Raw genomic sequence first — 144,179 nt, 5'->3', positions numbered from 1 at the left:
GAATGAAATATCAAAACACTGTAGAGGGACCTTGTATGGTGTGTCTATTTCTTAGTGTTTGGGAGTCTGGGAAGTCTAAGGAAGGGGCACTGGCATAGTTGGGTTTTAGTGAGGGTTCTCTTTCAGGATTGTAGATAGCTATATTTTGGCTATATTGTCACATGCATTACAGGAACCCAATTTGGTTTCAAATAATACTCAGCGCAATGAAATCCACAGTGCTTTATTGAATACACTGTAATGGGGCTCCATCTTAAAACTTCTCAGCAGTAAGCCAAGACATATTTTTGTGGGCCTTAAGATGTATTTTGAGACTCTATGGTATAAATTTACCTATGTTTTTAGTGTCACCTATATGAAGGCACTTAACTCTTAGGATAAATACGAGTGATTATTACTTTGTTATAGATTAATATTAATCCACAATAAGAGTTCTGAGTATCTACCACATTGGATGCTACACATAATTTCAAAGACCGCCATCTTCCATGTGTCTAAGATAGAGGCCAGTAGATAGGCCTTTAGACATATTTCATAAGTAATGTTGATTGTACCTGAGCATTTGGGTTGAGAACCAGTTAGTTGGATTTAATGTTCCTGGCAAGTACTGGAATGTGGCTACTTCTATGCTGCAAATAAAGAAAGCACTCCAGCAGTCTGGACGACGGGAAACTCACAGGCACACTTAAAAATACCACGCTCCTCTTTCAGGGCTGGAGGAGTGCCTGGATCATGCAGTCTCTGGTGCTGGAAACTCTCCCAGTCCTTGGAGCACAGCTCAGATTTCTGCTCGCTGTTACCGTCTTTCCCCAGATGACCCACCCCCAAATGTAGACAGCAGTACTGTGTCTGTGGCTTCCTTCATGCCTATCAGTTCTTACAAGGCATGCTGAGGAGAGTTACCTAGAGAGGACGGAGGAGCAACACGCTCTTCACCACGCTGGAGGCCAAGATTTCCAAGTCTGTGGACAGCAGGGTGCATCTCCTCTGGGTGATCTCAACCTCTGTTGCAGGGTTGTGTTACTCTAGGACCCTAAACCCAGCAAGTATCTCAGGAGTGTAGTGCAAGCAAAAGCACTACTTGGAACCCCTGGGGACCCAGGCCTGCTCATGGGTGAACTACGTAAGTCCACGGACACACACTGATAGGATGTGAATGTCCCTTCCACGTCTGTCATTGTGTTGGTGTTAGGGGTTGGACCTTGAGGAGATGTCACGGGGCTTCTGCCCTCATGAGTGTGTTAACGGTTTTTCTTATGGAAAGGGTTTGGTGCTCCTGCTGTGGGCTTATGATAAAGAAGGGGGAGTTTGACTTCATTATTCCTGTCCCAGGTCTGCATGCATGGTGTTCTGTCATTTTATAACTAAGATCTCATACCACTTCTGGAACTTCCCAGTTCCAGAGCCATGAGCCAAACAGACTTCCATTGTTTATAAATTCCCCAACCTGTGGTATTTTGGCACAGTATCAGCAAACAGACTGAGGAGCCTATGTGATCCACACTTGATACAATGGTTTTTGAGCCCAGGAGATAGACATAGCTAAAATAAGGCTTATTTCAATTATAAACTGTCAAACACAGAGAAGTATTTTAGCTGATAGAACTTTTTGTGTGTCTGCCCAAAGATAATTAACCGCAAAACATATGCTCTGGTAATGGCTGAGTTAACTTGCTTTATGGATTTATCAATTATAACCATAAAAAGAGTTTTGTCCAAATATCCATCTGCAACCTTTTATCTCTGTTATGTTATTGTCTGAAAGGAGTGCTTACTGATTGTTCAAGAGAAGAATAAGTTATTACGGAACATGAGACGTCTGTCTCTACAAGCCCTTTGGAAACTGAAGATTTGTATCACATGTGCATATACATAATTTGATACACGCGTGTATATATGCATGTGTGTGTCTACACATATTATTTGTTTTTGCTTTTTGTTTTTGTGTCTAAGACAAGGTCTCACAGCAGCCTGGCCTGAATGCACCTGTATTCTGAGCTTCTCTCTAACACAGCGACACTGGGGTTAAGGAAGGAACCGCTGCTCTTGGCTGGGTTTATATTTCTGAGGGGGTGTACTTTGATGGCTTAGTAAAGGAGGGCACATTTCTCAGTAAATAACTTCCCGTGTGTGGGGGTGTGCGTGCGTGCACACGTGTGCATTTCTGAAGATAAAGAGTAGAGCCTTACGCGAGACAAGCTCCAACACTGGACTCCAGTTTCGCCTTAATGTTTGTATTTGAGTTGGTTGAAGACTGCTCCCTGGGGCTTACTGGGACATCTTTACGGCAATACTTCATGTCTGCCGTGTGTTTTGATGCGGTGAAGTGGACAACAGGCGTGCTTCTTCCTTGGGAGGAACCACCCGCTCTGTTGCTTGCTTTCCTTGAGGCTGTGACAAAAATCCCTGCCAAAGCAAGGAAGAAACAGCTGATTTGGGCTGGTGGTTCATGGGTCTATTCCATCGTGGTGTGGAAGGTGCAGTGACAGGAGCCCGAGTCAGCGGGTCGCGTTGTGTGCACAGTCAGGAGGCAGGGAAGTGAGTGTTGAGTCCTTTTACGCTGCCTGGGATCTCATCACGTGGGAGGGCGCTGTCCACGGCCAGAGTGGGCCTGCGGTCCTCGGTTAAGCCTGTTAGGAGACATGCCTTCAGATAGATGCCCTCAGACGTTTTCTCCAGGGTGCTTCTAATGCCAGCTGGCAGTCATGATTGGCCGTCGTGGGAGAAAAGCGTCTACACTGGCACTAGCTGTCCAAGACACTTAGAGAAACGGGTCTTCATGTTTTACGTAATGAGCCAACTGATGAATTTGATAAGTAATTGTTTGATTTTTGGAAAAAAACTCTTAGAAAGCTCACAATGGGGGGGGGGGAACAGACCACTTTGTCTGAGTGACGGCACACTCTACTGACCGAGAGGCGGCCGCAGAGTGGAGATGCCCACCTTTGCCGGGCAGGGCAGGGCAGCCTTCCTCAGCTCCGTCTCCTGCTGTGCTTCGGCAAGTGAACAGCTTAAGGAAAACAGGCATGGAGGACTGCTGTGGCCATAGGAGGCTAACAACAGAAAGTGGCGCTTTGAGGAGGGCTGAGAGAACCGCAGGATCCACGTAAGCTGTCTGCATTGGCGCGCCTCGCCTGCATTTGATTTGCGCATGCGCACACGTGCAACACCAGTATTAGCAAATCGGCACTAGTATTTCTGCCTCTGCTGGAAGAAGGGGCTATGAACAGTCCTGGCTTTGTAGAAGAGAAGGTTGCTTTCCCTTTCCTTTGCCTTATTTGGGTGTGAGTCATTTTTAACTGGGCACAGTCTGCTTCTTCTATGAATAAATAAAGCTGTCTTCTTGATTTGTGATTACAGATTTTACACTACCGACTCCTGGCTCCTGAGCTGCTTGCAAAGTTAAAGTTAATCTTCCAGCTTCAATCCATTTGAAAATAACTAAGTTGTTCTTTACAAATCAGCTGTAAAAGACATTTTTTTTTTTTGAGGGCAACGGAGAAAACTGTGAAGTCAAGGGGTGTGTAAAGAAAAGCTCTAGTGTGTTCTCAAAACTTCTGTCTTAGATGAAAATTTAATACTTCTGTAAAACTGAGTTGGAAAGCCAGGTGTATGGCTGTAATCTCAGTTTTTAGGAGGCAGGAGGACTACACTGGCTTCTGAGTGTAAGGCCGACCTAGGCTACAGGGTAAGACTGTCTCTAAACAAGGACTGTCCCCTTCAAAATATGCAAATCCTGTATTTTCTTACAAATGGTGAGTGTTCAGTTATATCGCTGCCATTTATGAAATTCTTTCTGGGAAGAATGTGGGACCTTTCACTAATGGCATTGTTGAGATGGCCCTTTTACTGAACCTCAAGGAGGTGACTGGTCTTGCTTCCAAGAGTATTTCTAGGTTTCTTGTTCTGGTTTTCAAATGCTGGAAAAGAACGCATGGACTTCACATTCCTCTGCACCATGAGGAACTCCTTTCAACAAGTCAGGGTAAGAACGGATTGCTCTCCTGAACATGCCTGCTCACGGGGGTACCAACCCAAGCCTCGTGATTGGTGGATTAGTCTGGCACAACGTCAGGTCTCTGTTGTGTGAAATTATCTGAATGTGACCTGGCAAGCAGCTCAAATATCAGCTCTAGGTCCCAACCACTCAGACATCTTAGATTAATCATTGTAGGCACAAGGCTTGTGTGTAGTATACGCCTGCTGTGCTGCACATCTCCACGGGAGTAGAAGAGGCAGAGCAGACAGTGCACAACGGTGGGATAGGTGCTCCGGATCTGAGGGTAGTACTTCATGCTCCGTTTCATGAGGTTTTTTTTCCCCTTCACTTTAAAATTTACAACAGTGCAAATATGTATTTGTAATTATCCAAACAACTTAATTTTCTGAAGTGAAAGAGACGCTTTAGTTAATGACAGGGCACGTGCAGAGTCAGGACAAACGATAACAAGGCCCAAATGCACCTTGCCTAGTGTGCAGAAATTAACATGTGTGGATATGAATTCTGTGCCTAAACTGATACCCCTGTGTTAAGTAATGAATCAGGACCCTGCTCCATAAAGGACCAAACATTCAAAAAATGTAACAGGGTTGGGACAATGGAGAAGAGTAAAAGACAGAATCGCCATGTAATATACCCTTAAGATCTATCTACAGGCAATCCCTCCCTCTCTCCCATGCTTGGTCTGAGGCCCTCTTGGCTTCTTCACAGCCCTTTGCAGAGCGCCAAGCCACTGCTACTGGTTTGCACATTGGTAGCTTCAAATGCCATGTATGCTTACGTCAGGACACCCGAAGAATTTTTCCCCTATGTATTGTTACATGGAATTTAAGAATCTCTACCCTGAGAATCTCTAGAGATAAGGATATTCAAATACATAAAGAAGAGAGAGGCCAAGCTGCGTAGCATCTTGCTTGTGTCTCTCCTGTCTTCTTCATGTTCTCTTCGCTCAGCAGTTCTCACCCATGCTTCCTTATGTCCTTCCTTATACAGCCCGCTGGCTGGGCTATAGAAGGAATAATGCACCGAGCTTGAAACCACAACACTCCCCTTTCCTTCATCTCCCTCACCTTCCTTTCCTTTATTTTTAGCAAATATATACAGAGATTTCACAGACTGTTAAGACTGTTTGTATCAGCCAGGTGCTGTAGCACATTCCTGTAATCCCAGCACTCAGGGAGGCAAAGGCAGGCAGATCTCTGTGAGTTCAAGGCCAGTCTGGTCTACAGAGTGAGACTAGGACAGCCAAGGCTACATAGAGAAACCCTGTCTTGAACCCCACATCCCCCCAAATAAAATATAGTGAATATGTAGAAATATAGCATTCTGAATAGGGCAAGGAAGAAAATCTTTGTCTTGACTTGCCAAGCTGTGGTGAAGACCAGCAACTGCTCAACACATATGTTCGTAGGGAGGTTTCTCTTGGAAGGGAGAGTATTTGGTGGATGCTGGACCATCTCAGAAAATTCATGGACTCAGAAGCATGAATCAGCTCCATGACATGTCTCTGAGGGACCTGGGAAGAAGGGTGAAATGTTTCTGTCCCTGTAGTTTAGACATGTCCACATGTGGCTGATGAATTAAAGACCCTCAAGGAAGCTGGTGTTAGAGGGAGAGCCAAGCCACAGCCAAAGTGAGCAAGGAAGTCTGGCAGCCTGGAAAGAGGCAGGGGCTCCTGGCATAGAGGTCACTAGCCTGTGTCCTCTTGTTTTCTTCTCCCTGAACTAGAGGCAAAGAGGAAGTATGAGTCACTGTGCAAAGGTGACCAAATAATCATCAGAAAGTATGTGTGCGTGCGTATACATATATGCATCTGTGCACATGAGTGCGTGTGCTTGTGTACGTATGCATTGTATGTAGGCGTGTGAAGAAGGTTGGGGACCACGTGGGTAAGCTTTCATGAGCAGCCCAGCAGGATATCCAGCATTTAGCCTGCACACACAGGTTATTTGACAACCAGAACAAACACTTTGCTGTTATTTCTGTTACCTCTGCTGTTCTTGTAAGGTTTCCTTTGTCTCGACGTGTGTGTGTGTGTGTGTGTGTGTGTGTGTGTGTGTGTGTGTGTAAGTGGGTGGTAGCGGTGGGTGTTTGTGTATGAGTGTGTCTGTGTGTGTGCATGTGTATCCGTGAGTGGGCATGAACATATGTGTAGAGAACGGAGGTCAACCTTGGGTGTCATTCTTCAGGCATCTTCCATCTTGTGTTTTAGGACAGGGTCTCTCACTGCCCTGGAATTCATAAGTAGACTAGATTAGAAGGGTCTGGCATCCTCTGAGGTGTAGCATACTCTGCCTGCCCGGATCTGGAATTACAAGAACACGTCACTAAGCCTGGCATCTCCCCTTCTCGCTGTGGGTTCTAAACATTGAATTCACCCTCAGGCTTACTTGCAAAGCAAATACTTTACTGACTGAATCAGCTCCCTGTCTCATGTTTTTCTCTATTTATCTTCTACTTAATTTCAATTTGATTTTATATGAGACAATAAAGTAGATTTGTTCCCATTTTGCGTTTAGAAAGAAAAACCAATTTTCAGGATACATTTGAAAAAGGTTAAATAAAACCTGAAGGGTTTTAAACTTGAGAAAAGTGTTAAAGGCAATTGTATCTTAAAGCTGAATTTTTATTGAAAAAAAAAACTTGGGCACTAATATCATTTTTTTTTTAATTTAGAAAGATTGTGAGAATAACTAATACCCCTTGAAGAGATTAATATATTATTGAAAGTAGTAATTTTAACAGTTTTAAACTCTTGTTCAAAGATAAAATTGGGCTAATTTTCAAGAGACATCAATCTTCATTTCTCAGGAAATCATAGTGATTAAATTAACTTCAGGCAGCCACTCTTATTATTTGAAGATAATAGGAGTACGTTGCGGTGTGGAGGGGAAGGAAAAATGCTGTATATTCTAGCAAGAGATTCACAGTTGAAACATCTTTCACCTTTCTCTTTTGAAGCAATTTATATATTCAAAGCATGCCCCCACCCCATGCAGCTTCCATTACTATTTGACTTAAAATCCAGGGCTAGAATGTTTTTTTTTAGAATTGGAAGAAAGATTTTTTTTTCTTTCAATGGAGTGCATAACACGCCAGTTCTAAAGAAAATACTGTTATATGTGAGAAACTCCGAATACTGAAAAGACAGTTCCGTTCTTTCCTTGGATATATTCAGGGCCCTGTCTTGACCTCTTTATGGGATTGACCCCTGGAAAGGACAGTACTGTCACAGTCACTCCTCGGAGACGATGGTAAAGCAGTTTTCGTCAGTGAAAAAGAACACCTCATTTTCTTCAAGAGCTTTCCAGAGTTAGAGCAATGTAGAAAGCCGCTCTACAGGTAATATCGCCTACAGAGCAACCGTAGTCTCTCCTTCCTGAACTGGCCGGGCTTACCTTGAGTTTTAGTCACCGAGAGCTTTCTTTAGTTCTGAGGTGGCCAACACCCTAGACATTGAGGGTGGGAGACTGTTGGTGGTCTGCCTGGCTGGACTGTCTGCCTAGACATTCATATTATTGGTTGTGACTCAAGTTACATGCGTACATTTCTAAGCCTTTCTTGAGGTGATCCTAAAGTAAACAAACAAAAAATATCATAAGGCCCAAAGTAAAAGGCAAAGAAGAAAAATGATCTAGTTTACTATGCAAAGAAATTCTTATAAAATTGTTGGCATTTATCCTGAAATGGTGTTTCTACTGTTTGGGGCAGAAGGAAGAAGTGACATAAAGTCTTTCCGGGGAAGAAGTGGAGTCGTGAGATTTTATGTGAACCAAATTCAAAAACAAGAACACGAAGAAAGGCTGATGACCGAGTGTTTGATACGGTTAATAGGTTATTATCTCAGCACTTGTTAACTTTGACGCAGTTTCTAGTTTGACCAGGATAATTTAAACAAGCTGTTAGAAAATGTTCATCTAAAGCATGGTGTTTCGCTGCTCTGAAACTCAGCAATGAAACAGGAGCCGAGAGACACAACTTTTGTGCAACGGAAAGAGGAGGAAAATGATTTAGACTTATTTTGCATGGAAACAGAAGGTTTCTTGATTTAGAGTGATAGGTATGTCATGTCTGTATTTAAATTTTGGCCCCAGAAGCAGTTTTATTGCTTCTATGAATATGAATAAACTTCCATTCAAAAAGGTAATTTAAAAATACTCACCTCAGTGGAATGGCAATACAGATTAAGCACATTTGGCCATGTTAAACACTGACACTTTATTTCACAGGAGGCAATTATTTAATGTAACTGTGACTGAAACAAGATATTTGTACAATCTACTGTGTAATTTAAAAATGTATATAAATATCCCAACCCATCAGTCGGAAATGTTTGATCTAGGTCTAATTGGGAGGAAACATTTAGACAAGCCCAACAGGAGAGATAAAACAAGAAAGCCAAGGAGCTGTTGAAGATATGTGACAATAAAGTTGACTCTGCAGTCACCATGCTTTCTCCGCCCAGATTCAACCAATTTTAGACTGTTTATTGGACAAAGACTTGCACCTGCCTAGGACAAGAAACTCTTTTCTTGTTGCATTTCTTAAACAAGACAGTGTAGTATCTTGAATGAAGTATAAATGAAGCGTTTATATTGTATTATCTATAGCACCCAGAGGTCTTAGACACACTGGAGGTGTAACATGCTTCATCCCATAGAAGACACCGGAGCATCCTTGACCATGGTACCCACAGGCTTCTGGAAATAGCTCCCCGATGGATATGAGTGATATGCCACACATTAAGCGGTGGTTGATCCTTGACTGGAGCCTAGACTTTAGATGAAATTCAGGAGATTCTCTAGACCAGAAACGACATTATTGAGACAGTTAGGGAAATTAGAATTGTAAAGGTTTTTAAGAAGAATAATCCACATTTTAAACGGACATGTAGTTTAGATAACGAGTGGATTATTATCACTAATTTGAAACACTCTGGCATGGGCAAAATTCCAGGAAAATGGATGAAAGTTCTAAATTGATGAGCATGTCCACTTTTCTTTTTGTGTTTTTTTCTGCATGTGTGCAAATACGCCATGAGATTTTTGGTATCCTCAGGGACCAGAAGAAGGCGATAGATTCCCTGGAATTGGAGCTACAGACAGTTGTGGGTGCTGAGAACTAAACCGGGGTCCTCTGCAAGAGCAGCAAGTGTTCTCAACTGCTCTGTCGTCTCTCTGCCCCATGTGCACATTTTTCAGAGCATTTTACAATGAAGTAAAAACATGCCTGAGTATGGGTTTTGGGGTGAAAACATGCTTTTCATTATAGCACTTAGCATTTGGTCTCAGGGACCTGCCGGTGACTTCCTCATAGCTCACCACCCCCGTCTTTTTTCAGAGCGGAAGAAACTACGTATTTAGCTCTCTGGCAGAGGCCCTGAGCCATTCCACATCCACCAGCCTAATTCTTCTGTTGCCTGTTCTCAGGTTGATACGCAGGATTCTGATTTCCTCATAGGTAATTGAAGCTCTAATGATATCCTTTATTTAGTTTTTTTTTTTTTTTTCCTTGTGTAGATCACCATCATCAGACCTGGACTGGGAAGCTTCGTAACATTTTGGTATGTAACTGGAAACTCTCTGAAGCTAGCTCTTTCTCTGAGTGACATTTATAATCTGAAAACCCCATTTTCCACTGTGTTAGTCTCATTTATGAGCCAAATCAGAATAAACTAAGAAATTTGTTCCCAGGCTAACATGGAAATATAATACTATTGGTCAATTTCCAACTCCAGTTACCTTTGGATTTCCCCTGAAAATGGAGTCTGGGTGGTGTTTATTTTACACGGAACAGATTGTTTATTTATTTATGGGTTAATTATTTTATTATCCTCTCAATCTGAGTAAAGCTTACTGTTACTGCTTAAGCATAGGATCATATAATGGGGAGATTTTATTTTTTAAGCAACTGTGGGCTTAGATGCCCAAATGCAAGTTAGATGTTCTAAAAATGAGTACTTATTGTTATACATGTATTAATAATTAAGAGAAAATTAATTATAATATGAAAGCATAACAATGTAAAGATATCCCTATATATGAAATTCAACCCTAATGACCTGCCCAAGGTTCTGTGATTATAGGTGTAAGTTCTTTTGCTATCCTTTTGATTTTTGATTTATAAAATGACTTAAGAAAGATTATATACCTAAGCTCCCAACTGTGTCATAAAGCCCCTTATTGGTTAAGTGTTTTTTTTTTTTTTTTTAAGGATGAACCATCGTTCTAAGTTTTCAGGGGAATGCAAGAAATATATTGCTTTCAGAGTTATCTATCAAAGGCGCCTTCTTTCGTGACTCTTCGGATAAGGCTAAAGTTGTGGTCATTGTTTGGAATGTCTTAGTCTGTTAATTTAATGCTCTTACTTTTCTCTTAGACCCAGGAAACAATAATATTCAGGAGTTTCTATGGTATGCAGTTTCTACTAGTTCCAAGTGTATAGCCACTACCTTTGAAGCGTTACAACTGCTCTCTTTCAGTGGCAAGCATCATCCCCCTTTCATTCTGTTTGTAACTAAAGCCATGGTGGTGCTAGGCGTCCCACCCAATGGTATGAAAGTCAAGTTTGGTGTATGGCTCAGGTGTGCGGATATCTTCAAATATATAGTCTTATTGTTTTGACATGTGTATAAGAGATTGGCATTAAATTTTTTTTTTTTTTTTTTGTTTTATACCTATATGTGTAACTGAACGTTTGTATGGGTGTCACGTACATGCAGGTGCCGGTGGAGGCCAGAAGAGGGCACCAGATCTCTAGGAGCTGAAGCTACAAGTAGTTGTGTATTGCCTTGTATGGGTGCTGGGAACCAAGCCTGTGTCCTCTGCAAGAGTCCAAGTGTTCTCTTTTTTTTCTTCCTTTATTTATTTAATTTATTTATTGTTTTATTAATTACAGTTTATTCACTTTGTATCCCAGCTATAGCCCCCTGCCTCATTCCCTCCCAATCCCACCCTCCCTCCCTCTTCTCCTCCCATGCCCCTCCCCGAGTCCACTGATAGGGGAGGTCTTCCTTCCCTTCTATCTGATCCTAGTCTATCAGGTCTCATCAGGACTGGCTGCATTGTCTTCCTCTGTGGACCAGAAAGGCTGCACCCACCTCAGGGGGAGGTGATCAAAGAGCCAGCCGCTGAGTTCATGTCAGAGACAGCCCCTGTACCCCTTACTAGGGAACCCACTTGGACATTGTATCAAGTGTTCTTAACTATTGAGCAATTTCCTTACCCCCATAGGCATAGTTTTGATGAGATCGTTAATAGGATTTAGATTTTTGCCTTCATTGGTAAAGAATGCCTTATAAAATTGGATGTATCAAGTGATTTAAATAATACTTCTCATATTTATACTTTCACTGATGGCTTACAAAATTGGTTTCCTAAGGTGTTGATGAAAATGAGCAATTTAACCATCTTCAAAAGTCAAGGACTTTTTCTAGTAAAGCCTGTAGGTGAGAGGCCTCTCCATTCTGGAAAAAAAAAATCCATTTAGTTAGAGCCTGGCTCATCATCGGATAAGGGTATGTCACAGGGGAGCTTCACTGATTGGAAAACTGGATTAGATGGCTCCAAAATCTCTTGTTAGGTACAACCTTGAGTTGCTGTGAAGTAACAGCTGGTTGTCCCACTGATGACCAAACTGGATAATTTAATTTTAAAAAGTATTGTCAAAAGGCTCATCTTGCAGAACAATCAGACACATTATAAGGATGGAGAAAGTAGACTCTGGAACCCAACCTGTGGGTTGTGACTCCTTTGGGGTCAAAAGACCCTGTCACAGGAGTCGGATATCAGATCTCCTGTATATCGTACATTTACACTACGATTCATAACAGCAGCAAACTTACAGTTAAGAGGTAGCAACAAAATAACTTTATGGTTGGGGTCACCACAACATGAGGAACTGCATTAAAGGGTCGCAGCATTCGGAAGGTTGAGGACCGCTGCTCTGTATGCTGCTGGCTATGATTGAATCTTGTCCAAGACATATTTTTAGCTGTGCCGTCTTGGCCTTTGGCACCTTTACATGACTGATTTTCTTTTTCGAAAGTTATTGTTGTGGGGAAGGGGGATTTTCCATAACTGGTGTATGGAGGTCAGACAATGTCTCTCCATTTTGATGGGATGGATTAGGGGGTGGCTAGTGCCCCTTACGGCTGGAACAGGGGTTAATGAATTAGTGCGGGCACAGTGTTTAGAGCATGCCTGGCGTGTAGCAGAGTGCTCAGAGGTAAATGTCAGCAGTGGGAAGAATATCTCTTCCAGGCTTTTGTGCATTTAACACCGATTTTGCCAGGTCTCTGGCCTTTAAGAGTAGAGTGAACCTGGTAGTGAGTTTTGCACATTCTTAATAGTTCTTTCCTCGGTATCATTATGGGCCATTCTGGTTCCATCTGAAACCAGTGTGAAGGCAACATATGGCCTCTTTCCCGCTTCCCACTCAGGCCCACACATGCCTATCACTTGGCACTAGCTCCTGTCCTTGTAGCTCCCATCTCCCGTCTTCCTCTCATTGCCTCCCCAGGATGTTCTGCAAACATTGAAATAACCTGGGATCACAGTTTATGAAAAAAGTTTTTAATATATATATATTTAACCAATTGCTTCCAAGAGAAGGACTGGAGGTAGCCACTAAACTTATGAAATGTCCTTCAGTCAATCAAAAATATTTCAGCGATTTCCTTCCTTACTGGAGGTCAGTGGTGAAGGGAGCTCGCTTTCCCAGGCTTGGTTCCCAGTCTGAGCATGTGTAGCAGGAGCCAGCAATTCATATTCAGTTCTCACTCACACGTGTCTAAGTTTCTCAGCCTGTGATTATTTTGAGTCCTTCCCGACATTCTTAAACACGAAATGCCTGTCTAATTATTTCGATATATTCCTCCTGGGCAGTGAGTTTTGTGAGAATGCAATTGTGAACACAGGGGTATGTTTTCCCTCTTCTGTCTTTCTTGTTGAATCTCTCAGTGTTATGTTCTGTGATCTACTTAACTTGATTTACGTTACCAAGTGAGTTAGGGCGCCAGTGCACTCTCTCCAGAGCAGAATCTGTGGGGCCGAGTCTCATTCCTTTAATAGAGAAACAACTTGGACTCCAGGGTTTCTTGACCTATTTTAAAATAAACCCTGTGTGAAAATCTTGTGTGCTGGTCGTAAAGGGATGGATGACCACATATGTTTTTTTTATTTTTTGAAGGTGCCTATGTTTTTTTTTTTTTTTTTTTTTTTCACAAACTATGACATTATAAACAGGACTGAGGACAGTTAGGTTATAAAGGAAGAACTGGCAAGCTTGAGACATAGATTGTTCCTAAAAAACAGACTCTGCAAGCTGTTTGGGTTGTCTAGAAGGCAGATTAACATTGAGCGGTTATTTTCTTTTTCTAGTGAACAAAATTTTTTCCTTCCTATATTTTAGTTCAAAAACATGAAAATAGCTTTCTAAGGCATAGAATCCAATTTCAAGAATGATGAGGTGTTAGTTGGAGATCTCAAAATTGTTTGAAGTAGTTTCTACAGATGAGTAGCCCTACCTATTTTTACCCCCCTGGGAAAAATTTCTGTACCACTTTGCAGTCAGTGAGAAACTGGAAAAGGGAGAGTAAAGTTCTCAGGGTTCAAAAAGTTTCTTCTTCTCTGGCATTCCCATTGCTGTTCAGCTTGTTTTCCTCTGTAGAAACATTGACACTGTTCCCAATAAAATCACAAAGAGGGAGCTAACTACCTTGGGTACTAGGTTACACAGGAAAAATATAAACAGATCTTAACAAAATCTCAGGACGTTTGTTAATAATTAGTAAGCCACAAGGAACACTGGGTAGATGCCTTGCAGTGATATTGAAATTAAGCTCTAGATCTGAAAAGCTCAATGCCACAAACCTTTATTTCTTATCCACCCGGTGTGGATAAGGCAGTGTGCCAGTTGGTGAGGAGGGGAGGGAGTCCCAGCTTTGGAGCCCATCATGGATATGACTGAGGCAAACTCTGCCATCTTGTGGCACCATCTTGTCAGTAAGTGACCTGAGGGGTTTGCGGCCCAGGGAAGACAGTATGGGGCATGCTAGCCTTCTCTAAACTGTGACACACATAACCTCTGCCAGGACATTTGTGTAGTTACTCACTCTGCCTTTCCTAACACACAGGAAACTCAGGGAGGAGAGAACTAGGTAGAGGCTTCAGGAGTCACTTATTCTTTGGTGACATTTACTGTAAAACTTTTGCATCTACATGTAACAACTTTCCCAACTCCTTATACCTATCAGTTCTCATGCTTTACTCAGTAGCTGAGTTATTTGACTATTTTGGTGATAATGTCACACATAAACGTTTATTTATTTTTATTATTTATGTGTGTAGACGTGAGCTTGCATGAGTTTATGTGTGCCACACACATGTAGGAGCCAGGGGAGGGCAAAAGAAAGCATGGGTTATCTGGATCCAGGCAGTTGTGAACCCATTCTCTCTGCAGGAGCAACTAGTACCAGCCCCTAATTTCACATTTTTTAATTGTTTTTTTTTTTAATTTTTATTATTAGGTACATTTTGTTAACTCTGTATCCCAGCTATATCCCACTCCCTCATTCCCTTCCAATCCCACCATCCCTCCCTCATCTCCTCCCTGCTCCTTTCCAAGTCCACTGCTTAGGGAGGACCTCCTCCCCTTTCATCTGACCCTATTTTATCAGGTATCTTCAGGACTGGCTGCAAAGTCCTCCTCTGTGGCCTAGCAGGACTGCTCCTCCCTTTGGGGGTGGGGAGGTCAAAGAGCCTGCCATTGAGTTCCTGTCAGAAATAGTCCCTGTTCCCCTTACTATGGGGAACTATGAGTTTTAGTATCTGCTTCGATACACTGCTAGGTAGAGTCTTTCAGAGGCCCTCTGCGGTAGGCTCCTGTCCTGTTACTTGTTTTCTTCTACATCCAATGCACATCCCATTTGGCTTTCTAAGTGAGGATTGATCATCTTACCCCATATCCTCTGTCTTGTTTATCTTCTTTAGGTGTATAGATTTCATTATGTTTATTATATGTTATAGGTCTATATAAGTGAGTATATACCAGGTGTGTCTTTCTCCTTCTGGGATAGCTCACTCAGAATGATCTTTTCTAGATCCCACCATTTGCCTGCAAATTTCACATTTTTAACTTACTGAATTTAATAGGAACAGATTATAAAGAAGGATTACTGAGAAAGAACATTTGTGTTTATTTCCATGAAATGTGGAAGTAAGAGGCTTTGTCCATTCTGACTAGTATTCCATCCTTAAGCTCCAAACACTGTGCTTGCTTGGTACATGGTCCATCACCCTGATGACTGAACACTGAAGGCAGAGTCCCATCCTCAGCCCCCTACTGGAATTCCATTCCATGCTTGCGCCTGTGTCAGACAGGTGGGCCTAGGATGGACAGCACCACAGAGATGGGGAAAGGGACTTCTTGAAATAAAAGAAGCCGGTCAGGTTAAAACAGAAATGAGATGTTTTTGATGAACATTGAGAGATGCAGTTCTTCATGAAATAGCTTTGGGCCTGTAAGTGGAGGGAGGCTGCAGGCCTGAGACCCGACTGACTCTTCTACTTGCTTGATTCTGAGTTTTAAGCTCATAGAATTTGCTTTACATGGTATAATAGATACGTATACCTGGAAGGGCTATATGATCAATAATTTTCTCTGATTTCCTGGATACATTTTTAAAATTTCAATTAGAATTTTGACTTTTACTGACCAATCATGCAAAAAAGTAAGATCTGATACACACACACACACACACACACACACACACACACACACGTATATGTTTCAGGATCTATCCTCAGATGCTAGATTGGTGGGCAATGTGTCCTGTCCATATTAAATTAATCAATACATATATTATTTGGTTTATCTTTACTTTTAACCCACATCCAAATGTAATCTTTTGAGTTAATGATTCTAAGTTGAATAATTGACAAATTATGAGTTGTAACTGGAAATTTTTTGTTTATATTTTATCTCATTAGTCTTGTTGGAGTTCTATTTTATTACATTTTCTCAGCTTTTGTTGTTATTAATTTTCTTCATAGCTTTCTTCATTGATTTCTGCCTTTATTATAGTTATTTTTTTCTTGGCTTTACTGTTTTGTTACTGTTCTAATTTCATAAACTGAATCATATTTGTCTTATTATGTCTAGCTTTTCAATAAATACTTTTGAAGCATAAATTTCCCACTAAAATACATTGATCATGTCCCCAAGTTTTTACATGTATTTCAGTGAAGGTAAATTCGAAATATTTCCCATTTCAGTTACTTTTTAACCCAAATGTTTATGTATGGGCGAGACTGCTTCCAGGACATAGACATTTAAGCCACAGGGGCTCAGGGAGTTGGCTCAGTTTGTGAAGTGCCTGAATTCTATCCCCAGGACGAGTGTACAAGCCAGGCATGGTGACATGCACCTGTAAACCCAGCACTGGGACAGAGGTGGGGCAGGCCCAGGCAGATCCTGAGGGCCCTTTAGCCAGTCTAGTTGGAGCCTGGAGCCCCATGTTCAATGAGACACCTCATCTCAACAACTGAGGTTAAGAGCGATAAAAGACTTCCGAAGCTGACCTGCAGCCCCACAATACACGTGTTTGTACACTGGCACACACACATGCACACACGTGTACACCCCAAAGCCACCAAAATTAAAGTGCACAAGCTAAGCCTTCATTATTGATTTATTTAACTGGTGGATTTTAGTCAGAGAAAATATTCTGAGGCCAGTGTGTTTAAAAACAAACGTCTGTGCTGGACATGAGTGTGTTTTCTGTTTTCCAACCGTGGAGCTCTATTTATCTTAAGAGTCTGCATTGACTAGCTGCCATATGCATCTCTGGTCCTGTCTTTCCCCTCAGACTATTTGTTTTGGGGAGTTATACAGCCATCACTGAGTTCTTTATACCTCTCTCCAGTTCTAAGGTTCTGCTTCACAGGCTTAATGTTTTGGCGAGGAGGTGAAGGGCAGGTGCCCTGGTTTAAGTTTTGTAGCTTGTAACATATTGGTTTATAAGTGATATCTGGAAAATTGTTATTAGCTTGAAACATTAAACTTGACCCTTATTTGAAACCATGTCAAAAATCAAGTGCTCATTGATGATAGAAATAATATGGAAGGGGACACAAACAAACAAACAAAAAGGTCTAGAAGACAAGATGGATGTTGTGGGGATATTATGGTAAGGATATGTTTACAATCACTATAAACTGAAAAATTTTTTTTTCAGATATGTGTTTTTCTAGACATTTTATTTTCATGTCATTACTTATATGAGGAACTGTTACTAAATTTAATATAATGACCATGTATTTGGTAATTTTCTATATTTACATGTTAATTTTAATACCATATGTAAGGATTTTACATGTTGAATTCTATACTTTGAAAATATCTGGTCTTAATTTTTTTAAGATTTATTTGTTTATTATTTATACAGTATTCTGCTTGCATGTGTGCCTACACGCCAAAAGAGGGCAACATCTCATTGTAGATGGTTAATAGTCACACATGGTTGCTGGGAATTGAACTCAGGGCCTTTGGAAGAACAGCCAGTGCCCTTTACTTCTGAGCCATGTCTCCAGCCCTTAATTCATCTTCTTCTTTTTCAATCATCATAGCTTTTACTAATTCTTTTACCAGGGTTATGCTATGCTGTTAGATCACAGTAATTAGCATGTTGGCTTATTCCCATTATCAAAGGTCCCGACACTTGTTCATCATCTATGTCACCGAGGAATGAGGAAACTCCTTCCTGAAAATATCCCATGTCAGGAATCTGGGGAAGGCCTGCTGGCATTTATCCTTAGCTCTCTCTGTTGTCTGGGTGACTGTAGCTGGAAGACTGACTTCTGAGATCATGGTTTTAGTTGTGCCCCTGGGGCCTAGGGTTGCTGGGCTTCTTCCTTGTATGGTGTTTCAACCACCGAGGCCCATATCCAAAGCTTGGGTCTGTCTCCAGGGCATTCTTAGAATATTTGGACTTTGAAATTAAGTTCAGCTTTCACTAGAGGGCACGGGCTCTGTCAGATGTAAGATCTTACATCAGAGTGGTAACAAGGGAAAGGTTTGAACCCAAGAATTGTGCACACAAAGAAAGGAAAGAAGGGAGTGAGGAAAGGTGAAAGACCCAGGAAAATTCCTTGAGGCTGTGAGTTCCAGACCTGCCTGAAAAACATATAGGGACCCTCAAATACACAAAGTAAGTAAAATCAAAGAAATAAAAATCCCAGGCATTTGAACCTACAAGATCAAACAAATTGCAATTAGATTTATCTGCGTCATTAAAACCGATTAGTAATATAAACTTTTGACACAACCATACTTTAACACTAGGCTCATAGAGGAAAAACATTTAAAAAGATCTGGTCACTTTTACTTTTGAGATTAAATGAAATTAGGGGAGGCAAGGAGAGAGTGTGAATTGCAAGCTAAAGGCGGGGGGAGGTGGGCACAGTGGGAAAGTGAGGGCAGGGGCAAGCGAGCGTGCAATGAAAGCAGTGAGCAAAGGTGGACCACACAGAGCCGAGGGGCCCACAGGGAGCCAGGTGGAAAATAAAACCACTTTTGCTTTCGCCTAACTGCAAATCAGAATAAATCAACCCATAGACAAATGGAAAATCTCACACACAACGTCTGTGAAGAGGTGAAAACAGAAGTCAGCACACATGCAGACAGGGGAGGGGGGAGAGGTGGGTGTCCAGCTGCAATCGCTCTGTGCTGTGCTTTACAGTGTCTGTATGACTTCCTGAGACCTGATTCAGTAAGGTGGTCAAAGTCAAAAGAAAAAAGAACAAAGACTTTCTTCAGAAATAAACACAAAATACACTTCTTCAGAAAATTCTGTTTTTTTGTTTCATGGTTCCAGTAGTTTGGAAGGTGCTATCTGGAGCTCAGCCGCATGTGAATGGTAATAAATCTTGTACTTCCACATGTTCCCACTAGGTGTCTCTTTTCATACACGCTGTGACCACAGAGGAAGCTATGATGTCGCTGAAGGCATTGGCTTATATGTATTGTATTAGGAAAAACAAACAAACAAACAAGCAAAAAAAATCTGAATTTTGGAAGAATGTCTTTTTGAAGAATGTCTTTAGTCCTGAAGTCTTGCTTTAGAGCTTACGAAACACCAGCATTCACTTGGCAGCAAATAAAAAACTCAGGTCCCTGCGTTGGTGATGCTGATAGAGCAGAAGACAGAGGTGCTAGACTTCATAGCCTGCCCAGTTAGGATTTCAGCTGGGAACTCAGCCCCACTGCTCTTAAAGGAAACCCCTGTAGGAACACGAGATGCCAGAATAGTCCATGTTTGGCTCTCCAGTGACTCCAAGGAGTTTATTTCCTCCTGACAAAATTCATCATTCCAGGCTGTGACATCTCATCTCTGATCCCATGAGTAGCCAGGTACATCTGCACATGATAACTGTGAGTCGTGTTGGGTACCTTATCAACGAACTGCTTGCCTACCTCTCCTCATTCCAAATCAGAGGTGAGGTCCACATAAACCCACAGAGAGTTATCAACCTCCCGGATGTCTGAGCTTGCTGATGCTGGAGTCGTCCCTCTGTAAGAGTGTGTTGGGATTTACTGCTCACAGAAAATTCAAGCTTGCTGCAAAGAAGGAGAAAAGGCAGAGAACACTGAAGGAGACAAGAGAGCTGGTGACTAAAGGGCCCTGGGCCTCAGATCTGAAGACCTGAGTATGAATTCTGACTGTCTAACCAGCTAATGTTAATCCTGAGATTCTTCAGAGAAAAAGCAAGTCCACCATTTTGGGCCAAATTTGAAAGCAAACTTTATTAAATATTAAATACTGATCAAGAGATAGATTTTGGTCGGTCAGCACCACTCCCTGGAATTTCCCAGCTAAGTGGCCCCGAGACATGTGATCTAGGGATTTACTAAGAGAAACCTATAGGCTACTATGTTTTCCCAGGAGGTTTTTGTTTTATCCCAGGAACTACAGCTCCCAGCATTCTGGGAGGTTGGTTACCTGGTCCTGGAGCAGGTGGGGTGCACAGGTTAATTTTGGGTATTACAATAACTCTGAAAACTAGTTAGTGGTACCTGTCAGCAAGGTGGTGTCTTCCTTCCTCACATGTTGGGCATGGCACCGCACAGGTTTGCAGTGAGGTCTGGGGAAAGACTGTGAGAGCACTGCTAGGTATCATTCCAAGGGCACCCAGGAGGAACGGCCCCAATCTTGACAAGGCAGCCTTTCCCTGACCATCCACGCACAGGCTCAGCTCTGCTTGGGCTCCACTTTCTGTACGAACAATCCTCGCACACTCATTTTGCAAAACCACAGAGCTCATTAAGGGGAGAAAAGAACTAACCAGACAAAATAGGAATTTTGGTTTCAGTTCCAGAAGAACGTGTGCAAGATACTAGTAGATCTTAAACTTGGTTTTCCCTCAGTTGCAACCGCTGTCCCCGCCCTCCTGCTAACACTGTGCACTACTGTGAAGGGCTATGGAGTCAAAGGATATCAAGGCTGAACTGAAGTGTTTGGCTGCCTCAAAGCATGCACACGCTTTCTGGATTTCACCAAGGAGAAAAACAAACTCTTTTGTGGAGAAAAACAAACTCTTTTTTAGAGAAAAAAACTTGATCATTGTTCCTGTGGCGAGGAATCCTGGGGAGGGGAATGAAAAGATAAAAACAAAAAAAAAAAAAAACAAAAAAAACAAAACTAAACAGAGGATGTTATATGCTATGCGTGGCCCACCTTAGAGTCTATTTGTTCTTTAACCCCAAAGGCTGCAGTGAAACAAACTTAGTGCTCTCTACCATGGTAGGAATAGGAGGGGATCATGGAGAGTCTGCAGTGGACCTGGGAAGCGTTAACTTGCCTGCTGACCATGGTTTCTGTGTCTCTCCACGGTTTTGAACTCCATTTCTTACGCACCTCAGAGCACAGGTGCAGTGTAAACCTTTGAAGACACTCCTGGGTTTCCCATCCGTTCATATTGGACTTAAGCACACAGTAGTCTGGATCTTAGGGTGACGAGTTCTGAGTTCTTTGGGTCTGGAGCCAGCATCAGAGAAGGCAGAGTTACACACAAGCTCTATGCATTGGTGAACAAGGGCTCCCACTGGGGCATGTTTGTGGGCACATATGTGCATGCTCTAGGGTTGCACTATCCAGACACTTTTGAGGAATTGTTCATCTAAGCAACTATAGAATTGAGTCTTTAGGCTTACCAGGGTACTGATCTACCCTACACACCAGTGAAGGGGGTGGCCAAGTTCGAGGTGAGGGGCTGGAAGAAGCTTCTGTTGGGGTACAACCAATGGCAGGCACCCTGTTCCTTCAGATGAAAGGTGCGCTGTGGGTATAGACTTTAATCTTTGAGTTTGGAGTTCTGGAAGCTTGCAGAAGAACAAGCAATGCCTGTTGATGAGCAACTCAGAGGAGCCTCATGCCTCCCAGAAGAGCACGGCCAGCAGTCATTTGTGCCTGGTAGGTCCTTCCCGTGTACAGCAGAGGAGGCTTGCTCAGGATCCCTTGCAGGTACGTTGTTATTATTCCAGTGATATGATCTGCAAAGTTTGTCGCTGAATGCAAGAAGGGTCTCATGTATGTGAGATCTGTGTGCTTGAGTCTTGGTTGTCACAATTGACAATGTCTGTGAGAAAGCATGGGAAGGCGGGATGGGGCCCGTCAGTCTTCTCAGATGATGTATTCCTGGACTTTAATGATGTTGAAAATAAAGTAATTTTAAGCATCACAGTTTTTTTTTTCCTGTTTTTATAAAAAAGCCTGTGATTTTCATAGCCATCTGTCAATTCCTCACCACAGTGGAGAGAACAGAAAAGATATTCTACAAAGTGAGAAGAAAAGAGAAAACCAAAAAAGAGGATTTCCTGAAAAATGAGACCGACCGAACGGAGATTAAAAGAAAAAGAAAAGAAGAAAAAGGAAATAATTTCTATGAACTGCTTTTGTTTCTGTCAGTTCCCTGAAGACACCGTCCCCAGACAACTTGCGCCCCTGTGTTGACATGCATAGCCTAATGGCAGGCCACTCTGCACTTGCTCACCTCACACCTGCTCTGCTGTGACAGGAGAAATTTCATGTTAATTGCCAAAACGAATGGATTATTTCATGTCCCACGCTTTTACACAGGAGCCGAGATGAGTGCTCTCTTTGCTTTCTGTGGTGCCACTGTGATGGGCCATGAGCAGTACATGCCTGCTGACCAAATGGTGCCAGTCAAAGGAGAGGGTTCCTGCTGTAGGAACTGCATAGCGTTGACTGATGAGTCTTACACCCTAAAAGGAAGGATCCCTGCCCCGTTTCCTCCGTTCCATCCCGCATTAATGATGCTGAGTGTGTTTACATTCCTGGACTTTCTATAATCCTGCTTGTTGCTCTTTCAGTGCCTTATCAAATGCTAGCATTATGATTTCAGAGGTCAATGAGATATGAGCTAATCTGTGCTTTTAGAAGTTTGGTACTCTTATGGAAGAAGGGGGAGATAGAAAGATCTGGAGGGGACAGGAGCTCCACACTGTGAGCAACGGAGCTAAAAAATCTGGGCCCAGGGGTCTTTTCTGAGACTGATACTCCAACCAAGGACCATTCATGGATATAACCTAGAACCCCTGCTCAGATGTAGCCCATGGCAGCTTAGTCTCCAAGTGGGTTCTGTAGTAATGGGAACAGGGACTGTCTCTGACATGAACTCAGGGGCTGGCTCTTTGATCACCTACCCTTGATGGGGGAGCAGCCTTACCAGGCCACAGAGGAAGACAATGCAGCCAGTCATGATGAGACCTGATAGGCTGGGGTCAGATGGAAGGGGAGGAGGACCTCCCCTATCAGTGGTCTTAGAGAGGGGCGTTGGAGGAGAAGAGGAAGGGAGTGTAGGATTGGGAGGGGATGAGGGAGGGGGCTACAGCTGGGATACAAAGTGAATAAACTGTAATAACATAAAACGTAAAAATTAAAATTAAAAAGAGAGAGAAAATGAAGTTTAGCACTCTGCGTGTTTTCATTTAAGGCCCAGGAAAAGGAGAATGAACCTCGTCCACACTGTATTTAAATTGGAAAATTATTTCCAAATCATAGTTAGGGTTTTTTGCAGTTGATTTGTTGCTATAGGTATGTGTGTACAAGGGCATGTGTGTGCTAATGCATGCGGTGCGTGTACGTGTGTGTGTGTGTACGTGTACATGTGTATATGTGTGTGAGTGTGTGAGTGTGTGAGTGTGTGTGAGTGTGTGTGAGTCTGTGTGTGTGAGTGTGTGAGTGTGTGTGTGTGTGTGTGAGTGTGTGTGTGAGTGTGTGTGTGTGTGAGTGTGTGTGAGTGTGTGTGTGTGTGAGAGTGTGTGTGTGTGTGTGAGTGTGAGTATGTGTGTGTGTGAATGTGTGTGTGTGTGTGTGTGTGTGCGCACGGTGTGTGCGTGGACTTTCTATACTCATGAGTGCCACGGCAGTTGTGTGCTGATGAGAACACCTACTAGGTGTCTGCTCTCTCTCTTTGCACTGTGGGATTCAGTGACTGAACTGTGTCATCAGGTTCCCACAGCAAATGCTTTCAGCTGTTGAGCCTGACACTGGCCCTAGTCTCCTTATTTTTTTTTAAGACACTTTAAAATATAAAGTGGACGTTACACATTAAACTTCATCATTCTAAAGAGTATCATACCCAAAGGGCGCTAATCAAATGCTGCTGCTACGTCTCACGAACCTCCAAATCCAGTACTCAAACCCTTATTTTCAGTTCTTCATGAGCATTGAATATGCCAACCTTCTTCAATAACACCACTTTGTTGCACACCCACATTCCTGATACAGTTTCTGGTTTTAAAACGACATGGAAACAGAGTGGACGGCTCTGACGTGACTTACCAAACGGTTTCTAAAGCAGCTAGACTGCACTTGGTGTCACTTGGTGTGAGGACGATGTCTGCGCTGAAAACAGCGTGGAACAATTCTCCGTCTGCACGTGTAAGTAAGGCCTCTTTGCGGCTAACTCTAGGATTCATTTGACAATGAACTCCGCTTTCTGCCTTCTGGGTGCAGACCCGTCAGGAAGGCAATGTGTTTCAAGTCACAGACTTAGAAGCAGAGTGTACACGACATCATTGGCTTGGCTTTGCCGCGTGTTGTGGGAGCTTAAATAGTTCTGTAAAGAAGATGACTGTTACGGGTATTACGGAGAAAAGTGTGCTCTTGAGATCAGCGACAAGGCTCCAAAAGTGTTGTGTGGAGATCTAGCCAGGGATTTTAATCAGCCTCCGAGTGGGAGAGCAGTTCCACTTGATGAAGCCAGTTATCACACCTGAGTAAACCTCCTAAGTGTGCACGCATTCCATTTGGAATAGTAGTTTTGTATAACAAACCTATTTCTAGATAATTGCTCCCATTCGAGGCAATTGCTCCCACCTACCGAGTGATCATGGTGCCTGAGTGCTTGCCATAAGCTGTTTCATTTAGTTTTCACAACCCCCCATGAGCTGGTTATTATTATTTCTGTTTAACTGGTGTGGCATCCTCTAATCAGACAAATTAAATGATTTTCAAAAGTGTGTATACTTAACAAGTGGCGAAGGTGAGATTCAGACACAGATCCATTTGCCTCTAATCCACATACTTTAGTGCACCAAGTTAAGATAGAGATATATTTTGCTTTTGCATGTATAAAATAACCTGAAATCCTTGCAGGTACCCTGGTACCTAAATTATCATATAATTTATATCATACATATAAAATGTGGTTTCTAGAACACTGTAGATCTCAATAATTGTTTATATATAATAAATACCACAAAGAATTGATGAGTTCCATAATTAAAAATTATCTTCAGGACTTATATATTCTACATTTTGTCCTTTTTTCCTGAGACTCAAATTATGATTCTTTTCCTCCTGGATTTTTGTCCTAGCACATACTATGTTTAGGTTTGGTTGTCTATTGCTGATTCTCACATCTGTGCCAAAGCATAAAACTTTAAATAAAAATTAATAAAAAATTAATAATCATTTACACAAATTGATTTTATTTGAGTGAGTTATTATTGCAATTATTGTTCATAAATGATTTAACAATATGAGCATATTCATGCTTGCTCAATAGCCATAAAAACAGTGGATAAATATCTTGGTTCAGTGCATGTTACTTAATGACATAGATGCAGATTTTTCTCTCTAACTGGGGAACGCAACCGTAAATGAATATTGTTTATAGTTAGAATGGAAAAATTCAAAACTAATCATAATCTTATTGTTGGTCTTTATATATATGAAAACTTAAAAATAGTTTTCACATAAATAAAATGCACTGGTCACTTTAAGACTTTCATAGCATATATTAGTTACTTATAATAATCCACTCCATTAGGACGTTTTCCTAAATGTTTGTGAGTGACAGCACTCGCCCCTATTACCCTCTTGTCACTTCTTCCCACTCTGACTGAACCTCTTCTCAGCTGGTTCCACTTCTACTTGTGTGTTTTACTGTTTTAAATTGGTGAACCAGAGAGTTTAACTGGAGCTATTTACAGGTACATTGGTGAGAGTTATTTACTGGAGTATGGGCAACTTGTCCACGCCACTAAAGAACATCCTTCCATTCCCCAGCACCTATTAACTGCCTATAGCTCCTCATGGAGGGGTAGGACCTCTCTCTATAAAAGAGGAGAAGAGGCTACAAAGCCTCAAAGAGGAGCTTGGTCTTGTGAGGCCTTTCCCTCTCCACCTCTCCATGCTGGAATGCTGACAGACTGTGCCTGTCTTGGCCTGGGAATCATGGCTACAGAGCCCAGCCCTGTCATATCTGGAAGGCAACTCTCTACAACTTACTTTCCCTTTCCTGAGCCGAATGTTCTTTACACCTTCTCTTACATGGCGTCCGATGTACAACTCTTGAAGCTTTGTTGTCTATGTGTCACAGCTCATGGGATGATCCGTCACAATGACTTTTAACCATCAGCAGACTGCACAAATAGGCTCTTCTCTAACTTTGTTGAGGAAAATATTTAAAAATATTGTTAAAAGGTTTATTCTTTTAAAATTACGTGTTTGAGAGTGTGTGTGTGGTGGTGTATGTGCACCTGGGTTCAGGGGCCTTTAGAGGTGAGAAAATAGTGTCAGATTCCTTGGCTCTGACGTTACAGATGCTCATGATGTGACTGATGTGGCTGTTAGGAACAACTCATTTGAAAGAGTAGTGTGTGCTTTTAACCCTTAAGCGCCATCTCTCTACTTTAAAAAACAAAACAAAACAACAAACAAACCCTCAAAAATGTTTTCGTGACAGTCTCATTAGGGTCTTCATCATTTAAAGTTATCTGATAATGTAAAAGTTATTCATCAAGAAGTACCAAATAAACAGCATTTCTTCCTGTAAGTCTTTTATTTGTAGGCACCTTGCTTAACTTGACATTTTCAGATGGATTGGGGAATAGTAAGTAAAGAATTGTTTTCAAAGTAACTTTGCAATCATTGTTATTTTGTAAACCATACTGTGAACAGTGCTGTTTTCACTGAAACCCTGGCGCTATGCTCTCACCTTTCCCAGCACACACCCAAGGAGCCCCTGTGCCTGCTAGTATGCTTAGTCAACCTGTTCTCACTGTCTCTTCAGGAACACTCCAACTCCCGTCTTTCCATCTCCCCCACAAATCTGGCTAAATGCTTCTCATGCAGAAGAAGCATGAATCGAGTTTAGATTGTTTTCATTCTTCTCCAAATTACTTTTCAGTCATTTTTGTGAAATTTCAGGTTTTTTTTTTTTTTTTTAAAGATTTACTTATCTATTTAATATATATGAATGCTCTGCTTTCATGAGCACCAGAAGAGGGAAGCAGATTCCATTACAAACGGTTGTGAACTCTGGACCTCTGGAAGAGCAGTCAGCGCTCTTGACCACTGAGCCATCTCTCCAGCCTGAAATTTTAGGTTTTAAAGATTGTATTTACATTGATTTTATGTGTATGAGTGTTTGCCTACATGGAAGTACTCATACCACGTGTGTGCGTGGTGTCCATGAAGGCCAGAAGGGCATTGGATCCCCTAGAACTGCAGGCACAGACAGTTTTGAGCCACAGTGGCAGTGTTGGAAACTGAACCGGGGCCCTCTGCAAGGGCAGGAAGTGCTCTTAACTGCTGAGCCAGCTCTTTTGCACTCTACACTTTAGGGCTTGTCCATGTACTTAAAGAAAAAGAGCTCTAGAGCTCTGGAGTACTTAACTAAATCTTCAGAGATCGATAGGTTAACGAAGGAATGCTCATTCCCAGACGACCCAGATGCCCACTGCATCCATGCCAGTGACTGTTATTTCCACCCTGTCACTCTTCAGTTTGAGGAAGTGTGACAGTAGAATTGTTTCATGGCCAGACCTACAGATTGAAAAGGAAATTCCTAGTGGGTTATTTATGATGGTAGCGTTTTATAAAACAAAAAATGAGAATTCATGGGTTTCTTTATGGGAAGTCATAATTGATACTACTGTCAGTGTATTTAACTCATTTATTTAACAAGTATCCACTGAAACACCCAGATACTACGATTGGTGGTATATCAATGACCATGTGACCAGTAGACATTCTTTACTAAGTGAAAAATATGTTTTACAATACAATGGTTTATGAGATTTTATTGTGTGTTCAGTCATACCTTCAGCCTTCTGAAACTGCATTTAATTCTCATCCAACCCTAAGAAAGGAATATAAATTATGTAACTCTCACAGATGGGGGTTCTGAGGCCTCAAATCTGTTACTTGCCCAAGATTTTATACAGTCATCAAGTTGCCAAACTGCATTTACGCCTATTTTAGCCCAACCCCAAATATCCACTCTTAACGTCTAGGCTATTTTTCCTCTTTACCTAAAAATGCTGCTGACTTCAAACTATCTTTAGCTTATAATGTATTTTCTCAATCAACGGATGCTAAAACACATTGCCTTAGTCAATAAAATATTCATAGGAGTCTCTCTCAACATTATTATTTTACACATAAAAGCTTATTATAGCAAATAAATATGAAGGTGATAAAAATAAATGATTGGCTAATCATTGTAGGCACACATTTTGTTTGTGGGAATATATTCAGACTTATTTTCTCTTAAAAACTGAATTTTGTGTGGCTCTGTGTAAAGTTGTATGTGTGTTTGTATAGATATGTGTGTATATCTTTAAAGCTTTATCTTTATTTGTTGGCGTGGTGTGGTGAGTGGCACCTGTAGGTGCTTGAAGAGACTGGTGAGGGTTTTGGATTCCCTGCAGCTAGGGTTCAGGTCATTGGGACGCTGTGTAGGTTCTGGGAAACAAACTTGGGGCCTCTGCAAGAGCTCTGAGTGTTCTTAACCACTGAGCCGGCTCTCTAAAAGTTATATTTTTTTTCTTGCATAAGATAATAGAATCGTCCAGAGCACATACCCATCCCCCCACGCGCACACATTTTAATTTTTTTTAATTTTTTTTTTTTATAAAGACACAATCTGACTATGGAGCCCACACTGGCCTGGATCTCGTGATCTTCCTGCCTCAGCCTCCAGAGTGCTGGGATCACAGGTGTGCCAGTTAAACTGGTAATAGTTCTGTAAATATTTCAACCCATAGACTGGTGGCGGCACACACCTTTAATGCCAGCACTCAGAAGGCAGAGACAGGTGAATCTTTGAGTTCAAGGCCAGCCAAAGCCACACAGAGGAACCCTATCTTGAAGAACCAAAACCAAGCCAACCAAACAAAAAACCAAATATATTTCAATCGTGTTTTAATTAGCAAACCTCTTGTCCTTCTAGGCATTGTAGTGCCGAGGACACTTCATGTCACACAGCAAAGGCTCAGCGAGGTTCAGTTGTTACCACAGTTACCATCAACACCATTGTTGTCTCAGACTGCTTCCTAGCACACTGTAACGGCAATTTTCTTCCAGCTCTCCTCTTCCTCCAAAGCCAGCTTTCACCGCTTCTCTTAAATGGAATTACACTGTTTCATTTAGTGCTTATTCTACTACTAATGTTTAAGTGTAGGCCAGCTGAATTTTCTTTCACTCCTTTTTCTGTTACTTTACTGTTTTCTTATTGGTTTAGAGTAAGCGCATAGATGACTTCTCTAGCTTGTGACTTTTGTTGTAAATGAATTGAAAATTAAGTGTTTAACGCGTCAATCTTTTTATTGTGTTTCCCTTGTACTTTATAAATACAGGTCTTATTTGTATCTATGTGAATATGGCATTTTTGCTACTACATCAGGTATAAGGCCGAAGGCCAATAAGACATTTGCATATCTGTACCTAATTGTGGCTTTATTTGCAATAACTAAGAACTGGAGCTATCTTAGATATCTATCAGCAGCTTAAAAAGCATGCTGAATATACATAATGGAATTTTATTTGACCATAAAGAAAACTGAAACTATGGTATTTGTAGGAAAAAAAAAAAGTGCAATTAGGCCTGGGAACAGAAAAATGCTTGCCACAAAAATGTGATGACCCTAGTTCAATCCTCAGACCCTTCCTTAGTCCAGGTGTGGTGGTGTTGCTTGCAGTCCCAGTGCTGGACAGGTAGAGAAGGAGGATCCTTGGGCCCAGGGAAAGCATTTTAAAAGCAAGGTAAAATGGTATATTTGCATAAATATACCCAAATGAAACCCACTGCCTTGTTTGTTAATACCAGATAAAAGTATTAAAGATACAAATTGCAAAAAAAAAAAATAAAATTAAAAAAATGGCGGCAGTCTTCAAGTCTGGGGGATCTTTGTGGTAAGAGATCAAGTCAGTGGGTATGAATGCACCAAGGCAGCTTAGGAAGTGCTCTGCTTTCAGGCATTTCAGTGGCTTCTGGGACTTCAACAAGCTTCAGTGTCTTTTTTTTTTTTCTTTCTTATTAAACTTGTTTTAATGGGTCTCAAAATTCTGTGACAGACTTATGGTCAAGTTGTTTACATTAAAAAGTGCTGATTTTGAAAACTAGTAACTGAAAAGTGCCACACACACACACACACACACAAACACACACAATGGTCCACAAAACATTCTCCTTTCCTTCTGAAGGTTTTATGGTGCACTGTTATCATTAACCAGTCTTTTACTATTAAACTTAGTGGCCAGTTGAGACAAACAGCTCTGAGGCCATTCTTCCACCACTGATTGAGATTGCTGGTGACCTTTGCCCCAGTCAGTGTCACAACAGAAGTCAAGGCTGTTGCAATGCGCCATGAAGCGCTGAGTGATGCCCTTCCTGAGGACAAGGTGGACTTCAGTGGAAAGAATGTGTCTGTGGCAGTGTTGATGGTAGCAGCTGGCTTTACTGCTGAAGGGGTTATGCTGAACCGTTCCAGCCAGTGCTGGATTACCACACGGCTCACAGAGCATGTGAGTTTGCTGAGCTCAGAGAAAAGATTGATCGTCATTCTAGCGAGAAGATGTCCATTCTTGAAGTCTGGTGATGCAGCCATTGTTGATATGGTTCCTGGCATGCCCATGTGTGTTGAGAGCGTCTTTGACTATCCTCCACTAGGTCATTTTGCTGTTGGTGACGTGAGAAAGACAGTAGCTTCAGTGTCTTGAGAGGTCAGATTTCCCTTTTTGATTTTCATTCGCCATTCTCGAAGCCACAGAGTGTCTTGTTTAGGTAATCCACTCTAAAGTAGATATATTAAAAAAAAAAAGGCTTCTCTTGGTATCACAGCTGGGACTTTCTGAGGGGGTTGGATGCATTTTTGACATTTGATAATAGCAACGGTTTAATAATTTTATGTTTCCCACAAGTCCACATTGTTTTTCATGAAGAACAACATATTTTCCTATCTCAAAAACAAAACAAAACAACAAAAAACCCTCAAAGCCCCAAATGCAACAAAGTAGTTAAGTCATATTTGTGTTCATTGCCATGAAAATACTGACAATGTTCAGATAAAGCTGGTTGATTTTATGAATTCGATTTTAAGACATCGTTTTACTGATTTGAAATAAAAACAGTTAATGAATTGTCCCTATTGTGAAGTTTATCTTCCATAATGTCAATACCTTCTCCGTCTACATAAAGAAGGATATGTTTTTATGAGCAGTATAAGCTTGCACTTAACTGAAAAGATATTTTTTTCTCTTCCAGCTTTTGTTTCTGGCAGTCTGACATCAGTTATGTCTACTGAAGGCAACGTAAGTACCTGTGTGAGAACCTTTGCAACACCTCAGGCTTTAGATATTTCCAATTTGATGAATAAGTAAAATAACAGACAAGTTGTCTTTAAATCCCTATTTATCCATTTCGTTAGCTTCAGTGGAATCAAATGACCCTATTATCAGGTTTCAAGTCTTATAACCTCTAAGCATGTAAGACCTCTGGCTATTCAGAGATCAAGGACTACAAGAAGAAAAATCCTATCTGTACTGAAGAAAAATTCTCTCTGTGTTTTAAGAAGAGGGTAACTATGATATTGTGAAACATTTTATCAGCTCTTATAGGACAATTTATATTGATAATTGTATTGCAATTGTGGGTTCCTTAAAAAAAACACTTACAGCTCTCTGTTAGCCCGAGATAGATAACTGAGATAGATAACTCCATTGAGCGAGTGTTTTATTTGTATGGGGTAAACATATTCAGGGAGAGATGGAGAAGTTTATCACAGCAATGTGGCGTTTGTAATTGAAGAGGATGTGGAAGGCTGTGGGACTGTAGGTTGTGTACCTTTTAGCACGTCGAATGGCCCCTTGATAGAAGCAGAAGTGGTGTTCTAGAGCTACAACTCAGTTGGTAGAATGCTTGCCTAGTTCTGAATCCAAGCAACACATAAACTGGGCATCGTGGTGTACGCTTATAACTTCAGCACTCAGAAGGTGGACACAGGAGAATAAAAAGTTTATTATGTAGTTATCCTTGGCTACATAGTGAGTTCGAGGGGAGTGTAGGCTGTATGTAACCCTGCTTGAAAACAACGATTTATCAGAAGAAGGGAGCCTAGGCTTAGTCGGGCATGTGAGTGCGGTTGTCAAGGCAAGTTGAAGCAATGGCGATGGGGAAAGGGAAGCCTGGACAGGTCCCGGCAGGTGCATCTTTTAAAGGCAGAGCATCAGATAAAATCTCTGCTTGGCTTCCCGATCACTTCATATCCCAGACATACAACAATGCGCATACTTTAACTCTGATCTAACTCTAAATAGGAAAAGCTTTTCAGTCGTAAGAAACAGTGAGAACCATGAGGACAGGGCAGGAAACCAAAAAGAAAACCACAGAGTAGAGTCAGGTGTGTATTGTCAGGTCTGAAGAGTCACATTAAAATGAAGGCAAGGGAGAGGCGGTCACTTGGACACAATGGGCACAGTGTTTTTGGCCTCAGAAATGTAAACTTTGCAGTGAAGGTGATAAACAGGAAGGAGAATAAAGAGTGGTAGTGGAAGATTTTTGCCAGAAGTTGAAGGAGTATGAGATGTATGGGATATTACAAAAAGATTCTACAGTCAAAGGTTAGAGTGAACGGGTATCATAGGTGTGGGGAGGGAGAGTCAGGAGGTCAGAGTAACAATGTCCATGAAAATTTAAAATTTTAGTTACACTTTTATTGTGTGTATTTGTGTGCATACACACGCATACATGCTTATGTGCCCATGTTTGTGTAGGTAGGTACTCCAGTGCCAGTGGGTCTGAGGACAACATGAGGATACCAGTACTTTCCTTCCATTTTGTGAGTTCTGGGGATGCAGTTCAGACCGCCAAGTCGCTGCAAGTTCCTCTGCCTGCTGTGCCATCCTGCAGCACTTAGATACTCTTCTACTCTTGAGTTTGTTTTTCATTTGCGTGTGTGTGCATGTCCACATATGCTCACACACGCTGGCACACATCAAGGTGTGTATGTGGAAGTCATGGAAACCTTGCTCCAGCTGGAGCTCTCTTTTTAGCATGTATTTCCTGGAGACTGGTGATTAGGCTTGGTGCCAGTCACTTTTAGCTGCTGAGCCATCCTGCCAGCTCTTGAAGTTCATGAAAATCTTAAAAATAGTGTGTGCTTATAGGCATATGTATGTGGGCAGAGAAATTAAAAAGAAGTGTTGTTAGGGTCTTGAATGATAGCATTGGTCCTTGCACTGCTTTATGTTTTCCATTGAAAGACTAATTTTCCAGCTGAGAGAAATTCATCTTAAGTGTATAAGGGGAATGGGAAGGTAGGGTATGGAGAGTGCAGCTAATCCTGAAATATTAACTGAAGTCTAAAAAGAAGAAAAAAGTCACATCTTCTCTCTCATACATGGGCCCTCACTTATGAGGTTTGCATGTATTAGTGAGTGTGAGTGTGGATATAGGCCCTGAGTCTAGAAATGATGAAGAGTAGAGGAAGGTGATAAGACACGTAGAACATGAAGGTAGGAGGTGGTTGGAAGAGTTCAAAGTGGAGAGGGAGTGGGGAAAGAGAGTAGGGAGAAATGGCAATGAGAAACAAATTTTGTTTGAAGATGCAATAATGAAACTTATTTGTGTTTGCTAATTAAAAAATAAAAATATATCCATTTATTTTCCACGCAGAATCTGTTATCAGCTAGGCGTCTGTGTTAGATAAGAACTAGAGATTTAGTTGACTTCAGTAATGTGGTGGTTTGAACGAAAATGGCTCCATAGCTCTCAGGGAGTAGCATTATCTGAAAGGATTAGAGTGTGTGGCCTTATTGAAGAAACTGTGTCACTGGAGGTGGGGTGGGCTTTGGGGTTTCAGAAGCTCAAGCCAGGCCCAATGTGTCTCTCTCTCCCTGCTGCCTTCCGATCCAGATGTAGCTCACAGCTCCTTCTCCAGTGCCATGTCTGCCTGTGTTCCACCATGTTGATAATGGACCAAAGCTCTGAAATGGAAGCCAGACCAATTAAATATTTTCCTTAATAAGAGTTGCCGTGGTCATGGCATCTTTTCACCACAATAAAAACCCTAACTAAGACAGATAAATTAAGATGTTCACATCTTTAGAAAACATTTCTCAGGTATTAGGAGAAAATGACAAATGGAATTACCAGAGGTCTCCTTTGTCATCTGTATGACTCCTGACCTGGAACCATCGCTGCTCTGGCATGTGACCCACTTCCCTTTGTCCTGGCCGCCGGTGAAATGTGTCCTTTGGTGGAGACTGGCTCTGTATGGCATTTCTCATTCCCTGAGTCACCCTGTGCGCCAGCCTCCCTTGGCCCAGTTCCCTCTGCATGTATGTTTTCCTCTCATTTCTTTCCCTGCCACTGGCCCTGAGTTTCTATTAACATCGCTCTTAAGCATCTCTCCCTCCAGCTTTGCAGCTTTTACGCTCCTTCATTTTTCCATTGAGAAAATTAGTTCAATTTTCTGCTGTCATTTGTTCCCTAAGTCAGATGTGGCAGAGGAGACCTATTTTTGTCCCACTCGTTTCAGAAGGTTTGACACAGTCGACCTAATCACATTCCAGATTACACCTCACTTCCCCGTAACTAATGTCTGCTGAGCTTCATGGGCAGGAGTGCAGACAAGAGTGGAGTTAGGAAGCAGGTGTAGGCCCTGGGCTGCTCCTACCCAGACGGTTCCTCACACCAGTGGGACTAGAATGATAAGTAGTGCCCACAACTTAAAGCTGCCCATTTTGGCTAAGCTGGGTTGTTTGTAACCGACAGTATTCTGGTTTCTCTTCTAAAGAAAACGGTGGAATTTTCAAAGCAGAAGCTGGGCTTAGAGCCTGAAGTAATCAACTCACTGAGGGCTAGGGCTTCCTTCTCTCTCTCTCTCTCTGTACCACCCCTTCTGTGGCCCTTTCCTCTTCTCACAGGGCTGTCACCTTGACATCCCCTTCTCTCAGCCACCACCCACCTAAACACTAGAGTAGATTTTCTTTTTTTCCCCAAACATCATCTTTTTATTGATTGTTTGGGAGTTTCACATAATGCACCTTGATCACACTCCACAGTCTTCCCAGGTCCATCCTACCACCCTTGTGATCTCTCCCAAAGAAAAGAAGGAAGGAAGCAAGAAAGAAAGAAAGAGAGAAAGGAAGGAAGGAAGGTAAGAAAGAAAGAAGGAAAAAAAGGAAGGAAAGAAAGAAAGGAAGAAGGAAAGAAAGAAGGAAGGAAAGAAGAGAGGAAAGAAGGAAAGAAAAAGAAAGAAAGAGAACAAAAAACCAAGTCCTGTTCATATATGCAGATTCTCAGTGGCCAACCCCTTAAAGAAGACTAAGTCCTTCCTTATCCTCGCCCCCACCATAAGCCGTTAACTCTGGAGAGCTCCGCTTCAGGATCCCTATTACAGGTTTAAGAAGAGTTCTCTTCAATGGCTTCCTGTCTAGACTGTTTCTTTCTTTGAGGTAAGGTAGGGTTGGGGGTGGGTGGCTCGTAAAGCTGCCAGAGACCATGTTGATGTCTCTGGCCTGTACTGCCACCTAGGGCCATGATGGTGTCCGTGGTCTGTGCTGTGGTTTAGGTGTGTTGATGTACATGGCTCCTACTGCTGCCTGACCATGTGGATGTCCATGCTCTGTGTTGTTGCCAGAAATCATGGGGAAGTCCATGGTCCACGTTCTCACTGGCTGTAAAGGGCAAGGAAGCATCTTTTGCAGTGGCATCAATGGCTGTAGATTCTCAGTTGAGCATGAGAGACAGTGGATTTTCTTAAGTGTAGGTCTCATGGTGTCATTTACTAGCTAACGTTGGCTTGGTGCTTATGGATTTGACCTCCAAAAAATCTGACAGTTTAAAACATGACTTACAAGGCCCTGTGTGATATGGCTTTGCCACTCAGGGTGGTCCTCCTGCCACTCTATGTTGATGCTCACAGGATCAGCCACGCCTACACCGTTATGTCACATCCTCCTAGGCCTGCGTCTTTCTTTTTCAAGCATGTGAGGTGATCAGCTCACGGCTGCCTTCCCTGACTGTGCACTTCTACTGAACCCACCTCTCTCCTCTGTGCCTCGGTTGTCTCCTTCTTGAACATTCATCTGCAACCTCATTATCCTTGGCTCTCTGCTTTTCCCTTCGCTCTCTCTCTCTCTCTTTGTGTGTGTGTCTGAGGAGGTCAGGGGCCAAGATCAGGTGTCTTCCTCAGTTGCACTACACGTAAGTTTTTAAGGAAGGTCTCTCATTGGAAACCCCTGATCTGGCTGACCAGCTATCTAGTAAGCAGGAGACCTATGCCCATCTCCCTTGCACTCTTATTACAGAGGCATGCTACCATGCCTGACTGTTTTACATGGGTGCTTGGGACCAAACTCAAGTCTACATGCTTGTGTAGCAATCACTTTACCCAATGGGCCACCCTCCCCTCCTCTAATCGCCTCTCTTCCATGTTTGACCAGAAGCTATCCTGTCTGAGAGCATGCTTGGCAATAGGTATCTCATCCTTGGCTATGAATACTTTCCTTTCTTCCTTCTTTCCTTCCTTCTTTCCTTCCTTCTTTTCTTCCTTCCTTCCTTCCTTCCTTCCTTCCTTCCTTCCTTCCTTCCTTCCTTCCTTCCCTTCTTTCTCTCTCTCTCTTTCTTATTAATTTTTATGTTTTATAATTTATTTGTTTATATCCCAATTGTAGCCCCCTCCCTCATCTCCTTCTGGTCCCACCTTCCCTTCCTCTTCCACCCTATCTTCTTCCCCTAGTCCACTGAAAGGTGGAGTCCTCCTCCCCTGCCATCTACCCCTAGCTCATCAAATCTCATCAGGACTGCCTGGATCCTCTTCCTCTGTGGCCTGGAAAGGTCACATTGCCAAGGAGGAAATGATCAAAGAGCAAGATACTGTGTTCATGACAGAGATGGCCCCTGTTTGGGTACTTGGGAACCCAAATGGAAACTGAGCTGCTTATTGGCTACATCTGAGTAGGGGGTCTAGGTCCTCTCCATGCATGGTTCTTGGTTGGTGCATCAGTCTCTGCAGGCCCCTGGGCCCAGTTTTTTTTTTTTTTTGTTGGTCTCCTTGTGAAGCTCCTGTCTCCTCTGGGTTCTTCTATTTCCCCTTCTTCCATAAGACTCCCTGCGCTCTGCCCAAAGTTTGACTGTGAATCTTAGCATCTGCTTTGATCTCTTGTTGGGTGGAGCCTTTCAGAGGACCCTTTATGGTAGACTTCTATCCTGCTCCCTCTCTTTCTTTGCTTTTGGTGTCTATCCTGTTTGCCCCTCTGAATGAGACTTAAGCATCCTCTCTAGGGTCCTCCTTGTTTAGCTTCTTTAGGTCTGTAGATCGCTGTCCTATGTTATACGGCTAATACCTGCTTATAGTGAGTATACAACATACATGTCTTTCTGCTTCTGGGTTACCTCACTCAGGATGATCTTTTCTAATTCCATCTATTTGCCTGCAAATTTCTTGATTTCCTTGTTTTTAATAGGTGATTAGTATTCAATTGTGTAAATGTGCTACAATTTCTGTATCCATTTTTTCTTTTTTTTTGGTTGAGGGACATCTAGGTTGTTTCCAGATTCTGGCTATTACAAATAAAGCTGCTATTCACATAGTTGAACAAATGTTCTTATTGAATGGTGGAGAATCTTTTGTGTGTATATATATATATGCCTAGGAATGGTATAGCTGGATCTTTAGGTAGCACTATTCCTAATTTTCTGAGAAAGTGCCAGATTGATTTTCTAAGTAGCTGTAAAAGTTAGCATTCCCACCAAAAATGGAGGAGGGCTCCCCTTTCTCCACATCCTCTCCAGCATGTGTTGTCACTTTAGTTTTTGATCTTAGCCATTCTGATGGGTGTAAGATGGAATCTCAGAGTCATTTTGATTTACATTTCTGTGATGACTAAGGATGTTGAGCATTTCCTTAAGTGTTTCTCTGTCATTTAATATTCTTCTGTTGAGAATTCTCTGTTTAGATCTGTACCCTATTTTTTAATTGGGTTACTTGATTTGTTTCTGCTTAACTTCTTAAGTTCTTTATATATTCTGGATATTAGCCCTCTGTCAGATATAGGGTTGGTGAAGATCCTTTCCCAATCTGTAGGCAGTAGTTTTGTTCTGATGACAGTGTCCTTTGCTTTACAGAAGCTTTTCAGTTTCATGAGATCCCATGTATTGATTGTTGATCTTAGAGCCTGAGCTGTTGGTGTTCTGTTCAGGAAGTTGTCTCCTGTGCCAATGAGTTCAAGCTCTTCCCCAATTTTTCTTCTAACATGTTTAGTGTGTCTGGTTTTATGTTGAGGTCTTTGATCCACTTGGACTTTAGTTTTGTGCAGGGTGATAATTATGCATATATTTGCATATTTCTACAGGTAGACATCCAGTTAGACAAGCACCATTTGTTGAGGATGCTGTCTTTTTTCCATTGTATGGTTTTGGCATCTTTGTCAAAGATCAGGTGTCCATAAGTGTGTGGGTTTATTTCTGTGATCCACTAGCTGGTTTCTAAGCCAGTACCATGCTAATTTTAAAATAGATTTATTATTTATTACAATTTATTTATTTTGTATCTGGGTTTTAGCCCCCTCCCTCACCTCCTTCCAGCCCTACCTTCCCTTCCTCTTCTCCCCCTAAGCCTCTCCCCCAGGCCCCTGACCGGGGGTGGTTGTCTTCTTTGATGTTGTCTGGACTCAGGTGCAGGGTGTGTGTGGGTGCTCATCTTCATTGCTACTTCCTGTGTTGACTTCACAAGAGGCTCTGTATTGGTCCCCTTCTCATAAAGCATTTATTGCCTAGTTTTTAATGTGATTATGCCAGTCAGTATCCTCTGACTCTGTCTTTAAGAAACCTATGTGACACTTCCTTTCTCTGGGCTGTGCTGTGAGCCCTGGGGATGTGGTAGTCGTTAGTGGTGAAGTAAGGAGCTTAGTTTCACACTATCAGGTCATGTGAAAGGAGGTGTAACCAAACTGGCAGTTTTGTGTTTTGGTGATGTCAGCATAAACCCTTGCTGAAGTCATGGAGCCGAAGCTGCCCTACCTGAGGCTGACCCACAGGTCAGATCCTGGAGACCACATTCACATTTGTTCCCACAGAGCCTCATCTGGGAAGGTCCCAATGGCCACTAGACATAGGTTAATGGGTTGGGTAAGGGTGCTTGCTACTTACCACTGGAAAACATCTGTTCCTATGGCACCCATCACAGGAGTTTATCTTGGGTTCCAGAGTCTCAGGATTTACCTGGGGCAGTGGAGACTGTGCTGAAATAGGCACTGTGAGTTTTGAGAAACTAGTATGTGAGGTAAAGCTAGAGGTCTGCTTAACACAAGTTATTCTTACTCTCAAGGAGAAACTGAGGCTATTATCTAGGTAGGCTAAAGTTTAGTGCCAGTTAATTTCAGAGCAGTTTCTTTTCCTATAAATGTACCAATTTTAGAGCAAGAAATGTACTGGGGTAATTTTTAGGTTGCCCAGTGTCACCAATCTCTTTTCCTAGTGGAGGCATTTTGCAGCTCAGAGTAATCCAGTAGCAGGAGGCTTTCCAGATGTTTGTCAAATTACCCAGTGGCAGGAACATGGGAGTTCATCTTCCTAACTACAACCATCATAGGAAGCAAAAATAGACATGAGACACAATGTTTTGGTTGTTGTGTGTCAGACACTGGGCTGGGTACCAGGCTTTGAACAGAAAATGTCTTCATGAGCATGCGTTCTGTCTTGAAGTCTCGGCTGTAGGCTCAGTCTGAATGCCAGGAGCAAATATGAGTGAAAACATTGGAAAGAGAGCCACAGTGGACTGTTACTCAGACTGTCCAAGGTCTACACTGTGGGTGGTGAGGCTGGGGACGACGTGTTGCTGGTTTAAGATAGAACAAGATGAGAATTGACAAAGGCAGCAGTAGAGGAACTGCATGCAGATGAGAGACTGAACAGACACTGTGAGGCGATGTGGTCAGGCAAGGATGGGGCATGTGTGTGGGTTGGGGGAAAGGCCACAGGAGTGACTCACAGCTCCGTGCTGAACCTTGGGTGGGCAGTGTTGCCATAATTTATCTATCACTGTGAGCCGCACAAAGTGATAAACATTTAAATCATGACACACATTTCAGAGGCATCAGCCCACACTTGCCTACAAGATTGGGGCCTGAAGCAAAATAGCACACAGTTGAACAAAAGGCTTGATCTGACCCACTAGTTCCAAGTGATCTCTGTGTTAGCCATATGGTAAAATTCCTCATCTGTGAGACAGAGGGCAGAACAGGACATGTCAGGCAGGGGGTAGGGAAGTCACACACAGCAGTCATTCTAATGACTGCAAATACAGATCCATGCAGGAGCTTCTGAAGCCACATGGAAGGCATTTGACAAGGTCTCAAAAGATTAGCTTAACCAAGGTAAGCGCACAAGGACGGAAGACATTTATAGAGGTGAGCTGTTAAAGTGCCTGAGACTTCTGCAGGGTAGAGAAAAAAGGTTTCCGGGGAGAAAGCAGGTGTTTAGTGGTATGGCCAGCTGAAGAGACACTAGGTTGACACTTCAATTGCCGTTTCTAAGGTGGATTACTGTAGATGAAATGAAACGTGTGCCTTCCATCCAAGCACACAGGTGTGTGAGTTCATACTTGGCAACGTTCTAGTCTTCTTCAAGCAAATAATGATAGACAAAGAGAAATAGAAAGACAAGAAGTTAGAGTTAAAAACTTGCTAAACACCCCCAAATATCAAGCCTGGAAGGAAGTAGGTTTTACTGAAGCCTGATGGGTACCTAGTTGGTGATTTGAAGGGAGTTTTTGTCCATGGCACTATCAGAAGGGGAGAAAGACAGCAAAAGTGGGGGAAGTCAGGTTCACTCACTGGTCACAATGGCAAACTGAGGTTCCCTGTGTGTGAAAAGGGCTGGAGATAGAAGAAGAACACAGCTGCCCTAACACTGCTGCAGTTACACCTGTGGCCATCTTGGGGAGGAAGGAAATGCAAGTAGGTGCAAAACCAGGAGCTAAGGAGGGTAGTCAACCAGAGAGTGGCTGGATATGCAAGATTCTTAATGAGCACCTCAAACGATTAAAGGGCTAGCTGTCATTAAGGAGAGGCAATCTGCAAACCACTGGGAAGAAGGAGAGAGCCTAGCATAGAGAGGAGGAGGAGGAGGAGATGATGAAGAATTTTATAAACATCATTTAAAAAAAATGGATGGTATGTGTGTATCTTTTATCTGCCACATTCACGTGCTGAAGTCCTAATCTAATTCAAGATGGGATGCTGTTAAGAGATGTGTTGATCAAGCGACAACACATGCTGGAGAGGTTGCAGAGAAAGGGGAACCCTCTTCCATTGCTGGTGGGAATGTAAACTGGTACAACCACTTTGGAAGTCAATCTGGTGCATTCTCAGACAATTAGGAATAGTGCTACCTCAAGACACAGCTATACCACTGCTAGGCATACCCAAAATTTGCTCAAGTACACAACGAGGACATTTGCTCAACCATGTTTGTAGCAGCTTTATTTGTAATAGCCGGAACCTGGAAACAACCCAGATGTCCATCAACGGAGGAATGGATACAGAAATTGTGGTATGTTTGCACAATGGAATACTACTCAACAATCAAAAAAGAGGAAATCATGAAATTTGCAGGCAAATGGTGGGATCTACAAAAGATCATTCTGAGTGAAGGAGAAAGACAAACATGGAATATACTCACTTATATAGACCTAAAAGATATGATAAACATAATGAAATCTATACACCTAAAGAAGATAATCAAGAAAGCAGACACAGTGCAAGATGATCAATCCTCATTTAGAAAGACAAATGGGATATGCCTTGAACGTATGACAGGAGTTTACCGCAGAAGGCATCTGAAAGACTCTACCTAGCAATGTTTTCAAAGCAGATACTAAGACTCATAACCAAGCCTTCAGCAAAGTACATGGAATCATATGAAAGAAGGGGAGTTAGTATGATGTGGAAAGGATAGGAGCTCCACAAGGACCAAACATATCTGGGCACAGGGTCTTTTCTGAGACTGACATTCAACCAAGGACCATGTATGGATATAACCTAGAACCTCTGCTCGGATGTAGCCCGTGGTAGCTCAGTAACCAATTGGTTTCCCATAGTAAGGGGAACAAGGACTATCTCTAACAGCAACTCAATGGCAGGCTCTTTGACCTTCCCACCCTACAAGGGAGGAGCAGTACTGCTAGGCCACAGGGGAGGACTTTGCAGCCAGTCCTGAAGATACCTGACAAAACAGAGTCATATGAAAGGGGAGGAGGTCCTCCCTAAGCAGTGGACTTGGAAAGGGGCAGGGAGGAGATGAGGGAGGGAGGGTGGGATTGGGGAGGGAATGAGGGAGCGGGATACAGCTGGGATACAGAGTTAACAAAATGTAACTAATAAGAAAAATAAAAAAAAATTAAAAAAGATGTGTTGAAGAGTTAAAATGTAACTAAAAAAACAAAAAGATGTGTTGAGAAGTCACAGGTCATGAGGGCGGTGCCCCTATGAAGGGCAGCTGTGCCCTTATCTGAGGAAGAGGAATTTCTTACTGGCCATGTGAGGATATACTAAGATCATGGCTGTCTACAGGTTAGGAAGAGGTCATTACCATTGTTTGCAACTTGACCTTGCCTTTCCCAGCTGCTAGAACCAACATGACATTTTGTTCTTTATTTTTTTAAGTGATCCAGTCTGTGGTTTTTCTGTTATAGCCGTCCACACTGACTGAGAAAAACTTCAAAATACATTAAAAATAGTTCTAAGAAAGATGGATATAGAACAAAAATAGGAGGTACCATTTGAGTTCAGAGTTTTAAACTCTACGGAACAAATCAAGGATGGGGTTTTAAGAATCTTATTTAGATATTTTAGCATCTTTCAAAACTTTGATCCAGATGCAAAAGCATAAATAGATCTTGAAAGTATTTAGTACTATTAAAAAGGAAGATATAATTCTTAAGATAGGAAGCGCAATATATGAGGTGAAATTAACATTGGACTGTGTGAATGTGGGTATGCATGCGTGCAGCCAGATAAATAAATAAACATAGTAAAAAGTTTTAAAAATTGTATGTTTCATGAGGGATTGTAAATGGGGACTCTGAAAGCAATTTGAAAATAGCTAAATACTTGAAGATATACATATAGTGTTATCCTGCAACTCAGATTAATACCAAGCCAGAGTAACATTCATATGTACAATGGGAATTGCATTGAGTTGTTAATTGCCAATTTATAGCTGAAAGCAGAACTGTAAAGACTTACAAGCTCATTAGTAAACAATTAGATAAAGAAGTCGTGGAACAAACATCTATTTATTGTCACATTGAAAACAATCTACAGTTATGTGCATCAACATGGGAAAAGCATCAAAAGTGAAATTATGAAAAAGCTCCACATTTGTGCTATTGTTTAGCTATCACTAAAAGATACTAAAATGTGTGCGGGAATGAAATCATGTTCAGGTCAGAGTAAGCTGGAGCGATGAGGAAGTGGACGAAAAGGGCTGTTGGAAAGACAGCAGTATTCCTATTGTATTTTCTTTATTTCTTTTTTCTTTCTTTCTTTCTTTCTTTCTTTCTTTCTTTCTTTCTTTCTTTCTTTCTTTCTTCTTTTCTTTCTTTTTTAAAAGAATTTTTGTTTTTAATATATAGTATATATTTTTTATTTATTTTTATTTTTTATTATTTTTTAAATTTTATTTTTCTTATTAGTTACATTTTGTTAATTCTGTATCCCAGCTGTATCCCGCTCCCTCATTCCCTCCCCAATCCCACCCTCCCTCCCTCATCTCCTCCCTGCCCCTTTTCAAGTCCACTGATAGGGGAGGACCTCCTCCCTTTTCATATGACTCTGTTTTGTCAGGTATTTTCAGGACTGGATGCAAAGTCCTCCTCTGTGGCCTAACAGTACTGCTCCTCCCTTGTAGGGTGGGAAGGTCAAAGAGCCAGTCATTGAGTTGCTGTTAGAAATAGTCCTTCTTCCCCTTACTATGGGAAACCAATTGATTACTGAGCTATCACGGGTCACATCTGAGCAGAGGTTCTAGGTTTTATCTACTCATAGTCTTTGGTTGAGTGTCCATCTCAGAAAAGACCCTGTGCCCAGATATGTTTGGTCCTTATGGAGCTCTTATCCTTTCCACATCAAACTTCCCTTCTTTCATATGATTCCCTGCACTCTGCCAAAGGTTTGGTTATGAGTCTTAGTATCTACTTTGGAACACTGCTAGGTAGAGTCTTTCAGATGCCTTCTGCGGTAGACTCCTGTCATACGTTCAAGGCATATCCCATTTGTCTTTCTAAATGAGGATTGATCATCTTGCACTGTGTCTGCTTTCTTGATTATCTTCTTTAGGTGTATAGATTTCATCATGTTTATCATATCTTTTAGGTCTATATAAGTGAGTATATTCCATGTTTGTCTTTCTCCTTCGGGAAACTTCACTCAGAATGATCTTTTGTAGATCCCACCATTTGCCTGCAAATTTCATGATTTCCTCTTTTTTGATTGCTGAGTAGTATTCCATTGTGTAAAAATACCACAATTTCTGTATCCATTCCTCCGTTGATGGACATCTGGGTTGTTTCCAGGTTCTGGCTATTACAAATAAAGCTGCTACAAACATGGTTGAGCAAATGTCCTTGTTGTGTACTTGAGTAAATTTTGGGTATATATCTAGCAGTGGTATAGCTGGGTCTTGAGGAAGCACTATTCCTAATTGTCTGAAAATGCACCAGATTGACTCCCAAAGTGGTTGTACCAGTTTACATTCCCACCAGCAATGGAGGAGGGTTCCCCTTTCTCCACAACCTCTCCAGCATGTGTTGTCACTTGAGTTTTTCATCTTGGCCATTCTGATGGGTGTAAGGTGAAATCTTAGGGTCGTTTTGATTTGCATTTCCCTAATGGATAATGAGGTTGAACATTTCTTTAAGTGTTTCTCTGCCATTCAATGTTCCTCTATCAAGAATTCTCTGTTTAGCTCTGTTCCCCATTTTTTAATTGGATTACTTGGTTTATTGCTTTTCAGCTTCATTAGTTCTTTATATATATTGGATATTAGTCCTCTGTCAGATAAAGGGTTGGTGAAGATTAATATTATATATAGTGTTCTGCCTGCATGTACACCAGAAGAGGGCACCAGATTTCATCATAGATGGTTGTGAGCCACCATATGGGTGCTGGGAATTGAACTCAGGACCTCTAGAAGAGCAAGCATTGCTCTTAACCTCTGAGCCATCTCTTCAGACCCTTGTATTTTTCTTAAAACTGTCAAAAATAAGAAAAGGAAGAAGAAGGAAATGGCATTCAGTAATTCAGAATATGATGTAGCCAGAGGACTTCCTGTGGTCCTGTTAATTTGCTCTCAAGTATACTTATTTTGCTGAGCACAATTAGTTTAAGCAGAAATCTTGGTTTGAGAGAAAGTGCGTGGCTTTATCCATCCTTGAGTCTGCCAGGTGCTGTCACGACTCCTGTTTCCAGTAGTCATCAGTGCTGTGTATACTTCCTTAGTTCCCACTTATGCGGGACCTGCTGGAATTTGTCTTATGGTTACAAATAGCATGGGGACTAGATAGCCCAGATTTCTGTTATGGTCTAAATCCAAAATGTCCCCCACAGGCTTGTGTTCTTGTGTCCCTAGATGGTCTCAGTTTGGTGAAGCTGTAGAGCCCTTGAGACACCAGGCCTACCTACTATAAGAAGGCCCCTAGGGGTGAGCTTGGAGGACATAGCCCGCTTTCTGATCTGGATCTCTGTTTCCTGGACCAAAGTGACAGTTCTAAGCTCCCCTGTCCCAGACGTACCTGCTGCCCTGTACCTTGTCTATGGTGATATATTTCCTGAAACTGTGAGCCCAAATAAGCCCCCCACTTAAGCTGCTCTTATAAGATATTTTGTCACAGTGATAAGAAAAAGTAATAATAGAGAAAATCTCTAACGAACCTTTTCCTTTCCAGCAACAGAGTTTGGAAGCTTTCTCTGGAGTCTCCCTCGCTTCCAGGATACTCTTCTCCTGAGTTTGACTCGGGGTATCCCCGTTCAGATTTCCTCGGGGATCTTTTTCATTACTTTCCTTTATGTGTTGCTCTTCCATCAGGTTCTTATCCTTATCCTTTGTCATGGCTTTTCCATGTGATCACAGGCAAAGGCAGACTCCCATTACCTATCTTCATTATTTACTACCAGAGAGACATTTTCTTATCATAAGTTGGTTGAATTGACTTGTTTTCTGAAAAAGTTAAGCAAAGTCTTAGCGTATCATTACAGGTAAATTTTTACCACTCAAATGGCTTACAATTCCCTTTAAAAAGTTGGGTTTAATTTTCCAACAATACAGAAAGAGACTTGTGGAAGTGCCAAGTATTGGCAGAGAACCCCAAATGCAAAAGATTTTTGTCGCTTAGTTCGTAAGGAATGATAGTTTTTACAGCCAGGCATGTGAGGAACTGTACCACAAAAAGTGACAGATGCTGCAAGCCAGTTTTCCTGAGAATGAAGAACTGTTGGTCCACTTTGAGGACCAGCTTTAATTGTTAGCTCAATGCAATCTAGAGTCATCCGGCAGGAGAATCTCAGCCAGGGATTGTCTGCATTTGCTGGAAGGATTGTGTTAGGTTGATCGATGATGGTGAAGACCCGTCCACTGTGGGCATCGCCATTCCCTAGGCAGGGGGTCCTGCACTGTGTAAGAGCGAGGGGAGCATAAGGAAGGAAGTGTGCATGTGCGCATTATTTTCTTATACTCCTGACTGCGGATGCGATGGTGACCAGCTGCTTCAAGTTCCAGATGCTCTTCCTCCCTCCACAGCGATGGTTTAAACCTGGCCTTACAAGTTAAAATAAACCCTTCTCCCCTAAGTTGCTTTTTGCTGCAGTATTTTATAGAAATAAAACTAGAATATCAGCCTATCACTATGTGTTTTTTGCTAAAGTCTAGAATCACTGAACATGCATGTGTATGTGCAGGTAACTGTGTGTATGTGGGGGTCAAAGGTCAACTTCAGGAATTATTCCTCAGGAACCATACATCATATTATTTGAGTCTCTCATTGTCCTGAAGCTCGCTGAGTAGACTAGTCTGGCTGGCTAGCAAGTTCCAGGGATCTGCCTGTTTCTGCCTCCAAACGCTGACATTACAAACACATCACCACAGCTGAACTTTTAACATGATTTCTAGGCATCTAACTGAGGTCCTCATGTTTGTGCAATGAGCGCTTTACCAAGTCGTCTCCTCAGCCCTCAAAACATTTGAGCCATCTTCCCAAGGCCAAAAGAAAACTATACTCTTCTTCAATGAAAACTATGTATGTTTTCATTGAGAATTCCCCCCAAATTCTAGGTCTAGAAAATTTACATCTTTAGAATAAGTTGTCAGTTTTTCTCTATAACTTTCAAACTGAAAGAAAGTAAATTGGGATAAATATCTTCTTAAACTCTAAATGTCTGTGAAGGTTGAAACTATCTCATAAAACGCTTAAGCGGCTGCTAGTGTTTTCACCTACCAGTGAGAAAGCCACATGAAGGTCTTGAAACTGACTAGTTCATGGGTTCCACTTCCTGTTGTGAGGAGGGAAAATGTGTCTTAGACTCAGTGAAGCTCTCAAAGGTTGTTTTCATTCCTTCTTGTAGAGCAATTGGGGTTTCAGATTCACATCTATCAGGTGACACCGAAACCCGTGGTAATTTGTTATTTCTCTAAGGTGCAGCTGTGTCTGGCCAGGGGACACACGGAGCAGCTGGTGACTGTGTTGGGGGAGGACTCTCAGGGCAGGGCACAAGGAGCTTGGAGCGATGGAGCACTGCTTAGAGGCTGTGTCTCAACCCAGATTAAGTGAGAGAATCCAGCTGTAGTCCTAGGGCTGTTCCAAGGAGAAATGAAGACACATTTTTGACTTGGGGATTTCCCTGGAAAACGTCTTAGGCTTGTTGGAGCTGAGGAACTGGCTGTGTCACTGGGACCCATCAAGCAATGACAGCAGACACTCAGCTTCCTGTCCCATCGGTCAGGAGCCAGGAATGAAAAGTCACCTCTGTGCTTCCCTTCCATAGCTCCATAGCTGTCCCCTTGCCTCCCACTTGCCTCCCCCTCCCCTTACCCTCCCCCTCCTCCTCCCCCTCCTCCTCCCCCTCCTCCTCCTCCTCCTCCTCCTCCTCCTCCTCCTCCTCCTCCTCCTCCTCCTTCAGACAGAGTTTCTCTCTGTAGCCTTGGCTGTCCTAGACATGCTTTGTAGACTAGGCTGGCCTCAAACTCACAGAGATCTGGCTGCCTAAGCCTCCCCGAGTGCTGGGATTACAGGCATGCAACACCACGTCTAGCTGCTTGTTCTTTTTTAGAGCTGCTGTTGCTGTTTGAATTGATAGTTTCATCTTGTTTACCTGCCCTCTAGGAATCAGTGCGGGTACCTCTGCTTTCTCCCACACTCCCGGTTCTCAGTTACTTCACATGCTCCCTGGGCTCCCATATTTCCCAAACCATACTGAAATCAAGTTCACTTATGCTCTTTGCCTTCAGCCCCAGCTCTCTATTTGGACAGTATTGTATAACCAGTAGGTGCTAATTGGGTTTATTGATCCCAGGATATAGGCATAAAAAGAAAAAGCTCAGAGACTAAGGAATAGTAGGGAATCTTAGACCAAGATGTTGGCAGTGCAGTGTGGGAAATATTTGGGAAAGGAAGGGCAGATGAGTTCCTTAATATGATAATATGTTTAGACTTAATTAGCATGCCATGATTGTCACAAGTTGAATTTGTTTAAAGATTATGCTCAAAGAGATCAATCAATGATCCAAGGGAAGAAAGGATGTTCATAAACTAAAAAACCAGTTCAGGATTGCACCGATCTTGCATCCATGAAGACACACGATTCAACCTCCTCTCCATCCTCCCTGCTGAGGGAAACACTTTAATATAATAAGTTTTGTTTATTAGGGGTCTGCTTATTTTAACATATCTCCACAAAGCATTGATACCTGATTATTCATAGAAAGATGATTTTTAGTTATCAGAGTATTTTCACAAGTAAATCTTGGCAGATCTATTTGAGACTTATGGGATTAGAAGTCATATATATATATATGTATATATATATATATTTATGACTGGTTTTTGCTCTTAAGTTTCTATCCTTAGCCTCCTGAGTATTTCTCGTAAATATCTTAATTTTACAAATGAAGAAATGGATTTAGAGTGACCTTTCCTTGGATAATATATCTTCCCATTAATTTTGGGCCTGTGGCTTTGAATTTTCTATTCTATTTCCACTGTAGATCATATCACCTTGTCAAATATAAGGCGGAACCATAAATGCCATTCGTCAGAGGTTGGATGTGTGGACCACTACCCAGATGCATCCCAAGTGCCCAAATTTCATGACACTATCTACCAATGCTTTGAACTACTTTTTAATTGCATGCTTAAGCTTTAAAAAGTCTCTGCTTGTTAAGTGTTTCATAAGTGAAAATTATTTAAACCTGAAGAATTTCAGCTTAGATGCTGTAGAAGAAAAATGAGGTTTTTAAAAGCTTATTTCTCTCAAGTATTTGTATAAACACACAAACACACACACACAGTGGGAAAGACATTTTCAACTGTATTTTTTTCCTTTGGGTTTCCCAGTTTTATTTGGAATCTGATTTTACATGACTTGGTGAAAATGTGTTGTAGAAAATGTCTATATTTTACATAAATTGTCATGTCTGATTTGAATATTTGAATATTTATCTTCTATAAGACATGTGAGAAATATTCAGAAATAAAGATAGAATAAGATATGTAAATTAGTCTGCAAATAAGAAATTGCCAATCAGGAAGCCTTGGAGCCCCTGAGGTCACAGGAAGAGATAAAAAGTTTCTTTCCAGGGCTATTTAACTCACGTGGTTTAGGTAGAACCCTGCATATTAGCAAGACCATGAAGCCAGTCTGATGTGAGCATTTAATAGCTTGAGATGGAAACAATTATTATCCAGTTTTATTTAAATACTCGATATTATTTAGAACCTGAGGATAAAAAAGAGATATTGTTTCTTCTTTCAAAAAATATATACAGGTAAAGTATTTCATGATTTTTTTTTTTTTTAAACTTCAACAAACCCAGGGCCGCCTTAACCTAAGTAGTAGCGGAGCTGCTCGTGGGAGGAAACAGGAAGCGGTACAGATAAATGCCTGTTACTTTACTCTTTTTTCCAGGTTCAGCTCAGTGTATATCGATTCTAATTAGCAGATTTTGTGCCTCGGCTTGTAGCTCCCTTTGCGCTCTGCTCTGAGAGTTTTTTTTTTTTTTTTTTTTTAGAATCCTCCCTGCGCATAAACACGGCCACCCCCTCCCTCCTTCTCTCTTTACAAATGTTACAACACAATCAGAAATTTCCTCTTTTCTTTCCTTCCTGCATTTCCAGCAGGTTCCCTTGCGTCAGAAGCCGAGGAAGAAAGCTCCAGGTAATTAGATCTCTTTTGTTCGTTTATCCCTTTCGTGTGCATGTGAGCATGGGTTTTTTGTTTTGTTTTTTGTTTTTTTTTTCCTCCTGGATGCCTTCTTTTTGTGTGTGTGTGTATGAAATCAGATTCTTGTCTGTCTGAATCTTAGTATCAGGGGACGGATGCCAGATTAATTTTTTTTGGTTGCTTTTGGGCTGATTTTTAAGAAAGAATGACACGCTGCTCATTTGGCCAGTCCCTCGCGCTCTGTGCACAGAGCTGGCACTGTTCCTGGGTGGCCTTTAACCCTTTAACCCTTCTGTGCCTCTTGCATAGCTGCCGCCGTTACTGTGGGAAGGACCCCTGTGTGTGCCTTCCAGCCCCGGGAGTCTAACGTTTTCAACTAACTCTGACTAAGGTTGTCCGGCCATGCTTGCCTGTCTCTCTCACTGCCTCTTTGCCCGGGTTTTCGAGGTACCAAGTGAATGTTTAAAAATAGAACGGATATGTGGATTTTTTTTTTAATGTTCACTTTGCATGAATGAAAATGTGCAGCGTTTGCTGTGCAAAAGACTAAAACTTGCCTTTTATTTTGTCACTGGAGTCCGGGTCACACTTACCTGTGTAACTGTTGCAGGTTTTTTCACCATGAGTCGGAGGAGGATATCGTGTAAAGATCTGGGCCACGCTGACTGCCAGGGTTGGCTGTATAAGAAAAAGGAAAAGGGAACTTTCCTAAGCAACAAATGGAAAAAGTTCTGGGTGGTGCTGAAGGGGTCTTCTCTCTACTGGTATAGCAATCAAATGGTGAGTTGTCCCTCCTCCTGTCCCAGCCTCTTCACCAGAGTGTGGCTTCAAAGCACTGGCCCGGCCACCCCATGCGGACATAGCGATCCTGTTCTTTGGGAGAGGGAGCAGAGCAAACCCCAGATTTGCTGGAGGATCATTTCTGCTCCAGGAACTATGTAGGTTAGGGAGCCGCGCTGCTCGAGGAGAAGCCATCTGCTTTCAGTATTCTGACTGGAGAAAGAGAAGTGGCTCCAGGTAGAGCCTTACTTAAGAATATAACTGATGTGATTATTCTGTGTAATCTGTTATTATCTCCAGATGTCATTAGTCTGTGAGATCCCAATCGTTCCAGGATCTGTCTGGATGTCATTTGCTGTGGCAACTTTGCATTGCTAAGGTCTTTTAAAAAGGGACTGAGCACTGCCCTCTCTTAAGGGGGTAAATCCTTCAGTCCAGAAAAGCGATCTTCATCCCTTCTCCCACGACTTTCTCTCCTATCTTTGTGAGATGGATTGGTTTGGGATTGCTATCCCGTTTGTCAGCCTTGGGAAGGGGCTGGTGACATTGTTCCATGGTGACAGTAAATAAGCATTGTGAGGACAACACTCACTGAGATGGTTGCTGAATTTATCCTTTGATGGCCACACGCTGCTGGGGTCAGTTTCATGGTATGACTATTGAAAAAGAGTTGGAAGTGAAGACATGACATTGCCTGTTGTGGCTGGAGACATTTTGAGAGGGACATTAGTGTAATCTGTAGAGTTTTGCACGCAGATCTGCTGTCACTGAAGCTGGGAAAATGGGAATCCACTGCAGATCTTGGGAGAACTGGGGTCCCTTTTTGATAGAAGGAAAAGACCAATGGAGGTTTGTTCAATTACTTAAGGGACCAGTACTAAATTGCCATCCTGGGATTGGGCAGTTTTCCAAACAAACACAGTTGCCATCTTTAGGGAAATTAAGGTTAACATAACTATTTCATGTTTCCTGTTATTTTTAATTTCTGAGTTACATTTATTTATTCAGTGTGGTTTTGTGTGCATGTGTGTTTGGGTATACATGTGTCACCACTCATGTGTGGAACACAGAGGACAACTTATAAGAAGGAATTGTTTCTTTCTTTCCATCGTGTGGATCCCTGGGATCTAACTCAAGGGGTCAGCCTTGGCAACAGGCCCCTTTATTTGGGAGCCATCTCTCCAGCCTCCATTTCCTGTTATCCTACACTATGGCATTCGGGTAGTCATCATGAGTGATTGACACCTCATCCTCCTTAAATTGAGCTGGTCTGAGTTACCTAATAAATAGCCCCGGGGACTTCTTGAGCCAGTAGGACAGGTTGGGTGTTGGTAGAACATGTTACATCTATGGGTTGTAACAGGGCTCAGAATTAAGCAGTCAACTCATCTTACCTCTCATATCTTTTAGCCAGAAGGCAGTGTCCCTGTCTCAGTAGAATGTGAAAGAAGTCCTCCCTAGAGCTGCACAATTGCAGCGTGGCTCATTTGGCTTCTTCTGCTTCTGCTTCTCTTAGGAGAGTAGAGTGGGTTACTTTTAGGGCATCGGACCTCCCTAATCTTAGGCATCAGGAATCTGCAGGGAATAGCGATGTTGGCTTAGACTAGGAGGAGGAAACAATGGAGTCTTGGATGCTTAGATGCTTGTGGGCTCCTTACCCTGAACGAGATGCAGAAAGTAAGCTGGTAATATATTTTAGTTCCATTAAATGAGCAGCATCAGCTTGAGAATAAGCTTGCTGGTGGTTGGCCAGGGAGGTAGAGGGTTGTTAGTGGTATAGAAAAGAAAGAATCTTCTAAAAAAACCTTCTCTCGTTCTTTTGCTTTCTCTCTTTGCCACAGCCATTCCTGGCATCTTAATTGTATGTTTGTTGTGGGTTGACTCGATGACTATTGAATTAGCAGCCATATTCCTGTTATCTATGTGAATTATCAGCTGCAGAGTCACAGTCAAACACACTACCACGGAAAAATTTGCACTTGCTGTCTACTACCTTAAGAATTTAGATTCAATATCTGTGGGACATAGACGTTGACAGACTTCTCCCTTCTCTGTTTCTTATTCTTGGAGGACCAACCCTGTTCTTTGTGGCTTTATGTATAGTATGAGGTCCTATCCCATGGAACAGCTGCCATATTCCAAGGGGTGGTCAATGTACTTTTTACACAGGCTCTTATCTATCCTTCAGTACAATCTCTAGCTGGGTATGTTGGCACGGGATTATAGTCTTAGCTACTTAGGAGGGGGAGGCAGGAGGATTATAAGCACAAAGCCTGCCTGGGCTATGGAGTGAGTTCAAAAATAATCTTGTCAACCTAGTGAATCATTGTCTCAAAATGAAAAAGAACCATAAAGTGTCTGAGGATATAGCCTGTTGGTAGAGTGCTTGCCTACCCAGCATGGGACAGGTCTTCCTACCTAGCATGCATGAGGTTCAGGGATCAATCTCTGGAGGGGAATAGAGACAGAGACAGAGAGGGACAGATAGAGATATAGGTAGAGAGCCTCAGATCTCAAAGGCATACTTTAAAAGCTAGTAAGTGTAAATTACCTAAGTCAGACATGAAAGAAGTGGACAAAAAGTGCCTCTATGATTCCTTAACTCTACACTGACTATGACATGCCACCCCAAAGTTCCTGGGGACCAGGATAAATGAGATCATTATGTTCCTGTGTTTCCAGAAGGAGACTGAGGGAGCATCTCTAGAAGTGGCAATTCTGTTGTGAATGCACAAGCTATCCCGTTAAACTCCTCTGCTCATCCCTACTGTTAATGCCTGAGCCTTTGCTATCCTCCCCTCCTCGCCTTTCTGTTGTTGGTATCCAGCAGCCAGTGAGTGTGTCATCTCCTTCCCTCGTGTATTGCTTTCCCGAACACCACTACCCAGACTTCTTTAGGAAAGATCATCAGTCGTTTCTCACATAGCATTTTTTTCTTGGAATGTGTCAGAGCGTGTGTAACCGCATACCACTTCTTACAGCTCTATGTATAAAAGTTAAAAAGCCACAAAGATCTCAGTCTGTGAAAAACCTGGAATTAAAGTCTATACTTTCACTTTCCTATGCCCTTAGGCTAAAGTTCAAACCTGCTTCTGGGTATCATCTTAACTGGTACCTTTTTCTTCTTTCCCAGAACTCCACATTCTAACCAAGCCCTACCTCTGGAACTTTTGATTTAATTTATGTGTTTTAGGTCTGTGTACACCTTTATCTAGATAGATTTCCTGCTCAGGAAGGCTTGTCTCTGACTCTGAAAGGCTTTCCTCCTGCTTAGTTTCAGTAAACCTTCCCTCTTCATAAGAGTCACACTTTAATTTGAAAGCACATCTATGTAGACTTACCATATCCTCTGACCTAAGCTTAGCTCTTCTGTCTTCCTCCTTTTCTATTATTTTATAATATTTTGATTGCCACACACATCCTTGTTTTTGAATGTGTATCAAATTCCTATCTTTCATAATTGATCATTATGTCTAGATAGCATGTGTTCATATTTTTAGTACTTCAGTGTCTGGTGTTTAATAAGTACTTGATGAATATTTGTTGATTTTTTCAAGTAAATGGGAATGAGGAATTACTGACAATTACTTTGCCTAGGGAATTCTGTATGACAAGATCTTATTCATGTATTTTTCTTGAGAGGAAATAATTTCCCAGGAATGGCATTTTTACTTGCACTGTTAAAAAATATGATCCAGTTGAGGGTTTGCTGGAAAGGACCCCTGTGGAGCAGTAGGTCCTACACAGCTGTTTCTATCTTTGTTCCACACCCCCTTTACAGCTTTCAGGAGTAGCAGATAGGGGTGCAGGGAGACTGAGGTCTAATGTGGACAAAGGTGGGGTACTGTACCTGAGCAGCACCAAGCTAGTTCGACAGAAGTTGTGTCTAATTTTCATAATAACCACTTGACCTCAATTCTGTCACTTCCATTTTTTCAAGTGAGTTTACTGAAAGCCAAGAGCTTAAGGAACAGAGCTTCAGAGCCTCTGAAGAAGTAAATGACAGAGCTGAGATTAACAGTGAGACATCCCAGCCAGAGCTGGGCTCTTTTCCCTGCACACTGCGTGACTCCTCCATTGACCAGTGACCTGGGCCTATTAAATGGGGAAGTCAGTCTGTCCACACTGCTTATGAATAGGAAGAGCCACCAGGCAGGAGGGGCCTAAAAAAGAGTCTTAGGCTGGTATGAAAAATGGCATGGGAAAATATGAACGTAGCAGCAAGCAGTAGGAAAGAAGGATGTTGCTGGAAACCTGGTTAGGAGATGGTCAGAAAATGCAAGCATCCAGATGTGGATCCTTGGACTGGGGTACTCCCATGGAGAATCAGGAACACACCACACTGAAGAAAAGGAGTACCACATGGAGATTGCTTGGATACAGGACATAGTATTTGAGGCTAAAATGAGAGCAATTTCTAAGTTTTAGTGCCTGGGAAAGTAACATGAAAATTGAGAAGAAATTTGTGGGTAAATGTAGAATTTTATTTTAATCAGTTCATCATTGGCTACATATTTGGTTTATTTTTGTGTTGTCCATTATTTGTCAGATTATTAGAAACTCAAGTTTTTGTTGTTGTTGCTTTTTTGGTATAAATTAACCAATATTGATGTTATTTGTGTTGCTGCAGCAACACTTTGGGAAAGCTGTGGGGTTGCTGGGAAAAACCACCTGACCTTGTTTCATGGAAATTTCAGGTCAACCCATGTCTTCTACAGGGCAGTGTCGAGCTTAATACACACTTGCAGAGTTCTCAGTCCTTTGGGGCTCCTATTTGTTCTCACAAGTGTGGCCATGTTTCTCCCTCACTGTTGGCATGATCACACGTCAGAACGTTGTGGGAACCGTGTTCTCTGTCTGTCACCATCACTAGCTGTATGTGAACAAAACATGACTCAGGGGAGGTAGAGGTGGACGGTGCTTTTCCTGGACACAGTTTGACCTAGAATTTCTCTGTTTTCAAGAGAACTCTCTTGAATGTTTTTGGCAAACATGGAGAATCTTTCTATCAGCTAAAGGAAAACAAAGAGTGGGTTAGTTTCCCCTGGAAAGAAGGCATCTTCTCAGCCTTGGGTCTTATACCTTTCATGAATAATATTCTCTTCCCATAAATTTTTGGAAAATATCTTAATGAAATTGTTATAGGTTGGAAAATGTTTTTGTCACTGACATCCTCTTTTCTTATGTGGGTTTTTTAAAACAATATTTTCAATTGTTATTGTGTGCATGTGAAGGCAGTGTGTATTTCCCTCTCTCTCTCTCTCTCTCTCTCTCTCTGTGTGTGTGTGTGTGGTGTCTCTGTGTGTGAGAGTATGTGTATGATGTATGCGCGAGTGTGTGTGTGTTTGGTATGTGTGTGTAGTGTTTGTGTGTATGTGTGTGTATAGGCTGGGATGCATGCCATAGGGGGCTTGTTGGAGTTGGAGGACAGTTTTATGAAATTGGTTCTCTCTACTTTTATGTAGGCTCAATGGACTGAACTCAAGTTGCCAGGATTGTGTGGCAAGCACCTTTACTGGCCCATTTGGTGTAGTATAAATGTATCTTTAAACTTTGAAAGTAAAAGATAGAGAGTAGGCATAAGTATTTCTGGAAGAAATTACTTAACCTAAATTTTTATGTTAGTTATCAATGAGTTATAAAAATTTTTCTCACATCTCCCTGACCTAAATTTCATTATAATAAGAATTACAGGTATCTCATTTGCCTGGATTCTGTTTATTGTCTGAGCTGAAATCCTACTTCTGAGTGTATCTCAAACAAAACTCTAGTGTTTTGAAGCATTTCTACAGCAAAGAAAATTCGTGACATGAAACTGGTAAACTTGATGCCAGCTTCTAATTCTCAGTAGAGTAGAAAAGAGGTTTTATATTCTATAAGGCAAAATAGGACATGCTAGTGACCAGGTGACCTCACAATGCGGATTTGTTTATTTAAAGTCAATCTATGGGTTTAAAAGGAGAATGCTTTTTTTTACTAAAATCAAGTTACCAGATGAAAAACACAGATACATGCTCACCTACTTAAAGTGGTATATATTTAATATACAGCTTATTTATATGTATACATGCAGTATACATATTTATAAATGCTAATATATATTAATATATGTATAAAATTTATCAACAGGGAGACCATTAAAGTAACTCTGTACATCTATCTTTCTATTAATCAACTGACCAAGAACACTATCTGTACTTAAAATCTGAGCGCTTTCAGGGTAGAAAGAAAACACTGTAAAGACACAAAAGGAACACAGAACAAAGAACAAATCTGTGCATGCTTAGAGTTTGCACTTGCTTAGGCACTGTAGTTTTAGGATGCAGAACTTCCCTACTGAGTTTTAGGTACCAGAAATGGTTCCTCATGATGAGTGCATCCTATTCTGAAAAGATACTTCCTGACTCACATGAAGCTGTAGGACAGGTAGGTGAAGTGGAGAAGATCAGGTGTTCTCCCACAGGGTGATACCTTCCCTGGAAGAGGAAGTCAGGTGGCCTTGGGTTGGAGGGAAGATTGATGTGGTATAAGTTTGTTTCCTAGATGGCAGGAGAACTGGCCAGAAGAGCTGAACTTGTTCTTGATGTGAGGATGCTTTAGAAGTCTGTACTTAAAAAATAAACAAAAAAGGTATTCAACACACACACACACACACACACACACACACACACACACGTCTGTATTGAAGGTATATCATGTCTGTGTCAGGAGCCCCGTTTAAGAGACAGAGCCAGCTGCCTCCCCAAAGAGACTGGCTGAAAAGCTCATCTGTCACTGGGCTCTGTGTTTAATCTTCTACATGTATATTCGGAAGGAAGCTACACAAGGAAAAAAAAAAGAACCTAGAGATTGAGTATATTTAAGGGGTCAGAATTTAAGATCAGAATTAAATCCTGGAAGCACCGTCTTCAGAAAGGATACAGGGAAATGGTGTGGTTAGGAAGAAGATGGTTCTGGGACAGGTCACACCCTGATGCCACACATACTTTCTTGGAGCATCCAGCTTCTTCCTCTGATACACAGAGGCACAGACAGCGGCTGACACAGGCCTTGATCCTCTCCTGAGCTTCCCCACTTTGAGCCTTACCCAACCCACTGTGGTGGCCACCCCCATTCTCTACTGAAGAATAATGGCTTTAGAATACTGGGTGTAAAATTCAAGAGTTCTTGTCAATATTGATGAACACACACACAGAGGTTACTGTCTTAGCACTTTGAAGGGTGCATTTCAGTGGCATTAAACATATTCATACCATTGTGCAGCTCTCCCCACTCTTCGTCTCCTGGACTCTTCATCTTGCCACACCGAAACTCTCACACCACTAACCCACTCTCTGTATTCTGTCTCTGCTGTTCTCTTGCAACTACCAAAGGTTTTCTGTATCTATGAGTTTGACTGCTGTATGTCTGCCCAAGTAAGTGTAGTCATATTATATTTATTTTTTGTGGCTGGTCTCACAAAACATAACATCTTCAGGTTTCAGTTTCCTGTCTTCTTAAGGACATCCGAGTATATCCATAGATTGCATTTAGGGGTTCATTAATAAACACTTATATTACTCTTACCTTGCGTCTATTGTCAAAATGTCCCTCATACAAGGACCTGCAAATATGTCTTTGAGGCTCTGCTTTGAATTCTTCTGGGTATATATGCAGGAGCAAAATGACAGGATTGCAGGAGAATCATACTTTTAGTGTTTTCAGGAATGGCTTTCTGTAGTAACTGCTCTTTTCCCTTCCTTCTGACAGCACACAGGGGTGATAGCATTTCTAGAACCTTCTCAGAGTTTACATACTGGTTTATTTTTGGTAATCACCATCTTAATGAGTATGAGGTGTTAAACATCTCATTATGGTTTCAGTTTGCATTTCCTTAATGCTCAGTGACTATAAGTATCTCTCCCTTGTGCTTATTGGCCATTTGTGTATTGTCTTTTCAAAAAATTGTTTATCCCATTTATTAAGAGTAGAGCTGTTGTTTCTTTTGCTTGGCCTTCAATAGTACTTAATGATATTCATGGAACTCATGCAAACAGCCTGAGGAGATTGGAAAGCACCTTGAAAATTTCATATACATTGTATGATGACTGATTATGTATTATCTCATAACTGTGATATATTCTTTAAATTTTATTTTATTAATTACACTTTATTCACTTTATATCCCCCATAGGTGCCTCCCTCCTCCCCTCCCATTCCCACCCTCCCTCCCCCTTCTTCACACATGCCCCTCCCCAAGTCCACTGATGGGGGAGGACTTCCTCTCCTTCCTTCTGGTCTTAGTCTATCAGATCACATCAGGAGTGGCTGCATTGTCATCTTCTGTGGCCTGGTAAGGCTGCTCTCCCCTCAGGGGGAGGTGATCAAAGAGCAGACAAATCAGATTATGTCAGAGGCAGTCCCTCTTCCCATTACTATGGAACCCACTTGGACACTGAACTGTCATGGGCTACATCTGTGCAGGGGTTCTAGGTTATCTCCATGCCTGGTACTTGGATGGAGTATGAGTCTCAGGAAAGACCCCTGTGTTCAAATTTTTTGGTTCTGTTGTTCTCCTTGTGGAGTTTCTGTCCTCTCCAGATCTTACTATTTCCCACTACTTACATAAGATTCCATGCACTCTGCCCAACAGTTGGCCATAAGTCTCAGCGTCTGCTTTGATAGTCTGCAGGGCAGAGCTTTTCAGAGGCCCTCTGTGGCAGGTTTCTAGGTTGTTTCCTGTTTTCTTCTTCTTCTGATGTCCATCCTCTTTGCCTTTCGGGATGGGGATTGAGCGTTTAAATCAGGGTACTCTCTCTTGATTAGTTTCTTTATATGTACAGATTTTAGTAGGTCTATCCTATGTTATATGTTTATATGAGTGAGTATATACCATGTGTGTCTTTCTGCTTCTGGGACAGCTCACTCAGGATGATCCTTTCAAGGTCCCACCATTTACCTGCAAATTTCATGAATCCCTTGATTTTCATTGCTGAGTAATATTCCATTGTGTAGATGTACCACAATTTCTGCATCCATTTTCATTTGAGGGGCATCTGGGCTGTTTCCAGCTTCTGGCTATTACAAATAAAGGTGCTACAAACATGGTTGAGCAAATGTCCTTATTGTGTACTTGAGCCTCTTTTGGATATATGACTAGGAGTGATATGGCTGGATCTTGAGGAAGCGCTATTCCTCGTTGTTTGAGAAAGCACCAGATTGATTTCCAGAGTGGTTGTACAAGTTTACATTCCCACCAGCAGTGGAGGAGGGTTCCCTTTTCTCTATAACCTCTCCAACATGTGTTGTCACTTGAGTTTTTCATCTTGGCAATTCTGATGGGTGTAAGGTGAAATCTCAGGGTCGTTTTGGTTTGCATTTCCCTAATGGCTAATGAGGTTGAGCATTTCTTTAAGTGTTTCTCTGCCATTTGATATTCCTCTACAGAGAGTTCTCTGTTTAGCTCTGTTCCCCATTTTTAAATTGGATTACTTGGTTTACTGCTTTTCAGCTTCTTTAATTCTTTATATATTCTGGATATTAGCCCTCTGTCAGATAAAGGGTTGGTGAAGGTTCTTTCCCAATCTGTGGGCAGTCGTTTTGTTTTGATGATGGTGTCCTTTGTTTTACAAAAGCTTTTCAGTTTCATGAGGTCCCATTTATTGATTGTTGCTCTTAGAACCTATGCTGTTGGTGTTCTGTTCAGGAAGTTGTCTCCTGTACCAATGAGTTCTAGGGTTTTCCCCACTTTTTCTTCTAACAGATTTAATGTATCTGGTTTTATGTTGAGGTCTTTGATCCACTTGGACTTTAGTTTTGTGCAGGGTGATAAGTATGGATCTATTTGCATTTTTCTACATGTAGACATCCAGTTAGACCAGCACTATTTGTTGAAGATGCTATCTTTTTTCCATTGTATGGTTTTGGCATCTTTGTCAAAGATCAGCTGTCTATAAGTGTGTGGGTTTTTTTCTGGGTCTTCTGTTCCGTTCCATTTATCCACCATTCTGTTCCTATGCCAGTACCATGCAGTCTTTATTACTGTTGCTCTATAGTACAGCTTAAGATCAGGGATGGAGATACCTCCAGAAGATCTTTTATTGTAGAGGATTGTTTTAGCAATTCTGGGTTTCTTGTTATTCCATATGAAGTTGAGAATATTTCTTTCCAGGTCTGTAAAGAATTGTGTTGGTAATTTGATGGGAATTGCATTGAATCTGTAGATTGCTTTTGGTAAGATGGCCATTTTTACTATGTTAATCATGCCATTAGCTGTACTATCTTAAGGAATGTCATTTGTTATTTCTTATTTCTTATTGCTCCTAAATCTCTAGTATTGACACACATAATTTAAGTCTTATACAATCTTTCTTTTTTTCTATTGATTTTTTTAAACCATTTTATTGTTTTTTTTTGTAAATTTCACATCATGTACCTCTATCCCACACACCTTCCCCTTCCCTCATACCCACCCTCCACTTGTGCAACACCCTCCCCCAACAGAGAAAAAAAATCTCCTGTGGACGCTGTAGTGTGTCATGGTGTGTCCCACAGTATCCATTTGTTCACGCTTCTTTGCTTGCAAATGTTCACTTCAATGACTCATTGGTCTGTTATGAGGCCTCTGGCTTCTTCTACTCTATCAATACTAAAACCTCCCTGGGACTTCTCTTGGATATCCTGTTGTTGCCCTGTGTCATGGAGATCCTGCGGTTTTGTGTCTGTAGGTCTGTAGGCCCATCCTGCACTCCAGCAGTTCATAGATGGGGTACTTGTTGGGGTGGGCTAATGTAAAGCCCTGGATCTGGGGCCGAGACCCGAGTTGGTCAACCCAGCAGCTCACGCTCTTACACCCTCACCTGCACCCCCACCACAAGGCAGCTTTACCCTGCTGCCCAGGTGATGCTCAGGTCCTCTCTTCCAAGTGCTGCAGCCAGTGAAGAACAGGGCTAGGTCTCCTACTTTTGTAATCCCAGGGCAAGCTGTCCTGTCTGCCAGAGATGGTGAAGGATGAGGAAGGGGAGAGGGGAAGGTATCTCTCTCTCTGCCAGAGCCACTGTCCAGCAGACAGGAGCCAGGGCCAGCTCTCCACACTCAAGTTCTCATGGACAGCTTACCTGTAACCCCTGCATCCCAGGTCAACTCTACTGTGCTGCCCAGGGGAGGTGCAGGGCCTGCTCTGGTGACAGACAGGGTCAGCTCTCCTGTTTTCCTGACCCCAGGCTCAGATCTCCCAGCTCCTGCATGTGGTGAGAAATGAGTGGAAAGGAAGTTACCTCTCCCTCAACCATGCTACCCTGGGGAGATGGGTGGTAGGGCTAGCTCTCTCCCACACTCACATCCCTGGGGCCTGCTCAACTACAACTCTTGAAATGTGGGGGAGGGGCTCTCCCAAGCACTGCATCGAGCTGGGGGTGGGGTCAGCTCTCCTGATTTCATACCCCTAGGGTTGGCTCTCCTGCAATGCCCAATCAAGGGGTGGGGCCAGTTCTGCCCAGCCATCAGACATCAACCTATTCCTGGTGGCAGCACACACTAGAGACATTCACCTGGCTTTTGGTGGTAACAGAACTCTGTTGCTGTAGGACCATGGACCTTAATGTGGCTCCAGGTGGCAGCACAGGCTAGGACCCCACCACACTCGCATGTGGCATCACCAGTTTGCTCACATCAGGCTGTTTATCACTACCCTCGAGTGTCTAGTTTGGCCTCTTTTCATTGTGCCCACATCCTTCTGTTTCTCTTCCATTTCTTCACTACTTATTTTCTCCTTTTAGTGGCACCCGAGGTCTCTGAGTGTCTGGAGTCATCTTAGGAGTTGTCTTGGGAGTCCTATGCCTAGCTCGTGCATTATGACACTGGACAGGGGTCATCTCAAGTGTGGTCTGTCCCCCAAGGCCAGGGTGGCACTAGACTGGTGACCATCTCAGCCTAGCTCCCTGCCTGGGTCCCATTGCACTGGTCTAGTGGTCAGCTCAGGCTCGCTCTTCTCCTGGCCCTCCTTGAGTGGTCATCTGTCTTAGGCTTACTCCAGCCAGGCTAGGTTCTTCTAGTTTCTGGCTTGCTTCCTGTCCTGGGAGCCCATCTGACCTTCCTGGTGCTGGAATGGTGGTCATCTCAGGCCTGCTTCTTTCAGGGACTGTTAGGCTACTAATCATTCAGATGTCCACAGGTCAGAGCACTGAGCATAGACATGACCTCTCTCCTCTCTCCCACCTCCTGCTGCCGCAGCACCCACGCCTGCACGATCTCTAGGGTCAGGACTGCTGTCGTTTTTATTGTGAACACAAATTCATTTAAATGTTATTTTTAATGTCATATTTTGGTTAATTATTTAAGAATTGTAAATGTGCAAACAATATATTGATATTTATATCCACTCCTCCTAAATCCCCTCTCACTCCCCTTTTCTTATTTTGTCATACAGATCTCCCACCAAGTCCAATTTGAGTTAGCTGTAGACCTAAGGGTTTGTGGCTCACCTATCAGAGGCCACACACTTAAGGGAAACAGATTCTCCATCCCCTAGTACTCTGTCAAGAACTCCTCAGCTAGAAGTGAGGTCCTCTTGCCCAAGATGGAATGTTGACTGGATTGCTCTTCCCTGGGCAAGTATTTTGCTATTCTTGCTTTAACTATGGATGGCACATTCCATTTATCAGTTATCAAGAGATATTATTTATTCTGTGATAATGAAAGTCAATCAAATTTCTCAAAATCCTCCTTTCATCATTACTGCTTTCTTCTCTTTTGTTGGGCTGTGCTGAGGAAGAAGGCTGCTTGCACTGATGAGAAGGAGAGCCTCCCTGGGATTAGAGGTTTCAAAGAGAGCAGCTGAGGCTGGCCATGGGTGGCTCATGAAAGGGCACCTGTGCTGAGATTCTATTGCAGAGAACACCACCAGTATTTTAAATTGTGATGGTTCTATCTTAACTGTTTTCTGGAAATGACATTTCTGGAATGAGTCTCTTTGTGAGAGAAATGCACTTTCCCTTATCACACAATTCAATGGAGAGAGAGTAAGGGTGGCCAGGAAAGCTGATTTATGGACCTGGGAAAGGATGCCAGCTACCTCATGGTCCCCTCTCCAACAGGACCTACTTTAGTGAGGAGGCCATATCCCTGAGTGATTCTTGGTGATAATGAAGAGGGATTATAAGGATAATTGTGTTGTTGACGGTCACTCTGAGTAGGATTTTTTCCTCTGTGGGAAAAACACATTGGCTGAGGTTTCTCAGAAGCAGAGCACCAAGAACAGGATTTGGGTGTGAGCGGCTTGAGTGGGAAGTAATGCAGGTGACACAGTTGTTTTGTGGTTTGTGTAGTGGACTGGATCTAGGACTCCCCATGGATACCAAGAACTTTGAAATTCAAGCTTAAAACAGTGTAGCATTTGCTTGTGCCCTCTAATATCCTCCTTTATTCCTTAACTCATCTCTATATTACTTATAATACCCAATACAATGTTAACATTAAGCAAATTATTGTTATTGTATTGCTTTGAGAACAATGGTAGGAACATTGGAACATTTTGTGCTCCTTTGGTATAGACACTTCTGTGTATGTCGCTGGTGATGGATTAAATTTGTACATGTAACATGTATAAGCCCAGAGCTACAAGTAGTTTGGAAAGGGACTGACAACTGAGAGAAGGCTAACCAGAGATGGCTGTGGGCAACCTAAACTTAGCCAATTTGGGTAATTCAGTGTTTTTGAAAAACACGCAGTTCAGAGTTTGCATGTCAGGGATCAGTGGCTGGAGTATTTATGTACCAAGTCCTCTGAGTCATGAACCAGGAGCCCATTCTAGAGGCCTGATTTGTGACTCTCTCTGCAAGTCTGAAGAGTGGGACCAGGAGCTAGAAGACCTTCCCAGAAAAGAAATGCAAGTGCTGGCAGTAGACAGTCTGACCAGGGTTCTCTTGGTGGTCAGAACCAAAGGGTGGACAGAGTCACCGCAGCACTGTCTACACATCCTCTGCCAACCTCAGAACCCTTGATCCTCTCTCTCTTGCTTGGGCCTCAGCAGCCCGGAACCATTATAATTTAGAATCAACACCTAGAATTCTCTGGATTCTGTAAAATATTTTGGCTTTTGGTTATTAGCCAAAGCCATTTACCAATTCTTTTCAGTGTAGAATATATATTTCTAGACATCTGTAAGAAGAAATTGTGTAGGGATCAAAATCTAATTATAGTTATAGGATAATATCATATAAATCCAAATGCAACAACATTTTTAATAAAATATACCCTAAACAATGTACAAACAGATTAGCAAGCTTGCAACCATAATTATGCTCCAAGTAATTTAATATTTTTCTCATGGCCATTAATCTGACGAAGAAATGACAAGGGAAAACTGAGACACAGACAGAGTTGTTCTAAGACTCAGTGAAGGAGACTGAATCAAAGAGCTTGACATTGTCTTCTCATTCATTCCAGTTATTCCTTTTCCTTTTCTAGTGGTTGAATGATAATAATCTCTTAACTTTCTATGGTCTGAACCATCTTATGGTAGTATACACATTCACATTGATTTCATTTAGCTTGAAGATACTGGTTGTATCTGCTTTTTCACTGGGAAACTTTTGTTTCAGGAAACTCATATCCTCTGGCTAAGATCAGGCAGTAAGTGGCTTATAGAAAGATGTCCCGTTCTTTCTCCTGCACCATGTGTTAACTGTGGATTATTTATTCTCTCTCTTTCCCCCACCCCCGTAGGGAAGTGGGAGATCTTCCATCTCATGTCAAAATTACTAATTTTTGAGCCCTCTCCTGTGTTCTGGAGTTTTAGTTATAACCGTGTCAGTTGGGTGTTGTGGGATGAAGTCACTTGTTTCATGGACTCTGATATTGAGAATAGGATTAATTTCATCCAGAAGGTGCAAAATGGTACCTTGCTTCTTATGCTTAGGGCTCAGCCGATGTTTGCTCTCACCTGTTTCTCACAACCACATTCTGGAGGTATGTCAGCCACACTCACTGTGACACATGCTTCTTTTATCTAGAAGAACAAGGAGGAAGAAGAGGAAGGGAAGAATGGGGGAGAGGTAGAAAGAAGGAAGATGGGAGCATCAGGCAGTGTTTGTTGTCCTCTACAGATGGTCAGCTGCACGCCACTCACCGACCCAGGTGATGCTGATTGCCTGCAGAGTGGAAGGTGCTTGCTGTGCTATCACTGCAGGGTGAGAGGAGGAGAGGCTGTAGAGTCTGTGCCATTTGCGGACATGGAAACTAAGTAAATAATAGAAACGTGACAGCAGGATCATTGCTGAAAAATGCTGACAACATCTCTACTTAGACTGTATTTCAGTAACTACTAACAAGTAAAATTCTATGCTCCAGGTCTCTTGGAGTCATGGTGGTTTGGAGTGTGTATGTCATATCGCCAAGTTCTCTCTCTCTCTATTTTTTTATTAAAAATTAAAAAGAAATCCTTTTCTCATTTATTACATCCTGACCACAGTTTCCCCTCCCTCTACTCTTCCCAGCTCCCCTTTCTTCTCCCTCTTCCAGATTCATTCCTCCTCTGTTTCCCTTAAAACAAAACAACAACAACAAATCAGTCCTCCCAGGGTTATCAACTGAATATATTCCTCCAAATTAAAATAAGACCAGGAACAAACCCTCATATTAGGGCTGGGCAAGGCAACACAGTGTTGTGGGTGGGTTTTTCCTCCTGGCTCCAAGCTACTGGAATAACAAATCATCAGACTAAGATAATTATTTACCAAGACATAGGCTATTTAGCAACGCTCTTCTCTGACTTGCTCATGACTTAGAGTATCTCATTTATACCATTAGTTCTACCATGTGGCTGGTTACCTGGGCTCAGGCACCATACACCCATTCTTCTCTCATCTTGCCAGCTGAACCTTGCCTACCTAGCTCTCTCTGAGAATTCTTTCTGTTTGTCAGATGTTCCACCTCCCATTTCCTGCCTAAGATATAGGCCATCATATTTATTACTGACAGGTGCTACATCCACACAATACATCCTTCTACAACACAGTAGGAAGAAAAGGGCCCCAAGATAAGGCAAAAGAGTCAGAGACACTCTTACACTCACTGTTAGGAATCCCACAAAAACATCAAACTACACAACCATAACATACGCAGAGGACCTAGCTTAGACCCGTACAGGGTCTGATATCACCAAGTTTTCATCATGTTTTTTTGTTTTCAATCTGATCAATGCCTTCTTTGCTTGTTGGTTTTGATTTTTTTTTAAATATAAATCATTTACCCATTTTAAAAGTTAAAAGCAAGTGACAAGGTATTCATCTCCATTACTCTTCCACCCTCTTCTATTTGTTTTGGATTCATGTTTTCATTGCTTCCTTTTGGAAGTATAAGCAAGCATGTATATTGAATCACATCCTATTCTCTCTTTTTCACACAAATTTCAAAACTCTGTATATCATATAAAATATACCTTGCCACTTTTTCTTTTACTATGTCCTACAAATTACTCTCAAGGTATTATGTATTTTATTACTTACAGATCTTTTCCTGTGGATTCCATGATTTATTCAACTTTCCCCACAAGTGAACTTGTGTATAACTAGCAAAAGTTAGGTTCAGCCACTACTAAACCAATAAAAGAGACAAGTTAATACTAAAACACAGAAAAGGGGGATGTATTCATTGTGGCTAAATTGGGAAGAGAAAGCCATAAGGAATCCAAAGTTTCAAATCTCCTTTTGGGGCCTCAAGTTTAGGTTTAGGCTTAATTGGTGATGGAGTGAGGTAGGAGCCAAGGGTGGGTGTGGTCTGTGCATCACTGTCTCCTCTTTCTGCTTCTGCGTGTGCTTCCAAGAAGTCTTTATGAGTGTCATAGCTAGAGGGGATCAGTGTAGTTCTCATGACATAGTCACTTCCACTCTAAGGTGCAGCCTTAGCATCATAAAGGGTCCTCCTCATGGGAGCTGGGGGGAGGGAGCACAGAACTTTCCTGTAAAATCTATTGTTTCCAGAATCTAAACTGCCTAAAAAATTGGGTCAACTTCGTCTCTGCACTTTCAACCTTGAGAGATAGGTTAGGTGGACACTCCTAAATATTCCAACCTGAGGATGTAAGGAGGTGGCCTAAGGTAAAGGAGACAGAGGCAAAATGGAAGCAGTAATATCAGGATTTCGAAAGGTTTGGGTATGGGCTCAAGTGAGGAGTCAATGTCTTTTAGAAAGAAAATTTGCAGGTTCCTGCTTTGTGTGTGTTCTTTACAGGCACGTGTGAATACAAATCCTGCCATGTGTAATCACATAAAGCCTCAGAGATGTGTGTAGGGCAGACCTCAGAAGTGGGTTTCTGGTCAAAGGCCACCATACTGTAACTCTCCTTTGGTCTGTGTTTAATTTCTACTTTCATGTGAGAGTGACTCTCTGCACAGCTTGCTCATGCGAGCTCATCTTGTCTCATCTCTCATCAATCTCAGTCTACCTCTAGCTTATATTTTAGAAAATGGGTTTAAGATTTTACAGCTGGTCACAAGTCTGTGTGCACTAGGATTGTGCAGCCTACATGTGCGTGCTAGGAGAATCCATCTTTCGTTATTCTGCAGTGGCCTGAAAGGACAGCTGAGTTCAGATCTTAGGCTTCATTTCTTGTGTGCCTGTGTGCATGCATGTGTGTGTGTGTGTGTGTGTGTGTGGTGTGTGTGTGTGTGTGTGATGTTGGGACACAGCTGAGTAAACAGAAGGTGTTTTTGGAGAAGTGGAGACAGTCTTGCAGTCTCTTTAGATTGTGATAGTCATTGGGCAATCTCAGAGTGTCTTAGGATGAGCCAGAGATTCAGAAATCCATATCCACTGTAAACACAAAAGCAGATTACCAAGATATTGGTAAGATTTTATTTAAGGTGACCGTAATTGTGATTATGTATCAGATCCCTGTAATCCAAAGTTGAAAGCATAGTTAACCTTAAACGTGAAGAGCATGAAATCAGTGTTGTGTTGTGGGTTAGGCCAGTCACGTTCAGTTCCAGTGGGATCCTAGGCACCTTGGATTTCACTGTCTGAGTTTTATGATAACCATGCAAGAGGGATTTATTCACAGACTTTAGACCCCATGCTTCTGTCTCATTTTTTTCAGCTTAACTGTGGGGTGTTTAGTATACTGTAATACTTCCCCCACTCACGCCCACTCACCGATGTGACCATTATAACAGGCTCATTTTGGGTCAGCTGTTTAGGAGCCGTGTGACGCCCTGTGTCCATTCACCGTCAATCCTGCTTCCCACCCCACGGTTTTGCTTCACTTCCTACTCCATGGACTCTGTAAAGATGGACACGTAGAGTAACACGATGTCTTGTGTTGCCAGTAAGTGTGCTGTTCTCAAGGCTTATGTGTAGCATGAGGTGGCTGCTCCTTGTGGTGCTGACCGTGGTCCATCACGAGAGTGTGGTGAGCCATCGCGCTGTTGAGTGACCCACTGACGGGCATTTAGGTTGTTTCCTGCTTGGGGGCACTATGACTAATACGCCTATAAATATTTGCGTGTAACTTTTTTCATGAGCATGAGTTTCTTTCTTTCTTTTTCTTTCTTTTCTTTTTTTTTTTTTATTTTGTGGGGTGGGTGGATACCCAGAAGTGGACTTGCTGATACATGTAGTAATTATATGCTTGTGAGTTTTAGAAAATGTTGAAGTATTTTCCAAAGCAGTTTCCACATCTCACTTTAACATTTTCTTTATTGTCAAAGGAAAAAAAAAAACAAAAACCATGTTCTATCATTCCGTCATTCATAACACTTGTTTATCTTTTCCACACGTAATGGACACTGGCCTCATAAATGAAGAATGTATAAATCAAATAGCTATAACCTTCAGGATACTCCTGTCTTTAGGAGAATCAGCAAACTACCAGGTTACCACACCATGAGAGGACTGTGAAGGAAGTCCACCCCTGACTCTGAAGACTAACAGGAGGGAACCTGTCCCAGACTGGTGGGAACAAGTCCCACCCATAATGTCTCTTAGAAACTCACATAAGAGGATGAGTTGGTAGGTTTTAGTACCATCAGAAGTAGCAGGCATTCTGCCCTGCAGGAATTCCACAGCTTCATTATGGTGCTCACCTAAACAGCCTCACATAATTACCATCCCCAAGATGCTACATAGTTTACAGGTTCCTGTTGATATTCTCTTTCAAGAGAAGAGGTCTCTGCTTTGCTCACTAATATATCCTTACACATGTGGCACAGAGAGGAGGCCCTGAAGATATTTGCTGACTAAATGAATTCATGGAAGACTTTAGTGAGAGAGAGAGAGAGAAAAAAAAAACAGTTTGAGAGATAGACACAGATAACTGACACTGGAGGCAGGACCAGCATCCTTGCTCCCAACCTTGATATCTGAGCTTCACCAGTTTTGTCACAAGTAAGACTTTGTTTCTGCCTTGTGATTGCTCAGTAGCTCTATGCTGAAGTGGGGGAGTCAGGGGTGCTGGGGAAGTAGATGGATTGGCTTGCAGGAAGAAGGATAGGTGTGTGGTCACAGAACACCCTAAGACAGAGAGCTCAGGGCTGTGTGTTGCTTCATGAGGGCTGCTGAGATTGCACAGTGACTGGAGAACAATACCCTAAAAATCACATCAGGGTTCTGGAGACATTCCAGGTCCCACTACGTAACTGTTACATGACTTTTTCAAAAGTTAGAACTCTTCAAAGGGAAGGATACCATTCAAGACAGTTCTTGTAGTTATTGAATCAGGCGGGGGCAGATATAAAAGGGTAAGAGGAGGAGAGGAAGGGGGGAAAGAAGGAGAAGGAGGAATAGAAGAAGAACAGGAAGAGGAAGAAGCAGAAGTAGAAGAAGCAGAAGCAGGAGCAGAAGAAGAAAAAAAGAAGACTGTCATTCTATCAGAAGTTGGTCATTGTGTGTTACTTCGGAGGCTTTTTTTTCACATTAAATAAGCAAGGGACATTTTTGACACAGCTGCTGTGACTTTGAATATGGCTCAGATGTCTTTAGAATAAGGACAAAAAGCTGCTCTGTGTAAGAGGGAGTGTTCCTAAGGAAGCTTTATGCAGTGGCTCCACTAGAGTTTCTTTGGATCTCTATTTGAAAGAACCTCAGCCTTTTCAGTTGTGCAGCAAGGAGCCCACTCAAACAAAGATACAGAATTTATCTTTCACTACTTTAAAAACCTACATTGCTTATTGGGGTGTGTTCCAGGGTGCTTGTGGAGGTCAGAGGATGACTTTTTAGGAGTTTTTTCTTTCCTGACACTACAGTTTTGATGATGGGAGTGGAGTTCAGATTGTTGGTCTTGTGGCAAGCACCTTTACCTCCAGAGCTAGCTCACCAAATCTATTAATTTTTTTTTTAAACAATATGAATATCAGTAAAAGCAAACACTTTTCCCTCCTGATTGTGTGTGTCTCTCCCTGTGTGTACAGGTATATGGGGGCTAGAGGTCAATGTTGAGTTTCTTTCTCAGTTGCTACCCACCTTACTTACTCATTCAGGGTCTCTCACTAACCCTGAAATTTCCTATGTTAGACAGGCTGGTTTGCAAGGCCCAGGGATCTTCCTGTCTCTGCTTCCCTAGTTGTTCAGGTTGTAGGTGTGTGTCACTGTGGTTAGCATTTTACATGGGTTCTTGGGGTTGAAGTTAAACCCCTTATGCTTATGTGACAAGCACTTTACCAACTGAGCCATCTTTCCATCCCCTGTATGTTTCATTTTAGATTGATTTTCATATTATTGCTGTATAAAATGGGCATATGGCATTGCAATTAGATTGTCTAGAGGCATTTGTCATGACATAAATTGGGTGCTAGTTCTAATTTAGATCCATAAGAACACAGTTTTCTTTGTTTCAATTTTTTTTCAGTTTTTTTTTTTTTTTTTTTGTTTTTTTGTTTTTTTGGTTGAGTAGAGGACAGGGACCTTGGAGAAAATGAAACTGTAGAATTAATTAGACCTCGGTCATAAAGGGTTTTCTGCTGAGCCAGTTAGGCTTTTTCAAAGAGCAACTGGGAACCATGCAGGGTTTTAATTAGAGAAGTGACATGAAGCATGTTTGTGATGCAGAGATTTGCTGTGGCTGTTATTTGGAGCTATATTGGGTTGAAGGAGAAAATTAGAAAGAGGGGGACTGGCTTCAGAGGCTCTTGTTGTAACTTAACAGAAAGCTAATGGTGATGGAGAGGACATGATATGGTAGGGATAGAGGAACAAACCATCTGTAGAAGACACAACCATAGCACACTTTGTACTTACCAGCATGAATTCTGAGAGGGACTGTGTCAGGTCATCTTCTATTATAAAATACTGGAGGATGGGTAGCTCAGAAAGAAAAGGAATGCTTATTTAGTTCATAATCCTGAAGGCTGGTGCTGGGACCTGCAAGGACCACACACAGCTTGTATGATGGAGAAGCAGAAGGCATAATGGTTGTATGCAAAAGGATCCCAGCATGTGGGGACCTTCTTTTATAACTACCCATTCTCTCAGCAGGCAAACCAGTCTCCGGAAAATTAGAGTTCACTCTTATGAGAAAAACCTTAGTTCTCAAATGAATTATTTAGCCTATTAGTTTATTTGCTCATCGCGTGTTTGTGGCATGTGTGTTCCCAAATGTGCGCATGGAGACCAAAGGGAGCATCTCAGTTGTCCGACCCCATCACTTTCCACCTTACTCTCTTGAGCCAGGGTCTCTCACAGAGCTTAGAGCTGGCTGATTGCTCTAGCTCTTCAGAGCACCAGTGTTGCAGGCATGCGTGACATGATACCCAGTGTTTTTGCTGAGTGTTTGGGGTTTGAAATTAGGTTGTCATATTTTCACAGCAAATGTTCTGATCTCTTAAGCCATCTGCATAGCCATGACTTACTCAGCTTTTCTTCTTTTTTAAAAATAATACCTTGTTATTAATTTTTTGAGAATATCATTCAATGTATTTTGGTGATATTCAGCCCTACTCTTTCCCTATCTCTTCTAAGACACACCCCCTATCTCTCCACATACAACAAACTTCCTGTTCTCTTTTACTTATTTTTAATAACCCAATTTTTGTGGTACATATACTCAGCATGTGAGACTATTCACTAGAAGGTGGTTAACCTTCTAGGGCCACACCCTTAGCGAAGACTGACTCTCCCTCCCAGAAATCCATTAGTTATCAAAAGCTTCCCAGTGAGGGGTGGGACCTCATATGGACCTGTCTTCTCCATGTTAGAATGTTGACTGGCTTGGTATTGTGTAGACAACCACAGCTCTCAGATTGAAGTATCTCTGTCATATCTAGAAGGCACTTTTGCTGTAGTCCTCCTTGACCTCTGACCCTTATAGTCCTTCTGCCCATCTTTTATGATGGCTCCTGAGTGATCTTTCTCTCACTCTGCTTTTGTCCCATTTATAGCACTTATTCTACTACATTAAAGAAACTTCTTTGATAAGGTCTGAGAGCTGTGTTAATTTATGGGAGTAAAGATTATCTTAGTTAGGGTTTCTATTACTGTGATAAAACACTATAACAAAAAGCAACTTATAAAAGAAAGTGTTTGATTTGGCTTACAATTTCAGAGGCTCCCAATCCATGATGGTGGAGCATAGTGGCAAGAACAGCTGAGAGCCCCCATCTTGAGTTACAAGCAGGAAGCAGAGGAAGGGAGAAAGCATGCACACTGGGAATGGAGTCTTTTTGAAACTTCAAAAGGTACCTCCAGTGACACGCCCTGTTTTAATAAGGCCATACCTCCTAAGCCTTCCCAAACAGTTCTACCATCTGGGAAGCCAGTATTCAAACATATGAGTCTCTCCAGGCCACTACAGAGGTATTGATTTAGGTAGTGGTTCCATACTTTCCATTTAGCAGAACAATTCACTTAACTTTTAAAACTTCAGTCTTTCTCATCAGAGACTAAGCCTCAACATGAATTTTGATGGGGACAGACAGTATCCAAACAGGAATAGCTGGCATAGGAGAGCTAGAAACGTCTGTTTTCTCTACTCTTCTCTCTTTCTTTCTTCTTCTCTCTTATCTCTTATGATGTCTTGGTGGACAGCGTCATACTGTTCGCTGAAGCAGAGAACACAGAAAGGAGCAGGTATGCTGTGGAGTGAGATGATGAGCTTGGATTGGGCCATCCCTCTGGAGCTTGTCATTTATCCATGCAAACAAATACACTAGGCCATTATAAATATAGGCAAGGAGATCTCAATTCAGGTTGTAGATTTTGGATGTATGTGTGTGGCGACGATGCATGAATTCAAGGGGGGGGGATCACAAGTCACCCATCCAGAGTGCTGAAATGGAGAGGGTATAGCTTTACGGACCGAACTTCAAGGAACCCTATTTGAGAAAAAGCAGAAGACCTCGTGAAAGCTTCAGAATAAGGGGTGATTAGAGGGAAGGTGAGCAGCAATGCTGTGTGTCAGGAAAGCTATGCTAGCAGGCACAGGGGAGGGCGGGATTGGGGTGACGGTCACTAGAATTCAACTCAGACTTAGTGATGGAAGTGTTGAGGCTTCATTGGGTCTAGAACAACTTGCATAGAATTGTATGTCAGGTGGAAGTGGCAACAAATGCTTAACATCAGTGATTGCTCTTCTCAAGGCCAGTTATGGGAATTTCTGTGAAAACATTGATGTTTTATCAATATGGCCATTTAACATAAGATCAACCATTTTGAAGTCAGTACTTGAGTGGAAATTTAGTACATTCACAATACTATACAACTACCTCTGTCTACTTCCAAAACATTTTCAAGACAAAGCTTTATGCCCATTTCTTCATTCCTCAGAGTCTGGGTATATATCTTTGTTTTTTCTTTATGTAATTCTTATTCTGAATACTTTATATAAATGGGATCAAATAATATGTGACCTTTGTAACTAAAATCTTTTACTTAACATAATGTTTTCAAGATTTATCCACACAGCATATGCCAGTCTTTCATGGGATATGTGGCAATATATAATATTTCTCTTTATGGATTTATCACAGTTTGTTTATTGATGGCCATTTTGTTCATTTGAGTTTTTCCTATGGTAAATAGTGTTTCTGTGACTGTGCATATACATCTGAACACCTATATTTTGTGGTTTTGACTGTTTCTAGCAATGGAATTATGGGTCCTAGGTTTTCCAAAATTACATTTATTCATATAATTGTAACTGAAAATCAGATGAAACATTGTATATTATTTAAAATATCAACTTAAATATTGTACATTCATTGAATACTTTATGTTTTTCTAAAATGAGGTTGGTGAAGCCACCATGTGGTAATCAAACAACCTATTAATAAACAAGGCATCTACACATGCACTCAGTGTGAGCACCTGTGTATACATATTTTAAAGAGAGAGGTTCTCACTAGGATGGACTTTTATTTTTCATAAGGAAGAGCATGCAGATGCTCTTGGATAAACCGTAGTCATGCAAAAGGTAGAGGCTGAGTGGACTTGACAATTTCACAGTTTAATTTTTCTGAAGAAAAGTTGTTCTCAATGATATGAAACAGAAACAGAATAACAAAGTCAGCTAATATCACCCTGGAAAAATTTAACAGCTAACTGATTTTAAAATTAAGATTGTAATAAATAAATAAATAAATAAATAAATAAATAAATAAATAAATAAATAAATAAATAAATAAATAAATAAAAATTTGTAGCCATCTCCTAATATCTGACATTTCACTTACATTTTTTAATATTGTTTTTCTCTGCTCAGGGACTTTAGTGTGCATGAAATGCGATTTGAGCTACATTTTTGACAAATGACCCAGATTCTCTGTGGATCATCTCAACTTTATTCATACATTAGAGATTAATAGACCTATAAATCCAGTGACTGTAGAGAAGTGGAGCCTTCATTACATTTCCTGGTGAAGAATTTGTTGATTTAAAGCAGAGGTTCTCAACCCGTGGGGTGTGACCCCTGTGGGGTTGAATGACTCTTTCACAGGGTTTCCCAAGACCATCAGAAAGCACAGATATTTACAATATTACCTAACACAGACTCATAACAGTAGCACAATTACCGTTAGGAAGGAGCAATGAAAATAATTTTATGGTTGGGGTCACCACACTATGAGGAACTGTATTAAAGGGTCGCAGCATTAGGAAGGCGAGAAACACTGATTTAAAGCACCATGCCTCCTATGCCATCCACAGTGGCATTCTCTCCTGAGGACTTTCTTCTACAAGAATCAGCCATGGCACTAGAGTTTTTACAAGATATGGCTCTGACTCCAAACTCTGCCTACAACAAGCTTGTGGGAGAAAGCGATCTCTGTTGAGTGTCTGTTAAGCACGTTGTTTATCTGGGCTCCCTGAAGCCCTAACAGCAGCAAGATGTGTATCTGTGGTTTGCCAGCTTCAAGGCCTGGGCTCTGTCCACCGCTTCAAGGATGCTAACGAGGTTTGGTGTCCTGTGCTCGTGGCTCACCACACTTGTGAGGGGGAGAATGAAGCTGAGCATGTCTCCAGGTTCAGCAGGAAGCAGGACGTAGGTGGGTTAACTTTGTGGTTTCATGAGGGCAGAAGGGGGCAGGGCAGGCACAGGATCTGCTGTATATTGACCATTCCTCAGCTGCATAATGTCACTTCTCATGAAAAGATTTTGTTTATATTTCTTAGAATATAAATTCTTTCCATAAACGGTGTCTCTAAGTCCATGGCTAATGAATGCTACTTCACAGACATTCCTGTGGATTCTACTTCATTTCACTATATACTCTCTATTTCCTGTTGTCCCCATGTCAAGGCTCAGATCTGACATTTATTACCATGTGTGCTGTGTGTCTGTTTCAGGCCGAGAAAGCGGATGGATTTGTCAACTTGCCAGATTTCACCGTGGAAAGAGCCTCCGAATGCAAGAAAAAACAGTGAGTTGCGCTCTCTCTGTGCCCACGAAGCCCTGGTCCAGGATCACAATCGTTTTCAAGGTCACCTACTCATGGGGCAATTTGCGAGTGGTGCACATAGAAGCCAGTTGTCTGGGAATTTTGAGGATCGGAGAGTTGGCACTGTATAAATTCATGCTCATAGAAACTGTACATAGAAATGTTTAGCTTCTCGTTTTCTGGCCTGTCAACCTGTGTGGTGGTCGGGTTTTAACTCCCCTACCCCAAAGGCAAGGGAATCAACGTCAAGGTTTTGACCTTGTGAAGAACAAAACAGCTAAGCAGGGGTGTCACCAGACAGAAATGGGGACCCTACAGCGAGACCAGATCATCTTAGTTCAGAGTGTTCTTAGTATCAGCCTTGTCGTCCAGTTCTGTGATGACAGAGCTCGGGTTTGCACCCCGTTCTAGATTAAGTGGGAGCAGTGATGGGAACGGAGGAGGCCCCAGCTCACGGTTCTTGTTCTACTAACAAGGTCAGAGCCTACAGGGTCTGGAAACATCCAAGAGCACCCTGGAGAGCTGGGTATACATGATCATTTCAAGAGAGCACCTGACTGGGGCCTACTCTCATGTGTCCTTTCATCCTTCTCAATCCTTTCTTCTATCTTCAGTATCTTCTCTCTTTTTAGAAAGGAACATGTCTTCATTGATCAGCAAGAAATTGTTTTCTTGGGATCCAGTGTTAGCTTTTATTTTTGCTGTACTGGTGTTAACAGCTGTGTCTTGTTCTGTATTGGTGGTGTTGATGCTTGTTGTTTTTGAATGGTTGTTTAAAAAAAATAACAAAAACAAAAGCAAAAACCAAAACTCCGTTCTATTCTGCAAAACGTCTGGTATGATGGTGTAAACAGTTTACTTGCTATCTCTGTTGGGTCGTAGATTTCCTTTAATTAATATCTAATTTATACTTTTCTTTTACCAATACAGAGACCCTTATCTATGGCTTATGAGATGTAGAAGATGCATACCTGACTATTTTCCTATAAATAAAACTCCACTGTACATTTGAATAATAATATCTTGCTTGAATGAGTTGACGTGAATACTGTTAAGTGACAAGAGTCGGGACTCTTGAATTTATTGTCTCTTACAGTTAAATAGTTGGCAGGTGAAAAAGATTCACCTATATATATTTAAATGGAAATTACTGAGTGACTAAGATGCAGCCCTTACATGATAAATTGATTCTAACGTTACTGGCTGAAATCAGGACTAGATAATAGGTATTTAATATAACAACCACTTTAAAAACACTAACACATGTGTGCTTTTCTCCTTTCTAGTGCATTTAAGATCAATCATCCACAGATCAAAACCTTCTACTTTGCAGCAGAGAACTTGCAGGAAATGAGCGTGTAAGTAAAGGGAACTGGTACACCCAGTCCTAAGACAGCGACCTCACTTTGTTCTGACATTAGAGTTTTATGCCAATGATCATGTCAGTCAGCGTCCTACTTATTCTTCTTACTTAATTTTGTCCTGTTAGTTAATTTCTTTAGCAACTGTAAAACAACATCGCTTTCTTCTCTAGCATTTGTAGTCCTTTGGGGACGTACACTTATCTAAATGGCTGTTTTGGGAAGTAGCTGTAAGATTATTTTTCTGAAGGAGCCACTGAGGGTGCAGAGGAGATAGAAGGAGACCTTAAGATGAAAATTCACATCACAAGGGGAAGGACCTGAAGGAGTCTTGGAAGCAGCCCACGGCCTCTCACATTCTGCCTCAGTCTCTGCAGCCTCTAGCATGTGCTGTGTGTGGTTATCACAAAGGCCCATGGACTTACGTAACCTGCTTCTCCGAGTATCACCCTGAACATTTACTTCCTGTATATCCAACTTTATATCCGAGCTCTCCTTCCTGCTCCGTCTGTTAAGCCAATGAACACAATTCCCACTTTACTCCTGGCCTAGATGGAGATGCACTCCACCAGCTGTACTTTGAAGGAAGCTGTCTGTGAGATGCTGCCTCATGGCACCCGAAGACATCTCACTAATGTAAAAGGCCTGTTCTTGGTGTCTTTAAGACCATCGCATAATAACTCAATGCTTATGGAATATCAAAAGTGTGCCCCATTGCCAAAAACACTGGGTAAAAGCAGTCAACACCTCCTTTCCATTCATAATGTTTATACTGAAATTCTACTGACTACTTGTACATGATACGTCCCTCGCTTATCTTCCATATGTAATCCCTCGTCGCCTTCCTGTTTTAGAAATACAATAGTTGCTATCTTCTCTTACACATCTGCCACCCCAGGTCACCTCTTCTGCGGCACTGTCTAGCTGGGTGACTTCTCATTTGTTATAGCCACCTAGCTTACCCTCACCTCATTTCTTCAGATGAAGACAGAATAGCTCACAGGAAGCTGGGAAACCGTGGTTAGCTATCAGAGAAGGAATTGACAACAGTGTCCTCCAAAAGCATCCTTGACAGAGAGTGTCTGTTCCTACACTCTTTCTGATTGTAGCTTCCCCCTTGCTTTTCGAGAGACAGAGAGAGAGAGAGAGAGAGAGAGAGAGAGAGAGAGAGAGAGAGAGTAGAGAGATCAGATATGTCAAAAGTAAGAAGTTAAGCCCTTCAAAGGTCATTACTCATCTCCAGCACTGGTGACTCAATCCAGCAGATATGCGATGACATACTCTGCGAGCGTCCAGAGGAGGGTAGCGCTCTTACCTAGAGGTAGCTAGGACCAGGAGATGGTGAATGCTAGTCTGCCGCTGAGTCACCGGTGAGGTTCACAGGACCACCTCCCGTCTGTGGAGACACCCTTCCCTGACAGCCTCTCTAACAGCATCCCAGGCATCCTGTATCTTCAGCTTTATCCCTGTTATCATTGTTCCTACCCATCTCGGGGCTGATCCTTTCAAAATAGTTGTCATCTTCTCAACAAGGGCAGAGGGGGAGAGAGAGAGAGAGAGAGAGAGAGAGAGAGAGAGAGAGAGAGCATCCCAGAGAAACAGTCCTTTTGAGTGTTTTGCTACCTAGTGAGTGAAAATACCTTTTCAACCAGCAGGTTAGACTCTGAGGAGACTCTCAGAATCCATTGTGCTCTGGGCATTCCAAGCCACACGTCAAGGCTACTCCGTTCCCAGTCCCTGACTCCCATCAGCTCGTTGTGGAACAGAGCTTAGAAAAGCCTGCACTTGTTCCACTTACTCTCCACTCAAAATTCTTCATTGTCTTTTTTTTTTCCCTTTGAAATTCTTATAAAAATGTTTTACTTTTTAGATTCTTTTAATTTTTGTGGGGAGGGAAGGGCCAACCTTATATAATTATAAAATCAGGTACAAACTAAAAACTGTTAGTCTTTTTAAGGCAAGCCATAAAATTTATTGTGCTTTATCTGATTTAGAAAATGTGCTTAAATATTTGTTTGTCTACATGTTTGGACATGTAGCATACATGTTCATATGTGTGGACACATGCATGCAGATGTCCATGTATTTGTGTGTGTGTGTAAGTGTGGAGGCTGGTGGTCAACCCTGGGTGCCTTCCTCTGTTGACTCTACCTTGTTTTTTGAAACATTATTTTTTACCGAACACATTACTTTTGGCTGAACTGGCTTGCCAGCAAGCCTCATGGATCTGCCTGGCTCTGGCACCTATCTCAGTGCTGGGTTACAGAGGAGTGCCACTGAATCTCTTTATGTGGGTATTGGGAACCCAAAATCAGGTCCTCATGCAAGCTCTTTACCCACCGAACCATCTTCCCACTCTCCTACTGTATATTTTAAAATGTTAGTTAGGTAATACAAAAAACATCTTGTAAAAATTAAATGACTTGTCAATTAGCTATTGTGTATTCTGACCTTGTTTTTGCTTTTCTTTTCTTTTTTTTGTCTTACTTGTCATCATTAAGGGACTAGATAAACACTCCTACCTTCCTAAAGCATGACCTGCTAAAGCTTTAGCATTGGTCCAGTCTTATGTGGCGGTTAGAGAACTTGAGTCTATTGTGTGACTAAAGGGAACATCTTTAAGGCGACTTTGCTCATTCTCCTTCTTGTAGAGATTCCCATTTTTGTCTAATACACACATCTGTTATACATATGTAGTTATGTATATGTAATATGTATATTGTTAATAATAATGAGTGTAGCAAGATCACGTCTGGTTGAAGATTAGGTATGAATTTTTGAGAAGTTGATGGGTGTAGATCTGGAAATGTATACATTTGTGCCAAGGTGCCAGTACAGGATGCTGAGTAGCTTATGTTGCATGACAGGACTGGGAGGAAAGTATAAATGAATCAATAAATGTGTAGAACCATTGCTGTTATTTTGTTGATATTAACTTAAGTCATTATTGAAAGTGCTGGTTTCTCAAAAAACAGAAAAGGAATATGAAATAAAGCTTATTTGAAAACACAAACAGAAAACCTGAAACACTTGGGAAATGAGTCCCCCTAGATACCCACTGAACCCTAAGGACATTTTCTTTTCAATAGGACATTCAATAGGACATTTCCTATTTACGTTATATAAATAGGAAGATATGAAATAAGCATGCTTTTGCTTTGTTTCTTATTTCTTAAGTATTTTTATTTTTATAATGTGTTCTTGAGGAGACATGACAGTGACTTAGAATTAAAAGTTGGATTTGAGTGTAAGATTTGTCTAGACTCATTGTACAAATGGCATTTAATAAATAGAAATCAAACCAATAGAAGAGAGCACTTTGTCAAGTTTTAGTAGTATGATCTAGTCAGATCTACTGAGCGATGGGAAATTTTTCTGGCTTAGAAATGAATGTTGTAGATTTTTTTTCCTGAAAATCAATTGACATTATTAAAATGGTAGATGACTGGAAAGGCTCTGTGGGTAAAGCAGCTTCCCAGGCAAGCCTGGTGACCTGAGTTCAACACCTAGAACCTACCTGCAGTTACAAGGAGAGAACTGACTCCCAAAAGTTGTCTCCTGGCCTCCACACGTGTAATGCTAAGGTATAATGACAATACATTTTTTTAAATGTCAGAAATATAATTTGATGTCAAGTGATTAAATTTAATCACTTGGTTGATGATGGCCAATGGTTTGAAATACATAATTACTAACAAAGACAGATTTGTTCATAGTTAGACTATCTCATTTAGCTTTCTACCTCTACCACTGGATAACGTCTTACCCACTTCTCTTATGATGTAGACCCTTGTAAAGACACGTATGTGAAACCAGGCATCTTAGGTGTCCGTGTTTCAAACTCACAATGTCCCAGGAAATACTCAGGCTAAGTGTGGCATTGGGATTGAATGTCATTGTAAAGTCTGATATAAGACGCAGGTTCAGGGTCAAAGGGGAAAGGGACGAGCTGCTTGTTCAAACATTTACTTTCCATTTGAATCTTAGGTGGTTAAACAAACTTGGATTTGCTGTAATCCATCAAGAATCCACTACAAAGAATGAAGGTATGTTCTAATTCACATTTCTGAAACTTTAGCAAGAATGTGAGGATAGAATAAATCTATCCTGAAGAAAGAGACAATTCCAGGTTCTATGTATAGCCTCATCCTGAGGAAACATGGCTTGGCATTTGAAATGATCTAAAAGGTACAGACAGCCATCTTCACACAGACTCACCATGGAGCCTAGTTTCCCATTCCAGCTCGAAGTGATTTCACACTTCACCCACACTTGAGCAGCTGCAGGCTTCAGTGATACTCAAACAATTGCCAATGCAAATGTTTAGTAAGAACCCCTTACGGAGTTCTTACTCATGGACCCACATGTGTCATGCTGTAGTCAGATAACTTTCGTCCCACCATTTCCTCTGACAGTTTAACCTTTCCACCAGGTGTGTGTTGACATAAATTACCTTAAAATTGTTCTTGGAACACTTTTGGGCCTCACAAGCCACAGGAACCTACATCTTCACAATGTTGTTAGCCACTAGTGTGGGGACATTGAGGCTGTGGGTGCCAGGGTGCTCAGATTACAGGACACTCAAGGAGTATAAGGAGAACGTTGGATCTTTGAAGATAAAATCTTACACTTAGAAATGGAAAGGTGAAAATTTAAGCAGCTAAGGGAATTCATTACAGTGCTGTGATGTCGGCCCCTAACGACCTTGTTGGTCTTCTTTTCTGTAAGGTAGGCACCCATTGATTATCCACTGGGGAACAGAGACCTGTGTAGAAGGACTCACTCTGGTTTTTTAAGACCTTTGGTGACCTCTAAGGCTCTAAAGCTTCTTCTTCCAGGACCTCCCTTGGGGAATCTCTATTTTACGGCTCAGCCCCCTTCTCCTCCTGCTGTTGGGAACCAGCCACAGACTCAGCTCCCATGGCTCATTCTGCTTCCCAGCTCCACCACTGACTGTGCCATAATGACTCACATTTTCTTTTTCTTTCTCTCTCTCTCTCTTTTCAAGACAGGGTTTCTCTGTGTAGCTTTGGCTGTCCTGGACTCATTCTGTAGACCAGGCTGGCCCCAAATTCACAGCCATTTGCCTGCCTCTGCTTTCCTGAGTGCTGGTATTAAGGATGTGCGCAGTCATACCTGGCTGACCCCCACATTTTTAAGGAATTCTTTTTGTTTTGTTTTGTTTTTAAGCTACAATAGGCCCTATTTTGCATACTGAATGCTCTCTGGCACCAGGAGCTGCCATGGGGCCACTTATTTCTCCCACCCTTGAATTTCTTTTCATCAGGCAGCCATCAGTGTTCAGATTACAGGATGCTCAAAGAGTTTAAGGAGAATGTTGTATCTCTGATTATAAAATCTTAAATTTAGAAATGGAAAAGTGGCAAATTTAAGCAGATAAGGGAATTCATTACAGTGCTGTGATGTCGGCCCCTAACCACCTTGTTGGTCCTCCTTTCTGTAAGGTAGGCACCCATTGATTATCAACTGGGGAAGAGAGACCTGTGTAGAAGGACTCACTCTGCCATTTCTTGCTTTCTACTTTTTTTGGATGCTTGCCTTTTGCATTAGCTTGAAATTGCAAAAGGCAGATGGAGAAAAACCTTTGCTCATACATTATGAAATAACTGATGAGAGCCTTGGAACCTGAAGCATGTTTCTTCCGGTTATAGAATGTTACAGTGAGAGTGAGCAGGAAGATCCCGAAATAGCTGTGGAGCCCGCTCCGTGTGCTTCTGCAACCTCCTCTCCTGTGGTACGTTTAGATGTGAGTAGTCTGTGGGTCACTAATCCTTTGTGTGGGCATCACTCCTTCCAATTATACATAGACCATTTTGGCCATTTAAAAAAAAATTGACTAAGTTAAGGTGCCTTCCAAAGAACAAGTGTAATTTGCAGGGCACTGACTCAGGGTGTCAACTCAGAGCCTTCTCCATAGCAACCAACAGTGATGACAATCTTGATGTATTTGTTCATAACCCACAGATGGACTGGATCATACTCAGAGGATCTGTAGAGATGCAAAGGGCTTTTGAGTGGCAGCCCAATGCCTGCAGAGGCTCATTTGGCAGTGTGTATTTTGCCCTACTTATTCTCAGAAGGAATGTCAGTCCCTCAGAATAAATATCATGGGCACTTGCTTAAGTGCTTGGGATACAACAATGAAAAATTAATTTAAAAGTGATATTAAAAACAGAGCACAAAAAGCAAAACAGAAAGATGAGATGGCAGCTGGGGGTCCTATCAGTAAGATTGCATGTGGGCTGGTGTGTTAGGTTTCTAAAGAAGAATCCAAATTGCATTGTAAGGTATGGAAGTTCAGGTCTTCATGGATGCCAAAACTTTGGAGAATTATTTTATGTTGGAATATATGGTTCACTAGAAAGGGTCACAGAAAGGTCATTGGGGATATAGATTTTTTTAAAAAGTCAGTTACTAGGTCATTATTATTATTGTTGTTGTTGTTTTGGGTAGGTGGTTGAACTCAGGACCTCCTGCTTGCTAACTCCTACTTCACCAGCCACATTTACAGCCTTATGGTTATCATATACCAGGTGTTTTAAATACACAATCATTCAATCCTCACACAACCTTGAGAAACAATAGTGTTTATTTGATTTTTACTGATTTGATTGTTAGTGAGGCCAAACCCCTTTCCATGGTTAGAGCCATTTCTATTTTCTCTTTGTGTCCGTTAGATATTTTTAGCTTCTGCCTCCTCTTCCCCGTCTTCTTCATTCTTGTTGATTGATGGGATTTCCCATATTGTTGCTGTCGACATTTGAAATAACATGTATTTGTCATGCGCGCTTGTCAACTAAAAGTGTGCCATTCTCACTAATTTGAAAATGCCTTCATGGTTTCTGTTTATAAATGGCTGATCGTGAGTTTAATGGCTCAGATTTATCCATCACTTTTATTGGAATTAATGTCTTTTTTCTCCTTCCTGGTTTTGAAAATTGCTTCCCAAGGCCATGAGGAATTTGATATTATTTGTCTTTATTTCCTGACAGTGGAAACCTGTTTGGAATAATACCATGATACTTGCCTATCCATGTACCTAAAGTCCAGCACTGATCATATGAACATGAGGAAATGAAGGAACGCTTATGTTTGTTTGCTTGTCTATTTGAGACAGTGTCTCAAGGGGCCCAAGCTGGCCTTTAACTTGCTATCTAGGCAACAATGACTTTGAACTTCTCATCTCCACTCACTCCCCCACGATGATTACTGCAACTATAGGCGTATACCACCATGTTTGGTTTATATATGGCACTGGGGATTGAGCCCAGAACAAGCACACTGCCAACTGAGCTGCCTACCCGGTCCTTAAATGTTGTTTCTTAAGAAGTTGTAAGTCGATCATTTTTACTAGTTATTTTAAAAAATAATACATGATAAAACTGTCAGATTAATGTTGTCTTGGTTAGTATTTTGTCAACCTAATACAAGCTATTCTTATTTCAGAAGAGGATCCTCATTAAAAAAACGAAACAAAAACAATACACACACATCAGATTGTCTGTGGACAATTCTGTGGAGCTATTTTGTTAGTGATTGATGAAGGAGGGCCCAGCCCACGGTAGGTGGTACCATCCCTAGGCAGATAGTCTAGGTGAATAGGAGAGCAGGCTGAGCAAGCTGTGTAGAGGAAGCCAGTAAGCAATTTTCCTTTCTGGCCTCTGCTTAGGTTTCTACCTTGAGTGCCTGCATTGGCTTCCCCTGATGAATGACTGTGACCTTTAAGGCAAGAAAACCACCCCTAAGCTGTTTTTGCTCATCGTGTTTATTACAGCAACAAAAACCAAACTAGGACAAATGTTAAATAGTTGGTTTATTTATTTTTTTCTCCTAGTAACAGAGTATGTTACTTCTCCTCACACATTTCCTAGGCAGATTTTGTTTTTATTTTCTCTTGTTTCTGAAAAAAAAAATACAAACACACACACACACACAGAAGACACTTGGTTAAATAACATTAGGCTTACTATTTAAATAGGCAAAGTGGAAGAAAAAAAATCTGGATGGCTTTTATCCAGAGGATGAATCAAATTATTGTTTTACTCAGTATGATATAGGCTAGCCTAGGGTGAAAATTTTTTTTTTCAAGATTTTGTTTTTGTTTGTTAACAGTTGGGCAGTAACTTTTCATTTCATGAAGTTGAACTCAACAGAATAAAATAATATTATTCTGGAAAGCTGTCTCAAAACTCTCAAGGTTTAGAATAATTAATTCAGTGCTTAGCTTATCTTATTTAGATAATCTTAGTTTTCAGTACTGGAGAGTTTGGACTTCTGGTTCTAGCAGCAAATGACAATGGGCTGAATTCCACTAGGGGATGTGGTACGCTACAGGATCGTGGGAGAGCGAAGAACAGCTTTAGATTCTGTTCTTTCAAGCTGAAAAGGCCTCCCAGGAATGACAGTGGGCGGACTTCCGTTTTCGCCTTTCTGTGTCTAGGTGTGGAACATGTAGAAGTGTATGCTAAGGTGGACCCAGTTGTCATTCTTCAGGAGCCAACCTCTGTATTGCACACAGAACCTAGGATTCACTGATCCCCGAGGGTGGCTAGCCAGCCAGGAAGCTCCAGGGTCTCTCACTGTGGGCATTCTGTGCACTTGCCTGTCACTGTGCCCAACATTTTATGTGGGTGCTAGGATTCTGACTCCAGATCCTTGAGCTTGAATGGCAAGCACTGTGTTCGCCGATCCGTCCCACCAGCCCCAACATGACCTGACTCTTAAGGAAATGATAGTGTTCCCTCCTCCAGGCTTATTTAAAAGGCTTAAAAATAGACAGGGGTTCTGTACATTGCATTTAGAAAGATAGTTCGTAGATCTCATTATTCAAATTTCTTCAGTTTTTCAAAGAGTATAAAAGGAAGCAACTTCTCATATCATGTGTCTCAGCGTCCTAAGATACTAAGTGTTTTAAGAGCTATTAATGGCACTAAAGCTTTCACTAGATATTTTCTTCTTCCAAGTTTAAATTTAAAGGCACTGCCTGATAACCTGGTCTGTTTATGTTGATTGACTTTAAGTTGTGAACTCTCTTCTTGGAACTCTTTGTGGGGTGAAACTCCCTCATCAAAGAGATAGACGCAGTGGCCATCATAGATGGATGGTCTCCTATGGAAGAAGTAGAGAAGGATGGCTGAGGAGAGAAGCAGTCAGAGAGCCGGCTTGGCGCCTAATTGGCACAGATGATCAGAATGTATCCCACCAGCTTAGAGCCGAGGAAAGGCCTGCAGAGGCATTTTGAGTCAGCTGGGTGACCGTTGAGCAGGACTTTGAACTCTGTGAGCAGAAGGGGTGTGAAGTTGGTTTTGACCGGGGCTGGTATATGGAAGAAACCTAGAGCATCAGGGAGAGGCCTATTTTCATAGAAGACAGAAAAGTGTGCATTGTTCTGTGGTACAAGCTGGCAATGAGCTTTCTGGGATGGCACTCAGGCCCTTAGGTAAGCGAGATGGCTGGGACTTGGGTGTGCTTTGAGCGTAGACCACCAAGACTTGGATCAGATATAAAAAGGGGGATAAATATTTATAACCCCAGCTTCAGGCAGCTCAGGCAGATATTTTAATAGAATGGTTCAGTATTCACTCTTTGATGCTTTTCAGAAGAACAATTCCTTTGTGTCTCACAGAACATTGATGCAAGCCATCTAAAGCAAGCGAAAGTAGCAGGAAGTAAAATAAACTCTGAATAGAGGCTCATTGGCCAGGGATAGAGGAGGAAGTTGAGAGCTGAACAAACAAGTGTAGGATAATTTTAGAAAAAGAGATTTCATTTAAACAGGCTATGTCTTGAATAGCTGTCTACCAAATGTCACTTGGTCATTCAATATCCACTATACAAAATGGTACAAACACTTTCAAATAGGTAATTACTGGAAGACTTAGCAGTGAATATAATATCTAAACCCAAACCTATAATATACACGCATGCAAGAAACAGAGAGGAAGGAAAACCAACTTTCTCCTTAGGAAAAAAAAAATCATAAGCTTTATGTTTGGAAATTGAACTGATTTTCAAACTTTGCTAAAACTCGATGTTGTATATTTTTGTATCTTGCTTTGACAGCTCGTCTTCACATCCGCTAGCAGGGCGGCTGTCCCACCACCTCGTCCTGCCTCCTGCTCCCACTGGCTAATTCCAACCCCCTCATTAGCACGTGCTGCGGTCATTGGAACAACAGGCTCTTTCTTTCCCTGTTTCTAGTCTGTTTTTTTTTAAATGACCCCAAAAGGTACTTTTTTTCCCTCCTCTTAAATTATTATTATTATTTTTTTATTAGTTACATTTTATTAACTCTGTATCCCAGCTATATCCCACTTTCTCCTTCCCTCCCAACCCCACCCTTCCTCCCTCATCTCCTCCATGCCCCTTTCCAAGTCCACTGATAGGGGGGACCTCCTCCCCTTTCATCTGACCCTGCTTTATCAGGTATCTTCAGGACTGGCTGCAAAGTCCTTCTCTGTGGCCTAACAGGACTGCTCCTCCCTTGGGGGGTGGGGAGGCCAAAGAGCCAGTCATTGAGTTCCTGTCAGAAATAGTCCCTGTTCCCCTTACCATGGGAAACCAATTGGTTACTGAGCTACCACAGGCTACATCCGAGCAGGGGTTCTAGGTTATATCCATACATGGTCCTTGGTGGGAGAACCAGTCTCAGAAAAGACCCTGTGCCCAGATATATTTTGTCCTTGTGGAGCTCCTATCCTTTCAATGTCATACTAACTCCCCCTTCTTTCATTCTGAGTGAGGTATCCCAGAAGGAGAAAGTCATACATGGTATACACTCACTTATACAGACCTATAAGATATGATAAATATAATGAAATCTATACACCTAAAGAAGATAAACAAGAAAGAGGACACAGGGTAAGATGATCAACCCTTACTTAGATAAATGGGATGTGCATTGGATGTAGGAGAAAACAAGTAACAGGCCAGGAGCCTACCACAGAGGGCCTCTGAAAGACTCTACCTAGCAGTGTATCAAAGCAGATACTAAAACTCATAACCAAACCTTTGGTAGAGTTCAAGAAATCATACAAAAAGTACTTTTAATAATACTGATTTGCCAGGCTGGCCTTGAATTCACAGAGCTTTGGCTACCTCATCATCCTAAGTGCTAAGATTCAAGACCTATATCACCATCCGAGGCCCTACCCTTTGGCCTTTTTATTCAAGGCCATAGAGACTTCACATTCGTTGTCACATTCTTACCACTAATTCCTCCTTTGTCATCAGCCCAGAAAAATGCCTGCTTTGCCCTGAATCTTCTAGGCTTCCCTTCAGTGCCTGCAGGGAGAAAGTTTCTCAGCTTGTAGGAAGCTTTAGTTTGGATGCCACTCCACTTCCACATTCACAGCATCTTTCAGTCTGCTATAAGCATGACTTCCTTTGCTGAAGCATTCCGTGTCTTCTAACCCAGGACAGATTTGCCCTTTTAGTTTGTTTTTGGTTTTATTTAATTCTTATTTGGAGGGTGTTTTTTTCTGTTAATCCTTTTAGTCGGTATTCATAGTAATGGGTATATATATACAATTCTACCTTGTTCTTATTCTAAATTCTCTCTGCATTTCAGGAACACTTTACTTTTTTATGCCTTTTCATGCTGTTGCTATAATTGACCTTATGCTTGGGGCTTTAGGTGTCTGTGCTATTTATATAATTACTGCATTCATTTATAAATGTTAATTTTTATGTATATGTATGTGTGCCTGAGTATATATATATATATATATATATATATATATGCACAACACATGAATAATGTAGCCAATGTGGATTCTGGGAAGCAAAACTGGGCCCTCTGTAAGAGTAATATATACTTTTCACCACTGAGCTATCTTTCTAGACCCTAACAACCAAATCATTAAAATCAGAAGCCATATTTAATATTTTCTTGTTTATTAATGATGTTTATAAGTACGCCCAGTGCATGTTTGAACTTGAATGCATTGATAGGTGGAAAAGTGGACTGCTATCATGGTCTCATCCACACTCTCCAAGAATATTTCCCTGGGCACTCCTTTAAAACAGTATGGGCCATTCATGGTGTTGCACACTTTTAATCCCAGCACCTGGGAGGCAGAAAGAGGTACGTCTCTGTGAGTTTAAGTCTAGCCTGGTCTACATTGCAAGTTCCAGGACAGCCAGAGCTACACAATAAAGAGAGAGACAGAGACAGAGAGAGAGAGAGAGAGAGAGAGAGACAGAGAGAGACAGAGAAGACAGGCAGGCACACACAGAGAAGTTTGTATTTTTATTTATGTGTAGGTGGGTGTGTAGACATGAGTACACTGCCCTTGGAGGCCAGAAGAGGGCGTCAGATCTCGGAAAATGGAGTTACAGAAGGCTGTGAGCCACTTGACATGAGTGTTGGGCACCAAGTCCATTCCTCAGCAAGAGAAGTGTCCTCTTAACTTCTGAGCCATTCCTCCAGCATGTAGACTGGTTTTCCCTTGTACAAAGATTTTGCACGTCCCTTAAGAACAATAGTTCTATCAGACTTTCAGAAAGCTCCTGTTTTAGTTTTACAAACGAGGTAACAAAATTCCAAGCAAGTAAACCTAATGACTTTGTAGGTAGAAATTTCAAGATGTTTATACTTTACCAAAGATATTATTTTAGTCTAAGCACAATATCATAGACCTATAATCCCATCTCTCGGGTACAGAGGCAAGAGGAGTTCAAGTTCAAGGCCAGCCTGGGCTACACAGTGAGCCATGTCTCAGAAAATAAACCAGAAATATATATATATATATTCTCTCACATTGTATTATTAGCTCCTGTTTAAGTACCTGTCAATCAGGAAGCTGATGCATAATTTTGTGTACCTGCCACCTGCTAGGCCCTGTTGAGGACACCATCTCCCTTGAGCATCAGTATCATTAAGTGGTTAGTTGAAGAGGGGCCACAAATTAATAATTGAAACAAATGCCTTCAAGTAACGATAAACATTGTGAAGAAGATAAAACCATGAAGTGCCCAGGAGAGTGGACAGGGGTTGCTCTGTGCACTCCAGTTAGGGGAGATTGTGCAGAAGAACTGATACTGGAATTGAGCCCAAAGACAGCCTACCAGAGATGTACAGGGAAAGCCAGTCATTTGGAAGGGACCCCAGATATGCACATGGGAAGTAAAAAGGCCAATATGGCAGATAAGGGGAGGAAGGGGGCAACGCTGTCAGGGCAGCCCACATAACTTCTCTGCTAATGAAAAGGTTTCTACTTGTGATGGGCAGCCATAGAAGAGTTCATCTAACACATACAGACTGTGATGTAGTTTTGCTTTAGAAATGTTCTTGGTATTAGAAGGCGCCTGGTGCAGAGTGTTGGCCAATGGAGTGTTAGCAGGAAGACAGTAGAATATGACTGAAGATAAAAATGACCTTTGCAAAGTCACATGCATACCGAAGATTGTTGTGGGAAGTGATATCTTGTCTGTTAATTGCCTAAAGTTACCCAGGAGGTCAGTGACAGACAAGGTCCTGTTTCAATTATTATGTAGGTGAAAAATAGCCATAGAGCCTCTCAGGGCTTAGAGAACCTATTTATTTACTGTTATTAATACTGCTGATAAACATGTAGAAAGTCTGGGCTATGCAAGCCCGACATGAGCTTGATTTCTGGAACCACAGTGGAAGACAACCAACTCCAGGAAGTTATCCTCTGACCTTCACAGGTGTGCTGTGGTATGTGCCCCCTTCCTCCATCACACACATTTGTGCTCACATGCACACATAGACACACACACAGGCACACATATACAGATACACAGACACACACACACACACACACACACACACACACACACACATACACCCCAATACAAAAATTATGTAAAGAAATATGTATACTTTCCTTCCTTCATTACCATTTGGTTTTATTATGTTAATCTTGTTATTTTTTTTCTAGCTCCTTCTCCAGCACACACTGATTAATGCTGCTAAGACTTCTGCTGAATCACTTCTTCCTAATTACCAGCTTTTAGTGGTTATTTTAAATTGCTTCTCATCATGTTGAGCTTGTGTTTTGAACACATTTTTTTAAAAGGGATGTTAGAGCTAACTAGCATTTTAATTAAAGTTTTCTAATAATAAAAAATCCTACAAATAAAATGAGAAGATCTATTTTTGATATTTGAATTCAATCATGTCAGTCAGTTAAAAAGTATAGTCACGTGGCCAGGGAGATATCACAGTAGAATGGGTGTTTGTCAACAAGCCTGATAAGCTGAGTTTGATCCCAGAGACTCACATGGTGGAAGGAGGGAATTACTTCCCCCGGTAGCTCTTCTCTGGGGGAGAGAGAGAGTGTGTGTGTGTGTGTGTGTGTGTGTGTGTGTCCACCCACAAACACATGAATACATAAGCGTAATAAGTAGAAGGTGCAATCATTAATATGATTTCAGTTTTCTCACTGAAGATATTTGAAACTCCGACACTCAGAAATGAATTACAAACACGTTGTTATCAATTCCCTTGGAAAAGTAAGCTGCTTGAGATTGTGAGCATTTGTGGGTCTATTTGACTCTCATAACTCTCCTCTCTCCTGAAGTTATCAGTCGATTCAGCAAGTTGGTGGAGATTTGAGGAAGCTCCTTTGTAAGAGACTAAGATACTTTGGTCAGATTTTTCTTGCAGAGCTGGTTCTCTCATCTATTCTTTCCTGGCAGTAATTTGTTATCAACCAACTATGTGTTGGGCACAGATGCAAGGAAAAAAATGCAAGTGTAAAAATGACTAAAAACAGCCTGTTCTCAAGTAGCTCCACCAGAAAAGATTTAGCAGTCAATCAGCAATAGCAATATGTTGTCAAATAAACTAATATTCATCCGATGTGGAAGAAGAGGGCACCAGGTATGGTATCCTTACAGCCTGATGCTATTGGAGAGACTTCCTACAGGATCAGGCATGGGAACTAGCTTTGAAAGAGAGACTCACTAGTCAAACAGGGATGGGGAGGAGAGAAAGTGTACCTATGCCTTTCTGCCTTCATTCTCTATTGTTTTGTAAGTATATGATAAGGATAATTACAGGAAGGCCAGGATACTGTGCCTGGTATTGGCTACTGGCAGCTACAGAATCTTAGAAAACAATAAGCCATATTTTGGCAATGTGTTATTTACAAAAGTGACCCCAGGTGGATTCTTCTGAAATGAACTCCGTGTCCAATTTGCTCTGCAGTTCTCACTTTCTGTTTCATTGACTACCCTCAACACCTAACACAGATACCTTTTTCTCAGTTTGTTTTCAACCTTCCCCAGTTTTTCACATCTCTTTTTCTATTTCATTCATTTTAATATTCACTCTTTTTAAATTTTAAAACAAAATCTAGGGCAGGGTAGATGGCTCTGTTGGTAAAGTGCTTGGCTTGGAGGCACGAGGGTCTCAGCCTGATCTCAGAATCCATTTAAAGTTCTTGGTGTGGTGATGTACTTATAATCTCAGTAGCAGGGAGGCAGAGATAGGATTATCATAGGAACTCGCTGGCCAGCCAGCCTAGCCTCTTTGGTTAGCTCCAGGGCAATGACAGACCTTGTCTCAACAAACAAGGTGGACTGTGAGAAAGACACTTGGGGTTGTCAGGCAGCCCCCGCCAGCATGCACACACAAATGCATGTGCTCTGAAAAAAGAGGAGGGACAAGAAAACAATTCTACAAATGGAACGTGGGGTCTTGGGAACATGGAGTAAGAGTATTTTCATTAACAGTCAACCAAAAATGCTTTGCAGACCTGACCAGCTCTTCATTAAGAAGCCCTTCCCTAGTTCTTAAAGGAGAGTTTGGAGGTTAGAAAGAAACACAGCAAGTGTAGCTGCAACTGTGGTCTTTTTCTCAAAAATGCCATTTTTCTCTAAGCCAATTAAATCACCACGGCAAGAGTGACAGAGCTCAGGCTTGATCTCTGCAATGAAGAGAAGCCAATGAAACAGAAGGCGAGTTTGACCAGAATAGTTCACAATAGGAGAATGTGCCAGTACTGAAGCAGTTAATTATTTTATAGATTCATCTAATGAGTAAAATATCAGTGCATTTATTTGGATAGTGTAGGGCTTGTGTGTTCCTCTCCTGGAGAAGCAGGACTTACAGAGCTTTGTCCTCTTGGTTGTTTAATTGGTTAGGTGACTAGTTGTTAATTGGTCTGGGTTGCCAGCTGTCAAGCTATTTGACACTTCACAGAATGAGTTGTTTTCATATCTTACTAGTCATTTTAATGCTCTGATAATATTGAAAGTAGATTTATTTCTGGGCTGGAGAGATAGACAGGTGGCTAACATGGTTGCTGTGAAAGCATGAAGACGTGAGTTCAGATCCCAGATCCCAAGTAATTGCTGGGTAGATGTGGTGGTTTGGTTGTAATTCCAGATTTAGAAGGTGGAGACCGGGGAGGGGGAGGGAGGCGAGGTCCCTAAAACAACCTGCCTGGAAAAGTGGCCATATGGTGAGCTCTGGGATCGATTGAGAGACCTTACCTGTCTCAGTAAATACGGTGGAAGCACTCTTGAAGGTAATTCCTGACATCTTCCTCACGATTCCAGGGGTGCACAACACACACATTACAAAAAGAAGCACAGTAGATTTATCGATCATTTGGCAGCCTACATTCACTGAGCATCTGTGAAGACACATGTTAGTTAGTCGCAGTTCTTCCCATCAAAAGCTCAGAGCACTTGAAACTCACAGCGCTGTACTGTTAGAACACAGGTAAGCATTCCGACTTGCTTGCTGTATTTCAGAGGTTTTGAAGAAGGCCCGGATGTTTTCTTCTTTTAACAGTCTTTACCCTGACACTTCCATGGTTGACAGGATTATTCAATAGGATGACGGCATGAAACTGAACCACAAGCAACCTTCTGTCTAATGCCATGGTGGGGGTATAGGGTAACTTAGAGCACACTGCGTCTAGATGTTTGGATTTTATTGGTGAATAATGTTAAAAGTGGAAGCAGTTACCAGAGCTTTCTTTTGGTATGGGTAGCATTCAAAAATATAAACTCACCTAAAACTACTTGCATGTATGTATAATGTGTATATATGTACATATATATCATATGCATATTTAACTATTTGTCAAAATTCTCAAAATTTTGCATTATCAAAATGTAAGTAATATAAAATCTCAGCATAAGTGGTGTCTGTCTCAACAGAATGTCCTTATTGTTGATGTGGCCTTGGTACTATGTCTGTGGATTGGTGAAGCGTCCTTCAGGGTGATCATTTGCCCTTGGAAGCACGCTTCAAAGTCTCTGTCAGAGGATCCCACAGTGACCTGCTGATCTCCATCAGCGGCACAGCCCTGCCTTCTTTCTCATGAATTCAGGGGCTATAAATATATTCTTGTCTCACTCAGTGAAACTGTATTAAAATTTGAAAGTGACTGGGGCTAGCAAGATGGCTCCATAGTTAAGGAAGCTTGCTGTCAAGGCTGACCTCTGGGTTCACTACAAGGAATTCACATGGTTTAAGGAGAGAATGGATTCCTCTGATTTCTTACACACACTGGGACATCTGGATTCCCTGTCACAAAATGATAACATGTAAGATTGTGGTGAAGACTTTTGAAGTGACATGTTTAGCTTATTTTTTAAGTTTTATGGTGATGAGTTTATGGTGGGTCACGTGCTAAGGAGTAGGTAATTGCTACTTGAAGGTCTTGCACCTGCTAGAAAGTAGTCTTCTATTGGGCCACACCCCAGACTTCTGCTTTCTTTCCGTTAATTACCTTCCTCAGTTGTTTTTGCTCATTTCATTGTGAATTCAAGAATAGCTGACAGGCTATCATTGTACCCACAAGCATTCCAAAGAATTGTTCTAAGAGAGTCTTTAAATTGTTGGAGAAACTTAAAACTTTTAAATTTTTGATATAGAGATTTTTTAGATCTTATCTGGTGAACTCAAACTTACACAAATCAGTTTTAGAGAATGGCTTCTGGTAGCTTCCATAGAGAAAAAAGTATCATATATTTGTTCCTTGATTTAAAAGAAAATATATTTCTGATTACTTTTTTGAGACAATTCTGGGAGAATTTTAATAAAAACAAAGAGAATGGTAATTTAATTCAAAATGCCTTTTTTCTTCTTCTCCTGTTCCTCCTCTTCCTTCTTCTGATTTTATTTGTGGAAAATAGGCTGCACGGCGGGCATCTTCTTCTTCACCTAAACGGAGGGAAACATCGTCTTCTTTCTCCTCTCTGGAAAACACAGTAAAGGCGCCCAGCCGGTTTCCTTCCTCGGGATCTAAAGAAAGACAGTCCTGGCTGGACATGGTTAACAGCTCGCCTGCTGCGGTAAATGTGGGGCACCCCCTGACCTTCGCTGTGCAGGTCCACACGCCTGCGTCCTCAGAAGGAAGCAACTGCCGGGCCCCAGAAAACAGCTCCGTCATGGCAGAAAGCGGTTTTTTGAACTCTTTATCTAGAGATGACACTTCTTCATTGAGTAATAACCAAGACCATCTGACAGTCCCCGATAGAGCTGCTGGATCAAGGACAATGGACAGGGGTAAGCCAGGAAATGAAATAATGAATATTTGTTGGGGCATTGTATAACTCTGATATAAATTTGTAACAAAAGTGTTTAAACTCATGAATGGCCGTTTGATAATTAGTCACTTGGGACTTAAGCCTCCAGCTCCTTTTCTAGAGTTTGCCTGTGGCAGCTCCTGTGGCCAGGCCACTTTTTATCTGTTGTAGGTGTTGGTTAAGTAAACAAATGCTTTAGACTATGAGGCAGGTAGGTATGTGATCATAAAATAATACCTCCCATAATTTTGGATGAACCTCTCTCTCTCTCTTTTGGTTCCATAGTCTGGGGTCTGTGGCAATTAGTCCCCAGGGATCTGTGGGATGGTTTTATTTGGCTTGGATGTTGCCAAATGGTTTAGAGCAGCCCTCTATTGGAGAAGACCAGTGACCTCGTAAGGGTATCTTTGTGGTCGACAGAAGGCAAATACCTCACCTGTGGTTTGGAGGGCAGAACTTGCGATTCAGAGCAGACAGCAGCTTATATTCCTGGGAAACAGTTTTCTCTTGATAAAGGAAACAGCTGCAGGTTAAAATCGATAGTGTGTCCTTGAATATTCTGTGGTAATCTTCCGCTGTGTTTCAGGAAACACTTGTTCCTGTCGTTATCCACTGATAAGTGTTTTCTGACTGTGCCTCCTTCACGCTGGTGTGATGGATTTGCACTTCAGGCACTGCTGGAAGTTGGCTTGCTAGTTGCTGTACTAACTTGTGGGAGTTGCCCCGTGACATGAATGATGACTCTCTTGTACCCTGAGCAGGGGGGGTCTCCTTAAATTCTCAGATTTGGGGGCTAAAGAGATAGCCCCAGTGGTTTAGAGTGCTTGCTGTTCTTTTGGAGCATTAGAGGTCAGTGTCTAGCATTCAAATAGGGAAGCCACCAACGGCTACCTGTACCTACAGCATAAGAGGATCTATGTCCTCCTCTGGCCTTTGTGTGAACCCACATGCATTGTCGGTGCACGCGCTCACACACACACACACACACACACACACACACACACACACACACACGCAGAGAGAGAGAGGAGAAGAGAGGAATAGATAATAAAGTCAATCCTTAAAAAAGTATCAATGTTTCAGATATGCTCTATTAATTTATTTTTTTAAAAAAGAATAATTTAGGTCAGGAATCACAACTGTAGGCCAGAATGCCTGCACATGTGTGTATGTGTGTGTGTTATTTTAATATATGTAAATTTAAACAGCCAAGCTAGTAACTCATTTTCAAAGTCACCTCAGTATTCATTGCTCTCTAGGGCTTTCTCCATGGATGCTTTAGGTGTTTTTTTTTTTTTTTTTTTTAAGATTTATGTATTTATTTTGAGTGCTTTACCAGGATATACATTTGCATGCCAGAGGAGGGCATCAGATCACATTATAGATGGTTGTGATCTACCATGTGGTTGCCGGGAATTGAACTCAGGATCTCTGGAAGAGCAATTAGTACTCTTGACCACTGAGCCATCTCTCCAGCCCTCCATGGATGCTTTAAATTAAATATTTTATATGAAAACCTCCAATCTGGGCCAACTTCTCACTTGAAAACCTTCACTGAGAATTGAAGTCATTGGCAAGCCAAGTAACTTGGGAGGTCGCTGAGTAGGTAGGGTCGGTAGGAGACAGGAGGCATCACCACTGAGGAAGAGGACAGAGATGCGGCTTGGGAGGAATGGGGGCAGTGGGCTCTATCCATCCAACCACACATACATGAGGGGATGTTGGACAAAGCATTAGGCTTCATCGTGTATTTTTGGGCTTGCGCAACTGAGGCCAGTGGTGTGTGGAAATATGAGTTAAGAAACTTTTTTTGAAGCTACAAGCTGTTCAAAATAGAGCAGACAGCTTGTTCTTGGGCGCCTTTATCACTGGAGGTGTTTATCCATGTGGAGGCGGCCATTTTCATTGACTGTATGTTGCATGTCGATAGAGTTTTCGTTCTTGTAAAGACACAGACTTTTCAAGTGTAGATTTCAAGTGACCTTTAGTTTGTTGTTTACAAGGTGCAGATGTGGCCTTGCACACATCCAAGACTATTTGGGCAGTGTAGTGCAAGTTAGTATTGAAGGTCCTTTGGTTCATTTTTAAAGGACACAAAGTTGTGAGGCTAGGGATGAGGGCATGGGTCTGGGGAGAGGAGGTGAATATGATCAAACACTTTGTACAAAACTGTCATGAAAATAAATGTTAAAAAGAAAAAAAAAGCACAGATGTTAAGATTGGGAAAACAAAACAAGCTATTGTTTCCTGTTTAAGAACTCGCTGTAATAATTAGATTAGGAGAATAAAGGCAGAATGGACAGGATGGTTCAGTGGGTAAAGTGCTTGTTGTATAAGCATAACAACCCAAATTGGATCCTCTGGACAATCATAAAAGTGGAAAATAAAAAAGAACTGACTCTAAAAAGTTGACTTTTGACCTCTGCACATGTACTGTGGGCGCATGTGTGCCCTCAGCTCCATTACTAACAGCAGTAATAATAGTATTAATGGTGATGATATTAAAGGAAATAAAATTTAAAAGTGTAGAAATAACCCTCTCCTCTCTGTGGCAATCAAGACTTCTAAAGCATTAGAGATGCTAAAATGCATTTACATTCCTTCCCAAGAGCCAAGCCTACAGATTGAGTTTCCCTTTAGGATTAATGAGGAGTTGTCATGGGAGGATGGATATGTTTCTCACCCCGGTTTAAGTGCTATCCTGGGGATTCGTGAGTGGAGGAATCTAGCTGGGAGGCAACAGCTCTCTTAATCTAAGAATAAAGGAACCTGGTAGTAGTCAGTTTTGAATTACACACAGAATGACCAACAAAATCTAGGTGCTTTTTCTAATAGTGTAATGGGAAGGTGTTTCTCCTGGTAGAGAGGAAGAGAATATAAAGGTATTTTCCCCACATTGGTTTGTTGGCAGTTGCCATATGTTAGAGAATTCTTGCTGCTGATTTTTCCCCCCCTGCTTTTGGGGATTTGGTTTCATTCCCAGAAGAGCTGAACCACATCAAGTCATCACCATGGAAACGGCAGCCCAATCTTCCCTTGTGTTTGCTGTGATTTGCTGTTGAGTAATCAAATTGGGTGTTGTGAATGTGTTTGTTTGGAGAAGAAGGTAGCTTTGTGTGTGTGTGTTTGACTTCTAAAAATTATTAACTTTCCAATGTAGAGAAGAGCCTCTGAAATTTCAGTGTCTAAATTATTATGCTGATGCTTTATATGAGGGTTTGTGGTTTCATTGTCATCCATGAAAAGAGTTAGATTTTTAGAAGATTAAGATCTAGTCTCAAGATACATTTTTTTTGGGGAAAGAAGCATTTATCCTAGAAAAGAATCTTAAAGGTTAATCGCTGAGTTCTGAAAAAAGCAGACAGCGTGTATTATAGCCTTTCTTCTGTTTAGACGATGAAAGAAATATTTTGCAGTTGGTATGCAATTAAAATTGAGGTTTCTGGAATTTTATTCTGAATTTAAATATCCTTTTAGACATTCCTTCCAGCGGTGTAAGCCATTAGAAAAAGGGGATGGGATGTCAATGGCATCCTCTGTCCTTTCTATGCTGCAACTTTCAGATGGCCACAACTCTAGGATTCTCCCCCAAGCCTTCTAAGGTGGCGGGGTTAACTGAGCTCTCACCTCACCTCTGTTTTACGGTGAGCTCCTCCTCTCTTTGGAGAACGACTTTCTGACCATTACTGTGAAATGCAGATTAGAACAAAACAAAGCTCAACTAAACCAGGTCTAATAGTGAAGTCAGCTCAATTTAGCATTGCTGCTATTATGATGATGGTGGTTCTAACTTGTGCTCCTGAACTTTGTGATTAACACATCTGAAATCTAAAGGTTAAAACACCTTCACATCTAGTGAGGTGAGTGGGAGGGAGAAAGCAGAATTAACAAAAGAAAGGAAAGCAAAGAAGGTGTCACAAAGGAGATACACAGGGATTTATAAAAGCAGGTACACAGAAGACAGTACCAAAGGGAGAGTCCTGCATGGAGGTGGGGCCTGGGGCTGGGAGGTAGGAGGGAAACTGGGACAGTATTGAATGATGGACTAGGCACAGTTAATTTCAAAAGGTAAACCAGGACCATTTGGCACTGAGGTGATGACATAGATGGACCTGTGAGTTCAAAGAGTCCTTTTAGGCTTAGGTCAGAGGCTGTGATAGAATAAAAGGAGGCAGGAACTAAGAGGGGTGTGAGGCCTCTGTAACACAGTAAAGGTGGAAATTGGAAACAAGAGAGAGAGCAGGGATTCTGTGCCCTGCCTCACCTCAGTCACTGTGTAATTAGAACTTAATTTAGTCCATAAAGTATTTTCCAGTAATACTATTTTGTAGTAGAATGAGAAATGACCTTAAAGTAGGGATACATATTTGCTAACAGGAGCATCTTGTGTGTGTGACAGTTGGCTGTCATGGCTCGGATCTCAGCATGGATGACTGACTCACAGTGTCTTTCATGGCCCCCACTTGAGTGCCGAAGGTCTCCCCAAGTCACCACAAGATAAACTGACTAGGTTGCCTGCGAATCTGCGCCGTACAACCATGTCATTTGTGGTAGTCAGAATTTTATTACCTTTTTAACGTTTTCTGAGTTCCATACATTTTGCTGGGGCTAGAACATAGGAGTGGAAGGCTGTGGAAACTCAGCAGAACAAGGATTCTGAAGCTGGTGAAGATTTAGAAGTAGGAAAATGAGTGACATCTGGAATTGGGTGGAAGATGGCCATGTTCAGAGGGAGGCACAGGCGCAAGCCTGTGCTGAGAAGGGAGTTTTTTATTTTTGTTTTTAATATTAATTTTATATTAATTAATATAATTTTTATATTATATTAATTTATATTCATTCACTTTGTATCCCAGCTGTAGCCCCCTCCTTCATTCCCTCCCAATTTCACCCTCCCTCCCTTATCTCCTCCCTTGCCCCTTTCCAAGTCCACTGATATGGGAGGTCCTCCTCCCCTTCCATCTGACCCTAGCTTATAAGATATCTTCAGGACTGGCTGCACTGTCTTTTTCTGTGACTGGTAAGGCTTCAGGACTGGTAAGGCTGCTTCCCCGTGAGGGAGAGGTGATCAAAGAGCCAGCCACATGAGCTCATGTCAGAGACAGTCCCTGTTCCCCTTGCTAGGGAACCCACTTGGATACTGAGCTGCCATGGGCTACATCTGAGCAGGGGTTCTAGGTTATCTCCATGCATGGTCCTTGGTTGGAGTGTCAGCCTCAGAAAAGACCCCTGGGCCCAGATTTTTTTTTTTTTTTTTGTTGGTCTCCCTGTGGAGCTCCTGTCCCCTCCAGGTCTTTCTATCCCCCCCTTCTTTCATAAGATTCCCTGTATTCTGCCAAAAGTTTGGTTATGAGTCTCAGCATCTGCTTTGATACCCTGCAGGGTAGAGTCTTTTAGTGGCCGTCTGTGGCAGGCTCCTATCCTGTTTCCTGTTTTCTCCCTCTTCTGATGTCCATCCCGTTTGCCTTTATGAGTGAGGATTGATTACCTTATCCATCTTATCTTATCTTTTTTGTTTAGCTGCTTTAGGTGCACAGATTTTAGTATGTTTATCCTATATTTTATATCTAATGTCGACTTATAAGTGAGTATATACCATGTCTGTCTTTCTGCTTCTGGGATACCTCACTCAGGAAGATCTTTTCTAGTTCCCACCATTTGCCTTCAAATTTCATGATTTCCTTGTTTTTAATTGCTGAGTAGTATTCCATTGTGTAAATGTGCTCCAATTTCTGTATCCATTCCTCAGCTGAGGGATATATGGGTTATTTCCAGATTCTGGCTATTACAAATAAAGTGGCTACAAACACATGGTTGAATAAATATCCCTGTTGTGCACTTGAGCATATTTTGGATATAGGCCTAGGAGTGGTATAGCTGGATCTTGAGGTAGCACTATTCCTAATTGTCTAAGAAAGTCCCAGATTGATTTCTAAAGTGGCTGTACAAGTTTACATTCTCAACAGCAATGGAGGAGGGTTCCACTTTCTTCACATACTCTCCAGCATGTGTTGTCACTTGAATTTTTTTAAATTTTAATTTAATTTTATTTTTAATTACACTTTATTTACTTTGTATCCCCTCTCTAATTCCCTCCCTCCCTCCTCCCCTCCCAACCTCTCCCTTCCTCCTCATTCTCCATGCATGCTCCTCCCCAGGTCCACTGGTAGGGGAGAGTTTCTTTTTCTTCCTTCTGATCCTAGTCTGTTAGGTCTCATCAGGAGTGGCTGCATTGTCTTCCTCTGTGGCCTGGTAAGGCTGCTCCCCCCACAGGGGGAAGTGATCAAAGAGCAGACCAATCAGTTTATGTCAGAAGCAGTTCCTGTTCTCATTACTATGGAACCCACTTGGACACTGAACTGCCATGGGCTACATCTGTGCAGGGGTTTTAGTTTATCTCCATGCATGGTACTTGGTTGGAGTATGAGTCTCTGGAAAGACCCCTGTGCTCAAATTTTTTGGTTCTGTTGCTCTCCTTGTGGACCTCCTGTCCTCTCCAGATTTTACTATTTTCCACTTCTTACATAAGATTCCCTGTACTCTGCCCAAAGTTTGGGCATAAGTTTCAACATCTGCTTTGATAGTCTGCAGGGCAGAGCCTTTCAGAGGCCTTCTGTGGCAGGTTTCTAGGTTGTTTCCTGTTTTCTTCTTCTTATGTTGTCCATCCTGCTTGCCTTTCAGGATGGGGATTGAGCATTTTAGCCAGAGTCCTCCCCCTAGATTAGTTTCTTTAGGTGTATAGATTTTAGTAGGTTTATCCTATATTATATGTCTATATGAGTGAGTATATACTGTGTGTGTCTTTCTGCTTCTGGGATAGCTCACTTAGGATGATCCTTTCCAGTTCCTACCATTTACCTGCAAATTTCATGAATTCCTTGATTTTCATTGCTGAGTAATATTCCATTGTGTAGATGTACCACAATTTCTGCATCCATTCTTCAGTTAAGGGTCATCTGGGTTGTTTCCAGCTTCTGGCTATTACAAATAAAGCTGATACAAATATGGTTGAGCAAATGTCCTTATTGTGTACTCGAGCCTCTTTTGGATATATGCCTAGGAGTGGTATAGCTGGATCTTAAGGAAGCATTATTCCTAGTTGTCTGAGAATATGCTAGATTGATTTCCAGAGTGGTTGTACAAGTTTACATTCCTACCAGCAGTGGAAGAGGGTTCCCCTTTCTTCACAACCTCTCCAGCATGTGTTGTCCCTTGAGTTTTTCATCTTGGCCATTCTGATGGATGTAAGGTGAAATCACAGGGTCGTTTCGATTTGCATTTCCCTGATGGCTAATGAGGTTGAGCATTTCTTAAATGTTTCTCTGCCATTCTATATTCCTCTACAGAGAATTCTCTGTTTAGCACTGTTTTCCATTTTTTAATTGGATTACTTGGTGTGCTGCTTTTCAGCTTCTTTAGTTCTTTATATATACTGGATATTAGCCCTCTGTCAGATAAAGGGTTGGTGAAAATTCTTTCCCAATCTGGAGGCAGTCGTTTTGTTTTGAGGACGGTGTCCTTTGCTTTACAGAAGCTTTTCAGTTTCATGAGATCCCATTTATTGATTGCTCTTAGAGCCCGTGCTATGGGTGTTCTGTTCAGGAAGTTGTCTCCTGTACCAATCAGTTTTAGGGTTTTCCCCACTTTTTCTTCTAACAGATTTAATGTGTCTGGTTTTATGTTGAGGTCTTTGATCCACTTGGACTTTAGTTTTGTGCAGGGTGATAAGTATGGATCTATTTTCATTTTTCTACATGTAGACATCCAGTTGGACCAGCACCCTTTGTTATGAAGGTTGCTGGTTTTGGTGGTGCATGCTGGTAGGATTTGCAGAAGGAGAAGGGAGTTTTAAGGGGAAGGGTTTTGTGTGAACACAGTGGAGAACTGAGACAATGTTTTGAGAGAACTCTGCCCTGGGGCCAGCTACAGCAAGAGCAGCACTGCTCTTGTCCGTGCCTCCTTCTCTGACTAGAACCCCCAGTTTATTCCTGAGAGGAGAGGGCTGTGGGGTGCCGCATGTTGGAAACCCGCTTAAGGCTCTGTGCTCAGGATGGCTTATCTACTCCTCCGAGCATTTTCTTTCTTTTTCTTTTTCCTCTTTTTGTTTTATTTGCGTAGAGTTTAGAGGAGCCCACTAGAAGAAAAGTTAGGGCACATTTTGCTATTTGATGGTTGAGTCATTTCTGAACTCACTTAACCGTGAGTCTGTCATCTGCTACATCCCCACCACTGTAGGACTGTCAATTATTCCAACATTCTTACTTGTCCATTATATGGTCTGGTGGACATGAATGGCTTTCAGAATTACTAAAATGGTCGTTAGCTATTTCGATTTTTCTCATAACTTCTTTCTGTTTGTGGATAAATGTTTGGTTTTCTAGTTACTTTCATGTCTTTCTGTACATTTAGATCTCAGTGTTTCTTTATTGAGGATGATTTGTCATGGTAAAAAGTATACTGTACATGGAAGAACATTACACACACACTCAGGGCAGGGGAAGATGGTAAAAAGTATCATATACATGGAATACCATCACACACACACACACACACACACACACACACACACACACACACACAGTAGCCACCATATTAGCTTTCCTCTTTATCATTGCTGGAATTTGTCCCCTTTCTTTGCCCTCTAGAATGCCATTGTTTTAAAACACCATGAAAACTCATCTCTATCGGTGGACACATTTTGCCCAGTTCTAGGCGGATGCATAAAACGCTGATGGGAAAACACACTTCCGATTCTTAGGCTTAGATTCTGAAAGAGTGCTAGATGTATAGAGAACCTGAGCAGGAAGTACACTCTCTGAACCCTTCCCCCTCCACAATTCTTGATGGCTTAACTTTTGCATGAGTGTGGTTCACTTCCTACAACCAAAACCAAATACTGAGACATTCCTTCTGTGTTTCCTTCATTTCATCTCCAATCCATGGCCTCATCTCCTTTAATCGTTACTGTTTTATACAGACATATGTATGCATACAACATGTATACACATGTATACACATGTATACACATCTATAGATATATATGTTTATATACAGTTTATATCCAACCTAGTGAGTCCCCGGAGAAAACGGGTCGTTTTTAATCTTAGCAGCAATTGGCTGTCTTCCTCTAGGGGTAGGGCCTTATGACATCCATGTTGGCATGTCAACTGGTAGTGTCATTTGTGCAAGTCTTGCTTAGGCAACCATGTTGTTAAGCTTCCATGGGTTCAGCTCCCTCTCATATATATGAAAACAGTGTCTCACAGCAGACATCTTGGTTCTCTCATGTGTACAATCTTTCTGTCTTCTTTTCTGGAATGTTTTCTTAGCCTCAGTTGTGGGGGTCCAGTTATAGATGTATCAGCTGGGGTTGTGCCCTCCACAGAACTTCAGTCTGTAGTTGATATTAGGGTTCTCTTTGCTGTGCATCTGTGTGATGTATCCCCATGACAACCTCAAAGAGGTCTACAACATTTGGAGTCCTCTATGCTCCTTCTCCTCTCCAAGTCTCAAACAACTGCTAATCTTTTCGGTTGCATTTGCTCTTGTCAGGTGTAATGGTTTGGATAAATTTTCCAAGAGTCCATGTGCCAAAGCTTAGTCTCCAGCTTGTGACAGTGTTCTGGGGTGTGGAACCTCTGAGATGAGGGCAGCTGGTGGGAGGAAACTGCTTACCAGGGCTAGATGGTATCTTGGACGAACTTTTGGGTAATACCATTTTACATCTTAACGAAGAAACTGCTTCCTCCACTGATTTTATGTGTGTTGTATGTGTTCTTGTCCCCCTCCCCCCCGTGTGTGTGCATGTGTACACGTATACATGTCTCCATGTGCTTGAGGAAGTGATGCCGGATGCCTCACTGTTGAAACAAAGCCCTTTCTTGATCCTGGAGCTCTGATTGGCTAGGCTGCCATCTGACCAGTGATCTTGAGATTTCCCTCTCTCCACCCCCTCCTGGGGCGCAGATGCTTGCCTTGGATCGTCAAGCCAGCTTTTTACATGGTTCTGTCCGTGTAAAGTCAGGCCCTTGTACTTGCTCACCCGGCACTTTGCCAAGTGAACCCTCTCCCCAGCCACATACACAGATACTATGAAGATACTATTTCCTGCTGTAGAAATGGTTTGAAGTTACTTTTCTATGTTTCGTGAACAAGATGCAATATTGCCTTGCCTTATCCACATGTATAATCCTCCCCAGTATCTTTTTTATAAATACGACCTTTCTCTCAGATGCTCTCTTAAGTCCCCAGTGGCATCTTTTATTGTCAGTCTGTTTCTTTGCAGACACCCATCCATCCACTGGTCCATTTCTTTTCCTGCCTGTTTCTTTATACTATTCTTTCAGTTTTTTTTTTTTTGAAGTCTTAATACCTGGGAAATATTTTTACCTTGTTCTTTTTAAATGATGTTTAGTACATTCATGATTGTACCAAATTCGAATCATAAAATTCGAATTTATAATTGGTTGGTGCTTCAGTCTCTTTAAGCCCCTCTGGACCCTGGTTAGCTGGCTTTGTTGGTCTTCTTGTGGAGCTCCTGGCACCTCCAGGTCCTTCTATCCTTCTCCCCACTTTTCCACAAGACTCTCTATATTTTGCCCAAAGTTTGGCTGTGAGTCTCAGCATCTGTTTTGATCTGCTGCTGGGTGGAGCCTCTCAGAGGACAGATATGCTCGGTTCCTGTCTTGTTTAAATGCTATTTTAAGATCTATTTTTATCTTAATTGTAACTATTCATCACTGGCACAAATAAATGGAATTGAGCTATTGATTTGTCCTGCTCATGTGTTGCCCTACTAATCACTGAACCCAGAGTATTCACATGCTAATCAGGTTGCCTGTCACTGAACCACACACTCATCTGGGATTGTGTATGTGTGTTTGAGAAATGAAGCATGCGCCTGAGAGATGGCTCAGCCATTAAAGGGTAGGCTTACAACCGTAAATATAAGAAATAAAGCAAATTTGCCAAAATTCTAACTTTTTTCTAAATTTCACATGTATTGCTTCTATAAATATATAAATTATTATATTAATCAATGCATTATATTTTATTATATAGTCACACCTCTGCACATTGTGATGGGGATTGATCTTAGGCCCTCGTGCCTAAGGCACACTCCTTACTCGCTAAGCCATTTGTTCAGCACCTCCATCTCATTTCTATTCACGCACAGCGTTACCGTGTTCCTATCCTCTGCTCACGTAGACAGGTCGTGTACACGACTCTCCTCATGAGGAATGGAAGTGTTTCCTTATTTTAGCTGCCTAGTTCAGACCTAGCAGGTTTCTGGCCAATCTGGGCACCTCAGCAGACAAAGCTCTGAGTAGCCCTTTTCCTTTGTAGGAAGAGTAGTGCAAGCAGGGATGTGCTGCCTACTGTTCTAATATCTGTGGACTGTCTGGCTTAAGAGTGTCCACTGGGATTTGTGTGGATGAGACTTCACCATGCCCACCACATTCATGGGATGTCATAGTATAGGAACTGATGACGTTGGTACCCCATGCTTGCACCACACTGTTTACAGGCTAGGGCAGCAGAGAGAGTGGCAGCCTGCAGGTGAACCCATCTTTGTCTCCTCGTGCCTTCGGCCAAGTGCCATGATCTTTCATTGTGCTGACATTCTCTCCTTGATGTCAGTGCTGACGAGGCTCTTCACAGGGCTGTGGGATGATACTGTGGGCATGCTGGTGGGACCGTCAATGCCTGTCAGAGAAGACGATCTCAGTGTCTAAGCTGCTCCGCCTGCAACCACAGAGTCTGCAGCCTCGTCCCCCAGCATGATGCTCTGCGTACATGCTTGGCCAGGAGCACTTTTATGTTAAAATGAGCTGTCCAGACTTGTTCTTATTTGAATAATTAAAGCCTGCCATTATTTAGGCCTTGCCATGTTGTAGGATTGTCAAAATACCATGTAAAGAATGACTATAAAAGCCTTTTGGTCTCTAAGCATCAGGTGCTATATAGTAAATATTATTTTCAGGATATGCAGTGTGTACAGATCACCATTTTCTTGTCTGCCTTGTTGGTGACAGATGTCTTCCCTGGCCTTTTTGTTGTTGTTGTTGTTGTTGTTGTTTTTCTCAAACACTAGAACATTGCACATGAAACCTGTAATACTTTTTTTCCCTCTTTAGTACTTTCCAAATGCCTTACCTTTGAAGATTAAAATGATTTCCCTTGGGACATTACTTGGACTTTTCAACTTTCTAAAAGGTTTCTCTTTCAAATTCTGGCATGAAATCTACTGTCTGAATTTCTCTCCCTTGTTCTGAAGCCAGCGTTAATGTTCCAAATAGAAAATAAACAGCCACATTCTAGAAAGCACAAGCAAGACCAAAAATAAGATAGTGGGGGAGGCAGAGTTGAAAATACAGCATTTCAAGAGAGAATCTACATACAGCGTTCTTCACTGGCAGATCCTGGGCCTCTAGGAGCTGTCCTGTCCTGCCAGAAGCAGACAATAGGATGGTGTGGAGGAGGAGGGGGCGATGCACTCATTGGGCACAATCTTGGGAAGGAGAGAACATCTAAGCATTAGTTAAAACATTGGTATGTCTCCAATCTTGCTAAAAAACGGGCCTGGGTTATAGTTACTTTATGTTTTTTAGATTTATTTATTTTGTTTTTTTGTGCATGAGTGTTTTACATGCATCTATATGTGCCTGGTGCTGTGGATCCCAGAAGATCTCTAGGGGCTGGATCTCTTGTACTAAGAGATGGTCGTGAGTCACCATGTGAATTGAACCTAGGTCTTCTGTAAGAGGCTCTTAACCACTGAGTCAATTCTGCCCCAAAGATATGGTATGTATACCGTCCCTTTCTGAAGTGAATAGAACCAAATCTGGAGAAAGTTTACTAGTCTAACCCTGTGACATGTTCTGAATTAGTCTAGCTGACATGAAGTGTCACTGACAGTTGCTTCAAATGCCTTTCTATTCAGTCTGTGGAGAACCAGCACTTTCCAGAGTAGGTTTTAGGCACACTTCGTTTGAGCAAAGCTGGACTACTTCTTTTGTTTTTGATTAAAATATGCCACAGAGACAGTCAGTACTGCTTTGTGGACAAGTCTCAATTTTTTGGTTGTCGTTTGGCTTACTTTGCCCTCCAGTGATCCAGGCTGGTAAAATTTTGCCGAAACATGGTCCAACTTTGCTGCTCAAAGGATAGTCAATGGACCAAAGAGTTTGGGGAAAGTCTAGAAGGTCTAGAAGGGTTGGGGAAGTAATTGTACAAATACAGGAACTTGAAATTCGGTCCCCAGTGCCCATGTGAAGAACACATCTGCAGTGGATTCTTTGTAGCCTAGTGCTGGAGAGACAGCGGTGATCTCTGGGGATCGCCAACCAGCCTCGGCCACTCCACGAGTTTCAGATCCCTTTGAGAGACTTGGAACCCAAAAGCAAAATGGATGTTGCCTGAAGAATGACAACCAAGGCTGACACCTGGCCTCTATATGCAGGCCTGAAAATGTACTCCAGTATACACAGGAGCACACCTGTGCGCATGTACAAGCACACACACACACACACACACACACACACACACACACACACACGCTCATGCACACTCACGCACACAAGCACTCATGCATACACAAAGATACATATTCATGGACACACACATGCACTTATGAATATACAGACACTCACATATTCAGCATGCATGAACACTCGTGTGCACACACACAAGCACACACATTTAGAGTGTCAGCACCCTCCCAGATGGGCTGAAGCAGAACCTGCATTTGACTAAATTCCCTTGGACACTGTTTTCCTGTTCACATTTGTGAAGAATGATCTGGAAACACATGGGCCTGAACAGAATGGAATTTTATTTTTAGTACCCATCACTAATTGGCATTTGGGGAAAAAGAATCACAAGACTCTCCACTTTCCTCAGCCCTGAAATAACGCCTTCAGCCTTGAGCAGGCACCGGCGGGTTGAGAGATAATAGACTATAAGCTGCTCATGTGTCAATGGGAATTGAAGTTCCACAGTCTCACGTGGGAAGACTGAAATACACACTTGAGAGGAGAAACTTCACTCTCAAATTTTATTTGTTTTGTCTCGGGGAATAGGGAGGTAGAAATAACTCACTTGGCTTCCATTTCCAGTGGAAGAGAGATGAGGGGTCTTTCTGCCAACCCTTTCATCTTCATCTTTGCAATCTGGTAAGACAAGAAAGATAAATTAGTGCTTTCTAGAATGAAATTGTGATTCAGAAAAGAGCTGCATGTCTACAGAATCTACTAAGATTATTCTACTCACAGAACAAGACTGACATGGAAGGGCTGGAGAGACAGCTTGGTGGTACAGAGTGCTTGTTCTCTTGCGGAGGACCTGGGTTAGGTTTCCAGCGTTCACATGGTGGCTTACAACTGCCTCCAACTCCAGACCCAGAGGATCTGTTGCCTTCTGACCTGTGCTGGCACCAGGCATGCATGCACATAAACATGGGCATATACATACATGCAGGCACAACACTCACGGAATAAAATAAACAAACATTAAAAAAAGGTTAAACAAAAGACTAACCCAGAGAGGCTTACTTGTGGCAAAGCTTGAGCTCACACAGTGGCCACTCGGGTCATGGTGCAGTGGTTCCCGAGCTGGGACTCAGCAGAGCTAAGGCAGGCACACTGGGCCAGGGTTTCTCTCTCCCCTGCTTTGTGGTCAGCAGCCAGCTGTATTGCTGTGCATGTGTACCCGTGGGTCCCCCTTCATGCTATATTTTCATTTATTATCTGCTTCTATTGTTATTGGATGTTCAGTTTATGGTCTCACAAAGACCTAAGCACTAGATGCAAGTATCAATAAAAATATAAGTAAAAACAATACAAATCTCCTGTCTGGGTTGTGGACTTGGTTGAGTCACAGTTGTGTCCCCCGTATCTACTGTACATCTGCTAGGTTAGGACATACAGGAAAGCCAATGAGTTTTTTTTTTTTTTTTTTACTTCTACCCTTTCTGTCTGTTATTTTGTTTTCCTTAAGTTTGTGAATGATTTCAGAATTGTGTTATTAGAGGTCAGCCAGTAGTCTTCCAGGTTCTGGTTTCTTCTGAGGAAGAAGAACCAGATTGCTGATTTGTTTTTCTTTTCCAGGTGGTCTTTAACTAGACACACCCACTCCTTTCTGGGCTCTTGCTTCTAGATGGATTGAAGCAGAGAGTATATATCTTTTAGTGAACCTGATAGGCTTGCTTTATTTTACCAGGGTTGATTTGAAAACTAGTTACATTGGAGAAACAAATTAAGCACACACACACACACACACACACAAAGAAAAATACACACACACAGTAATAAACTTATTAATATCTTCATGACTAATGACCCAAAGTTTAAGCTAGGGAAGAAAACTGTGTGTGTGTGTATGGGGGGCAGATACAGCTTCTGAAATTTTTAACATAAAGATTATATATTTTATATAGGTATATTAAAACTAATAAAAATTATCACAAAAAGGAAATCCTATTTTTTTTAAACCTGGAGGAAACACTCTATGCCTTTATGGTTATTTTTATCTTTACTGATTTGGTATCTGTTGAAGCAGATGGATTATCTTACTATAATTTTACCCTGGCATAATCTGACACTTGATACAGTAGTAGAAAGCAAATGTAGCTTTGTCTTCAGTAACTTCTGCCTGATGAGTACAAGGAGTTTCAGTGAAACAATTTTCATTTAGCTTTTCACACATTCGTTTGTTTCTTAAAGTTTGTTGTATAGATGTTGTTTATGAAATAAATATAAGTAGGGGTTTTTAGATAGAAAACTGCCTGATTAGTTATGAACAGATAACTGGCTGTGGTGACATATGCCTTTAATCCCGGCACTCAGGGAGGCAGAGGCAGGCAGATCTCTGAGTTCAAGGCCAGCCTGGTGTACAAATCAAGTCCAGGACAGCCAAGGCTATACAGGGAAACCCTGTCTCAGAGAGAGAGAGAGAGAGAGAGAGAGAGAGAGAGAGAGAGAGAAAGGAAAAGAAGAGAGGGCATGTTTCCCTATGTTTGTGGCAAGTTCCCAACCCCAGCGCTTCTTTATGAGTTGTATGTCTTTGCCTCTGAAATAAGATCTTGCTGTATAGCCCATATGGACCTTGAATTTGATATTTGTCTCTTCTCTACTTCACAGCTGCTAGGATCACAGTGTTTGGCTCCATTTAGTTTTTAAAGACGTCATACCATGCTCAGATTACCTCTGGGACTTAGAGTTTTTCTGTGAGCACATCATCTGCCATCATGATATCTCATAAAGGCCTATGTCAGGCGTTTACCACTCTGTTGATAACTCACCTTGCTTCCGATTTACGGTTCGGTGGTTTGTGGTGTGCTCACAGCACTGGGCAGCCATCACGACCATGAGACTAGAGGACATTCAGCCCCATAAATAGAAAGCCCTCTGCATTGCAGGCATGCCCTTGTTCCTGTCTGTGTCCTCAGCATTCCAGGGGGATATTTGTCTCCTTGAGTTCGCTTGTTCTGGATATTTCATATGATAGAATCATAGGATCTGTGATCTTTTGTGACTATTTTTTTTTAAACGATGATTCCAAGTTTCATCCATGTTGTAACACTGTGGGTGATTTAACATTTTGTTTCTTTAAGTTGATGTCTATTGCTCCAGTGTGCACACCCCATATTCCCTCTATCCATTTATCTATAGATAAATATTACTTATGTTCTCCTCCTTTTTTCTTATGAATAACATTGCTATGAGTAGTCACGTTCAACTGATGTGGGAGCATTTTTTATTATTTCTCTTAAACATAAACATAGAGGTAGAACTGCAGGGTTCTATTGTCATTGTGCCATCCTGAGGACTATCATCCTATTTTCTAACGTGGTGGCTTGCTTTTCATTCCCACTAGTAGTGAATGAGAGACATTCCATCTCTCTACATCCTCGGCCATGCTTTAACTACTGTCTGTCTTTTCATTAGCAATTCCAATACACAACAGGACTTCCCCCCTGTGGTACTGGTTTTCGTTTCTCTAATGATTAATGATGGGAGAATCTTTTCTTGAGTTTATTGACAAAAGCTGACACATGATGGCACAATGTCTGAGGCTAAAAGTCTATCTTCATATATATATTTTTCTACATTTTTCTCCCCTTTTGATTCCATTTGATTAAGACAGAAGAAGTTGCTCTGGACCAGGAGTGGTGCTGAATTGTCTTAATGTTTGCACCCAGGAGGTAGAGGTAGGCTAATCTTGGTGAGTTATAGGACAGCCTGGTCTATATAGCCAGTTCTAGCTTGTCAAGGCTATATAGTGAGACCTTGTCTCAAACAAAAGAAAAAATGTAGTTCTGGTTAACCCTTTAAGCCAGGTGTTAGAAACATTTTGATCTTCCTCTTAGGGAAGGTGCTGAGGACAACTCATAGCAACTGTCTGAGGTAAATGGGCAAAAGCTAATTTGTAAGGATTTCTAATCATAGAGTATGTGATGTGACTGGAGTTCTGGGATCTGGTGTCCCTACATTATCCTATGTGTCTGCCTCAGAGCCTGTTTTGTTCACCCCCTCCGTGATCACGTTGTTCACAGGGCCCCTTCTGAAGCTTTTCCCCACCACTGGACAAAGGACGTAAACCCTGAGGCATGTATAGGGAGAAGAACACTCACTGTGTGTATGTCCCAAGGTTGTTTTCAGGAAACAAAGGAACAGTGAGTTGAGATTCTCTATGAGAAATAAAGCCACACAAAGAGTCAGTATTTCCTTCAGGTGCTGCTACTCTCACTTTAGGTCCCTCTAAACATGGAAGTCCTACCCAATGTAGCCCCACAGTGGGGAACATTGGCCCCTTAGATTAGGAGGGCAACAGGAGGACACTAGCATCATTCTAATTCTTAGAACGACTCCTGGAAACTTCTAGCCCACATACCAACATACTTAGTTTTTTTTGTTTTGTTTTGTTTTTAAGTAGAAAGCATCAAAAACACATACTCCAAGACTGAGTCTTCCTGGCCCTCACTGGCCTGCCTGAGCCATGTGCCTTGGTAGTTTCCAGAGGCTCAGTACTCTCTAGACTCTAGTGGGCTGAGGCTGAATAGATGTGGTTAAAAGGGGATAGTGTTGGGGCAGGGTGAGTTACGCTGTCTTTCTACAATCAGCCAGCTCAGGCTTCGTCCTCAGAAAGCACTGGGAAGGTCCCTACGGCAGTAGGTTCAGAGTTTGTGGTAAACATTGGCCTGCAGTGCTTGCCTGTGAGGTGACTGGTATTTCATAGGTTCAGAAATGGAGAGGAATTTTGCACCTAGATGAATTATCTCTGGTTCTTTCGACATCTAACTTGGAGGATACTTGGATGTGAAACTGATCTCAGAGTTGATGTCGAAATGATTTAAGACTTTGGGAGGTATTGAAATGAGATGCATGTATTTTGTGTGTGTGCAAAGGATAGGAATTTGTAGGGGCTTGTAGTGGACTGAATTGTATACCACAAAAATTCGTAATATTGAAGTCCTGTACTGTACCCCCAAAGTCTCCACACACTAGGTCAGTGTGTGGCCTTACTAGGATACACTACAATCATACGTAATTAAATGGTTCATAGTCTCCTAAGTAAAAAAGTAGTATGGTATGAGTGATTAGACATTAGAAAGTCACTGCCCTACACTTCCGGAGACCAGAAGTATGACATGAAGGTGTGGACAGGAATGCTTTAGGACCACCTTGTCTGATGTTCGCTCTTTGATTTTAACTGATACTGATCTTTTTAAACAGAAGAAATAAAAGCGTCTGAAGATGATGAGATGGAGAAACTGTACAAATCATTGGAACAAGCTAGTCTGTCTCCTCTCGGGGACCGGCGACCTTCAACCAAGAAGGAGCTGAGGAAGTCATTTGTGAAGCGATGCAAAAACCCATCCATAAATGAGAAGCTTCATAAGATCAGGACCTTGAATAGCACATTAAAGGTAAGGTGGTCTCAGACTGTGCCACCTGGGAGGTTGGAAGTGGGGTTGGCAGGGAATGGCTGGCTGTGCAGAGATTCGTGGCCACCTTAGGGTGCTTGTGTGGAAGGGAAGAACAGGGAAGGTTAGCATCCTTACGGTGCAATGGCTGTGACCTTTTAAAGGCACCAGGTCACTCACACAGCAGCCTCCGCACATAACAAGCTTCAATTTTACATTTACTTTGATGTAATGTTTGAATTCCCAAATCCCAGATGGCGAGGACTGTGTGTAATTTGGTTTTGTAATTTTGTGTCTAGCACAATACTTGGCTCAAAATTTGTATTGTTTGAGAATCTTATATGTGCACATACTATATTTTCATCAGATCCACCCACCTTCCCTATTTGTCTCTGACTACCACTTTTTTTTTCAGTCAACCTCATATGCTCTTTCTGTCTCCTGTCTTAAAATCCACCAACTCCACTTAGTGTTGCCTGTATATCCATGGAGTTGGACCACCAACCATGGCCTCTCAAGGGCCATATCCCTGCAGTAAACTTACTCTGCCTCCCCATCGTCATCAGTTGCCTATATCTTTTCTGTTAAGGGTGGAGCCCCTCTCCACAGGGGGCCCATGAAGGGATTTGGGCTGAGCTTGATCTTGTTTGGGTCTTATGTATAGAGTCCAGTCACTGTTAGTTTAAGTATTTATGTCTAGAAAGTATTATTTCTCTTCAGACATCTACCATCACTGGCTCTTAGAATCGTTTGCTGATATAGCAAGAGAGAGCATCCTTTGGCAAAAACAAGCAGTAATAGAAATAAGGGTGTCACCTGACTCATTCGAGAGCATCATCCTGTGTGCTGCTAGATCAAGAGCCCTGGCTGTTCTGGAACTCACTCTGTAGACCAGGCTGTCCTCAAACTCAGAGACTCACCTGCTCTGCCTCCTGAGTGCTGGCATTAAAGGCATGCACCACCACACCACCCAGCCAGGAGAATATTATTTAATTTGTCAGCTCTAGGCACTACAGCCAAGAAGCATGGTGAGAGCCAGACAGCGGAAGGCATACATTCTGTGGTAATAAACCAGCAGATGTCACATGGGGATGGGGGACAGTTACAGGACACACTGAAGCTATTTTCAGAGATTTCCCATAACAAAAGGTTCCTCATAACAGGAGCATCTTACTTTTACATTTAGACTGTAGTATCAGCAGAAAGAGGGCAGGATACTCTGTAAAATCAAGCTAAATTCACTGAAGACTCATAAGTTCTGAACAGCCTTGCTAGATCCTGCAATTTAATTCTGAAGTGCACATGTCATTTCATGGTAAAAATTTTGAGACCTTTTCCAGGAAGAAGTATCAGCAATCATTAGGACAATACTGGGATAGCTGAGTCAGACATCCTAATTAGTCAAGAGAAAAGCCAAGTACCACAGAAAGCAGCAAAACAAGGCTGGGAAGAACAAGGAAAAGAATGGCTCAGTTCTACAGAGAAACTCCAAATTCACAGAAATTCCCTAAGAGTTAATGATGAAAAAATGCTTTTAATTAATTTTTGTGGTGTGTGCAGAGCTGATTAAGGTGTTGGGCTGTTGAGTGTAAGATACTAGAGAATATTGAGAATTTACTGTTTTGTGGGATGAATGACTTTTTTTCACTGGAGAGTTATTTCCTGAATATTGCCATGCACCAAGCACCATCTTGGGTCACTATGACCATGAGTGGGATGCCCAGGACAATGGAGGTAGGAAACAGGTGGTTAAAATGGAGCACAATAAGAACTGTAGTGTGTGCAAGCTTTGGGGGCCCTAACAACCCAGAGAATGGAAGCAACTGGCTGTCCAGTTCTTATACTTAGCTGACAGCTGCTGCATGAGTAAGGGAGGAGGAGGGAAAGGCCTTCAGGGAGAGAGTACATCTAATGGGGTGATCTGCTTTGGTTCAGGTTGGGAGCAACAGGAAGTAGAGGCCATTGGGGTTATGGGTAACTCAGGACATTCTAGGAGGAAGACTGTCACCCTGGATCCCACAGAGCTGTGGATTCAATATTCTAGACCTTGATAACACCCTGAACTGGCTGATCAAAAGATGGACGACGTTTACCAGCCTCTCTGGTCTCCCATGGCTTCTTGCTCTTCATGGTTTGGTTCTGTAATGGGTGACTTCAGTCACTTCTTTCCTCCCGGTAGAGCAACTCTTCATCCCTAGTTAACTAACTGCCCTGAAGCTCAGGAGCTTTAAGTAAGAAGCATTTGTCCTTTAGAATTTCTGTGGATCCCGGTCTGGGCATGGCTTGGGCATGGGGTTTTTCCATTAGATTTTAGTGTGAGATCAAGGTGTCCTCCAGGCTGTCCACTTCTCCACTGGGGAATGTCTGCTTCTCAGTTCCCACGTTGGAGTTGGAAGGATGCAGTTCCTCACAGCTCATTGTACCAAAGAGAGAACGAGGCAGAGTATGAGAAGGAGCCAGAAGATTAGAACAGGTTGCTGGAGTTAGTATGAGGCCCAGCAGAGAAATTCAGAGAAGCTGAGAAAAGCAAGGTTGAATAAGTCATCTGGGAGAGGAGTTTGAGCCAGAACAGCTGAGTTGAACCAGCCAGCAAGAGTTCAGAGAGAACAAGAATGGGTGAGCTTATTCAGCAGTAAGTCTCAGAGGCTGAAAACATTCTAGACCTAGATTAGATTGTATGGAGGCCAGAAGTTTCCAGGAATAGGCATAGATTAGCAGACAAAGGCAATAATCCTACAAGCTGGCAACTAAAACAGGAAAATAAAAGTTACTTTGACATATGGCACTCTTGAAAACTTCAGTGTCAAGAGTTTAAGTAATGAAGAACCAGCAAAGCGATGATTAAGGGATGAGGAAAATCAAGAGAATGAATTATAGAAGCAAGCAGACAGACATATTCAAGGTGGAGTGGTGGCTGGAAGTTTTAGCTATTCTGATGAATATGAAGATGGATAATTAACTGTTGGGTGAGCTGACATGGAGGCTATTGACTACCATCCCTGGAGAAGATTTGTTGGAGTGGTAGGGATGAGGGCCTGGCAGGACAGAGGGTAGACTGTAAAGGAATTGTTCTAAGGTCACCGAGGACAAGGAAGAGAGTGGAGGAGCCTGAGCTGGATGGAGGTGGGGTCAGAAAGAACTTTCAAGGTGGAAGACATAATGGGGCACATGCATGAGGATGTGAGGGTGCTCCAGGGTCGATGGGAGACAGTCATAGGAGGACGTCCGGATCATGAGAACAGAGGCCATGGTGCCAAAGTGAAGAGGGGAGCCTGTGCTCAGTACAGACCTTTCTTCCAAGCGAAGAGGGGAGCCTGTGCTCAGCACAGACCTTTCTTTCGTCTGCACAAACAGGAAGGCAGGCAGCATGTTCTTGGTGATGTGGATTGTGGGAAATGGAAGCTAGGGAGTGCTTTTCTGTTTGCTTTCATTTCTTCCAAAAATCCAGAATAAAGTTATTGGTTACGAGTAATGGGGAAGAAGCTTGAAGTATAATGAGAAGGACTTTGTCCTTTTCGTATGTGTGTGTGTGTGTGTGTGTGTGTGTGTGTGTGTTTGTGTGTGTGAGAGTGTGAGCATGTGTGTACAGCAGTGCCTATGTAGAGGTCAGCAGATGACCTTGTGTGTTAGTCTTCACCCTCCATCTTGAGACAGGTCCCTGTTTTTTTTTTTTCCCCCATCTTTTCCAGGTTAGCTGGCCTGCTAACTCCCAAGTCCTCTCCCCATCAGCTTCCCACCTCACTGTAGGAGCACCAGGATTACAGCACTGTAGTCATGTGCTATCATGCCTGGCTTTCTATGGGGTCTGGGGTGCAAACTCGGGTCTTCCTGCTTGTGTGGTTGGTCCTTCTCTATCCACTGAGCTTTCTTCCAACCTGGGGAAGTTTACAATAGTAATTTGGAGAGATGGAGAGTGAAAGAATATAGATTGTGATTACAGGATGGCTCTTTCTGAGCTTCCTCTCACCCTTTCTCTCCTTGGAGATTAGGAGGACAGCTCTTTTATTGTCAACACATCATGGTTCTGTACTATGTGATGTTCTTCCCATCCATACCCTATGCTTTCACCACGGCCATCGCCTTCCTGCTCTTGTTCCCTGGTCGTCCCTCCTCCCTATTACCCTTCTCAGTCCTTAGCAATTGCTCTTTTACCTTCATGTTGATTTCTTGATGGTTTTTATATATGAGGAAAACTCATGGAATGCCTGTGTTTCTTTATTTGCTGTTTTCACTTAACCCAAGGCTTTCTAGTTCTATGCCTCAGGTGACAGGATTCCATGCTTCTTTATGGTAGTATATAGCCTGGTTGTAAATGAGTATTCCAAGAACGTGTACTGCATGTCAGTAATTCTGTCAGGCATGGCAGGCCAGTGGTCCTGTCAGGCAAAAATGCCATTCTTCTTGGGGCTTACAGTTCAGAAGGGGAAGACAGAAGTGTGGCCTACTGACTTTCAGGATGAGAATAATGATTGTAAGCAGAAGTCCTCTGTGTCCTCTGCATCAGTTCTTGAAAATGAGAGCAGTGAGCATGACTGTGAGATTTGGACTATGAATATGCTTCCCTGAGGAGTGGGCAGAGATGAGTCCAGTGGTGAATAGGGACTGTCTGCATGGCAATTTGCATTGTGGTATGAGCCAAGAATATAAGGATGGAGAAAATGTATTTTCTGTCATCTTCATTAGGCCTGGGTAATTAACTAATTGTGTAAGTGTGTGTGTGTGTGTGTGTGTGTGTGTGTGTGGTATATGTGTATGTGTGTGTGTGTTGCATGCATGTGAATATGTGGGTCACTCATGCATACACACGTGGAGGCCAGATGAAGAAGCGGGGTGTCTTCCTCCATCACCTTTCACCTTTTGCCCTGAGACAGAGCCAGTCATTGGCTCAGAAGGGGCCTTTCTGTGAGGCTGAACATGTAAGGAGCTCTTCAGGCCCACCCCTCTCTGCCTGTACTGCAATGCTGAGGTTTACAGGCATGCAACTGTCCTTTCCTGTGGGTGCTGGTGATTCAGACTCACACTGTCTTAGGGTTGACACTGTTGTGATGAAACACCATGACCAAAAGCAACTTGAAAAGAAAGGATTTATTCTGCTTACACTTCCATATCCCTGGGAAATCAGGACAGGAACTCACAGGGCAGGAACCTTGAGGCAGGAACTGATATGATACAGAGTCTATGAAGGAGTTCCACTTACTGGCTTGCTCCCCAGGGCTTGCTCGATGTTTCTTATAGAACCCAGAACCACAGGTCCAGAAATGGCTCCACCTGTGGACTGGGCCCTCCTGTATCAGCCACTAATTAAGAAAATGCTCTCTGGACTTGTAAGCCTGATCTTAGGGAAGTATTTTTATTAATCACGATCTCTCTCTAATAACTAGTTTGTGCCAAGTTGACATAAAACTACCCAGCACACAGATCCTCAAAATTACACAGCAAGGTGCCATTACCCATAGTGCCATCTCTCCAGCCCCCTTTAGGCTTTGGGACAGATGTCTAAGTAGACTTCAGTGAATTCTAGGCTCTGCACCAGATGGCAAGAGAGCATGAAAATAAGGTTGTTTGGTTCAAGTTGTGGGATCAGTTCTCCGCTGAATTTGATAGCTGGCAGTAAATACAAGCTAAGGAGTTGTAGAGGAAGGTACTCCATGTAGCTCAGAATTTTGGAGTTGAAAATCAGCATTGTGCAGTTGAGAAAATTTGGGCCAATACTGGGAAGCAGCATGGCAGCTGGAGGACCAGCAAATGGAGCTGTTTTTTTTTTTTTCAATTTTTGAAATTTATTACAATTTATTCACTTTGTATCCCAGCCTTAGCCTCTTCCTTTGGCCCCTCCCAATCCTGCTTTCCCTCCCTCTTTTCACATGTTCCTTCCCTAGTCCACTGATAGGGGACATCCTCCTCCTCATCTGACCCTAGCCTATCAGGTCTCATTAGGACTGTCTGCATTGTCCTCCTCTATGGCCTGGTAAGGCTGTTTCCCCCTCAGTGGGAAGTGATGAAATTCCAGCCACTGAGTTCATGTCAGAGACAGTCCCTGTTCCCCTTACTAGGATGCCCATTTGGAGACTGAGCTGCCATGGGCTACATGTGTGCTGAGGTTCTAGGTTATCTCCATGCATGGTCCTTGGTTGGAGTGTCAGTCTCAGAAAAGACCCCTGTGCCCAGATTTTTTGGTTCTGTTGCTCTCCTTGTGGAGCTCCTGTTCCCTCCTGCTAAGGTTCTTGAGAGCCTTGCATGTTGAGGGAAGTGAGGACAAGGAGTCAGCATGTAGGAGATTCCCAGCCTTTCTATACAGAATGTGGATTTAAAGTAGAAGATCAGAGGTGACAGGTTCCTGGCAGGCTGGAGGAGCACTGGGCCAGTGTGACAGATTGGACTGCACACACCTAGTTAGCACCATGGTTCTAGAGATGGAGAAAACCCATTTATGATAAAATTATATATACATATATAATATGTATGTTAGAACAAAGCCTCTGCTTAGGCTTTTTCTTATAGCTACCAACAGACACCCTACTGGGACATTACAGGCCCTGGTGAACAGACAAGTTTTCTCACCTGGGAAGTGACGTAACGTCAAAGCTGGTATTGGCAATCTTGGGGCTATGGGCGCCATATAAATCCCGTTTCCCACCCCTTCACAGCCTTCTACCTAGGAATCATGGCCTGGCTACAGCCTCCTGCTGAGACCAACCCTGTCCTCGGAGAGCTATAAGAAAAGACTCCGACTCCTACCAAACTGTCTCTCTGGTGCTGCTGGAATGCCTGTTATGCAATTGTACCTCTGTCTGTCTCTCCGTGGTGTTAACAAGTCTTCTAATAAACCCTTTAATCCCTAGTAATCCGTCTCAGTGCCAGCCAGTCCCATCCCAAACCCAAAAGTTTTAGGGCACCATGATCCACTTTCTGTGGATGCTGATTGCATTTTTACTCTATCCTTTTACTTAAAATGTGAATGATTAATTGTCGATGAAGCTGGAGGAACAGCACCAATAGGTTATTTTGTATTGGCATACATGCTGTTTTGCTGTTTAGGGGTCTTATCTTTGAACAAAAGGCAAACCATAGTTTTTAATATATAAATATGTGTGTTCATAGAATATGGCTTTCTAAAATTAAAATCTACAAAGATTGAAAAGAAACATTTTTTGTTACCTTATGTCTCAGGTGAAGTGTTATGGTCCAGTTTTACTTAGTGAAGTTTAGATGGTCAATGAGGTGCATTGCATACAAGACACACAGTTTCAGGAGGTAGCTAGCACTAAGATGGAGTCACCTTTGTGGTGTGCGATAATAGATGGATGAAGGAGGAACAGCATAGAAGATAGACTGTCTGGTTCTTTCACTAACTTGGGTGTGAACACACACACACACACACACACACACACACACACACACACACAGCTTCCTGGTACCTCCCACATGTGAAGAGTCTTTGTGCCGACCTCAGGCATGCTGAAAGATGAGAATATTAGTGCATTATTGTGCAACAGTTCTCTGGCAGTGTTGTGGAGGATGGGTCAGTCCCTGTGTCCGTGAAAGGGCTGAGGAGGGTGACTCACCGAAGTTCAGATCCTCACGCACTGACGGATGCCCCTTTCCTTCCTCTTTTCTTCTTGGCCAGTGCAAAGAACACGACCTGGCCATGATCAACCAGCTGCTGGATGACCCAAAGCTGACAGCCAGGAAGTACAGAGAGTGGAAGGTCATGAACACCTTGCTGATCCAGGACATCTACCAGCAGCAGGCACCTCAGGACCTTGAAGACACCCCTCAGGAAATCAAGGACCCCACCTCTTCTGACTGTGTGGAAAATTCTCTTTGAGCAGATACCAGGAACTCCTCTCCCTCCATGATACTGTGCAACCTACAAGATGCTGCAAGGGCATCCATTCTTCTTACAAGGAAACCCCTAACCAAGTTCCTGACACATCATCCCTCCCTCCCAAGGATGCAACTGAGGTGAAGCCAGTTCTGCTGTAGTGGGAGTCCTGGCTCCCAGCTGTTGCATTCACCAGCATGGAAGGATGGCGTTCATCCGAGCAGGTGTATCTTCTGTGTTCTACCGGCAGCTGGCAGAGATGCTAGGCTCCAGGTGGGATGTGAAGGGGCAGTCCCCTCCTTTGCTTTCAAGAGAATTACAACCTGATGTAAACAGAAGGCCCAGCTTTACTAGGGATGACAATTCATTGACCTGTTCTGTTTGCAAGAGAAGCCCCTTGGTAAGCAGCAGAGTTCTGCAGAGACATTTCAAGTGGAGACAGTTTTCTCCCAGTCGCTACTGGACCAGACACATGTCGGTATTTGTGGCACACAGGCTCTTCCTAACCTTGGTGCAGAGAGTCGAGCCTTTTCTACCTGTTGAGAGCTTATTTGGAGAGTATGGCCTGGTGGGGTGCTTTCTGTTCCCCACAAAGGACAGCTTCATATGTTCATGCTTTGCCTAGCGTGGGGGATGGGATTAATGTGTCTCTTCCTCAATGTCTAGGAGACAGACTATCACATGACAATGGCAGATCTTTGTCCTACACCCCATGCTCTTCTCAACAGTGGTGGGAGAGTGATACCCACTGCAAGCAATGCTACGTGATGCTCATCCCTGGCTGTAGTACCCGAACCCAGTATGAACCGATGTCCGGTTTTTCTGGGATGATCCAAATTCACGAAGTCCTTTCTGAATTGTTCTCAACTTAGAAAAGAACCCAGACCAACAAAACAACAACAAAAACCAGTTAAACAGGATAATTTTATTTTTGTATGTTTAATGTGTCATATGGTGTGAATAGACATCTATGTTTATTATTTAAATATATTTATAGAAATGCAAATTCTAGTGTTTGAAAGAGTGGACTACTAAGTGCTGTTCAGTGTATATACACACATATATATATATTCTAGAAGCATCTAATTTTTGCTTGAGAAGAAATAGGCGCAGTAGTGACTCCCCGCAGTTGTTGCACTATGATATGTGAGGCTGCTCAGGAAATCTCAAGAGAAAACCACGGGAGCATGAATTGATAATTACTAATTTTCTGAATGTTTCTTTCCATTATCGCTCCACCCTCAACTCCAGAGCTCTTAAATTTCAATGCCTGTTACACATCATTTTCTAAACTTGCACCTTAGGCTAGCTCTTCTACTCATAAGTGTAAGCTTGATGACATTTATGCCATAAATTGTAGACCCAAAGGAACACATCTCTTAACCACTGACCCATCTCTCCAGCCCCAGGAACACATCTCACGAACTCTTGGACCAAATGAAATATAAGCAATATAATTCCCAACTAAATGTTAATAAAGATTAAGGTTTGTTGTTAAAAGAGATCTCATAGAGAAACACTATATTAATCATAATGACATCTTTTCAATCATAAAAATAACCATAATTCACTAAGAAGCCATGGGAGTCTCACCTGCCCTTTGCAAACTCTTGACATGTGTGTTCATTTCAGCATCAAAGGCGGCTTGACAAATTCAAATGGAAGCTGATCTGTATCTATAAGGTATATACAAAGAACTGTTTAATACTTCCCTTTGTGTATACACTGAATTGAAAAGTAATCCTTGCTGTAAGAAAGGAAAAGCAAGCCAGGAGGCAAAGAGGAACTAGAAGATTAAGAGACAGAATCTTACAGTGAGCTGGGAGAGAACTTACTGGGCCCTCCATCTGGATAACACACAGTTGGGAAGGCTCGGGAAATCACTATCGATTCTTTCTGTGGCCAGCAGCTGTTAGGAGGGGCATGCTTTGGGGTTCACAGTGAAAGGAAGTATTGAAGGAAGGTGGATTAACAACGGAGCAAATCTTAGCCTGGGGAAAAAAAATTTAACCATGTCTTTTTGTTGTCCCCACCCCAAGCCAACTAAATTGAAGCTCCAGATATATTTTTTTTTTAATCAGGGCTAATTGCTATGTTTAAATGTTTTACTTAAAAAAACAAAACAAAACAAAACTGTACTTAACTGACCTTTGAATGTAATCTCCTTTAGTGACATTCAGATCTAAAGGCAAAATTGGCCCATGGGATTACTTGGCCAAGCTGTATTCTTCCAGGTGATGTCAAGAAAACCAGAGTATACACTTCTGTGTTGGTAGCTAAGCAGCCTGCAGAGCATTCCCAAGCCAGTGTCAGCTGCGTCCTGGCCTCCTGGACAGGAATCAACTACTCCCTGCTTCCCGATTTTGTAAATTGGGATTTTGTAACTCTGCTAGGTTTAGTTAGGAAGCAGGAGGTGCCTCTGTGGGTACCCAGCCTCAGCTGTGGCCACCAGAGGAGGGCGAGGACAGAGGGACGTGGGCAGAAGGGCAGGTGACATTTCCTGAGATGCTCAGTGCTGGAGAATCCATGATGAGCCCTCCCTTGGTCTCTTCTCTGGTTCAAGAGATCTGGGAAACGTAGAATGACTCCAGCTAATTGCTGGGAAATGCATCATAGATAGTTAGTGGGAGCCCAGGGGAGACCCTTGACCTCTGTGGAATGTGCCAGAACCATGGCTGCTCAGGACACCAAGGATAAATCTTGGAGTACAAATCTTTCCAATCCTGTGGCCCTGCTGAAGGATGAGGTTTCTCTGGGGACCCCCTGCCCCTCCTTGGGGCTTGGAGGAGGACTTCTGTCTTTCCCTGTCTAAAGACCCCAGTGAGTCGCTGGGGCAGACCCTCACAGTGGAGACCCTGCTAACACACACGGATCCACACTCTTCTAGCATTGGGAGGACGTCTGTTGTCTGTAAGAGTTCTTAGTTTTTGCCAATAGCTTTAATAAGAGACTAGAATCGAAGTCCCAGAAAGATCCTGGAGCAACGAATTGCTAGGATTCCAACGGGCCAAGAAAGAGGTCGGGTCTGGAGTCAGATTTCAGTGTGAATCCCTGCCTTATATGTTCACGCACTTTGTAGTTTACAAATTGTGTGTTCCGGAACCCTTTTCCCAAATCCTGCCATGCCATAGGCTGATCAGGCGGGATGGTCGTGAGCCATGGCTATAGTGAAATGCCCGGCTCAAAACCCCAAGCGGCAGAGCTAGGATCTAAGTTTGAACTTCAGGTCTCTGAACACAGCCTGCCGGGGAACAAATGGTCTGCCTAGGCTCCTGTGCCCATCACACTGGGCTCTGCACGCCTGGCTCGCACACCTGGCTGTGATGGCTTTTGCTGAAATCCCAGTGGTCCTGCTGTGGGAAGTCTCTCCCTGAAGGTCCTGCTGCCTTGCCACTGGGTTTCTGAGAACTGGGGCTTGACCTGGTTGATTCTTTTATTCTCTTCATAAAAGACACTAGTTGTTACCACTGTGAGGACTTTAAAGCTAGAGGAAAGAAGTCTATAAAGAAATAAAAAAATGTTTATTTTCTTATTTTTCCTTTTGAGATGAGACTGGTTACATCAGTTATCAGAGACATGGTGGTTAGGAGTGAGTCCTCTTGTTCTCAATTCTCAGTTTCTTCTCCTGTTATTATAACGATGCCCATTTCCTCAGGGAGACTTCAGACCACATTTTCACGGAGAGGAAACAAATAAAAAGAAAAATATTCTCCAGTCTTTTGAGGAGAGGTACTCTATCAATGGAAGCCATATTTAATTTTACAGACACAGACTTCTCTGTAAGGAAGAAAGATAATATTTTGATACAGCAATAGGAATCATTTGGGGACAGAGGGTGAGCATTCAAAAGTCACATTCTATTGAAGAGCTCTGTGTCCAAATGCAGTTTTAGAATGTAGTTCTTCTTCCGGCTTGCAGAACAGGATACATGGAGGAGATTTCCAATTTATTTCCCATCAAGCCCTTTTGTATACTTACCCACAAGAGGGATTCAATGCTGCATGTAGGAAGCAACTGCCTGCCTCAGGTTTTGTCACACATAACCCCTCAAATGAGGATTTTTTTTTTTCAGTACATGAAAAGGATTCTGCCTTTATAAAGAAAGTTTTCCATATTCCTTGCTGTATAGGAACTTAATTGCTCTGTATCGGTGTCTGTTTAGCTTTAGTCCGAAGGGAAGCATGCCCCATGGAGACCTTCAGCACCCTGTAATAAAAATAGGGGTTAAGCTACCACGTGTTCTGCTCTGTGCATGGTGGGAACGGGGTTCAACAGTGCATGGTGTTGGGGCAAGATGTTAATGTGGGCTTGATATTTTACCTGTCATTGTGCTTTGTTCTTTGTCATCTATCTGTTTTGACTAAACTGAAAACACGAGGCATGCCTTATTTCTCCTGTTCCCTCTTCCCCAGGATGACTTGTAAGATAAAGATAAAAGCAAACTGCCTAGTAAAATGGTATGAAAAAAAAATAATCAAAATACACACTACTGGTGTTCATTTTCTGCTTTGCATTATTTCTTCCTCCTTGAAGACTGAAATAAAGCAAAGACCCTCAAACCAACCAAACCACCACCAACTAAAATGCAAAAGACTACCCCGCAGCTCCGTTTTGATTTTCGAGTGGGGTTATTGCGCCCTCTGGTGGTCATGGTGAAGATAACAGACCCCTGAGCTGATGTGGCCTAGAAGCAGGCTGGTGATTTTTCAAATGAAAGATAATTTTACATTGGGACTTATTTGGTCACAAGCTTTGTGGGTGTTGTCGGTGTCTCTCACTTTACAGGCTTATTAGTGCAATTATTTTAAAGGTGTCATTGGTCCACAAAGTTTGACGTGTCTATTCCATTATGTAACATCACTGACCATCCTGAAGTTTTAACAATGCGGGTTTGAGGGAGACAACTAGTACTACACATGCTTATTAAAACACAGACAGAACACAGCAAAGCAGAAGAGACTGCGTTCCGTTTGTGCCCACAGGAGGCTGCCTGCATTCACAGCTGCTTCACACATCCAGGGTTCAGTGTTCACAGACGGTGTATGGTGTGTCCTCTTCCCCAGGTCCTAGCCTTTCAGCTTCAACTCCACCCTGTCTTCAAGTATTCCTGAGTGCCCACACCCTGCCCAACAGAAGCAGTAGAGTTTAGTTCAAAAGGACCTGGGCTGGGAATGAGCTCAGAGCTTGAGTGCTTGCCTAGCATGCACGGGGCCTAGGTTTAATTTTCGTACTACGTAGCGTGGACAAGAAGGTGCAGTACCGCGGTGGCAGGAGGATCAGAGGTTCAGTGCTGTCCTCCGCTCTGCATTACGGTCTGAGCTTCACAAGGCCTTGTCTCCAAAGGCGGGGAGGGCTACTAGCAAAAGTCATAGGAAAAGGCTCAGCACACAGCAGAGGCACACTGTTCCTAGAAAAGCCTTCTCCGTGTCCGACCTGCTGCTTAGCAGCTCACACATTTGTTACCACACAGTTCCGAGGCTGGGAAGCCACCACGGGCTCCTTGTTTAACTTCAGACACTGGAAAGTCAGACTTTCTGCAGAAGCCTCAAAATCAGGTAAACAGCAAGGGTGTATAGCTCTGCACCCCTAACGAGCCTCTTGGGGTTATCCAGAGGTCATGATTATAGGCTACTGACTTGCAGCTGTACAGCAAACTTGATGTGAATAGGTCAGATGGGCGTGTTCTCTTTGGGTCTTCTTATTCGGGCAGATGGGCCAGATGCCCCGCAAATGGTGCCTAAAACTGGCACACCCTCTTCCCCTAGTCTAGAGCTTAACCATGGAGGAACAGGTGTCTGTCTGGAGTGATGCCCTTGCCATTCCACCCCGTGGTGTAAGTGACCAGAACTTGATTTCGTAGACTGTTTCCTTTGCCCTAGGGTCTGACCAGCTCCGGAGCGAAGTGCCTGACTGGAACACCTGCGCTGTCCCAGAGATCACTTTGGAGCTGGTTTCTAGCTGGATCGCTTTGTCAGATACTTTCTTCCCCGGCACTCTCCTGCCTGTCACCCGCCCCTTGGGGCCTTCCCCAAGTCGCCGAGTGGACAGAAGTCCCCATGCGTGACTATCTCTATGACACGTGACCTAGGATGGTTAAGTGCCTCTGCATGGAATTCTTTCTGGTCCATGTTTCATAAAGGTTCCTCAGGAATCACAGCTTAAGGAAGGTGGCATTGTATTCTTCCTTGCGCTATAGTTTTCCAGCCCGGAGAATGAGATCACGGTAGCGCAGACTTCGGTTTTTCACAGCCTACCATGTGGATGAGCCTAGGAGTCAATGTCAGAATCTCTGGCCAGCGATTATAAGCACACTATAACCACTTATTTCAGAGATTATGCACAGAATGCCTTACTACGCACCCAGAAGCTTTCTTTGGCACAGAAGACACTCAAGGTAAGCAGACACCACTCCAAACAGTTTCCCCCTCCCAGAAATGCTGATGATGGTCACAATTTAACTCTGTACAGGTGAGGGTTGGTTATGTGGGAAGAAGGAATTTTAATTGAGCGATTGTATCCACCTGTTTGATCTGGAGGTAAGCCTGCGGAGTCCTTCTCGTCAGTAATGATTGACGTGGGAGGTCCCAGCTCATGCTGGGCGGTGCCTTCCGGGGAAGGTGGCACTGGGTAGGATGAGAAAGCAAGCCTGTCAGGCCACGGGGAGCAAGCCCTGTGTTCCCCAGCACTTCCTGCCTCCGTTCCCGTCCTGACTTTCTTCCGTGATGGACTTGGCACGTGTACGTCAAATTAAGGCTTCCCTCCGCTGAGTTGGTTTAGGTCAGAGCGTATTACAGCAGCAGCGAAAGCAAACTAGGACACCCGAGAAGAGAAGAGAAGGAGAAGAGAAGAGAAGATTTCCATTGAAAAATCTCCACTGTAAGTTTGCCCTGTGGGCATGTCTATGACACATTTCCTTAATTGGTAGCGGATGTAGGGAGCTGAGCCCACTGTGGGTGGCTCTACCCCTTAGGCATGTGGGCCTGGCCAGCTTAAGAAAAGTAGCTGAGCTAGCCAGAGGAAGTAAGCCAGGAAAGAGCATTTTCCATGCTCTCTGCTTCAGTTCATGTCTTGTCTTCGCTCCATGACTGATTGTAACCTGTAAGATGAAGAAAAACAAACAAACAAACAAACAAGGAAACCTTACCCCCCCCCCCCCCACAAGTTGCTTCTTGGCAATGTTTTGTAATAGTAGCAGAGAGACCAGAACACCTGTCCTAACAGCGCCTCGGAACAGGTAATTTTATCAAAGAAACTGCAGTGCTCTGTGTAAGGCGATGCCCTTAGGCTTTATCGGTCACGGGTCTTGTGCTGTGAATGACTGCCATTTGTTGACAGCGCACATTTTTCTCACTGACTCGCCTTTGAGCCTTTGTCAAAATCAAATCTGGTGTGCTTGTCAGTCTGTTTCTGTTTTTCTGTTTTACTCATTTGATCTATAGCTTTGTCACTACCGCAATCTTTGATGGTTGAAGCTACCTATCTAAGTAACTATCAAAACAGTCCCGTTGCTTCCTCTCACTTTCTTCTTCCTCTTCAAAATATTTCAGCTATTTCACTCCCTTGCTTTTAAATGTAATGTTTAGAGCAATCTCTTCTGTATCTTCTTATAAAGCAAAGCTTGCTGAGAGTTTGATAGGAACTACATAACCATTCTATGGAGAACTGATATCTTTAATATATTGGGTCTCTCAATCTATAAATAAATATGTCTTTCAAGTTATTTAAAACTCTGATTTTTGTCATCTGTGCATTTTTAGTATATATAACCTATGTATTTTTGTTAAATTAATGCCTAAGCATATTTTTGATTTGCTAAAAATAGAGTTGTATATTTAATTTTGGTATCTACATGTCCATTGCAAATATCTAGAATTACAGCAATCTGGGGAATATTCTGTCTTGAGTCATTTGATATTTTAAACATCTTATTAATGATAGGACAGAATTTTTTTTAAAGTTCTTAGAATTCTCTAGATAACTATATAATTTACAAACAAGGGAGTTTATTTTTTCCTTTAAGTTACATGCCTTTTAGACCCTTCCCTTATTTTGTCTTACTTCACTGTCTGTCATTTCCAATATTATATTTAGTCAGCATGTTTGGAGTAGATTTCTCTTGCTCCCAGTCTTAGGAATAAACAAACCACTCATTTTTTCACCAGTGAGTGAAATGGCTGTCGTGGGCATTTGGTAGATATCTCTTATCAAGTTGAGTATTTTTCTTCCTTCTATTTATTCTTATTCTTTTGAATGTTTTGGTCATGAGTAGATACTAAATGATAATAAAATGAAATTTCAGTATCAAGTGAAATAATTGTAATTTCTCTTCTTTGGTTACTAATATGATAGATTTTAAAATTTGGTTTTGAATATCAAAACAGCTTTGGTCTTGGTGTAATGATTATTTCATGTGCTGATTATCTAATTGGCAGATATATTAGTAAGAATTTTCACTTGTACATCCATGAGAGGTGTTGTTCTGTAATTTTATTTTATTCTGTGTTTGTCTGGTTTGGCATTGGTATAACAGTCACTTAGAAAATGAATTATAATCTCTTCTATCTTGGAAAGACTGCAAACTTGATTTATTTTTTTGACTATGTGATAGAATTCTCTAGCAAAAAGATTGGTGTGATGGAACCTGTTTTTAAGAAAATTTAAATAAGAAATCTTATTTATTGAGGACATTTGTATTACCTATTTCATATTTGCTGATTTGTGTTACTTTGTGATTTTTGAGGCATTATTCCAATTCTCGGAAGTTGTCACATTTACTTTTGTTGTTTTGTATATTTATTTATTATGTTTTTATGTCTGTGGGGTCTGTACTGGTAACCCCTGTTTTAATCCTTGATTTCAGTAATGTGTATCTTTACTCTTCAGTCTTGCTAGAGACTTCCAAGTTACTGGTTAGACTATAATCCTTTTAATTTTATTGGTTTTATGTACTGAATTTGTTCTCAAGGTTTTAGTCATATTTTGTTGGAGAATTAGAGAAAAATACATCTACACCATCTTTCCATAAATAGAATTTCTGGAGACTTATTTTTGCAGAAAAAAAACTTTATTGTGCACAAGACTCTTAAGAAGTCTTGTGTAACCACCCAGAAAAGAAACTTCAAATTTATAATGTTAACTTATAATGTTAAGAGGATATTAATAAGGATGTTTTGGAGAACACGAATCAGGACCTGACACCTCAGAGTTCTGTCTAGAGGTGGTGACATCATATTTAAATATGCAAAAATAAAAGCAACTGGTTAAATGAGTAGAAAGGGAAGGAGGAGACTGATAGCAGGAAAATTATGGCATGCATGAAAAATAACAAATAATTTTGTTGCTGAAGCAGATAGTCTGTGTTTTAGGTGGGATGATGAAGCATGCACCCATGGCTTTATCAGGGAACAGTCTATGAAAACCGTCACAGATCACATGAGAGTCTGGGTTCAAGGGCCAAACCAGGCACCACTGAGCTCTGGAGCTGAGGAAGAACAGATGTGATGATCACAAGCCTTGAAGTAGGGGCTGCAGCTTAAGGCTCTTGGCAGTTATCTAATAGATACAGTGATGGACATGTGGTGAGGGCAATGGGGTGGACAGAACTGGGTGGGTGTTAAGCACCTCAAAATCATGGAAGCCATAGATGCTGGAGACTATATACACAGAGGGGAGATGTCAGGAGCTTTGTGGGTAGTCTGTACAGCAGGGTGAGGGGAGCTGTCAATTATAGGGAAGCAAACCAAGTCATTATGAATGTTTCATAGGTGACCTAAGTTGCAGCATCAGATAAATAAAATGGGGATTAAGTACCATTTGTGAGATTTTAAAAGCCATTGTAAGATCTATTTAGTGTAACCTTTTTAGAGATTGATGGAATTGTTTCCCTTAAAGCCTCCCTATGGCAGAGTGGAGTAAAACCATGAATACCTGATTTCTAATTATCAACTCATATTGATTTTACACCCAGTCTGTGTACACAGTGGTTATATGGTAAACTGAATCTGAGGCTCCAGTTCTTTTCTCTACCCCCACTGTAATTGCTTCACTGTAAGAAGAATGTGTTCAGCATTTTGATACGAGCGTTGGCTCGCTTTGATGCATGACAGTGAAACCACACCTCGCTCTTTCTTCCTCTGGTGGGTGACCATGCAGATGCTGAAGGTGGTGTGTAGTGTAGATCTGCAGGAAGAAGCAGAACCACCCTTGTGAACAGAACCCCAGTCTTCCTGCACATCTGTGATGCGTGAGTAAAACTGTGGACCACTGAGATCCTATGGTTTTTGTCACACAGCATATAGATGATATAAACATCTCATATGACATGCTTATTCTTAGTGAAAAGCTTGGCTCTTCCAGACACTCAGAATCTATTGATATTCTACTTCTTGGAGTGGGAAACCACTGATAGACACATAGCAATAGCTAAGTATGCTAGGTTCTCTCAGATACATCTGTCAATCACCTATCTGTTTAAAAGAAATTATTATTATCTTAGTTCATTTTGGGCTTCTACAAACAGAATAGCACAGGCTGGGTAATTTGTAATAACTGCAAATTTATTGTCTCACTAAGGTCAAGGTGCCTATATGCAGAGAGGTCCTGGAGATAAAACAGGGCCTGGACTTGCTGTTTTTGCAGTAACATTGGTCACACCTACAGGCAGGAGTCCTCACAGCTCACATCCAAGAGTCTCCAACACTCTTACAACACGCCTAGATGTCAGCATGGGTTTAGAGAGACAAACATCGAAACCATAATGCCCAACACGCTTCAGGTTCTTCTTTCCCATAGGGGAGCACGGTTCACAGCCTCCTGTTGCCATCTGTACCCACATGGCTCTTTACTGACCAGCTCTCCTGCCGTGGGAAAGGCAAATTCATTGTCAGACTGTATCCCCAGCAGTGATTGTTAACGTATACAGATGAAGACAGCTGTGTGGTGGAGGGGGTAGTTGAGGCAAGCTTCAGGAAAATATCAGAAAAGTTGGGCTTTGATATATTGATGCAGATGCAGGAAAAAGAAGAAAAAGGATGGTGTAAACAGTGGGGCCAACTCAGGAAAATACAGGAGGGGCTCATCCTCATGACCTCATCTAATCACACCCCCCCCCCCCCCCAGTGGTCACATCGTGAAGTATCAGTGACCTGGCACACGATTTAGGGAGTGATGTTTCCAATACCCGAACTTTTGGGGGATAGATTCAAAGTATATCAGTACAGAAGACTGAACTGAGGAAAAGGAAAGAAAAGGCTGTTAAGATAAACATAAGCAGGCTGTCTTTTTTTGGAAACTGATTAAAATGATGCCAAGTACCAACAATGCTATGACCATCTATTGTACTTGTGCAGTCGTGTGCATAAGTGTATTTTTTTCTAGTGTGACTTTATTTCTGATTTCAAGATGAGACTATTTTAATCTGGCTACAGTTCACTTGCTCTGGGTAGAGAATTGTCATGGAATTCAAGCCAGTACCAGATTGTCACAGAACCTAGGAGAGTTGAAAGAGAGACCCAGTGCTTGGTAGGGGTCCAGAGCATGAAGGCTACCAGACTGCGGATCTCCAGGGAGGCTAACAGTCGGGAGAGACGTTACAGGGTCAGGACAGCAGCAAGTGGAGAGGAACGCTTGCCTTCTTCCTGGGTTCTAAGTGCTTGAAATGCTGCAAAGGAGAGCACTTTAGTATTTTAGATGCCACAGTTTACATGGCATCATTTACAGAAAAATAGATCCTGGCAGGGGTGAGGAAAAGCAGCAAGTGATCAGTGGCTTAGGAACGCTGTGGTGCTCTGGATAAACTCCAGACCACAGGGTTGCCTGGAATTCTACTCTCACTGAGGTCCATAATGCAGATGGGAATGAATGAGTAGAAAAGACTGGAGTTTTGTACGTGAAGGGTTTAGGGACAGAGCACTAAGACGTAATGATAAGGATATTTTATTACTGGCTGACAAAAAGCAGGTTGAACTCCTTTAAAAGCAGTACATGTATCATGTGCAAGAGAGCATGCTTTCTGTAGACAGTCTTGTTTCATGTGAGGTAGATTTTTATGCTTCTGTCAAATAAGAAAGCTCAGCTAAGTGTTGGATTAATTAGGTGTTTTTCTCTAGGTTATGCTTCCATCAACCTCTGACTGAGGTTTGAGAGTGCTGGATTGTAACCCAAGCAGGAGACTCCAAATTGTCTCCCGCTTCATTCCCCAGCCTCTGGCCAAACTGAAAGCCTCTGGCTGAGGAGATCTATGTCTATATGCAGGCAATCCACTGATTGTTGCTTTTATGAGTATCTAGTACTTGCTTGTAGTGGCACATGACAATTATCACATTTGATTTGCTCATATCAAATCACCAGCTGCCTAGTGAACAGGTGGTAAAGGAAGGAATCTTGCAGGGAGGGTCTGTGATGGCTGGCTTTTAGTGTCAACTTGGCACAAACTAGAAGTGTCTGTGAAGAGTACCCCAATGAGGAATTATCTACACTTAGGTTGACCTGTGAGCATATTTGTGGGGCATTATCTAATTAGGTTAGTCAATGTGTGACCAGGACTCAGTCCACTGTGGGCAGCACCATTCCTTAATCAGGGGTCCTAAATTACATGGGTACAGAAATCAAGCAGAACACAGCAAGCAAGACAGTTTACAAGCAAGTATGCATGCACACATTATTATGATTTTTTTTCTCTTCTCAATTTGACTTGCTATTTAAAGTTCCTGCTTTGACTTTTCCCAGTGATGGGCCGAAAACTTCCGCCTTCTAAGTTGCTTTTTCTCAGAGTATCTATACTCGCAGCAGCAGAAATGAAAGGTGCCCTTCCTAGGAATGAGTGGTGCAGCCTGGTGCTCCTGTGGGGTAGCTGACTCAGTGTCTCTATGTTCTGTTGTCCCTGTCAACACTCTATCTGGCTCCATGGGAGTCTTGGGAAGTGCACCTGCAAAGCAGCTCCTCAAATAGAAATGGCTTAGCTTTATACTATTTTTAAGGTTGATGATGAGATAAATCATAGGTCTGGGGAGGGTGTGAGCCTGAAGAGTTGAGGAGTTCTTACAGTCTTCCTTCCTCTGAGAAGATAAAAGCTGCAGTTCTTTTGTGCGGTGATGACAGACTGTCAACATCTGTCTGTTTGCCTGACTCCCATTCACTGAATAAATGCTGGTAATTGCTAATTGCCTGGAGAAGAAAACTGACTCACAGCCCAAAGCGCCTTGCATCTTGATGCTGCAGGCTCCCTGTCTAAATCAGGGGACATCTTGCTGGAGCCTGCACGCTCACTTGCCTCCTCAATTGCTTTGGGGTTAGATTAATTCAAGTGGGATTTCTGTCAATGGTACTTCACTGGGAACTGTGGGTAGTCCTTTCTGTGCATTGTATCTTTTCTTGAATATACAATAAAGGGGTGAAAAAACATTTGATAAAATTTCTCACGAGATGGATACATTCTAGGGCTTATTGAAATGGAACTCGTACTTGTTGGATCCTTAAGTGTTTGTTTGTTGTTGTTGTTTTTTTAACTTTTATTGCTTCTCTGAAAATATATTAGCTATCATAGATTCATGGCTGTATAAGTAGCAGCTAAAGCAATGCTCTTTTTATCTTAAGGACAATTGTGGCCTTGATATGGCACCCTTGGGTCCCACATCAGAGAGTTTGGCATGCTGGTCACTTGAATAATAACGACAGAGGCACCCCTCAGAAGGCCACTGCTATTGCTTATTTGGTCCCTGTGACATGCTGAGAATTTTCTGGATACCAGTGTTTCAGGTTTGAAGAAAGTTTGCAGGCAAGAGAATTTGAGGAGAGAATTCAGAGTTTGAGATGCAATGCAGAGGACCTCCAACGCTATCCAGGCTTCATTTTTATAGCTTTGTGCAATAGTCTCTCGGGCTGCTTGCAGAGTTTCCACTTGGACACTCCTTGCTACACTGGTCCTCCTTAACCACAGGGCCCACTCTCCAGTCCCTTTATTGTATATCGTTTATCACTGAAACTTGAACCACACTGCCAAGTTTGATGGCCGACTTGGAGGGAACCTTGGCACCCTTCAATCACATTTGTAGCAGCTTTGCGTTGTTACTTTTTGCCAGTAGAAAGTCCATCAGGCCTTTGATTTTCACAAGTTGGAGGTGTAGCTGAGCAGAGCCTTGCCCCAAGGGCAACCTTCAGTTTATCTCAGTGTAGATCAGGCGTCACCTTTATCCCCTCATTTTTTCAGCACAAACTGTGGCTCCAACATTAAAATTTCTGGTGTTCTTACCTCTTAAAATGTACATTTTGTATTTCTTTTTTCTTCACTTGTTTTTCATTGTAGACCTGCATAAGAATGGTTCTTAATAATAATAAAATAGAGTCAATACTAGGCTGTCTTGAAGTTTCTCCCTTCAAAATATTCTTTTATTATTTTTAAATTTAGCTCCAGGCAAATTCTTAAGACAAGGGCAGAAAGCAGCATTATTTTTGTGAAAATATCACAAGAATAGTGTCTAGTCCATTTGCTAATATTGTTCTGTTCTGCAACCTCTTGAGCTGGGATTCCACAGTCTGCATAGTTCTGAGCACTACTGTCTGCCAAGATCCTACTAGGATGACCCAGTAGGTTCTACTTACAGTAGCCAGCTGCTTTCCTAGTCTAAAGTCCCGAAGTTCTGCATTCTCCAACAAAGCCACATGGTTATGCCTGTCGCAATAATATACTACACCTGACTATGACCTCTGTTACATGTCAAAAATGTCATGATGAAAGCAACTTATACAAGAAAGCATTTAATTGAACTTACAGTTTCAGAGGGTTAGAGTCCATGATGGCTAAGCAAAGGCATGGCAGCAAGAACTCTGAGAGCTCACGTCTTGATCCACAAATAAGAGGCGGAGAGGACTAACTTAAAATGGCCTGAATCTTTTAAAATCTCATAGACCCCCAACCCCTGACAGTGACACGCTTCCTCTAGCAAGGCCACACCCCTAATCTTTTTCTAACAGTTCTACCATTTGGAAACCAAACATTCAAACATACGAATCCATGGGACCATTATCATTCAAACCACCACACCAGGTCAGTGCAAGTGTAAGGCTCAGAATTTTAATTCTCATCAATGGTCACTTCATGTTTGTGGTTTTGTGTTGGTCTTTGAGGTCCTTAAAGGAGAAGATCATTTTTTTTTTAACTTTGCTTTTTATACCCATTATATCTAATAGAAGTGAATGGATGCTGAACGCCATTCATGAATATAAGAAGCTCTCCTGCCTGCATTAGAGGGTCTCAGTGCCAGTTCTGTATCTTCTACTTCTCTTTTCTCTGATTCAGGCCAGACCCTATTCCTTTTTGTCCTCCTTAATCCCCTCCACTGCTCTCAACTTTTACACACTTATTTTGCTTATCAATTGTTTCATGTTAACTTTGGCCATTATTTTCCTTTGGAGTCTTATGAACATAAAGCATTATGTTATTGTACACACAATATGTTCCACACATATATTATGTATATATATGTATACACACACATGCACACAGTTCTTGTTTTCCTTCTTTCTGTACCTTGAGTAGATCTATGCCATCTTCTTGTCTTATATTAAAGACCATTTTCATGTCAATCTATAAAATAACTTGGAGCAAAATTGGAAAATGATAAGAATCTTTGATTTTGAATGTTCAGTATCTGCGAGTGTGGCTACTAGTATAGAATATTTACTAATAAACTGATATTTAATCTGTTGTGTACAAATTATAAAGACTTCTAGTTTGCGAATGAAACTATCATCAAAAGACCTTAGTATATAACTATTATACAATTTAATTTAAAAAAACCAAACAGGTATTAATATTTGTGATATTTTTTTCATACTTTGGGAATATAAAGGACCATTTTGATGCTTTATTTATTTCTCTGGAGTAGAAAAAAATAAAGGTAAGCATCAATAATTAAGAAAAATTATTTGTTGATCTTGTATTAGTTACAAATAGACAACAAGCGTAACCAGAGAAACAGAGGAAGATACGAAACTTACCCTTCTGTTTGAGCCCTGTATAATCAGCTGGCCTCTAGGTTTATTTCTACAATGGCGTACTTCTGTTTATATTGCAGTGACATGACACCCATTATTGTTCAGCAATTTTCTCACAGACAAAACATTCCATCGTGTAGGGGAGCTCATTAAGACTTGGGATGTTCTAAACGGAGGTGAAACCATCCCATCCTTGCACAGATGCTCATTGAACTCAGGAAATAAACAGCCCAGAGCTCCAGAAAGTCCTTGAAACTGACCAACTTCACTAGGACTGTCCTTCCCCAAGTTTATATAAGCAGTAGGGACTTCTGAGCGACCCTCTAAGAGCAACCTAGTGGCCTGAAGGAAGCAAAGGTCAGTCAAGCCGACTGGGAGAGGCTCATACAACTCACAGCGCCGTTGCCTAGAAAGTTACACTCTGCAACCTATTGACCTGCGTAGTGGGGTGGGCGCCATGCTTACAGCCTTCATGAGCTGCCGCCCATGTTGGCCATGGGCTTTGGTGATGCAGTTGTCTTTAAGTCATTTCAGCTCCTCAAACCCCTCATGCGTATGCTTGTAAGAAACCCCGATAAAAGGCATTGTTTCACTGTGTTAGACTTTTTGGCGTCTCTGCTTTGGTTTGTTGTCGGTCCTGGGGTGAGTAGAGTGCTATTACTATACAAGGTCAGTGCTATTACTAGGTAGGCTGCAAAAGTAGTCTGTACTGTAATAGGGGAGGTTGTTTGTTTGTTTGTTTTTTGGTCAGGCAGGGGTGCACAGCTACCTATATCTTTGCTTGCCTTGCTCTTCTACCCTTCCATCACAAGTGTTGGTGTTGGAATTCTTTCTAGTCAACAGCCTCACCCACACTTTATGACGCAGTATAGAAGGCAGCCTCAGGTGCTACTTCTCTCCAGTATGTTTGTGCTTAAGGTACACTTTTGCTTGTGAATTTCAGACAGTGTCCATGGGGGAAATGGACATGGTCCCGTGGAAAGAATGAAGACATAGGGTGAAGGATTCGCTGGACCTTGTGGACACCTAAGCATTCTAGAGATGGAAGAAGATGGGAGACTGAGAAAGCTTAACTGGCAGCATTGCTTGGCGATAGCTGGCACCTCTTCCCTGGTTACTCAGCAGACATTTGTTGGCACTGTGTTATTAAGAGTTAGGACGTCCCAGTGTCAAATTCCTATGGGGCTTTCTTCTCTTTTATACGTGGCAGAAGGAGTCTCTATTCTCTGTAAAGGAGCTGTGACCGAGTTAGTGATGGGAGGACAGGCGTGTAGCAGTAGCTCAGGAGGGTCAAGCTTGTGACAGGTGTGACACACGTAGGGACTGCATGTTTCCTCGTTGATATGGCTTCTGGTGCTTTTGTCAGCTGGAACCCACTATGGTACCAAACAGTCCCCTTTCTCTGAGGAAAGTGACTCAGCCTTTTTTGTGGAAGCTGAACTCTGTCTTCCTAGTTCTCAAACACTCAAACGGGAATGTTTTTCTCACCCTCCATTATGCAAGTAAAATATTGAGCATCGACTGCTCTAAGCAAGTGTTTGTTACAATGGTGCTTCAGGAGGACATTTTCATTGCTGTTCTTCTGAGTCAGAATCTCAGTTCAGGCTGACCTGGAACTAGGCCTTAAACTTGTGGTGATCCTTTTACCTTAGCCTTAGTGAGTCGCCAAACATTGCTTTTGAGAATATTAAATATCATATTCTTTTAATCTTCTTTCTCTGTCTTGAAGTGTCAGCATACTTTCTCTGAGTTTTCTCTCAGAAAGCATGCACTTCTTTTCAATAAGACATAGCTCAAAATGCCAGGCTCCATTAGGGAATGTTTGTATGGTGTTGCCAGGTGTTGCCTTCATCCTTTGGGGGCTCCAGGTCTTTTCAGGGGTTGAAAAAGGCCTAGACTTGAGGACCTCAGGCTCCAGTACCCCAGAGAAGTCAGTATTGAGATTGTTCATAGCCGTGGAGGCTGTCACTAGGAAGAGTAATGACAGCTCATGATGCCCTGTATGTAGACAGAGATTAAGATACTTTGGGACATGGGTACACAGCCTTACTGATGGAGGAAAACTGTGGCTCTCCTACATCATGTGTTCTTAATTTGTCTTTGCAAAAGATATCTCCAATTAGTCACATGTGATGAAAAAGGAAACAGTGAAAAAATGTTTTTCAAGACATGGGAAATGGTTCAAGATTTGATCGACCATTAGTCCGCCTCTGGGAGTCCTATGACCCCCATTAAAAATGTTGGATAAATAAAGGCTCAAGATCTCTTCCCAACATGAACCCTCATTTTACTAAGACATTCCTATCACCTATTTTTGATAACTGGGTTAGTTACTGTTCTCATATTCTCTTTTTGAATGGGGTTTCTCTTCTACTCCATACTGAAAATGCACATGAATTTTTCAATAAGCTCCTCAGCTGGCCAGTTTCTGGAGAATGTTTCTGCAGGGTGGCCTGATTACTCCTGCTATCTGGGTCAGGAGTTTGGGAACAGAGCTTCTGAGGAACAGCTAATATCTTCTAACATGTTGCTGCCCTGAATACAATTTATAGTTCCTGGTGGGGATTTGGGTCTGTTACATCGGCACCATTCTCAGTCCTAGGATGCTAAACTTTCTCAGCCTGCATGTTTGAGGGAGTAGGAGGATTCCAGTGGCTGAGGCTGAGTTATTCAGGGACGTTGTATTTGCCGCCATCATCACGCATACCCTGTAGATCTATGGATCTTGAGGATCCTGAGCTCCTTTCATCTGGATAACTCTCACAAACCCAGGGTTGGGTGGAATGTTGGTGCTTTAGAAAGGGACACCATGTTGGCAATGTTGAATCTATCCCAAGAGGCTGTCTCTCTTCCAATCCTTTGGCTGAAACAACTTTGCTTCTGGCTTTTGGAAAGACTAGCTCATTCCTAGTCTCTGGGCACCAACAAAACTCTATATTTTCAGTATGCATGTAAACAGAATTAAGTGATACAGATCTTGTATATGCACACATGTATTTGTTTGTCTCTCCAGTGAGGGATTTGTATTCAGAAAATATAAAAAACTATAAGCCAATTGAGCATAATACAAACCTAATAAAAAATACATAAGAACATTTATATAGGCATAATATAAAAAGGAAGTATCCAAATGTTTTCAAGGAAATGATAAGATACTTACCATAATTTCTTTAAAAAAATGAAAGTTATTGTGTATCACTAAATATCACTGATGACTAAAACTGTTAAAGATCTGGCTATATTAAATGTTGATTTGAGTAGAAAGTACCAGAACTGTCCCAGATTGCAAGAGGGAAAGGGAAATTAGTGCAATCACTTTAGACAACCATTGTGAATCACACACCAAATTGTTTTGTACCGAGATATACACCTATGATTTCTGAAGAAAGCAGGACTTCCAATGCTGTGTTCCTGAAGTCCTTACTAATCCCCAAGGTTCTTGTCAAGTACAAGACACTGAGAGCAGGTCAAGACTGGTATATGCAGATAAAGCAAACTTGTTCCCCACATGCACCAGGAATCGGCGCATCAGCATTGCCGTTTGCAAAGGCAATGTGCTTTTCGGTAGCTATGTGTGGTCATCTGCTCCTTGGAAGCTGGTGACACCAGGACCAGGCAAGCTCATGATGTACTGTTTAGGCACTTCAGCTTATAATATGCCTCCCCTTCATAGTAACAAGCTCAGGATAAGCACTGGGGGAGGCTAGGTGCTTTTGTCCAGCTAGCCACCCTTGGTGAACTCTCCAAATTGTGCCATTAGGCCACATACAGTTTTCATGGACCTTCTGAATAGCAGATTTGACCCCCACACATACTGTTGCAGGATATTTGTTCACACCGTGGACCCCAAGGTTGTGTTGCTTACTGGAAAAACCTGTATCTTGGTGTGGCTCAATCTTAGCACGCACCTTTAATCCGAGAGCTTTCTGCTGAGTTAAATAAAGTCAACCACAGCTCAAGAGGCAGAGCAAGCAACTAGTTGACAGGGAGTGAACATAGGAAAAACCAAAGTAAGAGCAGGTGAGGAGGATGGGTAGAGAGATGCAGATGAGATGGAAGGGCTGTGAGTCTGAGGAGTTTTGAGAGGGCATAGGGAAGGAAGCGCCCTCCGTGGATGTCTACTGGGTAGGAAGGTCAGCTGGGTGCTTTTTCTGCTTCTTTGAGCTAGCAGGTTTTCATCCCAGCATCTGGCTCTCGAGGCTTTATTGGTAAAATTGAGCCACTGAGATTTTCTTAAAAACAACCACATACCTCATGGATAGATTTTTGTAAAAAAAAAAAAAACAACATACCTCATAGATAGTAAGTTTTTCTTATTCCATGCCATGTTATTTTCAGCTTCCTGGGGCCTGTCTCATGCTGTGAACATAACAATACTCAGGAAAATGGTTGTCTCATGTGAACCAGACGTGGACATATGGGGATTGCTTAGACTGGGAACAGCGTAGATGTCAATTCTGGTGTATTTTCTATAGGCTTGAAGGCCCTTGAAATTCATGGGACAGCTTTGTCTTTAACTGTTAGGGAATGGCATGCTGTTCAAATATGGGTGGTGGGAGAAGAACAAGAAAAGCATGTGTTGGAAGCTGTATCTCAGGGTTTGTAGAACTCACAGGAACATCCAACAGTCTCTGTAAATAAAAAATCTGAGGTTACCCAGATTTTAAGCTAGGT

General features: G+C 42.1%; 1 protein-coding gene and 1 pseudogene across 1 annotated transcript; one reads left to right on the top strand and one right to left on the bottom strand.

The window, feature by feature from the left end:
- The first annotated feature begins 50,171 nt into the window (after nt 1-50,171).
- Nucleotides 50,172-124,422, top strand: Ipcef1 (interaction protein for cytohesin exchange factors 1). The gene is made up of 9 exons (XM_055615842.1): nt 50,172-50,243; nt 50,860-51,029; nt 76,776-76,849; nt 78,154-78,225; nt 82,216-82,274; nt 83,901-83,995; nt 96,370-96,742; nt 115,497-115,690; nt 123,315-124,422. The coding sequence occupies exons 2-9, from the start codon at nt 50,871-50,873 to the stop codon at nt 123,513-123,515; spliced, it is 1,227 nt and encodes a 408-aa protein (XP_055471817.1). The 5' UTR covers nt 50,172-50,243; nt 50,860-50,870; the 3' UTR covers nt 123,516-124,422.
- On the bottom strand, nt 63,147-63,270 carry LOC129683488 (small nucleolar RNA SNORA17; annotated as a pseudogene).
- Nucleotides 124,423-144,179: the final 19,757 nt, after the last annotated feature.

Source organism: Psammomys obesus, unplaced genomic scaffold, assembly GCF_907164565.1.
Source record: "Psammomys obesus unplaced genomic scaffold, mPsaObe1.curated_primary_1811, whole genome shotgun sequence".
Classification (NCBI taxonomy): Eukaryota; Metazoa; Chordata; class Mammalia; order Rodentia; family Muridae; genus Psammomys; species Psammomys obesus.
The sequence above is the reverse complement of the archived record's forward strand: the minus strand, read 5'-3'. Positions and strand labels throughout refer to the sequence as shown.

Coding starts and splice junctions, on each gene's coding strand:
- Ipcef1 (XM_055615842.1), top strand. CDS start 50,871: ATGAGTCGGAGGAGGATATCGTGTAAAGATCTGGGCCACGCTGACTGC. Junction 96,743..115,496: donor ATCAAGGACAATGGACAGGG/GTAAGCCAGGAA, acceptor CTTTTTAAACAG/AAGAAATAAAAGCGTCTGAA. Junction 115,691..123,314: donor CCTTGAATAGCACATTAAAG/GTAAGGTGGTCT, acceptor CTTCTTGGCCAG/TGCAAAGAACACGACCTGGC.